The 133,802-nt window shown below is 44.4% G+C and overlaps 1 protein-coding gene and 2 long non-coding RNA genes across 14 annotated transcripts; 1 reads left to right on the top strand and 2 right to left on the bottom strand.

Annotated features, from left to right (window-relative positions):
- Window positions 1-20,512: 20,512 nt before the first annotated feature.
- Window positions 20,513-97,039, top strand: ZBTB38 (zinc finger and BTB domain containing 38). 12 transcript variants are annotated; one of them, XM_070576203.1, is made up of 6 exons: window positions 20,513-20,726; window positions 21,196-21,379; window positions 22,467-22,540; window positions 38,657-38,722; window positions 53,452-53,556; window positions 90,485-97,039. In XM_070576203.1, exon 6 carries the CDS (start codon window positions 90,485-90,487, stop codon window positions 94,073-94,075), a length of 3,591 nt encoding a protein of 1,196 aa, XP_070432304.1. In that variant the 5' UTR covers window positions 20,513-20,726; window positions 21,196-21,379; window positions 22,467-22,540; window positions 38,657-38,722; window positions 53,452-53,556; the 3' UTR covers window positions 94,076-97,039. The 12 variants fall into 12 exon arrangements, with proteins under 12 accessions (XP_070432304.1, XP_008527496.1, XP_070432310.1 ...); XM_008529274.2 differs by lacking the exon at window positions 20,513-20,726 and adding an exon at window positions 25,098-25,227 and having other exon boundaries at window positions 20,898-21,379; XM_070576209.1 differs by lacking the exons at window positions 20,513-20,726; window positions 38,657-38,722 and having other exon boundaries at window positions 20,911-21,379.
- Window positions 22,727-38,556, bottom strand: LOC139076013 (uncharacterized). Its single transcript, XR_011527193.1, has 2 exons — window positions 38,407-38,556; window positions 22,727-26,757 (listed from the first exon to the last, which is right to left on the bottom strand). It is a non-coding gene; the product is annotated as an uncharacterized lncRNA (long non-coding RNA).
- LOC139076014 (uncharacterized) lies at window positions 47,537-48,923 on the bottom strand. The gene is made up of 2 exons (XR_011527194.1): window positions 48,779-48,923; window positions 47,537-48,143 (listed from the first exon to the last, which is right to left on the bottom strand). It is a non-coding gene; the product is annotated as an uncharacterized lncRNA (long non-coding RNA).
- Window positions 97,040-133,802: the final 36,763 nt, after the last annotated feature.

The following is a 133,802-nucleotide window of genomic DNA, read 5'->3' on the forward strand; positions in this document are numbered from 1 at the left end:
GTTGTAGAGGTCGTGGGCCCATTGCTCTCAGATCCATTCCTCACCCTTCACCTGCTCTGCTCTGTGTCTCAAGGGGGCTGGCCACTGCAGACAGGTCACTTGGGTTCCACCTGAGCTCGGCCCGTGAGAAGCACCGGAGTGGGAGGAAGGGAAAGGCCAGGCTGTTCTCCCTTAGCCTCCTGCCCTTGGATGATACCTCCGATAGTAGCTGTAGCAAGGCTCCAGCCCCTCCAAAAAGGCCTGTTCTGGTTCCAGCTGCCATCATTGCCCCAGCCTCTGGGCTCTGGTAACACCATCTCCTCCGCTTGTCCCTCCTGCCCAGGATTGGGAGTGACTTCCCACTGTCACTGATCTAAACCTCTCAGATCATCCATCAGCTGTGTAACCAATTCCCTGCCTTAAATTCCTCCTGTTATAAATATGTCGTGATTTCTGTTGTTCTGGTTAGGCTCTGACTGGTAACGTACATCTCGGTTAAAACACATTTTCCTTTAACATGGATTAGCTATTAGCAAATTCCTTAACTAGGTTGTGGTTACCAATCTATTATTATCTGTAATTATTTGTTTGAAGGGTAGTTTGCACTCTATTGAAGTTATTTTTGCTTGCCAGTAAAATTTTAAAATGCTTAAATTTCATAAATGCTTGTGAGTTCCACCATCTTGAGCTTCAAAGCCGTGGCCTAGTTTGACTCGATGTGTTCATAAGATAAATGCAATGGAAAGAGTGAATCATCAGTTATTAGTATGTTATTCATAATAGAACTACTAGTGTATTTTGCAGAAATAGCCCAGTATGAACTAATGTACATACTGTACTGACTTCCAGCAATAGCGTCATGGAGGAACGATCTGGTAGTAGTTGCAGTAAAAGAAATGCTCATAATAACTTTGGAACGTGGAAGTAATTTACATCTCCCTCTTTAAGTGATTTATTTTTAGCGTTACTTGCAGTATCTTTGCTGAACCTTTGCCTAAAACCCCCTCTCCCGCTGCGTGCAAGTTCAGCTCAGCAGCAGCGTTCCAGAAGGGAAATGCTTAGGAGACCATCTTTTAAGAGCCCTCAGCTAAAGCAAGTCACTTTGGCTACCGTTTTCTTTCTTCCTTCCCTTCTTCATCTTGCCCAAGCTTAAAGGAACCTACAAGTGTAAGAAAAGCACATAAAAAAGCCAAGACTTCTGACCTAGAACCTTGCACTGTATCCATCAAGAAAGCATGTGAATGTTTGATTAGAGATGGCAAATCAGGCACGCTTGATTTTATCCTCGCCAAGACCCACTAAAATGATCATTTAAAAAGTGATAAATACCCAGTAATGGCAGAGGGACTCTCAGGAGGTAAGAGATTTCAAAGAATTTCTGGAGGGTAAGCAGTGGATGGAGGAGTGGTGGCAGAAGAAAAGAAGAGAGGAAGCTACACTTACTTTACATGAGTGGGAGGTTGGTGGAGGCTGGAACGGAGAAGGAAATCTTTTGCAAAGCAAAACTGGGGACACTGGGGATTCATAAACGTCAGCTGCGTGAGTGATGGGGCTGAAACTCTGGTGACTGATAAAAGGGCACCACGGAGCAGCTGGCCTCCCACCCACTTGGCAGGCATGGGTTCTCCCCGCTACATCTCCCACTCCCAATAAAACCCAACAACCCTGTTCTCCTCTCTACCAATGGAATGACCCCAACGACAAGACCCCTGTCATGCTGGCATTCAGGAGCTCCCTAGCTGAATAACTGGGCTTCTGCCAAGTAATCATAGTCAAAGTAATAGAAGCAGCAAATAGTTATATAGCACCGTAATGAATACATCATCTATAAATTCATTTAATGCTCACAACAACTGTAGGAAGAAACTGAAGCACAGAGTGGTAAGATATCTTGTCTAAGATCACACAGCAAGTAACTGGTGGAGCTGGGTCACTACAAGGTAAAGGCCCCCCATCCAGGTGCAAAAACCAAGAAGTACCAATAACATCTTATGGCCTCATTCTGAAGTAAAGAACGCTGAGGATGACCAGGTATTGGAAGGAAGACATAAAAATAAACAAAAGAATGACCTAGAGGAAAGAGGAAAGATAGCAAACAGAAGGCAAGAAAGAAATCTCCAATTAGTGTTCTCAGAGATATCTGAGAAAATACCTGCAGCGTGAGAACAGGATGCAATGAAAACAGAAGAGTCAGAGAAGTGTGAATAGCCTTGGGAACTTACATACACGTTCGTAAAAAAATAAAAAACTCAACAGAAGCATTGCAATATAAATTCAAAGAAATCTCCCAGAGAAATGACAAAGAGATAGAAATCATAACAAAAAGAAAGGCGTGTCGAGGGCTAATCCAGGATGTCCCACACCCGGCTAAGAGAAGTTACAGAAAGAAAAGATGGATAACGGGAATATGACTTTTCCCAGAAGGGAAGGACATGCGTCTCCTAAATACATAATCATTAAATTTATACATCGAGGACATAGAAAAGGTCCTCTATGACGTTTATAATCTGTTCTGTGACCAAAACTAAGTCTTTCGTGCTCTCTCTATAGGTTTAGTGTAAGAGTTGAAAATGAGTACCAGGGTTTACATTATTGTGACTGTGAAAATATTGTTTGCGGTAGGGCTAGTAATCACTCTGATTACATTTCTTTTCCTGTATAGCTTTTTGGTTTTTTCCCTGAAGTTTGTATTTGCCTTTCTGAGAATCTTTGCCTTTATTTTATCCTCGAGTCCATTTCATCTTCTCATCTAATCAGGCATTCTCTCAAATCCCCTCCTTTGCCCTGAGGCCTCCCTAGCTCCTGTCTGGACAGCTTTCTCTCTCGGCTCCTGCGCGGGAATCACCCAGTGTCTTCACTGGACTAGATTGCTTCCTGGATCCCACATGTTGTTCTTTAGGGTCTTACTCCCTTGGTTTCCTGAAACAGATCCTCAGGCAACTTCTTTAGAAAGGGTGTGTGGATGATAAATTTTCTTCAACTTTGTATGCAGCTGTCACATTTAATTGATATCTTGGCTAGGAGTAGATTTTTACATTGAAAATCACTTTTTCTTGGAATGTTGAAAAATTGCTCCAATGCCTTTTGGCATCCAGTGTTGCTAATGACAGGTCAGACACAATTCAAGCTTTTGTTCTGTTGGTAAGCTCGTTTCTCTCCTCTACTCCCACGCTCTTAAAATGGATACATCATGCAACGGCAATGTAGGCATATTGTTTAAAGGTATGGAGATAGCCACCAGCAGAAGTGTCTTGACAGGTGAGAAATGGTTGCCTCTCCAGAGTGGGACTGAGGAAGACAGGAAACCATTGCTTTCATTTTTTTCTTAACAATGTGTATGATTATTTTGACAAAGCTTTAAAAATTATAAAACATGGATTGCGAAACTGTAAAGCAAAGCAGATGAAAGATGATTACACAAGCCAGGGTTGTGCTACCTCTGGGTCGGGGAGGCGGCTGTGCTCAGGACTCAGGGAGGGGATGCTGGAGGCTCCTGGAGAGCTGGCCTCAGTGTGATGACTTGGGAGGCGATTAACCAGTTGCTTGCTTTGTCCTTACCCTTTATAAATATAAAATCTCTGTTTTTTGTTTCATGAACTTTTCAGATATGTGATTCAAAATTTTTTCTTTTCCTGAGGAAGAGTCACCCTGAGTTAAAATCTGTGCCAATCTTTCTCTATTTTGTATGTGGAATGGGCCATCGCATGGCTGACCAGCAGTGTAGGTCTGTGCCTGGGATCTGTACCCACAAACCCAGGCTGCCGAAGCGGAGCACGCTGAACTCAGCCAGCAAGCCTTGGGGCTGGCCCCTCACAATTTTTTTTAAAAGGCCTATGACACACATGCATTCCAAATGCCAGTTTAAATATGTAGTCCAAGTCCATCCGGTATAGCAAAACAAAAACTGTCTCACAAAGAAAAAATTATAAATACTTCTCATTAGGAAAAGAAAACTGTATATCATCAATTTTCCCTTTTTGCTTCTCTCAGATTCAATATTACAAATTAAAAATACTAAGTATTAAGTGTAATCTTCATCTAACAATTTATTATTTATATCTGAGTTAAGCTTATATTTTAGGTTTGTTTTCTTTAAATCCCAGTGGAAGAGAAAGAGAAGATACTATCTGAACCTCAGGGTGCTCAAGACTTCAGTACAAACAAAGTTAAAGCCTTGTTTTGTGAGGTTAAGTTTCTAGAAGTGCACTTCTGATTCTTTAACTCAGTTCCGCATTGACTGAGTACCTGACGTCTACCAGGAATCCGTTTACCCAGTATTTGTGCCAGGCACAGTTCTAGGCCTAAGGTATGGACAAGGTCCTTGTCCTCATAGAGCTTGCATTCTCGGGGAGCAGGGAGGACAGACATTCAGTAGTTTCATAACTATATGTAACGTATCAGGTGGTAAAGAAACATAAAGCAGGAGAAGGAACTAAGGCGGGAGGGTGGTTGCTATTCCATGCAAGAGCTGAGCGCAGTGTGGGCGGGACCCGTGTGGTTATCTCGGGCAGTGTAATCCCAGCGCCCTGCCTCCTCCTGGGGAGACAAACATATATGTCTCTGTCCTCAAGGAGCGTACAGACTATGAAAGAACCAGGTGATAATTTGAACTCTCAGAATCAACATTTTGTAGAATCCTAGGATTCAGAGTATGTTTACAGTGAAGATAAATAGATGAAGAGAAGGTCAATGGAAGAGCTTCAAGTTTAAAGGAAGATGTGGAAGAAGGCAAGAGTGAAAGAAGCATTCATCAAGGCGGGGGTGGTTGGACTGGGCGGAGAGAATGGCTAAGAAAATGGCGGAAGCAACAGTATCCATGGGGGAGGGGGACTGCGGAAGCACTCAAAGCCGCAATGAATTCCAGGCATGATACAAAGGAGATGGGGAAATGAAAAAATGGGGTAGATCAGAGGGTGGACAAGAGGGACAATCTTTACCCCTACCAGGTCTCTAAGCAGAGTAGAGGGTGTAGCCTTCTTGTAGAGATGGTCCCCACCTCACTTATTCAACTTATGATTTTTTGACTTTATGATGGGGCCAAAGTGATACACATTCAGTAGAAACCTTTAGTACTTTGAATTTTGATCTTTTCCGGGGTTAGTGATAGTCCGTATGACACTCTGTCGTGATGCTGGGCAGCAGAACCCCCGCAGCTCCCAGTCAGCCCGTGATCACGAGGGTAAACAACCAAGACACAGGCACCCCTTCTGTTTGTCTCTTCCAGTACAGTATTCAGTAAATTACATGAGATACTCAACACCGTATTATAAAACAAGCTTTGTGTGAGATGACTTTGCCCAACTGTGGGCTTATGTGAGTGTTCTGAGCACATGTAGGGTAGGCTGGGCCAAGCTATGGTGTTTGGTGGGTTAGGTGTATTGAACGCATTTTCAACTTATGATATTTTCAACTTATTATGGGTTTCTCAGGATGTAGCCCCAACATAAGCTGAGGAAGGTCTGTGCTTTCCCAGATGGCTACTCCATGTTGCAGCCATAAAAGTCGTATCTGTAATCATTACAGGCTCACAGGCCAGTGAGCTCAGATATCCAACATGCACAGACAGAGAAGTCGGAGGAAACTTGACTGCAAAATTGAAGGCACCATGAATACCTCCAAGACTAAGCTGCCTTCAGTCTTAGTACTGATTTTCACTCCAAAAAAATAAAAAATTCGATAACCCTCCCCACACTCCCACCCAAAGCTGTGAAAAGTAGCCTCATGCAGGCCATGGTGAGAGGTTCCCAGGGCAATGCACTGCAGAGCTTCCTCCAAACAGACAACGGCCCCTTTCCTGCAAATCCCTCTGAAACCAGGGCTGCTCAGACCACTCCTTCTTCCTCTCCCCTGATCTCTCTGTCTCCATCACCTTCACTCTTTCTCCTCCTCCCTCCTGTCTCCCCGTCCTTCATTATGTCCAAGCCAATCTCCACCCGCTAGCCCAACCCCAATCCTTTCTTCTTTCAGGGAGCTCTGACTCCTTTGCCCTAAGGGTGATCTTCCTTCTCCAGCCAGTTCCATTTTGCATCCTATACCCCAGTGCACACAAGCCAAAGAACCTTCCTCCAACCCACACCCCTTAGAAGGAAAGGAAAAGGAAGGACTTCTAGAAACTTATTGTTGAATGTCTTCACTCATGTTACTAAACAAAAGGCAACAGTTGACATTGGAACTCATGGATGAAAATCGAGAACTAATCACCTACCAAATATAACAGATATTTCCGTTTTCCAGAGGGTGAGGGTGGTGAGGAGGGAAGTGGTGGGGGAGAAGGAAAGAAACAACAAGAGCTCTGAACTGCCGTCATGCATGTGCATGTCTGTCTCTCCCACTGGATTATAGAGACCTTGTCACTCAGTGTTGAAGTCTGTGCCTTCCATAGCGCCTTAGCAGATATAAGTACTTAAATGAATGAATGAATTTGAGTGAATGAACAAGTTAACATGACAAAATCAGATATTGAGTGCAGTGAAGTTTCTCCCAGGTGTCACATTGTCTGGGATGGTTTCTCGGAAGCTGTCCTGGACTCCAGCACTTGTCTCCAGGGACACCCCGGTTGTTCCTCTCGCAGGTGAGGTCTTACAGAACCACATGGCCGTCAGCCAACTCCTGCAGTTTCTCATAACCACCTTATGAAGTCAACACTTGGGCATCTGGTCTTATGCTAGCTCCCAAATGTCTTCAACCCTCCTGATTGGACTTGTTGATTTCATAAGTCACTAATCCCTTCACTGTCTTTTACTAATAGTGCAGATTAAGTTGTATCAAGGCATAAACCTCTTTAGAAGTTCTATGCACAAGACACACAATGCTTGCATCTCAAGCATGGTATTTTTTTAATACCATAAGTATTATTACAAAGAAATCATTACCGACTCAGAGAACCTGTAACACTTGGCAGCTCCCATGGGAGCTGCCTGCTAATTCTCCTTAAACCCTGCTCTCATCATGTAATTCTCATGCTGGAAACTCATCTGCCTCGTGTCTGAACTCCTCTGCCCAGCATCGAAAGCCATCCACAAGCAAGGTCCCTCCCTCCAAATCAAACTCCATGTTTCCCCATTATTCCCAACATATATCATTTACCTCACAACCAGGTGGTGAGCATTCTCACCCCTGTCCCTTTCCCAGGTCCCTGGAACCTTCTTCTCCTTCCCTTCCATCTCTCTCTGCCAGCTGACTGAAAACAGAAAATTGGATGGGGCAAGGGTTTCCTTCCAGAACCCCTCCTCCCGGGAGACTTCCCTGACTTGTCCAGTTTTTGTGGCCCTCTGGGCTCCCCGGATCCTACCATCAGCCCCATTGTGTACTTCATGGCCCATAGACTTCATCTGCAGTGAGCTGGTGCCTTCCTTTCCCTTCTCTGTGTCTCCAGAGTGCCTGACACCTTGCCTTTTTGCACAGTGGGTGTTACTTTAAAGCTCTGAGTCAGGGGAACTAAATCCATTTGTCCAGGGACTTGCAGTTCACTGGTTGTTCCCCAGGTTCTGACTGGGCCTGGGAGAATTACTGCTGTCATTTGGGTCTAGGTCTAGGCCGGTGGTCCCTAACTCCAGGCTTCTTTTCACGATTCTTCTTGAAGATCCTGTTTCTGTCTTTTTTTAAAAGGGAGGAGAGCACTTGCGAATCTCCTAAGACTCGGGCTTCCGCTAAATTAATATACGCATATTATATACTAAAGTATACATGCTATTTAGATGAGAGAGAATTTCTAAGAGGGGAAGATTAGGAAGAGAAGGAGTTAAGGAAGCTCTGCTCAAAACGTCCCTCTCGTTCCAAGGGGCAGTTCTGTAGGTCACATTATAGAGAGAAATGTGGCTAGCAGGTAAATGTTGTTCCACAACACCCAGGTGCAAAGAATGCCACCTTTCTAGATTTCTCTGAAATCAAACTAAACTTGGCTTCAAATTCCTCCCTCTCCAAGGTTGGTGAAGAGTCCAATACCGTGATTCCTGGGTCTCCCTGTCGCTGTCCCCTAGGCTTTCTAGGCCCAGGAAAGCGGGGGTGTCTTGATTCGTTCCTACTGCTCCTTCTGCACCGCATGTGCTAGCTTTTTCTACCAGTCAGGGAGGACCTGGGAGGCCCATGGAGAGGCTCTGCTCCTCCCTCCACTGCCCAGAGGTCATCCACAGAGACCCCCACACAGGCCCTTAGAGCAGGAGTGTGTAGTGTCCAGCCTCCATAGGCCTTCAAGCAGCTGCCACCTGAGTCCCTGCAGGGGTGGTGGGACGCAGACCCCTGCCACACTACGCGTCCCTCCTTTGAGCCCAGCCCCTGTCTCTGCCATCCTGAATAATTCTTCTCAATAAGTCTGGCTTCCAAACAAAGATCTGAGTGGAGGGACTTTATCCTGGGGCCTAGAAACGTCTCTGTTTAAGACTCTGAAGTACACAAGGCTATTTCTTTTCCCCTGAGGAAGGGAAGCCCAGAGCTCAAAACTCAAGGCCAAGGAGAAAATTAGCTTATCATTCTTTATTTGCTGATAAGGCCACAGTGGTAAAAAGGAGAGGACACCAATCACCTTCTCTGTCATCCTCCATTCACGGGTGAACACTGAGCCTGTGGGGTGTCTGTGCATGTGTGGTGGAGGTGGGGGTGGGGTGGCTAAAAGCATTAACAAAGGAGATTTGGACGCCTGATGAAATCTCAAAGGGCAGCTGAGAAGGAGAAGCCATGGAGAGAAACCTGAGCCGTGTGTCTGCAGCATTACCTGTGGCAGGTGCCACTGTGTCCTGTGAGCATTTGAAATGAGGAAATGGCAGTTTGCGAAGATTTCCTGGGCAGGAGTTGGCCTAGGGCTGGTGGGAGGAGCAGGATTGCTAGCGTCATGGCCCGGGGGGCATGAGGGCCTCAAGACCGCCTGCGTCCGTTCCCAGAGCCAGGCAGCCTGGCTGTGCCCGAGGGGACACCTCTTTCTAACTGATACACAGGTGTTATAGGACTGATATGGCCCTGTTTAGGAAGGACAGTAGGATACGGGAATATGGCAGGCTCAGGAAAAGTCTGGGTATTTAGTTGACTGTAAAGATTGATACAACTCTCTATCAAGACCCAAGGTTTTATATTAAAGCTCAACCGAACAGCAGGGAAATGAAAAGCATTTGTACAACTGAACGTTCATCAAGAGAAGCCAGGGAGGGGGGAATCAGGACACAGTAGCTTCCCCCATCCTTCCCTCCCCACTCCTCACTCTCAAACCCCACCATCTCCTCTCCCCTGAGAGTCAGTCAGTCGGTCACATACCGTGTTAGGAAATAGCAGAGTGACATGGCTAATATCTGTCCAGGCAAATATGGAGAATTTTTAAAATAAATTCTCACTTAAAGAGAGGGGGTAGGGCTCGTAAAGATGGTTATCACTGCCAGGCTTCCTTATGCAGTATTTTAAGCAACCCAAAAATTATCTTTCAAAGTGCATTCTATATAAGCCTCTTAGAAGGAGGAGACGGGAAAGAAAGGATTTGAGATTTCCTTCATTAATCATCGAGAATGGCTTTTTGAAAGTTCACTTGGGGATTATGCATGTAATACGTGTTCATTGCAGAAAATAATTAGGTCCTACCTAATTGCTCTTTTAAAAATTACACGTATTATAATATATATGCGACACTCCTAGTTATCTCTGGTCTCTTCTCCATACACTTGACAATCACACGGACAGTCTCAGTCTTTTCCGTTTGCCCAGCGGATACGCAAAGACCTTCTCTGTGTTGTTCCTCATTTCCCTGGTGCTGAGGGTGCTGAACATCTTCACGTGCTGTTTGTCACGTCTACTTTTTTCTATGAATTACTTGTTTATCTTCTTTGCCCTTTTTTTAATGTGTTATTTGTTCCGTTAGTATTGATATTCATCTTTTAGCTGTTATATCTCTTGAAAATATCTTCTCAAGGTCTGGCATTTGTCCTTCAACTTTATTTCTGGTGTCTTTTGCTGTACAGAGGCTTGGGTTTTTGTAGAGAGAAATCCATCCTTGACTTTCTTCATCGCATCTGAGATTTTGTGATTTATTTAGGAAGGTGTCCTCCATCATAAGATTATAAAAATACTCTCTTTTATTTTTCCTGGTACTTTATCTTCTTTAAAAATGTTTGTATCATCAATCCAGCTTTTATTTATTTAGCATATAATATAGGGCTAAGACCATTTGTTAAAACCACCCAACCACATTTTCCATGCGTCCTGGAGAAAAAGGACAGCTAAGTTCTTTCATCCATCTGAGAGGCAGTGGTGAGGGCTCTATGAGGGATTAAAGGATGGTGACGCCAGCCTGTGTCCAACAGAGATCATCCGCTCTAGTGGCAAGACTATAACGGCAACCACATAATACAAACTTTCTAAAAATCGGCCTGCTTTGCAATGTCCTTTCTTACACGTACTTACCACCAACTTTTGAAGTGGAAACTGTGGAGCTAATGCAGTCAATGAGGTTGTGTGCACATAAGCCTGTAAAAGGGAAGGGTAAACACCACAGGAAGAACCTTGCATTCTATGAATTCAGAGGAGCAAGGGGCATTTCGGCCTGGGAAGATTAGGGAGAAAATTTGAACAGGACCTTGAAGGCAAGTTAAATTTTGAGACCAAGATGGTGGGAGAAGTCATTCCAGCCCAAGGGAACACAAGAACAAAGGCAGAGAAACAAATTGTGTTTCTGGAACCACTCATGAGCTGTCCAGTTGTCTGCCATGTGGGGAAGTAGTGAGGAAGTAAGGTAGATGGTACTTTGAGGCTGGAGGGTAGAAAGCCTTGAATGCCAAGATAATGAATTTGTGCTTTATTTTCTGGGTAGTGGCTTTATTTTTTTAATAGCTTTATTGAGATATAATTCATATACCATACAATTTGCCCATTTAAAGTATCCAACTCAATGGTATATTCACCGATATGTGCAGCCATCACCACAGTCAATTTTAGAACATTTTTATCACCTCAAAAAGAAATCTTATACCCTTTATCTGTCACCCCCTAACCTTCCATCCTCATCCCAGGCCTAAGAAACCACTAATCTATTTTCTGTCCCTATATATTTCCCTGTTCTAGACATTTCATATGAATGGAATCATATAATATGTGGTTTTTTGTGACTAGCTTCTTGCGTTTGGCATAATGTTACCACTAATGGCTTGAGCAACAAGATTCTCTAATCAAAGAGGCTGTTTAGAAAGAATGTTCTGGAAGCAGGATGGTGGGAGGGGGCTGGGAGGCCAAGGAGAGCCATTAGGAGGCCATAACAGTAAGTTGCTATTATTGGGTCATATGAGTGCTCAGTAAGGAAGCTTGTGGCTGCAAGGAAGAAAACAATGAACTATAAATGGCTTAAATAACAGGAACACATTATCTTACAGGAAATCTGGAGATAGGTGGTTCTAGAGTTGGTTCACAGCTTACCAATGTTGCCAAAGACCATGCTCCTCCATCTTTCTCTCCACCCTCTTAGTGTAGTGGCTTTTATGCTTTGACTTTTCTTCTCATTGTTGCAAGATGCTGCTGCTCTTCAAAGTATCACCTGTTCATAGAATTGCTCATAGTAACATTTATCTTTGTTTTTTAAGAGAGCAAAATTTTGCCAGTAGCCCACCCAACTTCCCCTCATGGGCTGTTGGTCAGGACCTCAGCATGTATGCATGCCTTAGCTGCAAGATGGGCTGAGAATGTGCATGTCTGCCATTTTCAGCCTCTGTGATGGGTGGTGGGCTCTGCCAGCAAGAAGGAAGGGAGAGGGAGGTGCTCTTGGGTTGGCAAACAACAGTGTTTGCCACAAGGGCCAAAGAAGAGTCAGGATAGAACAGCATCCTTAGTCTAACAAAGGACAGTCTTTCCTGAAGATGGGAGTGGCCAGTAGGGTGAGACGGCACAGCGAGCACAAGAAGGATGAAGGCCAAGAAAAAGGTGATGGAATTGATTCTTAGCTGGTTACTGGTATGGTTACTGGTAATCTTCAATTGCTCCCTTCCAGTACCAGGGAAGAAGATAGCAGATTACAGAGCTTTGAGAAGAGAAGAAATGGTTGGCAGAAAAGTACAGGACCTTTTAAAACAGAAAGCAGGAGAGAAATTGGGCAACAGGGCCAAATGAAAGGTGTTTTTCAAAATGGGAGGACTCTTGTGGTAACAAGATAGCTTACTAAGACAATAATTTGTGGGTTTTGTTCTACCACTATAGGTCATAATCATGGAGATTTAAATAGCAGAGTAAAATAATAAAAATATATTTCAAAATTAGGGAGTGCATTTGTTTAACATTAAAAGCAAAAGAGATCTTAAGCAAGACAGGAAACCCGGAAGCCATAAAGAAAAGTGGATACATACAAATTTAAATGTTTGGAAATTTAGATATACACTGTACATAAAGTCAAAAGACCAATGACAAAGTAGAGAAAAGTGTCTGTTTGCAACGTGTATATCATATCTGCCTAAACATACCTGATATACAAAGAACACCTACAAATTGATAAGAAAAAGACAAACTAGTCAAGAGAAAAATAGGCCAAGGATTCACAAGAGAGACATGCAAATGGTTGATAAACTTACTAAAAGTTATTCCAACCCACCCATAATACTAACACCTACATAGTGCTCACTATAATCCAGGCACTTTTCATTGCGCTTTATGTATATAAACTCATTTAATCCTCACAGCAACCCTGTGAGGGGGTACTTTGATTATCTCCATTTTACAGACAGGAAAAGTATCCTAAGAATCCTGACCAAGGAAATACAGCCATTAAGTGGCAGCCTCAGATTCAAATCCAAGCATTTTGACTTTAGCCTCCAGGCTCTCAATCACTATACTTAAGAGTCAGGGAAATGCAAATTAAAGCAAAAGTGAGATATCAATTTTTACCCATCAGGCTGGTAAAACTTAAAAACGGTGATAATATCCATCGATGGCAAAGGTGTGGGAGAATGTTCAGTCCATATATCGCTGGTTGGAGTATGACTTGCTTCAGCTTTTTAAAAAAATGATCTGGAAATATCTATTAAAATTAAAAATACACCAAAAATTTTGAGTCAACAATCTCACTTTGGACAATCTATCCCATAGAAATAAAAGTATGAAAGGATAGGAATAAGGATATTTATTGCAGCTTTTCTCTAATGGCAAAACAACAAACAAAAAATGCCTGGGAAAAAACTCTTTGTCCATCAGAAGGGAATGACTGAACAACATATGATGGGCCATACCAAGAATGAGTTAGGTCATTCCTACCCAAACTTAAATCAATCTTATACCATTAAAATATTTTATTTGCGTTAGCTCCAAGGTTCCCAGGAGAAACAGAACTAATAGAATACAGATACAGAGAGAGAGAGGGAGAGAATTTATTATGAGGAATTGGCTCACACCAATTCCCATGTCCTACCACCTGCAAGCTGTAGACCCAGGAGAGCCAGTGGTGTAGTCCTGGGAGCCAGGAGAGCCACTGGTGTCTCAGTCCGAGGGCAGGAGAACACAGACGACCCAGCTCAGCAGTCAGGCAGAGAGAGGCCACATTCTCCCTGCCTCCACCGTTTTGTTCTCTTCAGGCCCTCAACAGACTGTCTGCTGCTCACCCGCACCGGGAGGCCCATCTGCCTTCCCCAGTCTACCAGTTCAGTGCGAATCTCATCCAGAAACACTCTCACAGACACACCCAGAAATAATGGTTAGCCAAATATTTGGGCACCCTGCGATCCAGTCAAGTTGACACATAAAATTAACCAGTCCATGTAAATTTGTTATAAAACGAAGGGTTAGAGCACCACGGTCAATAGAAAACTAATATTTCTTGCTACAACTAGAAGGTATCTGTAATAATAAATACAAAGACAACAAAAGGGTGTTCTTCATTTCTAGTTAGATAGCATGGCCTACAGAATATTCTAATTCTGAACCAAGCTTTCTACAAAAGAGTGAAATCTCAAGTGTCAGAGAGGGATTAAAGGCACACACCACAGGATTCAGGGTCATTTAGTGCCCTGTCATTGGCCAACTTAGCTCCTTGGAGCCCATAGTACAGAGCATCCTAAACTTCTGGAAACATGCAGGAGAGCCTTATCTTGGATCTGAAGAGATATTCATAATTGATTCAATAAAAAAGCAAGTTGTAAAGTAATGTGTGTTATTAATCCAAAAAGCAACAAGCAAAGTCAAAAGAATCTTTTGTATGTGGACTGATGCTTGTCTCGGTGTGCTCACGGAGAAGTGGGTGAACATCTTAAGTATAACCATGAGAAATTGTCATTTTTGTAAGTCAAAAATATAGTTCCACCTAAGAAGCCCTGAAGGATGTTAACAGTGATCATGGGAAGGAGTGAGGGAAGGGCTTTTAAGTCTTTTATTATATTGCTTTTAATTCTAAGCATGTATTACCTTTCAATTTTTCCAAATTCTAATAAAAACATTTTAAAAGAAATAAAAAGAAAGGGAGCACTTAGCCTGAGCTGTCAAAAGCTGTGAATAAGCTGCAAGTCTTTGGTTATATGTCAATTATATTTCAATAAACTGGAAAAAAAAAAAAAAAAAGCTGCCAGTCCATGGGTAGATCACACTGTTTCTCTAATTAATTTCAGCACGATTGACATTTTGGGGCCTGATAATTCTTTGTTGTGGGGGCATGCCCTGTGTATTGTAGGATCTTTAGCAGCATCCCTGGCTTCTACCTACTGATGATAGTGGCATCCCCCACCCCTGGACAAATGACAGCCAAAAATGTCTACAGACGTTGCCAAATGTCTGCTGGGGGCAGGACTACCCCCCACCCTCCAGTTGAGACCCGCAGCTCTTGTCCTCAATTCCCCATCAAGACGGGAGACCTTGAACCAAGTGTTCTTTCTGCTCCCTGGAAGCACCAACCTTCTCTGATCGCATCAGTACTGAATCTGTGTGTTTTCCAGAAGCTATTTCCCTCCAGAGCCACTAGAGGGGACACTCTGCAACACAAGGGACAGAACAGAGCTTGGGGAACTTTGTTTTCCTCTCCTCGTAGACTTTGTTGTCTCTGCTTCTGACGCCCCAGCCTTTAATAAATGGCCTTTGATGTTAAGGGTAATAACCCTTAACCACGAGGCAGGAAGAGCCATTTGTCTTGTGCTTTGTGCCATAAAAGTCAGTGTTTTTAGATACACTGGAAGAGAGCAAAATGTTCTTTGCTTTTTAAACATTCTTCATAAGGCAGTCAGATGAATTATATCACTAAGAAGTTATGCGTCTCCATGAGGAGAGCTCCTGAAGTGACCAGGCTGGGAGGTGCAAGATTTAGTTCTCGTCCCTGTCCTGCCACTTCCAGGCTGTGCGATGTTGGCCAAGTCTCTTAACCTTTCTGGTTATATATAATAGAGCTGAGGAGACAGGCTGAGAAGTTAGGTCACTTGCTTAAGTTAAATGGTCAAGCAAGGATCTGGATCTGACCCGTGGACGTCATGGGATAGTTGTGAGAATCAAATGATATGGAGTATGCAAAAGAGTTTTGATAAATAGAAAACCCCACACGAGTTCAGGGTGTGGATCTGCAGATATTGTGGCAGGGAGAGGAGGAGATGGCTGAGCGGTAGCATGGCGGGGGGCGGGGGGAACAGGGCAGGGGTAGGGCCACACAGGTGACAGAAGATATGCCTCCACCAGACGTTATAAATTAAGGAAAAGGCCTCAATGCCCAAATCCTTTACTTCTGATGGAGCTTCATCCCAAGGACTGACTTTGGTTTCCATCCCCATCCACATGGACAGACCAGTCGGAGGGGTGTTACTTTACGCTCCTATGAGTGGTTTAAACACCCTAATGAAAGTGAAAGATGAACTCCAACACTGTTTCCTGAACTTTTTTTAAACCCTGAACCACAATAAGAAATATGTTTCACAGAGAGACCCAGCTCACACACATATTATAAAACTGAAACAGAGTCTCACTTGTAAGGCACTTTGATATTTTCTGTTCTGTTTCCTTTTATTCTGTCGCTTGAAACCAGTGCTAGTTCGGACCCAATAAACAGTGGGTCCTGACCTGCAGTCTTAAAAGCGCTGTTTCAGAAGCTTTGTGGGAGGAGAGAACACAGGGTCCTGGTGCTGGGTGGGGAGACGTATGGCCCCAAACAGCACTCAGGGAGCCCCAAGATGAACTTTTAATAAATTTCTAGGGGCTCATTCTTTGAGAAATGATTCAGGAGGAAGAAAGGCAAGGAACAACTCCAAATCGCGCTGAATAAGTGAGGATGGGCCCCTGAGCAGAAGCCCCCAAGCTGGATTCTCAGAGTCATGATCTAAACCCCACACCGTTAACATCAAGTACAGCCGGGCACGCTCTGAGCACCACCACAGCAAAAGAGAAACCCAGTGTTTACGGAGCCCTTGTCATCCGTCAGGCATGTCACTAAGCACCTTCTCTGAGGGATGGGACATAAATTAGGTGTGCGTGCTCCCTGACCTTCTTGTCTTCCTGCCCACTGAAGAGAGTTCTGGCTTTCCCGTCCAGTTTCTTCCCCTGCCCCATCAGAAGGAGAACTGGACAGAAGCAGAAGGACTAGAAAAACATTGGTTAGGGCTGGGGAAAAAGCCTTGTAGGCAGCTTGGGAGAAAGAAGGGGAGGCCAGAGCTGTGGGGCAAAAGGGGGTTGGATAGGAGGGAAGAAAGGATGTTTAGAAGGATCGCAGGGGCTCTATATGGTGTTTGAGAAATGCAAGTATTGAATATGCATTAACTTGAAACTACTTTTTGGTGACTGGACTGGGTTTCTTAGACGACAACGCCACCCCGTGACTGGCCCATGTGGGTCATTGTCTCAGTAAGGTTACATAAGCATGATCTTATTTAATCTGCGCAACAGACCCACGGGATGGTATCATTAGTTCCTCTTTTCAGATTAAAAAAAGGTGGTGGATACACAATAAGTAACCTTAAAGTCACACGGCTAATAAATGGTGGCGCCAGAGCTGAAACTTAGGTCTTTCAACCTCCAAAGTCAGGCTCTTCACAAGTCCATGAGCAAAGATTGTTCCCAATATAAGTAATATCAATTAAGAATAGGATGAGATTTAACAAAAGGCGTGGAAGACTTGTACACTGAAAATAACACAGCATTGTTGAGAGAAATTAAAGATCTAAATAAATGGAAAGGCTCCCCGGGTTCACGGATCAGGAGACTTAACATTGGTAAGATAGACTACTCCACAAACACATCTACAGGTAGAATACAACCTCTATCAAAATCCCAGCTCGATTGTTTTTTTTCAGAAATTGAGATGATAATCCTAAAAATCATATGGAAATGCAAGGGATCCAGAATAGCCAAGACAATTGTGAAAGAGAACAAAGTTGGTGGACTCATACTTCCCAATTTCCAAACTTATTCTGAAGCTACAATAATCAAAATGGTGTGGTGCTCACATAAGGACAGACATCTAGATCAAGAGAATTAAGAGTCCAGAAATAAACTAATATTTATGGCCAGTTGATGTTTGACAAAGGGGCCAAGACAATTCAATACGGGAAAGAATAGACTATTTTTTAAATAAACTTTTCATTTTAGAACAGTTTTAGATGTACAGAATTCTTGTGAGAACAGCCTTTTCAACAAATTGTTCTGGGACAACTGGATATCCACATGAAAAGAATGAATATGTTTTGTAAAACATATATCTGATAAGGAATTTGTATCCAGAATAAAGAACCTCTACAACTCAAAAATAAAAAGACAAATAATCCAATTTAAAAATGGACAAAGCATTTGAATAGACAATTCTCCAAAGAAGATATAAAAATGGGCAATAAGTTCATGAAAAGATGCTCAACATCATTAGTCATTAGAGAAATGAAAATCAAAATGTGATACCACGGCACACCCTCAGGGATGGCTAGAATCAAAAAGACAGACAATAGGAGTGTTGGTGAGGATGGGGAGAAATCCGAACTCTCACACATTATCACTGGGAATGTAAAATGGTACAGCATTTTGGAAAACAACTTGGCAGCTCCTCAAAATGTTAAACATAGAGTTACCTCATGACCCAGCAATGCCACTCCTTGGTATATACCCAAGAGACATGAAAACATATGTCTACACAAAAACTTGTACTCGATTGTTCGTGGCAACATTATTTATAACAGCCAAAAATGAAAACAACTCAAATGTTCATCAGCTGACATATGGATAAACATAATGTGGTATGTCCACACTATGAAATATTATTTGGGCACAAAAAGGAATGAAGTACTGTTATATTCTATATCATCTGTGAACCTTGAAAATATTATGCTGAGTGAAAGAAGCCAGACACAAAAGACCACACGTTGTATGATTCCATTTATATGAAATCTCCAGAAGAAGGAAATTCATAGAAACAGAAAGATTAGTATTTGCCTAGGGCCGGGCGGGGGGGGGGAGGAGGAGTGACTGCCAATGGGTACAACCTTTCTTTTTGGGGTGATTAAATATTCTAAAATTAGATTACAGGTCACACAATTCTGTGAATACACTAAAATCCATTGAATTTTATTCTTTCAGTGGCTTAATTTTACGGTATGTAAAGTGTATCTTAAATTGTTTTTTTCTAAAGTGAATGAGATGCCATTGGAGGCAGCAAGTGTACACAAGTGTTCCAGTGAATTCCTTGAACCCATAAAGGTTTTATTTTTTTTAATTACCAGTATACAACTGCATTTGTTGTAACAAAGGAGGTGGGTTCTCCAGATGGTGTAGGGGTTGGGGGGGTGGGGGGTGTCACTGTAGTTACTTCTCTGTGTCCCCACATAGACGTTCTGCCCAGTTCTCTGATTTTGTCCTGTTGGAGTCAACCCCAGAGCATACACTGGAGGATGTGCGTCTCACTCAAGCTCACTCATCATTTCTCCTTCTTTCCTTTCTTTTTCTCTTCTCCTCTACCTGATCCCACAAGGTAGATTGAAAAAAATAATCAGCCTCTGTTCATCTTATTAGAGAAATAAATACCTGTGTATGTGAAGCAAGCAAGGCCACTGAGCCACTGGGGAAACGGAGTGGGGAGGTGCCCAGAGGCATTTTCTGCAGGGAGAGAAGAAAAAAATAAACAAGGCTTCTGCCAAAAATGCCTGGAACTTAAGGCGCTTTCCTCAGCCCAAGGTCAGGCTCTGTGTGGACATTGACAGTGACCCTGATCACTTGTTGCTGCTCCCTTGATTAAAAGCCTCTGGCTTCTCTCTTCTGAAATTCACCTCTGCTAATTCCACCTACCTGGGGAGTCAGACCCCACAGCAAAAGTGTAATTCCTCAGAGTGGCAACTGGCAGAGCTCCCAGAACAGGTAAATTCACAAAGTCCCCAGCTATCAGAGGCATCGATGTCCCGAGCCAAGGAGAGGGGTCCCATGACAAGACACCCTGCCCCACAGTGGGAAGGAAAGCTGTGGAGTGGCATTATTGAGGAGGCCACCAACACCTCCCTTCCCTCTTCCGCAAGGGGCTGGAAATTCCTGGCTTTTGTCTTCCTCTTGGAATGAGATATTTGCCCTAGGGGAATCATGGAAAAGTACAAACCACAGAATCATAAACCACAGAGGGAGGAGTTGCCTCCGAGGTCATCCTTATCCTGGGCCCGGGCACCCCCATAAGCAGATGGTCTCCTCCTCGCCTTGGCTTGAACACAGCCACTGACAGGACTCTCGCTCAGTCCCGGAAAGGCAGCTGACTCCTGGTCGGGCAGTGACTACCGTTGTCAGGTCCAGCGCTGTTCCGTGTCTCTTCCAGCCCCTCCTCGTACTTTGAAACCACACTGTGGTTCCAGCTCCTTCTCTAGGTCTTGGCGTCTTCGAGAGGCTGAGACGCCTTTCTTTCCTGGGGCCTTCTTGCCTGCCCCAGACTTGTGTCTTTTGCTGCACTGACCCTCCCACCTATGCCTGTGAGGCCAGGGGGCAATAAAGACAAGTCTGGGCCTCAGCTCCTCTGGGACGCCGTCCACTGAGCTCTCGGACCCTGAATCCACCCCACGCCACCAGACCTCCCGGGCTTTGTCTTCCGGTTCTAGCTTCTCATCCTGATTTAGACCTGACAACAGACGCCCTTCTAGCTACTCTGCGTATCCCACCAAACCTCAGATCTGGTGTCGACCCATCAAGAGGACATGAGGCCTACTACCCTAGACAGAGCGTCCCTCATTGTCCCACTACTTCCTGGGAGGATTCGGTTTCAAGCCCCATCATTACCCTTATCTCCCTTCACCTCAGCAGGCTGCCTTCAATGTTCATTCATCGCTCCAGCCACTCAGATTTGAGATTGATGATCCAGGCTCTGCCGCTAACTAGTTGTGAGACTTTAGAGAAGTGTCTTGGTCTCTCTGAGCATCCATGTCCTCACCTATAGAACTGGGAATAATAACAGTGCCTGCCTCATAGTTTTGTCATGCTAATAACAATAAATGAAATAATCTTGGTAAAGCACTTAGCACAGAGGCTCAGACATGCTCTATAAGTATTCAAGATGTGTTCTCTAGTATTTTATTTTAAAATTGCTGTTTATTCATTCATCGTATTTACTGAGCCTGCTGCCAGGCACTGGGATATAAATACCCCTCTTAAAGATTGGTGCCCTCTTAAATCCAGGAGGCGCGAGCTCACACTGGCACTGAGAGCAGGGAGCTGAGGCCCAGGGCCATCGCACAAAGGCAGAGGAGAACAGACGCTGACCAGTGGTTTGCCCAAGGAGCGTGACAAGAGTGTCTTCCACCTTTCCACATCTCTCTGGAGACCACTGTGACTCCCTGGGTGAAGCGGCGCCACAAGGCAGAAGGGAGAGGCCAGAGGGGGAGGTGAGAAATCCCCAGAGAAAACCCCTCCCCTGCCTCTTTCTCTCTTTGACAGAGAGCGGCCATGCCTCTGCCATGCAGGAGGGTGATGTCCCTTGGGGAGGCCTTGCTGAATGTGCCTGGGACTGTTCCGGAAGGAGGAAGGGCGGCCGGGGGTGGGGAGGAGGCTGGAATGTTCTCCTGGCCTGCTGCTCAGTACAGGCGAGTGTGCAGAGAGGAGGGCCTCTGGACATCAAAGGTTCCTTTTGTCCCCTTCCGAGTGGCAGGGCAGCCCGGCCGCTGGCGATGACTCAGGCCTGGCCCTGACGTCACCCACGCCTGGCCACTGGCCTCCCTCTGCAGCCAGGAAACTGGCTGGGGAGGAGCACTCGCAGCTGCAGCAAATCTCAAAATAAGGAGGCAACTGCCTCTCTCCTCCTCTCCATCTCCCACAGCACACCTTTCTTCTCTGCTGCTTTTTTTTTTTTTAAAGCCTCATGGAAGGTTTTACTCTTAGATCAACTTTCAAAATGTAGGAAGTCAGAATGGGTGACATCATCAGAAAAATATGTGGAGCTGCTCTCAACAAGTGAAGAACTCAGAGCGAGAAAGCGGTTATAACTCCTGAACCCAGGGAGCTGGCAGCATCTGGGTTTCAGAGGAGCCGGCGCCTCCGAGTAAGTCACGGCCCACCTGGCCCCCTCGCTCAGTGCCCTTCACTGTGGGGCGCCATCTTGCTCCCTGACACCTGCGGCTGGGCAGGCCCCAGCCAGAGGGAGGGAGTGGGGACTGCGCTGGGGAGACCCTCCAAAAACACTACCAAAGGGATCTGTCTCTTCGCCACAGGAGCAGACAAGAAGGCATTTCCTCTCCAAAAAAAAAAAAAGAAAGAAAGAAAGAAAGAAAGAAAATGGCCCAAGCTGTGCCTTCCCCCATCAACCCTCTTGTTTTGTCTCCTCTTCCTCCTCCTTCCGCCCTCGTGCTCTGTTTTGGACTGCCAGAATGTTTGTTCAGAGTTACGAACTGTTTGCTTCCTGAATCGTATACCGGGTAATCAGACACAAAAATAAACCCTATTCTAGGCAAATATGTGCCCTTTACCGTCAAACGGTGTGTTCGCGCTTACCCTAGTGAAAGATGGCAGCTCTGGGAAGAGGACACGCATGCCTGCCGCTTTTGTGGAGCGCTTCTCTGGGTGTCTCTGGTTGTTCTGTGCGCGCACCCCTGTTGTCTCCTCGCCCTGTTTGCAGACAGTTTATTTTCATTCCTATTTGCGCCGTCGCATCTGGGATGATATTAAGCACAAAGACAGATTATAACGTATCTCTCGTGTCTGTTTTAACTTCACCTAAAAAATCTTAAGTCTTTGCATAGCCTATAATTTTACAAGCTCTGAAACTTCCTCCTCAAGAAAGTTAAGTCCCGGAGAGAAAAGTGTGACCCTGCACATGAGAACTGCAGAGCACGTAGATGCAGAAATCATACCTTTTTCCCGGCTTCCGGTCATCCCAAGTCAGCTCCTCATCTTTGTACAGCCTACTTAGAGCAGAACTGTTCTTTATAAATTCTGTTTTTTGATGGGGAGGGGCACATTTTAAAAAATGAATCTTATTTTAAAGGCAATGGGGAGGCCTGACATTTACCGGGTAACAGTGGCAAATTCCTTCGTAACTGACAGCACCCTTTGGAAATTAACCATTACACTCTCAAATATCTGTTTGGCAGGTCTTACATTTCACTTTTTGTTTTATTTTTATATATCAGGTTGTCTTGAAGTGAGGCTCTGCTGAACTGCTGTCCTTCTGGCTGCGAGATCTAAATGCTGTCCCCGTAATTTGGTGAGTGTCACCCGTCCCTAATGGCTGCTTAAATTTAAGTTTACCATTTTGTTCTTTTGGTTTGTAGTAAGATTTAAGGAAAGGGGAGAAGGCACACGGACCTCTGCACGCAATGATAACTGCTGTATCAAAGAGGATAAATAATAGTTAGGACAGGCGAATTGCTATAGCAGACGGAAAAATGTATCATGACTCAAACACAATAGTTTATTTCTTGCTCACGTAACAGTACAGGTTAGTGGGCAACCCTCTTTCACACGTTCATGCAGAGACACAGACTCAGAGATGCTCCACCTTCTGCAGTGTGTGGTTTTCATGGTCACCTGGGATTGCCTCCACTCGCCGGGAGAAGAGGAAAAGAGCACGGACAAGTGCACATGGAAAGTTTTCATTGGCCGTGCCTAGAAATGGTGCACAACACTTCTGCTCGTATTTGGTTGACTAAAACTCAATCACATGACCACATCTAACTGCAAAGCTATCTGGGAAAGGCAGTCTGGGGCGGGGAGGAAGGCAGCGACTTCCCAGTGACAGCTCTGGAGAGTTTCTGGAGAAGACGTAGTCCTCTCTGGTATAGCATATTAAGTAACTTAGAGATGCTCAAGGAAAAGGTAGCAGAATGAAGCAGTGGGAGAAGTAAAAAATTATCATCTATTTAGGGTTCCCTAACTGACATTTTTAGGTACTGTCTGGCCATGTGAGCAAGGAACACACATGTTAAGATTTTTTTGAGATGCCTCTGTCCAGTCCAACACAGAGCCTTTCCATGAGCACCACCATGCCGCCAGTGGCTGGTGGACCAGGAAGGATGTTCTTCACCTCATTTTTCCCTCTGGCATCCTCTTGGTCTGGGACCATGCTGGCTTTGTCTCCTGGTCCTTGGTCTAGTCATGTAGTTGGAATTGTCCAACAGATTCTGTTCCCCCAACTTTGAGCCCCAGTGATGTATGGGAAGGCTCATGGTTTCTTCAGCTCATGGTCCTGTCTGTTCCTGGGGGCTTTGGGAAACTCCCCTGTCTGATCTGCTCCAGATCTTAGCACATTTTTTAATCCTGGGAGGAGGGGGAGAGAGTCCCTGACTAAGATAGGATCTTCAAACCAAGTTATGAGAGAAACATTTTAAAGTAGACTAAAGGGGCTGGCCTTGTGACCTAGTGATTAAGTTCGGCACACTCTGCTTTCACGGCCCAGGTGCACGGGTTTGCATACCATGCATGGACCTACCCCACTCATCGGCCATGCTGTGGCAGCGACCCACATATAAAGTGGAGAAAGATTGGAACAGAGGTTAGCTTACTGGGAATCTTCCTCAAGAAAAAGGAGGAAGATTGGCAACAGATGTTAGCTCAGGGCCCATCTTCCTCAGCAAAAATTAGTGAAAAAACAAAAGTAGACTAAAAGGCTCAGGCTGAGGAGATTAGTGGTACCCTAAGGATTGATATATAATTCTATCTTTTCCTTTTCAGGAAAAGTTTCAAAACATTTCCTGAAATAATGAGTGGTAAGGTTATAAGCCCTGTTTGGAGAACTCTGAACTAATTTTATATTTTATGTAGCCTTTTCACCATTGTTGTTCTTAGTGCAGTATTCTCCTCGCTGGGAAATATCAGAAACCATGTGGTGGGTGCCTTGTGATGCCCCCAAGGCATCATAAAGACCTCTAATAAAAATGGACTACATGTGCTGGCTTCAGCAGCACATGTACTAAAAATGGGCTATAGTCTTTGCCTGAGCTGCCTGGTGTCTAGTTCTCTGGTTTTGTTGTCAATATCTGGCTAGACACTCTGGTTTCTGATTAAATTTTGCCCCTGGACTTGACATTTCTGGCACCCACACCCACGCCCTGAAGAATACACATTGTCCATTGTGTGGCAAGGCCAGCTACTGGCCAATCTGACACAGCCTCTCGGGCTCTCACACACGGAGCCTGATACCTGGACTGGTCTCCTATGACTGCTGCCTTGCCTCTGCCCAGTCCCCTCGTGTCAGGCGTGGGCTAAAGAGGAGTGGAATAGAATAACGAGTTGATTTGTTGCAAAAATGCTTCAACCTTCGAAAGTTCGTTTTCTTGGGTTAGTGCATCCTGAAAGTGTCTGCTGAGCCGAGAGCTGGCTGGGGTGGTGGAGTAAGCTAAAGATAAGACCAGGTTGAACAGGGTATGCAGTGCCTGCTAGAAGAGTGCAGCCAAAGGAGTAAATTGAGGGCAAGTACCAGGTTTCAAAAGCTGGAGCCGAGTGAGGCTGATCTCTTGCTGCAAGTCCCAGGCTAACAGAGTCCACCAGGAAGGGCAGGGCCAAAGGCCACAGTTGAGGAGGAAAAGTGTGGAGGTCCTTTCGCTTGGGAGACTCGGTCGTCACAGCTTGTTAGTCTCAACTGTCATGTGATGACGGCTCCTCAAAGCGCTGGGTGTGCAGGAGTTGACGTCTGAGTATGTATGTGGAGGGGCTGGGGTGGGGTCAGACTCCTGTCTTCTAATGTCTAGCTGCGCAGCATGGCAGGGCGAGGTGTGGGAGCGCCAAGTCAGAATTTCACTGCTGTCAACACCCCACCTCCACAGTGTTGATACAGCGTGCTCAGTGACCTCACAGCCACGCCAACAAGGCAGGGGGAACGAATATACAGCTTGCGACTATTTTGATCTTCGACATTTTCAAAAAACGATCAAAATGTAGTCATCACGGGAAAAGGTGAGCTGCCTTAACTTCAATTTTATATTTTGTTATTTTTTAAATTTTTAATTCCGCATGAGGGGTACAATTCAAATTTGGGGCACCACGGTCTTTTCAGAGCTTAGGCCAGCTAAACAGCTTAGCCTGGACCTGTTGATCCGTGATGAGCAGACACGAGCTGCACACAGCAGGCTGACAGAGGCAGCGCCTGCACCAGCTGGTTATTTTTAACCCCAGAGGTTTTCTAGTTTTCATAGCACAGAAGTCCAAGCCCTCTTCTTGCCCTGGGTCAGCGTTGCAAATGTTCTATCACTCCCTTCAGAACATTTTGCAATAAGGACACGTCATTTTCACCAAAGCTAAGAATTCATGGTAATGGGGCTTTGTAATTTCTCATGCTGAAATCCCCTGACTTCTTGTCAAGAACGAAGTTGGAAAACACCACGCTGAAGACTTCAGGGTTTTGTTTTTAACTCAAGAAGCCTCTGGTTTTCATCAGAACTTTAAAGCTTCCTCCCGCCTCCGAAATGGTATTTTTAAAAAACGTAAAACTGAAATTCTGTCAGAATCGGTCTAAGGTAATACACGTGAAATGGTTTGGGCAACTTAGAAAAATGCAGGGCAAGTCAAGGTGTTGATGGAAACAATTACCATAATTATGGTCAGCATTGGTGTTTTGGCTTTTTTGATATTGCTATTAACGTTATAATTATCATTATTTTCAGTTTTCTTTTGCCTCTCTAAATTGACTTTCATCTGAGATCCTTAGTACTATGCCCCAACTAGCCAAAGCATGTGGTGTAAAAATTTCAAGGACATTTGGAAAGATTTGATTCTAGGCCAGAGGCCTAACTGTGAGGCTTCTGATCTTATTCAGAGAGAGGTTTGATCCAGGATTCACTGAAACCTGTGAGGGAGGATGGATTTGAGCCACCTTTCTGCCAAAAAAGAGGCTTCCTGGTTTTCTACGGGGCTTCCAGTGTATCGGCCAAAGGAGGTTTTAAAACTACTTAACGGAAGCCTTGACCTAAGGTGCTGTCCCCTAAAGCCAGAATGGAGCCCATCGTCTGTCCAAAGCCCCTATGCAGGAGGACAACATGTCTGCTTGGTGCGATGGGGGCGGGGAAGAGGGATCATACACAGAGGCGGCAAGCAAGAGTTCAACCCTAGAGCCGTAAAGACGCTATCGTTTAACTGTGAACTCCCCCTCAGTCCCGGATCCTGTAGCCACTCATCTTTGAATGTAGCAGGAAAATAGAATCTAGTGAAAAGGACCTTCTTATTGACCCAAATTCCTTGGCATTGAATATATTAAGGTCCTTCACAGAAGAGAATGTAGCTTGAGATTCACCCCAGGCACCGGATGCAGTCTGTCTGTCTGTTGTCTGAGGCCTCCTGCAGCAGCCTGGCCGGGGCTGGGCTGGACTCCTAAGAGCCTCTCTTACTTCCGTGTTCACTCTATGTGAGGCGAATTCCTCTTCTTTTCTTTTAAAATATTTATCACTGTTTTTCAAATAACAAGAGCCATAACTAGTCACTATACGAAATCTGGAAAATACGGAAAAATATCAAGAATCAAACAACAGTTGCCAGTAATCCAACAACCAAGCAACAATTAAATATTAACATTTTGGTGTATTTATTTCCAATTTTTCATATATATATGTTCTTTTAAAAATTATTGAAATGGTATTTTATATGCTTTTTCTTACCCCACTTAATATTATGTTGTAAACATTTTTCCAAGTCACTAAATAGTCTTTGAAAATTTGATTTTTAATGGCTGTGCTTCCATTGCAATGATATGTCTTAATTTATCCATTCTATTTTTCTGGACATTTTGATTGCCTTTAGTGTTCTGCTATGATAAATATGTAAACATTCTTGTAGATAAATCCTTGGTGACATCTTAGAGAAAATTCCTAGAATTGAATCAGGAGGTCAAATGACCTATTTTTAAAGTTCCTAATGCATATCGTAAGTTAGCCTCCACAAAGTTACAGTGTCTATTTCACTCCCTAGGTCCCCTTCAGTTTCTCAGGTTAAATTGCACGCTCCTGGCCCCCAGTGGCCTCAGAAGGTCTGAGGCAGGGGCCTAGGGGGCTGCATGTTAATATACCCTTCCAATCGGATGCACATTAGAGCCTAAGAACTATTGAAATGCTGCATTCAGTTCAACAAACACTCATTTCAACAAACACTTATTACACAGAAAAAAGTTAGGGAAGCCTGAGCTAGTATATCGAAACCTGAATTTAACTTAAAGGCTCTTTCTTGGCTTCTGAATTTTAGATTTTCCCTTAATCGTGGTACCGTGTAGTTGAAAGACGATCAGCTAGGGAGTCAGGAAACCTCACTGTAAACATGAGCTAACTGAGACCCAGAATGCCTCCTTTACTCTTTGTGAGATTTCGTGGCAGACATAGCACTCGAACTTGAGTAGACAAAGGACCCGGATCCACCCACCCTCTGGGTAGCAGAGACAAGGCACCAGCGAGAAGTCTGACTCCTGAAGTGAGCCCCTGCCTCAGCCAGGGAACTTTTGTCTGCCTTCTGATAGGACACGTGTGGGCAGCCCAGGCCTTGCAAGTGGCCCAGGTGCCCACCTTGGTCACCTAATGAGCCCCAAGCCCTGACGTAGTAACAATGGAAGCTAGACCGAGGAGGACATAGGACAGCCATGCAGATCCATGCCAGGAGAGCAGAGTAGGAGGTGGGGTCCAGAGTCAGAAGCCCAGAGAGCAGAGCAGAGGCAGGGCAAGCACAAGAGTCACACTGTGGGCAGGCACGAGTTGCAAAGAAGAGAAAGCCAGGGCTGGAGGGGAGCTGCGGTGGATTCAGCCTCAAGGATGGAGTCCCATGACAGAACTTCACGGTCAGGGTGAGTGCCTGCCTCTTTAAATCTGAAAGGTTGCTCTGTGCTGGGCTGCCTTCTGACAGCAGGGAAGTAGGAGCACCGGCTGGAGGAGGGGCAATGGGTCAGAGAAGAGGCACCTGAAAATGGAAATTTGGAACATTCTCTGTTACAGCAGAGAACATAGCGAGCAAACAACCACCAAATTTAAAAATTCTCACCACCTTCTGAGAGGAAGTGTGACTCTCCATCCTGTCTGCGAAACTCTGCTCAGACCCATCGGACCACACCCCCTGGTCACCTGATAGCATCTGGCTGCCCTTCCTCTCTTCCTACCACCTCACCTTCTGCAGAGCCACCATCCTATCTTTGACTTTCAAGTCAGCCTCGCAGAGTTCTCAGCTCTCCAGCCCCCGGTTCACGTTGAGGTTCTGTAAGTCATCGTCTAGTTTCCTCCACGCCCAAGTCCACATCCATCTCCTGGGTCTGCACCAAGTGAGGCTCAAGAGCCAGGATCCAAAGGAACACCTCTGCGGCACCCATCCTACACGCTTAGGCTCCGGGAACTTGCCTGTGATCGCCAAGCTTCACTGTTCCTGTGCACGGCCTCCCTTATCTCTTGGCTGTCCTTGTGCAGGAGCACTGCTCTCCTGATTCTTGGCCTCCTGGTCCAAAGTTGTGGAACCAGGGTCGTGATGAGTATAGATTCTGGGAAGATTTACAACCTCCCTTGAATCAATCAGGGGTCCAGCAGATGGAGGATGACTTTCCAGATGTGGCTGGGGCAGTTCAAGTCATCACTATGATGTTGGCCCTGTGCAAAGTCTGTGTCCCGGCATCCTGAACTACTTCCTTGGCTGAGGCACCTTCTGATACCTACGTAGAATTCTAATTGCTGACAGGACCTGGATCCCTAGGCCAGGAAGGTCCCTGTGGTGGTGACAGGTGCCTCCAGATCTAACCCCCGGGAAGTAGAAATTGGAGTGCTGTAACGTCCAGACAAGGTGTCCACATGCTGCTGGAGAGTGTTGGGTGGCCAACAGGGTAGGAAGTCCAAGGGCAAAAAGTGTTCACCAGGGCCTGTGATCTGACCAGAGCCACTGGTGGTCCCATCCTTACCTGTCTGTGCTCACTCCATGTCCCACAGCCCCTCACACCCTGCTAATAGGTAATAACTTTAGGAACAAGAAGCATTCACACAGTCTCTGGCCAAAGCTGCAAGAGGGCCCTGGCCCAGGCAAAGTCTGCCCCTGCCCGTGGCTGTCATAGCATGGCTTGCATGTCACCCCCTGGAGCAGGTGTTATTGGCATCAGGTCAGCCGGCTTGGCCAAGAGCACCTGCCTCAAAGAAGCCCAGCAGCCCCGGATGGCGAGGTCTCACTGCTGCTGTCAGGAGCAGCCAGACAGGCTGAAGGCTCACCCCGTGTCAAGAGCCTCATTTTCCATCATTGACATGCCAGACAGCCCAAACTGCTGTGTAGACAAGTATTAGGAAGGCTGGAACAGGAGAGATACCTGAAGCCACTCCAGCCAAGCTCTGCCACGCTTTACTGCCATCCTGGGACCATCAAAAGGAGCCCCTACACACCTATCAGAATGGTTACAATAAAAAACACTGATGTCACCAAATGCTACAAGGATGTGGAGAAACTGGATTGCTCATACCCTGCTGGTGGGGTATAAATGGTGCAGCCACTCTGGAAAACAGTTTGACGGTTTCTTATAAAGTTAAACATACACTTAGCATACAATCCCACTCCTGGGTATTTACACAAGAGGAAGGAAAACTTATGTTCATCAAAAAACCTGTACCGGAATACATATTCACAGCAGTTTTATTTGTAATAGCTTAAAACTGGAAACCAGCCAAACATCCTTCAGTGGGAGAATGGACAACAAACTGTGGCACATCCATGCCGGGAACACTCTTCTGCAGTAAAAGGCACACAGCCTTTACATACAACTTGCATGGATCGTAAGGGCATTATGCTGGCTGAAAGAAAGCCAGTCTCAAAGGGCCACATACTGTGTGATTCTGTTTGTATAATGTTCTCAAAGTGGCAGAATTACGGGGACAGAGAACAGATCAGTGCCAGAGGGAAGGGTTGGGGGAAGGTGTGACTATAGAGGGGCGGCCCAGGGAGTTTCTTTGTGGTGATGGACTAGTTCTGTGTCTGGATTTGGATGATGGCTACTCCAGTCTACACATGTGATAAAATTTCATAGAACTCTAGATGCACACATACACACACAGTGCATGTAAAAACTGGTGAAAAACGAATAAGGTCTGTACCTGAGTTCACGGTAGTGTGCAATGTCAGTTTCTTGCTTTAGACAGTGTTCTGCGGTGGTAGAGGAGATTATCATCACGGGAAGCTGGATGAAGCTATACAATTACTGTTCTATTTTTGCAACTCCTTGTGAATCTTAAACTATTTCCAAAAGAGCTATTAAAAGCAACTTTTAAGAAGTTTTTTTTTTTTAAAAAAAAGGGTGTTCCCCGCCCCAGGAGAGGGGGATTCAGCCGCTGGCTTCTCTTTTATGAGCAACTCTTATTGTTGATTTGGCTGCTTTCTAATTTATGGTTAGGCTTACCGGTGGCTTTGGCCTCACCCTCTGCTTCTCAGAGACAGCCCACCTCAGACGGAAGCAAAGCTCAAGTGTTCCAGCGCTGAGCGTGAATGGGCCCCCTTTCTCCTCCCTGAGACTGTAACTTCAAAGCCAGGTAAAGACCCAGAGATCTAAGAAATGGTCTCACGGTGAAAATCTAGGATGAATCATCCTTTCGCCCCCGCCCAGTAATTTCTTTTCTGGAATGGCTCTTTGTCTTCTCAGCTCTTCATACAGATTATTCTCTTCACCTTCCCCAAACGGCCCCTCTTCTAATGGAGGGAGATTAACCCTTCTCTGCCCCCTCTCAGTCTCGCTCAGTGGAGGGCTTTCTTCAACCACACCGCTCTCTCCGGGCCCCGTGCCACCGCCGGATGCTACAGCGTGAGATGGCTGTCTTCCTTTTGAAGCACTGACATCTCTGTCAAACACCTTTTTGCCAGACTTGGCCCTGGAAAGACGGTTTTGAAATAAAACTGATCATGGGCCACCTGGGTTTGCAGTCTGGAATTTCACAAGGCCATGAGCATCTAGGTCAAGGGGTATTTACCGTGCCTGCTACCTTCAGGGCCTCGCCTTCATGAACTTCTAGCATTCTTTACTCCCTAGCTTTGCGGAGGGGTCCCCAGCATCAGCTAAGATTGAGGCTGCGCATATGGGGCTGATGTCTGTGTGGCATCCTGTCCGGATATGACAAAACACACGCAAGCCGCTGTCCCCCAGGACTGGCCGCAGCCCCTAGTTTCCTGCCATGCCTTATTTATTAGGAGGACTCATCTCAAGGGACCGTGGTGAGAGGGACATAGGTGTACATTTCTTAGGCCTGGCTGTGAGTTGTCGATCAGGACAGAGTGCTAGAAAGGTGACAATGTGAACTGTCGGTCTTCAGTAGGCGTTGATGAATCTCCCAGTTTTGCACCTTTTGGTTTCAAAACCATACTGAACAATGGAAAATGAAACCTGCATCTTATTTTTAGCTGCTCATGCTAACTCATGAGATTTTTTCTTTGCAAACTAAATAGGAGAAAGGCTACTTCAACTGGCTGAACTTGATCTGATTGACTTAATATAACAATTAAGCCTACTTCTCAAGTGACGCTTGGTCCCAGGTGATATTTTGGCCAGTATTTACTATTTTGCTTAAAATTATCTTTAGTTGAGCTTTTAAACAAAGTAAACAAGTGTACTATAACATTTTCTTCCGTGAGGAATTGGGGAACAAATTATAAACCCTCTATACTGGAATCTATTCATTAACTCACTTATTATATAACCATTTATTAAGTACCTCTTTAAGTGAAAGCTTAAATTAAAAAAAAAAAAAAATTGAGCCAGTGTGTTGAATTACAAAGAGCAGAATACTAGAAATTAAGGACTATGGCTTTTATCCTGGCTGCTGAGGTCTTCAGACATAACACGCTCTTTGGGCCTGATTTTCTTCTCCCTCAAAGAACGGGTTTAGATGACATCCTCTAAAGTGACTTGCCTATTCTGTAATTCTGTGAAACCCATTCTGCCACTGAGGGCCCGAGGAAATGTCGAGGCCCTTTTTGGAAGCAGTGGTGGTGTTGTCGGGCCACTCTGATTTCTGTCTCGCCTTTCCCCATTCTAGGAGGGGCAGATTTGAACAAAGCCAGTGGTCTGCTTGCCAGACAACTTGTGGCTCCCCTTGGTAAACAAATGATTAAGTACTTGAAAGACTTGCATAGGTATTTTCAGTCCCCAGGCCCTTCCTTAACTCATGGAGCAAGTTCTCCAATTTTAGAAAGTGGCTTCATGAGACAAAGCTACTGGTAGTGGTGGAAGTAGAGAAAGGACCCCCAATGTGGTGTTGGTCAGTCAAGAGCACACCCATATGAGCCCCTCCATTGCACCAGGCAATGTTCTAGGAGCCGTGGGAGATAAACAGATCTTGTAGGAGGCAAGCCAGAGATATGAGTAAAGGTAGATAGTTCAATACAACAACCAAAACTTATTGTGCTTTTATCTTCAGTCCAAAGGAAGTGAAGAGTCACTGAGGTTAGCCAATCTGCTCTGGTGAGAAGTGCATGGTTGTGGCCCTTCCGAGCTACAAAGTCATTTATCTGAGAGAAGAGAAAGCAAATGAGTTTGTTCCCAGGTTGAGTCTTGGAATATTTGCTGCCCAGGATGAAGAAAAATCTGAGGAGAGGATTATGCTCTCTCATGGGGTACATTTTACCAATGTGTAAGAATTCTTCCTTCTCTACCTTCAGTTACATCCCCATCCTTCCTCTTCAACCTAGTTGCCAATCTTTCTAGAAAGAAGAAACTCAGCCTACTTGCTGAATATGTGTTTTGTCAGTCCAGGATCTAGAAGACCCTGTTGTTCTACTTGCCCTACATTTGGGGGGTGGCAAGCAGTCATGGTCACAAATGAACGTGTGATTAAGGATTCACGGATGCTCTTGATCTCCACTTGGACACAGGTCTTTATTAATGCCATGTTTCAAATGCACTGAGACGTGAAAGCAGGGACTATTCTGCTGCTGAAGCTGAGATAGTGATATTGGAAACCATGGTGAGACGTGTTGAGGATATGCTCACAGGAGAGTCTGAGTTAGATTAGAGTGGCGTGGAACGTTGTCCACCACAGTCTCCCTTGCAGCCCTAAGTCACTTACTACCTTTTCTCTGTTGAAAACCATGTGGTTCACATTTCCCTTCTCCCTCCAGCTCTTTCCTGGAGGGTAACCTCAATTTGGTCCCCAGGGCTTGCTTCCCAGTCCTTGCCATCAAGTGTGTCCCCTTTCCCACATCTCACACAGATGCAAATGGATGGCAGTGAGAATGCATATGTCTAAGAATTGGAGGAGGCTTCCTGGAGTTCAGACTCCTCAGGCATGTGCATTCACCCAACCCTTTGTCCTACCACCTCCTAAGCACTGAGCAAGATAATCCTCCACCTGGGGCGGGCTGATAGAGCTGATCAGAAAGCCCCCTTTGAGAGCCATCTGGTTGGCATATAAAATTACTGCCAGTGAGCGAGATAGTCGGCTGGCCACATAACCGGTGGCAGGAGTCTTGGAGTCCAGCTCTTGGGCTAACCAACCTCGAAAGCAAGCTGGGCTGGGTTTTTTAGAATCATGAACTTTCAGAGCTGGAAGGGATCTTAGAGGGGACCACGTTGTACCAATGTTAACATGGGGGGTCAATCATTAAAATGATGCATTTGAAGCACTAAACTTGGTTGAGAAAAATCTCTTACTCAAAAGTTAGGCTTTTTAAAAGTCCTTTTGTAAAATATATTGGGAAGCAACTCATAATACCAATTTAGGTTATCTGTTCAGGACGAAAACACTGTTTGTGTGTAGCAGCCAGGTCGGTCTTGATTGTTAGACTGATTTTTCTTTAATTGATAATTTAGAGTGGAACAGTCTAACAGCCTGATGACAAATTTCCTCACCAATGCCGACTATATTAGGTATAAAAGGAAACAAAGTGTGCTTTTAAATACTGCAGCGAATGGGTGAGCTCGCTTATTCAGTGTGTGATCTTGGGCGAATGACCAGATCTCTCTCAGCCTCAGTTTCCTCATCTGTAACATGGTAAGACTGGACGTCACCAGGTGAAGTAGTTTGTTCAGATGGAAATGTAAGCTTTTCCACTTATTTTGCCTCATAAAACATTTCCAAATTAGGACAAATCTCTGATGAAAATTGTTATGCTGCTTTCTACCCTTAACTTTCCAACGTGGTCTAGTGGATTCCTCCTTTTTCATTTAGTCTTTTCTACCTTGCTGGCCCAGCCTGTCTCCAGTTGGTGGCATCCTAGGTACCCATAACTCCCAGGGCCTGGGGGTTGAGGCTGGTTCATATAAACAGGAGTGGTCCTGGCCCCAGGGAGCAGGAGTCCCCTCCTGCCAGGAGTCTGCACAATAAGAAGATTCCTCCATCAGGGCGGAATGTGGATGGAGGAGGCTTTATCCTCTTAGGACTGGTGGAAAGACCCAGACTTTGGAATTGGTTGGACTTGGGTTTGAATCCTAACTCTGCTGTTTACTGGGTGACTACTAATTTCAATTAGTTCCTCACCTAAGGTTGATGATAACCAATACCCACCTTGCGGGATTATTGGGCTAGAATCAAATGATATAACTAAAATATTGAGTATGTAGTAGGTTCTCCATAAATGGTAGCTGTGATAGACTTAGCTCTGATCAAGATAGAAAGCAGAAGTTCCTGCCTAGATCTCTAGGTGAGATGTAGATGTTCAGAGTAGCATTGGACTTTCCCAAAAGTTTAGGCTAAAATATCATCCAAAGGCATTTTAGTCATTGATAAATTAGGTCACCACATTGTTTCCAGGGCTGAATACACTATAGACAGATGTAATAACCAACCTCATAAAAATTTTTAAATTTTTTAAGTTATAAGAATTTAAACAAAAATGTTATCTTTGTTGAACATTTCATTTTTAAAAATTTAGATTAGAATAGCCTAACCTGATAGCAAATTTACCCACAAGTGTTGAATGTCTATATTAGGTGTAAATGGAAACCAGCTGTAATTTTTAATGCCGTGGATGGAGTAGAGAAATGTGCAAACCGGTACAAATGTTTATAAACCAAGGATTCCTCTGGGACTCAGTGCCCTGACTTTACATTTTTTTAAACATAGAGAGTCAAGCTTTGTTCATGCTTGAATTACGAACTTTGCATAAGCCATGCAATTTAACTTTAACCCGCAGGACTGAAAATAAAGTGAGCTCAGACTGCAGAACGAGGCTGTGAGCAGTGAGAGCGCTAATCAGAGTGAAAGACGACCCTCACTGCCAGCTCTGTCCTTCTCCAGCCCGCTTCCGCCAGATTGTTTGGGTTCCTCATGCTTGACTCGTCAAAGTGGCAAAAACAGGTTAAATTTTTCATTGTGGCCAAGAGATGTATCTTTTAAATTAATGTTTGTGCATATGCCCTGAGAAGGTTGATGAGGATCACACGATTTTTAAAAATCATAAGTGAATGCATGCCCTAGCCACTTGTAATCATGACAAAGCTTAAGCAATTCAGACATGAGCGTAGTTTTTTAAGAGTGCAAAACAGGATTTACTAGTCGAGAATGTCTGCCTAAACAAGCTCATCCTCTGAATGCTTTCAACTACAGTTCAAATTTGTTTAACGCAAGCCAGTTTGGTAAATGGGCCATGTTTGCTCATTGAGTGTTTTGGAACATCACAAAATAAACCAGTATGTGGCTTTTAGGCTCGTTTTGACAGAGGGTGGACAGAGAACCCCACAGGGAGGTTTGGAAACGGCTTGCCCTGGCATCCGGTTTACGAGTACCAGTAGGGGACCTGACCACATTCACCACCCTGCCCCTGCAAAGAGGACGTAACACCATTCACTCATCTCGTGGGAGCCTGATATGGATGACTGTCATTGTCACTGCCATTTATTATCCCAGGCAGGGGAGGCAGCGCCTTAGTTCTATGTGGTTAGGGTTGATTCCATATGGTGTTTATTTAGCCAACATGCTAATAACTTGTGAGTATTTTAACATGAATGTCTAGCTTTCAGATGTTTTTGATGAGAAGTATCTGCACAGACACTAATAGCATCAAATCGCTAGGTGTTCGCTTCAACTTCCTCTGACCTCGCTCTGAGGACCCTGCTTTATAGGCGACCGTGTATTAAATTGGTGCCTTGTAACTCAGCCTGGTAGTCTCTCTAATTCTCAACCCCCAAGGTAAAGGAGGAATTGGCCTAAGGACACTCCATTCTAATTTTCTGTCACTGTCAATGCTAACCAGAGCTCATAGAGCAATGACGTGGGGGTGGGGAAGATGGTTCCACCATTGGTGTTAAACTAGGAGCTAGTGTTTCCGTTAGAGCCGTGTTTATTTCTGGAGTAGTTGTAGGGGAGAGCTGTGCTCCAAAGAGAAGAGGACTCAGTGTTGTTCAGGTATGACTGACCATCTGGACGACCCAACGCAGAGACTTGACAGTGTATGGGATAGAGGTGGGCTGGGTACTTCCCTCACATTGAGCTAAAAATCACTTGGGTTCTGGGGAAGGAGATAGGATTAGAGCTAGAAACAAAAGATCCAGTTGTGAAACCTAGTACCTAAGTTAAGATGTTCGAATACATTTTCTCCTTTAAAAAAATTCTGGGGAACTTGAACGTTTTGCTAACCTGGTTATTTTTAGGCATTTTTAGCCTCTATTTTAACCTTTTCTTATAGAAGATAGTGGTGCTGGAAAACCAGCAACCCAAGAAAATATTGATTGACTTTTTCACGTGTTAAAATTAATTAACATTAGCATATTCGGTGATGTAATAGGCAATGAAAGACTTTTGGAGTGATAAAAAGAAGAAAAAGGTAAATATTACATACTCAAAATCAGTCTCATAGCATTTTATAAAAATGTTGGCTTCTGTCCAGAATCCAAGGGTGGGGGTGGGTATGGTTTCTTTGTAGCTGAAGAAAGAGTGGAAAAGAATCTGTTCTATTTCCTTAAAAATAAAAGACTTCTAGTTTTATACAGCGTGCTAAATGAAATGCTTTTCTGTTTTTTACCTGCCGGCAGAATCTGGAAGACATTTTTCTAGTAGGCTATGCTGTTTTCCTCTCTTTGGGGACATGGTGACGCTGGTTTTGTAGCAAAACAGTATTTGCTTATTAGGCATTTCTTCAAAATCCTGAATAAGCAGCTCTTTCCACATTTTTTGTTCCACATGTTAAACATTTCATTGCAATTTGAGCTTCAATTGTGTGTGTGTGTGTGTGTGTGTGTGTGTGTGTCTTGATAGGGAAGATTGAAAGGGGATGCGTAAGAATCCTTGAAGGTTTTTTGTTTAAAAAAAATTAATTCCTACAATTATGTATTGGAGTCTGTACAGAAGGTGATTCCAATTTATTACATACAGCCAAACTAGACCCCATCAATCTTGAGCAGTGGGGGTAGGGAGGTGGTGTTGAAGAAGACATGAAATTTGGTGTTTGAGTAGATGAGATTTAATTTTCAGAAAACATTTCACTCATAAAACGGATAGCACCCCAGTGTCAGCGCTGACCTCCATGAAGTCAATGTCATCGTGCAAGCGTAGCTCAGATTAGCCTCAAAGTAAAAACAAAGAAACACTGCATCTCAGCACAGCGCCATCGCTTCGCCTACAGTATGTACCATGTGTGTATATATAGCCTTTCCGTATTCCTGCTCATGGCTTCTTATTTTACAGTGTAGCTTCAGGAGGGGGAGGGAGGAGAAAAATCATGTTGCATTTCCTACGTTCTGAGCAAGTACGGTGCTGCTGCAAGTCAACAGTATTTAGGTCAGTATCCTGAGGATACTTTTATCCTTTTTAAACAAATAGCCTTTGTCGTTCATGATGGTCAGCTATACATCCAAAGGAACTCAGTAGCAATTTATTTTCTGTGCTGATTTTATTCTGCTTCTAAGTTTAAGCAAATTCATCCACATTTTACTGCAATTCCGACTGAGGAGGTGTCTGCCGCTCTGTACTGCAGATACACTTAGCAGGATACATTTACACGGCTTGTGGTTAGAGGTTATAGCACGGATACAGACAGCTGAGCATGCATTCTTCCACAAGCCTGCCGGCACCATTTAGGATTCTGAAAAATAATCTAGAAATGCTACACCCTTTATAATATTATCCTTTACTTTGCAAGAGCTTAGCAGTTATGTTTTTTATTGTTGTTAGCAATTCTATGAAATTAACAGTCTCTAAAATGCATCCCCAACCAGATACATACTGTATTGAAAGCTTTCTTCAAGAAGAAGATATGACAGTGTTCATTCCAGCTTATTTTCTTCCTTTGCAAAAGGACTGTGTGATTCTCAGAAGCAGAAGGACACTTTCATTGTGCAGCAGCTCTGCTTAAGTGTATGAAATGCCTTCTACTGTCTGGTTGCAGAATTTGGAGTTTGCTAAACAGTGTTTAGTGATTGGGCTCATCTTGCATCACCAGTTGATGACATTTTTCTTTGTTCCCTCCTACCCAGTTGAACCAAGACTCTGAGGCTGATATGCAATGTCACTTACAACATTAATCAGATACTGCATTTAAGGTGAGCTGTCCCTTGCCTCCTCCTTCCCCAGTGCTCGTGTGCTGCATGCAGTGCGTATCTTGCTTCTGCGAGCCTAAGATGGCAGGCAGGATTAGCCGTGCTTGTGCTGTGTGTGCATGCTGTGTATAGAATTCATTACACGTTGCCTAGTATTTCAGATGTGAGTATGTAAATGCTCGGTATGCCATATCATCTGGTAGCGAAGACTTGTTTTTGCCTCATTACAGCCTTAGATATTTCAACATCACCTTTCAGTTCTGATTCATTTGCTTCTGGGTGTTTGCTTTTCATCACATTCAAAATAGGATTTTTTTTTTTTTAACAAAGCCAAAAAAAAAAACCCCTAAAAACAAAAACAACAACAACAAAACTCTGCTACCAGATGGTGTCTCCCCTTTCTTCTTGCTTTTGCTGTCTTTTAAATAATGTATGTTGTATTGTTAATTAATGTGAATATCAAATTAAACACTTGAAACTTACATATTTATTATGCAGGTAGGAGACAAGGTGGAATCTATTTTTAACTCTTATGCACTCCATGGTGCGCAAACAACTTGGTTCTCAAATTGGTATTTTCAGTGCTGGTATCAGTGGTTTGATTTTCAGCAAATGTGACAGTGGCCTTTGCAGTGGTCAGCTCCGGGCTTTGAACTCTCAGAGGAGGAAGGGAAAAAAATTCAACACACCACCTCCTTGGTTGCAGCCTCAGAGAAACCTTGGATGAGAAACTTCTTTTTTCAGTCCTGTTTTCCTGTTGATAAATTCAGTTCTCGTGATCACAGTACATTGAAGCTGTTCTGCGTAAGATTTTGTGTGTGTGTGACAATTGCATCTAAAACTTGTGAGCAAGAAGACGGAGAAATCAGTTGGTCTCCATCGCTTTACATAAAAATGGCTGAGTGTCTTGTCATGCTAGCACTGCATTAAGTGACACACACAGGTAGGTTGAAATTTGCATGTTTTATAGATTTTTTTTGGAACCATGCAGCAAGAAGATTAGATGAATTAAAATATGACTTTTCTTAAAAAAAACAAAAATTAAATAAGACAGTTGTATTGGGGGGAGAGGTATTAAATTGGATAGCCTTTCCTATTCAGATACTATATAAATATATAGCTTTTATAAACTTATAAAATGATTCTGCTATAAAAATGAGATGATTTATTTTTTAAAAAATCATATATATGATAGGTGTGGCGCCATTAGACAACAAAAGAATTTTTTGAAAAGTCTGTTGATTCAGCTCCACTTTAGCTTGAAACTAAAAATAAATGGGTTTCTGGAGATAATTTCAAAGAGCGCAAACAAGCTTAATAAGAAGCATTTAAAATATTTAAATTTTAAGAAGCGGTCTTTAAACGTGTTATATGAAAGATGAAAATAAAAATTTATATGCTTTCAAAATCAATTTTAGATAATGTATAAGAATAAATACATTATTTGTATATCTATTATTTGGGGAGATGAGGAGTTACAGTTTTTAAAGGGAGAAATATTAAATATAGATGGCCCTGTTAGGAAAAAAAAGAGCTTTACTGAATGAAAGAGAGCCCCTAGGATGGTTCATTGCAGACCATACAGCTGTGGTTCTGTAAGCACCAAATTCCGGCACTTTTCAAAATAATTTCATGGGCTCTTTCCTTTGAGTTTAACTTCTCAAATATATTTTAGTTTCAGATTAACACTGGGCCAGAACCTGTTTCCTTGGTAACCAAATCTTATTTAAAAATGCAATAACAGATATGCAAAAGATTGTCTTAAAAAAAAAGAAGCAAATGTTTAATGAAAATTTTACAGCTCTTTTTCCTCTCATATGGAGCCTAAACTGGTTTTAGACGTTTTTAAATGCGGTCTTCAAGCCTTAAAATTAAGCCATATTTCTACACATCCAGAGAGAGCTTGCACAGGGAGAGCTTTTTCTTCCTCCTTTGTGCTCAGTACTTTCAAAATTAAGGTTTTCTTTGTACTGTGCTCCAGAATGCTGGTCAAGGTTTGTGTACAAAGGTGTAGTTTCACTATCACGAGTTCACTGGCGCCACTGAAACAAAAGGTATCTCAGAAATTCTAAGAACCAGAAAATGATGATGTTCTTGTTTTCCCTGAGCCCTCCGTTGGTAACCTCAGACCTCTGGGTAGAGCAGGACCCAACCCAGGCGCACCCCCCAATGAGCCTTTGTGGGCACGGCTTCGTAGGTGTGTTAGGAGGAAGATGCTGCCAAAACCAAACATCCCTGAGGTTTGCCCCGATGTGAAGAACGTGGAGATTCAGAACCGTCTGTGTAAATAGTTGCTGTATTCTAGCAGTTTGTCTACTTTTCCAAATCACTGTCTATAAAATCAAACCTCTTATGGGCTAAAGATTTGTTGTTATTGTTGTGTTGCTTTGAGGCCAACTTAAATATTTTGCTTGCAGTCTTTCTCTAGCTCAATTATATTAGAACATGATTCATCTCATAGTGATTTCGTTCTTCGGGCTTGCCGTGAAATATCCTTTCTGCAACACTCTTTTTTTTTTTTTTTCTTGACTGTTCGGGAGCCATTTTCCTTCTTGCCTGTGACTTAAAATGACTAAGTACGTTTTGAATATGGCATCAGCCAGAAGATCGTAAACTGAAGGGAAATGTCAGAAACCTGATTCAGTACTGCCTATTTCTTTTAGGACCAGTAGCATGAACAGTTGCAGTAGGATCATGCTAATTGTCATTCGCTCTTGAGCAAATAATGAGCCAGGCATTTGTAATTAAAACACCATTGCTATTCAGAAAGATTACAACTGCAATGTCTTCTATTTTGATAGGCTGATACAAATTAATCATTTTGAACCCATTTGAATCGTAATCACAAGATTAGATGGATGCAATGGAATTGTTTTACCATAAAAATGAGTGCCTGATAGATTCAGCAGTGTATTTTTTCTTTAAAAATGTCGATCCTTTTGTTTTTAACTCAAGCACGATTGCATCATCTTGTAGATTTTCATACCTAATGATTTTTTGGGGCATTGTTCATTTATGGTGCCCTTGGTCTCGCCTAAAAGAATTTTAAACACAATTCAAGGGGCTTGAAAACCAAATAAGACTGTTGGGAAGTATATTGTACCATTGTCATTCTAATAAATAGACCAGTGAATGGAAGAATAATTATTATTTATTACTTTGTTGTGTTTCGCCTTAATGCTTTGCCTTCATATTTCACAGAAATGTTTACAAGGCACAAAGCTTTTCTAAACTTACCCATTTACAATTATTATTGGATTTCCTAGATTAGCCAAAAACACTTCCTGCCTATTGTAGAGGATGGCACTCACCCCTTCTCATTGCTTAAAAGGCTATTGTTAAAAAACAAAATTTAACTGAGTAAATTTTAAAGATCTTAGTGGCTTTATTCAATGCTTCATGAATTTGGCAGCATCTCATCCAGCAGACAGAAAGGAGCTCCAAGGAGCTGTACAAAATGGAAGACTTCTCTAGGCAGCAGGGAGCGGGACGAGGAAGTTACACGAGCAGACAGCAGATTGGCTGTGGCAAGGTCACTTTCCTTCAGGGGACAGCCAGGCTCTGTCAGGCAGATGACTTCGCCAGTGCTGACCAGGTGATTCCAGACTGACGGGTCTAAGAGTCTATCCCTGGGAGAAGCTGGAACCGTAATTAAGTTAGGTATAAAGTCTCAGTTTGGTGAGACGAGGTTTAACATAAGTGACTCCATTTGGGGCCTGTTGTCTCTTTTTAACACTCTGCTTACCGCATTTGTGCTTTTTGGCTAAGGTGTTTATACTGGGCAGGCCAGAGCAGGTGCGACAGGAAGAACGTGCAAACAACCGCTTTGTTCTCACCAAAACGAAATGGGCAAATCTGTGGTTTTCTGCCTGAATAATTTATAGTATAAAATTCTCAACTCTTTTTTCCTTTGGAAAATAGGAAATATTTTTCCAAGCCTTAATTCAGGCTTTTCTTTTTCTTTTTCCTTTTTTTAACTTATCCACAATAGCGATCTGTTTAGTTGGGAAAATGGGAAGCATTACATTCACTCACCTAGAACGTCTTCACGCAAGTTGCTGTCTGTTGCGTCACTATCTTCTAATTAAAAGAGGTTACATCTCTTGCTACTACAGTGGTGTTGATGTACCTCAAACATTTCCATGGATTCCCTCATAGATGGATTGGTAGCCAGACCATGTCTTAGAGCTGGTCCATACGGGGAGAAGAACCTAGAAAAAGGTCTAGTACCTTTCTCTTTAGTACTAGATGATGCTATACCTTTGAGTTCCTGGAACCATACGGTTCATGCTAACAGCTCCCTCCCAAGGGAAATGCTGTTCTTGACAGCTTTCTTGGTAATTAACCATTTGACACACTTAGTGACCACCTACTGTATGTCAGGCATACTTCAGAGGCTGGAAATATAGTAATGAACAAGCGAGACCAGGGCCTGCTTCTCACGGACCTGCGTCTAGTATGGGGCGGGGGGAGTGTGGGGTGGGAAGGGGAAATAAATATGTAAACAACTAATTAAAGAAGACAAGTGCAAAGATGAAAAAGAAAATTAAATTTAAAAAAGCAAAGGGGACACGTTGGGAGGAAGAGAGTCACTTTAGAATGCTTGGCAGAGAAGGTCTTTCTGAGGAGGTGGCATTTAAGTGGAGACCTACATGGTAAGAAAGATCCAGCCAGATGGAGATCTGAGGGAGAGCATGACCAGGCAGAGGTGTGCTCGTGCTCACACTGCAGACTTTCCTTTCTCAGTGTAACTGCCGCTACATTAGAGCCAGGTCCGATGACTTTGTGGCTCGAGCCTTAGTTAGGTAATTTTCCCGCAGAGTGAGAAGGTGGGCCAGGCCCCCATGGCTGGTTTTAGTTAAATTCCCAGGACTCGGAGCCAGTGAAGTCACTGCCTTTGACCCAGTTACCCCAAAGCTGCCTAAGAAGGTGCGTTGAAGCTCTGGATATTGCAATCCCAGGTGGTGGTTAAATTCTGGCACAGATTTGGTGCTAACCCACGAAATCCACAGAAGAAAGACCTCTCAGAGCAAGGAAATTTCTGGGTAGCCTCTTGCCTTATTTTTCATAAGAACTCCGGTATTTAAACTCATGGCAAAACATTGAGATAGCCATTTCCTTTCATTTTTTTTGAAGGCAAATAGTGGAAGGATCTGTCCCATCTTGCCAATAAATTGTCATCGTCCTCTAATGCCTAAAACTCTTCAGTTCTGTAGATATTTTTGACTTTTGGTGGCTTTCAAAAGACCTTACTACTTGGGCTGATATTTCTCTATCTGAACAAATAACACTAAGAAAATCCTTCTTAAGAACCAGAACTATTTTATGCCTCTTAGGTTAGTCTGCTGATGAAAGTCGGAGAACAAAGGGATAGGTTTATTATATATACAAGTTAGAAACTATAAGGCCCTTTGAATGTTTCAGAAGCATCTTCTAAAATTGATTCATAATTTAGTGGAGTTTGCTTATCACAAATTAGAGGAGGCCTTAGTGACTCCTCACGCTTCGTTTGGTTTTCACTAGCCATGAAACATTCCACTGCATGAAGAATGTTCTAGTCCTTTGTAGTATAGTGTCACCCATTAGTGGGGTAGGGAGCTTCAAAAATTCAGTTCTCGTCTTTGAGCATTTATTGAGCATCTACTGTGTGACAGACACACTACAACCCAGGCAGAATGGAATATGATGTGGAACTCCAGTCCGGGTTCCTATACAAGGCTAGAATGTTGTATGGACAGGGGCAGTTGTGTGTCTTCTCTGTTCCTGAAAGAAATAAACGGTGTGCTGGTCTCGTAATGGCCTTTTATACTGTTCCCTGAAGGCTAGCCTTCAGTTTCAGGGCATCTCAGCCAATGGCAAGGATGGTTCTTCCCTGAGATGCTATCTTGTCCTCATCACCTTCCCAAGATGTGTTGGCTCCTAATAGGCCACCATATGTCTGGCTGCCCTGCTCCAAGCTGGTCTGCCTGCATTGCCAGATGACCTCAATAACGGCTGCCACTCTTCCGCATTCATGAGCACATGTTAAGTTGAGAAGCCCTTGAATGCAAAAATTTGAATTCGTGACGCAGGCGAGATGCTTCTGCTTTTTCACCTTTCCTGGCTGATAAAGGGGGTCTCCCTGCTGGCTGTTCTGTAGAAGGCTTTGTGTGCAGCAGGTAAATCGAAGACCAGTTGCCAAAACACTTGTCTTTGTCGGGTGATCCCAGCATGGCTCTGCTGTGGCCTAAACGTCTCACAGACCAGAAAATTCCTCTTTTGATCTTGTAACTCATTTTGCATGTTTTCCCTTCATGGCTTTCTTGCTTCTGCAGCTATTCCCGCTTAGGGTTCGAGACTAGCACTTGCTTTCTACACTCGCTATATTTGGCCTGCTGAGGGGGTTTATTTCCTAGTTCTGTTTTGTTTTGGAAATGCCAGTGTAAATATTCTTTTTGTGTTTGTGAAAAGCAGCTTTCATGATTTTCTTTATATAATAAAATAAACCTTTCCCTCACCCTGTGGTCATTGCTGCCAAATGGATATTTTGAAATTCCTTTTCCTTTTGCCTGCTGAAATCTTCTCCCCTGTCTGAGGCCTTGCTCTAATTAAGGCCTCACATTCCTGCCCATCTTCCCCAGTGCCGAGCCAGACGTGGAGTCCCTGCCCCGAGGGCCTTACAAGCCAGTGAGTCGAGAAAACAAAAGCCACCAGCTGAGAATGTGGTTAAATCCCAGAAGGGCAGTGCCCTTGTAATGTTTTTGCCTTTTCTCTTGTTTCTTGAGTTGTGGAAGAGGGGAACCTTTAGTAGGTAACGAGAGGGACTACGTCATTGAAAAATTCTCTAGAAAATGCAGCTATTGGGGAAACAATGTGGAAGAGAATGAGATGGTCAGCTGGGAGGCAGAATGGGGAGATGGAAACAACTGCAGGTTGAGAGGACAGCAGGGGGGGGGGTGCAGAAAAAAGAGGGAACAAAGGGGGCAGTCAGGAGGCAGGGAGGTGAACAAAAGGAGATGCTGCGGCTGCACCCTGAGGCTGAGGGTTCAGCGTACAAGGGAGAAAGTGTGGGGAGGGGCTGCAACTAGAAAAAGAAGTCTTGGGAGAGCCCCTAAAATGCAGGCTGCAGGCCTGCTGCGTAGGGACTGGTGCTGTGATGTTCTGTCGGCTTCAGTCCTAATGTTGGCCTGGCTGCTTCATTGTCCCACATTGGCTATTATGAACAACCTACAGATTGACGTCCTTTAAAATGATTTATCCCAGAGTCTTATGAACTCTCCATCCTCAGGCTCCTCTTCTACCTGCTGAGGATGCCGGAGAGCCCCCCATCCTGCCATCGTTCTACTAGATCTGGATTAAACTTTAATGAGCAGACTTTTTACACATGCTGTGACTGAGTCCTCTGGGTCTTCTGCAGATCTCAGACTGAAGATGGACCCAAAATACCTGTATTAAGCTGCAGATTCTGGAAACTCTTTTTCCCAGAGTTGCAGCCCTCAAAGCCTGTCCTTCCGTGCTCTTCACCAGCATCTCCAGCCCCTGGTCTGAGTGCCTGTTAAGTCATCCCCAGCAGATGTTCTGATGGTTTGAATTCCTAGGTCTCCATGAGAACCACTTTATTCTATCATGGAGGGAAGCGTGGTCGAGAGAGGTTGTGACTTCTCCGGGCCACTCGGAGAGTTAAGTGGCCGTGCTTGACTCCTAGTCCAGTGCTCTTTCTACTGAAACAAGCTGCTTTTAGCTCACAAGAGAAGTCCAGTTCTAAACCAGGAGTTTACAAATTTTTTCTGTAAAGGGTCTGATAGTAAATATCTTAGGCTTTGTGGATCGAGGCAAAATTGAGGATTTCATGTAGATATTTTTATAACAATGGAGAAAACAACTTTCCACAAACTTCTTATTGACGAAACTCAAAATATAATAATGTATAATATTAAGTATAACAATAATAATATATATACAACCATAGATACAGAAATGAGTGACTGAGGCTGTGTCCCGATCAAACTTCACTTATGGACACTGAAACTTGAATCTCATGTAATTTTCACATCATGTATTATTCTCCGTTAGATTTTTTTTCAATCATTTAAAATTGTAAGAACCATTCGCAGCTAGCAGGCTTTACAAAAACAGCTGGCAGGTGGAATTTGGCCCATAGGCCAGAGTCTGCGAACCCATTTTCTAAGTCAAAATCTGCAAACTGGGGCCCATTGGCCAGTCCAGGCCACGTATGTGTTTTGTTTGATTTTTAACAACTGTTTTACTTGAATCAGTGGCCCAATGCTTTTGTTTTCTAATTTTTTAATTGCATTACCTTTTTTTCTAATTACAAAAGTAATATATACCTACTGTGAAATAATTTGGAATGTTAACGTCTCCACATGTATTCTTTCAGCCTGTGTCTATGCATGGTGACTTTTTTAATAGTTGAGATAACACTTTGTAGACATTTTGTATCTTCTTCAGTTAATATATCCTTTTAAAGCCTTCAGTAACATAATCTTTTAAAATTTTACTGTGAAACTCTTAGACACATGTAGAATACGGAGAGACTGGTTGAATGAACGAACCCCCATGTAGCCATGGCCCAGCTTCAACAGTTCTCAGCGGCTTGTCAGTCTTGTTTCATGGACGTCACTCCTGTATTATTTTGAAGCAAATCCCAGACATCATATCATTTTATCTCTAAATATTTTACTATGATTCTCTAAAAGATAAAGATATTAAGAGAAAGCCCTTTTTCTAAGTAAATAAATGCTGAAGTATTTAGGGGTCAAAGAGAATGATGTCTGCAACTTACAATTGGTTCAGGAAAAAAATAATAGATAGGTATGGGTAGAATGTATACAGGAGTTTTTCTTGGTACTATTCTGTAACTCTTTCATAAATTTAAAATATTTCTAAATAAGAAGTTTTAAAACTGTGAATTACTAAAAAAATACATTTTAAAAATGTGGATTACTAAGGAACATAACCACAGTATCATTATTATATCAAAAGATAACAATAATTCTTTAATAGCATCAAATATCATAGCATTTGTCTTAATTTGACCTAATTTGTCCAATTAAGTCACTCTTTTTGTTTTAAAGATTGGCACCTGAGCTAACTGTTGCCAATCTTTTTTTTTTCTGCTTTTTCTCCCCAAATCCCCCCAGTACATAGTTGTATATTTTAGTGGTGGGTAAATTAAGTCATTCTTAAAAAAACTAGTTGTTCAAAGCACAATTCCAAATAAGGTCCTTACAGTGCAACTAATATTCCCTTAAATTTCCTTTAATCTATAGGTTTCCCCTCCTGTCTCTTTCTTTTGTCTCTCCTATTGCTATAAAAATTTTGTTGAAGAAACAGTTTGTTTGACCCGCGGAGTTTCCCACAATCTGAAATTTGATGCTTGCATTCCTTGGTGCTGTGTTACGTGTTCTTCTGTCTCAAAGATTTCCTGTAAAATGGTAGTTACAGCTAGAGACTTGATCAGTTTCAGACTCTTTTTAGTAGTCAACAGTTCATAGATTTTATATAAAAATCCTGATTTTGGCTTCATTGGAAAATTCTGCCCACCTGGAATTCCCACCTGGCAAGAAGTGGCGTGGGGCTGGCACTGCCACTCTCCATTTACGTGGGACGTGAATTATCGCTGAGGCCCCAGTTCACACTCCTTCCTGCCTGGCTCCCAGGGCATGGGGCGGCAACACCCCTGTTCTAAACACTGCCTTTTCTGGGGCTTTGGCAGACTTCTCAACACAACACCATCTAAGCCCTTTCAGGAATGTGGTAGAGATTAGAGAAAATGATTTGGACAATGACTTTCTTAAAATGCTTGAAAGGAAAGAGACAAGCAGCCATTTGAGGGGAGGCCAAGTTATAGAATTTGGAGAGTGCCCAGGATGAGGGAAAGAGAGAAGAAAAGTCAAACAATAAATTAAATTAAGAGAGCGCTGCAAATATGGGAGGCAGGGTGAGTTCTAGATTCCTAACCCCTGGTGGGAAACAAAGGAAGCCGGTGGGTTGAAAAGAGACAACACTTTAGTCTCTTTATCTACACATGGTCCCCGACTTAACAGTGGTTCAACTTACCATGTTTCGACTTTACGATGGTGTGAAAGCAATATCCATTCACTAGCAACCGAACTTCGAATTCTGAATTTTGATCTTTTCCTGGGCTAGTGATATTCCGTACGACACTCTGTCGAGATGCTGGGCAGCGGCAGCGCCCCACGATCTGAAGGGTGAACAACAGAGACACGTCCACCCCTGCTGTTTGTCACTTTCAGTACAGTGTTCAGTAAATTACATGAGATACTCAACACTGTATGATAAAACAGGCTCTGTGTGGGATGACTTTGCCCAACTGTGGGCTCCTGTGAGTGTTCTGAGCACGTTTAGGGTAGGCTGGGCAGAGCTATGGTGTTCAGTAGGTTCGGTGTATGGAATGCATTTTCAGTTTACAATATTTTCAACTTACGATGGGCTTATCAGGATGTAACCCCATCATAAGTCAAAGAAGATAATATTGAAACTTTATGATAATACTGAAACCTTTAAAAAGAAAGAGAAGGGGGGCAGTAAACGTTAACTTGCCGGTAGTCCTAAATCAGAAAGCAAAAGCAGGCTGTTGGAGCATAGCAGAAATCATGTGGGGACTGAATGAAATGAGGTAGAAAACGAGGAAAGGCTCCTAGAAAAGGCCACTGAAAAAGGCTCAGGGCCGTGCTGCAGAGATGTTGAAGGAACGGTAGAAATTTAAGAGAGGAGAGAATCTTGAAAGTCTTAGGCTGTTTTTTCTTATTTGTAAACGTATTGAAGTGAAAAGTATTACAAAGATATAAAAAATATATAACAGTTAGTTGTTTTGAAAAGAGTAAACCTTTATAGAAAAGAATAAAATTATGACAAGTTGGGATGTTCCTGGAAATTTCCAGATAGTTCCCCATACTCAGAAAAATGATTAAGAGAGAGAATCTGCCACTGGTTATGAGGAAGGGTGGAAAATTTTGAAGGACAGGCTGATTATGTAAGTTTTAGGCTGTGGAGTTTAAAACTGTTGCCATGATATTTTAGTTATTAATAACAATTTGGGGAAATCTACTCGCTTCTGGAGAAACATTTGGCTCTAATGAGAAAGAAATGCCACTGTTTGTGAATTCCCAAGTGGATGTAAGGAGCCATTCACTTGCTAAGCCTCTTAGGAACGCCAGAGCCGATTTCACCCTTAACAAGCTGTTGACAGCGTCTGATCAAGGTACCACCTGGAACACGTTAGCAGCACAGAAAGTGGACTGTGGAGTCAGACCTGTGTTTAAATCCCTTTATGTCACTCACCATGAGACCCTGGCAGCTTACCCATGGAAAATTTCTAGGGTGTAAACGTTGCTTCTACACACCGATTCTCACCACTTGGATGGTAGGAACCCAGAGCTCTGCATACTTGACTTCCGGCACTAACAGCCACAAAAGCTCACACTTACAGAGTGCTTACTGTGTATGTGCCAGGCAGTACTGTAGATGCTTCACGTGTATTATTCCATTTAATTATCAAAAAGTCCTATGAGGTAAGCATAATATTAAAATTAGCCCCATTTTACAGGGGAGGAAGATGAGGCTCAGGGAGCTTAAGGAGCTTGCCTAAAGTTACACAGTGAGTGGCCTTGCAAGGGACAAAGCTAGGCTTCCAACCCAGGCAGGCAGAATCCAAAGGGCAAATTGCCTTGCTCTCTCCCTTCTCACCTTCTAGTCCTGGGGAAACACAGAGAGCAGTGCCTCACAAGGGCACTTCCCAGCCTGGGGTTCCTAATTCGTGTGCCTCGGGTTTCTTGGAGGTCCCCAAATGATTTTCACAGTTTCCAAAAGCCTCAGTGGAAACCCACAAGGTTGCAATCAGACCACAGGTTTCTTTAGGTTGGAATCCGTGATTAACAGCGGGTTAGCTCAGGCTTTTTAGGCGCTCTGGCTGGTGGTTACATATACAAAAACACTGCAGGCTGGGTGTTTTTTTAAGTGGGAAGATGAATTGTTAGTTAATAAATGCAGTTTTGTGGAATAGATCTTTCTAAACATGTGGCCCATGGAGAGAGAAGAAAGGGTGCTTGGCCTTCAGGTCGGGGGAGCTGCTAGTTGTGTGCACGTGTGTTTGCACGTTGCCCAACCTGCCAGCCTTCAGAACACTGCCTTTATTTTTAAATTACAGGAGTCTTTAACTGGACTTTGAGTCTATATCGTTTTCCTTGATTATTTAAAATGTTTTACTGGCTTTGTATTTAATATCGGAATCTACTTTACTCATCAAAACGACCACATTCTTAAAACATGGTCAGGCACTGGGGTGCAGAATTGCAAACAGCGTATTCCAAGCTAAAAACAGGATGTAAGTCTAGCAAAGAACAGATTTTTTTTTTTGTCCTTTTAAGCTCTAACCTAGGAGTGAATCTTTCCTAAAGAAAATTTAAAGTAAGACTCAGACTACCAAAACACAGGAAACGTGGATATTTTTTTAAGAAACGAGCAAACAAAACCTGTGCGTCAGTGCGCTAGGCTGTGAGCTCCACAAGGCGAGTCTGTGGCAGGCCTCAGCGAATACTTTCTCAATGAGCAGTAGTGAATCTTGGAAAAAGCTTTAGCAAGCAGGCAGTGCCCTTTGTTTAAGGAAGAGGACTGGGTCTTTGGCGGGAACTAGCTTTTGTAACACTTTGGGAAAATCAGCCTAGGCTTCTCCTGACAGCCATGGGAAGGCGCAGGTGACGCCCTATTCCTGAGAATTTGATTGCATTAAAACTGCACTTGACTTTCTCCAAATCCTGCCTCCCAAACGTGCAGGGTTTGGATGCTGTCAGGGACCTGGATCCGGAACCCAGGGCCCGGTGCGCGGAGCCAGGCCTTGTTCTGATGGTGACGAGCCTCTGTGGCCGTAGACCCTCAGTGGGTTGTCCTCCCTCGGGTTCTGAATCGTGTTCTCCCCCAAGGAGGAGGCGGCGGAGGCCGCTGCCCTTTGAGGGCGCCTGGGGCCTGGCGGGCCGTCGTGGGTGCCCGGCGCGCCCAGGACCGGCCTGGGGCCCGGAGGCCGTCGTGGGTCCCGGGCGCACCGAGGTCGGGCGCGGGCCGGGAGGCCGTCGTGGGTCCCCCGCCCGGGCCGCCGCTGCGCTCCCGCGGCCCGGTCCCGCGGCTGAGGGTCGGGCCGACCTCTTCCCGGGCGGGCCGCGGCCTCTCCCCGCGCCGGGGGCGGGCCGGCAGAGCCGAGCCGCCGGCGTCCATTTTCTGGGCGGTGCTGTGCGGCGCGGCGGCCGGACTCGCGGGTCCGGAAGCGCCATGGACCCCCGGGGAGGCGCGCCGGCGGCGGAGGAGCCGAGCCTGTAAGTGCCCTTCGCGGGGCTGCGCGCGGGCCGGGGGCGAGGCGCGGCCGCCTGACCCCCTGCCCGGGAGGGGCCCCGCAGCCCGGCCGCGACACCCTGGCGCAGGCTGTCGGCTCGCAGACGCCGGGCGCCGCGGCGACCCCGCGCCCGCAGGTGCCCGGCCCGGCCCGCGGGGACGGCGGCGCTGCGGCGCGGCTGGTGGCCCCGCGTCCGGTGGCCCCGCGGCGCGGCTGTGCCGGAGGGCGGGGGCCGCGGAGAAATGCGCAGCCGAGGGCCGGGGACGCGGTGGCTCCGGTCCAACGGGCTCCGGAACTGCGCTGACAGTCGTTCCTCCCCTCCCCGACTGCGACTCGGACCCCAGTCCTGAGCCCAGGGGACCCGGAGGATTTCCCTGGTTCCGCACGAAGCCCCTGGACTTGAATGGGACACGCAAAGGCAGAGCCCTGCCCCCAGGGGCTTGCAATCTCAGCCTCCTACTTGTGCAGTAGTTAGGTCTGCTCTGTTGTCCAACACACCGCCCGCTGGTAGCCGCTGCTTTGCGGGGTGTCTAGTAAATCACCTGAGATTGTAGGCTGTCCGCCGTTCCACTTTATAGCTCCTGTTCTGCTGTAGGTAAGTGACTAATTCCAGTCTGGACTTTGGCCCTAATTGAATATCCCGTCCAAGGATCCATTATAGATGATCTGTGTTATGGTGCCTTATACATATTTTAAAAGTTAAAAACTTTTCTCCTAATTATGAAGCTCAACTACTTGGTCAGTTCTTACGGTTAAAAAACATAAGGGGATTTAGTCCGTGGTTTCAGAGAAACTTCTAATGAGGTACTGTATCTAAGTGTAGTGTTTTTCTAACAAGAGTAGGGACCCATTAGAAGATCGTACAATCAGTTTAGAGGGTCACTCCTGGAAGTTTTTAAACAGATATAGTCTATATGATGCAATTTAGAAAAGAATAGAATAGAAAATATCATAGTGCGTTGCATGTAGTAAGAGTAAGCATTGTTTTGAGACTTTGGGGTTTCAGTTTATATAATGTAATTTTTGAGAATGGTGGGTCACTGTCAAGAAGTTTTTAAAACCCTGACTTACAGGTTAATAACCCAGGCTTTGCAATCAGTTGAACCTGGGTTTAAGTCACAGATCTGACATGAACCAGCTGTGTGACCTTGAACAAATTCCATGACCTCTCAGAGCCTCTTTTTGTGTAGCTGTAAAATGGGGGAATGTCTCCTGCATCCGAGGAGGTGTTCTTGTGTGAGCTCACGTGCGTCGATCTCCTTGCTCAGTGCTTGACTGGTAGTAGGTGTTCAATGCACACGCTAATTGCGCTTGCTATTGTTGCTGAAACGGCAAATCCTGGCAGCTCGTCATGGGACACTGTGCTTTTTCTTTTTCCTTTTTTTAGATCTCGATGTGGAGGAGATGGAGGACTCAGAACCAAGGATTTCCAAGTGATTTCTTCCAAAGCACGAGAAACTAACTCTGTTAAGGCTGGTCTGTTCTAACTGAGGTAATGGGATTTGCGTCTCTCTTTAGTCTACTTGAAATAGGAAATGGTTTTCCTGAGGGGCTGAAAGGGTCATATGATTTGTGCCAGCGATCTACCAGGTTTGGGGATTACAAAGTGACGATGACATTTAAGGGAGCTGCTATTAAGGAGACATGATGTGTCAGCGCCTGTGATGAAGGGGGAGCTAAGTGAACGGGCTTCAGGACAACTGGCTTCTCATTGCAGTTCTGCCGGTGGCTGTCATGGAAGCTTCTCTAAGTCCCCTCTAGATCTCTAGCTTCTCCAGGCCCAAAGGACCCACAGACACCACGGAGGCCCGGAGAGGTTCAACGGCTCTTCCGGGTGACCAGTGGGCTGGGGTGGAGGCAGGCCTGGAACCTGGATCTCGGGTGCTCAGTCATGCAGCCAGCTTCAGGGCCTGCTCAGGGTGAGCACCGACCGTGCTGGGCGCTGGGAATGCAGGCGTGAAGAGCCGCCCCAGGTCACTTGCAGTTTGTGCAGACATACTGACAGCCTAGCACACCCAACTCGACCTTTGAGGCATATACAAAGCCCCAGATGGTGAGAGTAACAGCTGCCACTTAGCGAGCACTTGTGTGTGTGTGTGTGTGTGCGTGTGTGTGTGTGCAAGGCAATACGTTAAGGGCTCTGAGTGCTGTGTTGTTATTTACTCCTCACAGTACTTTTATGAGGTAAGGAAGAATAGATGTGAAGGATTGAAATGTGAAAACGCAGGCAGGTTGTGGAGGGCTTTGCATCTCGGACAACGTTTATAGTGCACACTCTGTATGCCAAGTACAATGCCAGGACTGCGAAGTTCAAGGAGCTTACAGCCTAAACTCCAAAGAGGCATAGTCAGATGGCTGAGGCCTGCCGTTCCCCCACCCTTCACCTGCTTCTCCAGCGGTCAGACTGGGAGCCGTCACAGCAAGAGACCCGAGTGGCTGACATCTCACATTTCTGGCCCCTCAATGCAATTTTCCACTTTTTTCAAATTTAATATATGCTTGCATCCATCCATTAAAAGTTATACTTTCACTTTATAAACAATAGTAAGGCCTTCTCTGAGTTTGTTCATTTATTTGTTCATTCAGTAGATGGTGATTGAGCTCCTTTGGGCACTTGGGTATTCAAGACCAAACAGATTCCTATGTTTTCACAATCGTAGTAGTCATGCCCAGTCTCTTAGCAAGAAATTATTGTTCAACTGTTAGAGATTTCTGTTGTTAACATGCTAGAATATCAACTCCAGGGATGTTGGAGATTGACCCATAAATAAGATTCCAATTGGAGATATAGGAAAATCTTTTTTGACATCTTCAGAAACGAATTTCTTACTTCTTTGTTAAATTTTGATTTTGCCATTCCTGTTACTTGCTCACAGAGGCCTTTTATGTGTACACTCCACCTCTAGGCAGAGAAAAAAGCAGTTCGGCAAGGGGCCTTCTTTGACTCAAAATGCTCTTCTCTTTTAGCTTTGTAGGCCCCACAGGACTCTGAGTGTACAAAAATAAAGCAATTGAAAAGATGCTTTAATTTACTTGGGGCAAAGTTAGAGACAGCTCCAATAATTGTGTTAAATAACAGAAATCAGATTGTAAGTCTTGAAGGCTACTTGTAGTAAACTTAAGCTCCAAATAGAACAAATGAGCTGGTGAATGTGAATGTGCTTTGCAAACTTGTAGTTGCTCTGTACACCAAATGTTGTGTACCTCCTCTGAGTATGACACTGTGCTGGGGACAGTGAAGGGCCCTGCAGCGAAAAGATCTGCTCCTTTCCCTCTCAGACCCTGTTTTGTAGGTGAGGAAATAAAATATGCAGAAATAACTGTGTGGTAAACATCAGAAAAAGATATTTTGGTAATTTGAGAAGGAAGAAGTCCCTTTTACCTTTAGGAGTCAAGGGGCTCTTGAGAAAAAGCATTTAAGCAAGTCCTTGAAGGATGTGGAGTTTCCATCAAAGAGATGGGGAGAAGGCATTTGAGAAAGGAGGAATAGCAGGAGAACAAGGCGGCATGGACCATATTCAGGGAAAGACGCTGAGTCCAGTTGAGTTAGAACTGGTCTCTGTAGGCTTCGAGTGGGAAATGAAGCTGGAGAACATTCAGTGCCGAATGATAATGGTGTGGAATGTCAAGCTGGGAAATTTGAATGTATTAGCCAGTAGGAGTCACTGAGGATATTTGAACAGGGGAGTGTCATGGCTGTGCGTTAGGAGCATGCTCTTGTGGGTAGCTCAAGGGGAGATGGAGAGGAAAGGCAGGGCAGACACCAGAGCCAGCGAGACTGTTAGAAGGCTACCACGGTCCACCAAGGAGAAGTGGGGCGGGAAGGCGTGAGGTGGTAGCAGTGAAATGGGAAAGGAGCAGATGCAAAGGAAAGAATTGACACAATCTGACATCGCAGTAGAGAAGGAGCAGCTAAAGCTGACGCTGACATTTCCAAAGCAGTGGTACCCATGAAGGAAACTTGGAAAACGGTATGAGAGGCTGCATTTTAGAGGTGCTGAGTTTGAGGTGTTAAAGTGTGACGTCCCCCAGACAGACTGGGGCTTTGCACTCCAGAGGAAGGCCAAGGCTGGCTTGGGAGTCATTGGGATATAAGAAAAAATCAAGAGGTAGGGGAAGAGATTTTCCAGAGAGAAAATATAGAGAGGCAAAGGTTGAAGATGGAGCCTTAGGAGAAAAGAAAGAAGGACCTAGAGAGAAGTCTGGCAATAAAGCAAGGAAGAACCACAAGAGAACATGACTCCAGAAGCCAGGAGAAGGAGGTTTCCCAGTGGAAAGAGCCTAGGGTCTGAGACGCTGGAGGGGGAGGGGTGAGGCCCAGGAAGACCATTGGATTGACAAGGGCTAGATCACATGTTTGTTGGCGTTTTCCTTTCTAAGGTACTGTGACTTACAGGATGAATATTAAGCGGTTTTATTTGCAAAAATTTGTATCTTGCACAAATCAAGAGTCACTGTTAAGTTTGACCCTAGCAAGCCCCAAAATACACTTCTCATTACTAAAGTTCAGACTATTAAATGTGGTTTCGATAGTCACACACCTTATTCTCCTGTCAGCAGACTGACCAAAGTATATCTGTTGATAGGAAGCTCTTTAAAAACTACATTTCTGTTGATGCAAAGTTTTCTAAAAGTAATTTAATTTTACTTTGTCTTTTACCATATGGCTGTTGTATGATGTGAGAGGGAGAGAGAGAGAGAGAAAGAGAGAGTGTGTATGTGTGTGTGTGTGTGTTTTCATGGGCATATGAGCTTAGTACAATGGAATGAGAAGAGTGGGGTCAGATAAATCTGGTTTCACAACCTAGCTGGGCCATTTTCCAGGCTTGTGACTTCAGAAAAGTTACTCTCTCCCTCAGCCTAACTTTTTCCATCCATAACTCAAATAGGATTATTTTGAAGATTGAGTAATATGTAATTTGGTCAGGATCTATACCATAGTAGGCAATTAATAAATGTTGATTCTCTTCAACTGACTACCTTCTATAGAAATGTAAATTTCTACATAAGGTGCATCTGTACACAAAGCCTTATCTTTATGACTCATTCTAATATGTTAATTTTATCACGGAAAGAGCATACCTCCCACTATTGCTAATCTATGTGACAGTTCAAGTGACCTGCAATTTAGTATACATAAGAATCCATCTGGGAAATTTATTAAATTGTAGGTTGCCAGGCCCCTGGCACAGAGATTTTCATTCAGTAAATTTGGGGTAGGGCCCCTGAGAATCTTCGTTTTAAACAAGCAATGACTACTGCGATGAAGATTGACAAATGCCAATTTCTAGGAAGCAGAGGAAGGGGTAAACCTGGAACTCGATATGCTGAATTCAAATCCAGTTTCTATTAGAGACATGTCTGTGCTCAAAAGTTTTATATCTGTTTCGTTAACAATGTTTATAGATTATATTTGTAATAAGATAAAAACAAATGGATCCCAGATAGTCAAGGAATGGTGCTGTTGTCACACCCCACCATTGCCGTGTGCGGTATATCCACAGCAGTATGGGGCAACACGCAGCCCCCAGATCAGCTTCTTTTCCTGTGGAGTAAGTGGTGACACCCTGTCCCTATGCCCAGAATTTGCAAAACCAATGTAACTTTAATTGTTGTTACCAATAATATATTTAATGGCAGCAACGTTGCAGTCATGCCGTTAAAATATTTTGATGCATTTATCTATCTGACTCTATGTCTTCTGGTTGATAAACATCTGTGTCATTATTTCTTTCCCTCTTTCTCTGCATGTTGGAATCATATAATTTTTAGGCTAATTCACATTGTTCATCTATCCTAACCTCATTTTATAGATGAGAAAATACTTTATCCTTTTTTTCTTCCTAGTCCTAGCTTCTTTCCTTATTCACAAGAAAGAATTGAGACATTTATATGTGTTTGGTGTAAGCAATGTCTGGAGAATATAAAACATATTTGACTTGTGTAGCTTGAATTGCGCTCTACGTTCCTTGTACATAATTTAAAAATCAGATGACTTAACGGGAATATATTTATTAAAACTATACTGAGTCATTTTATAATGTTGTTGGCATTCCGTGGATGGTTTGCTTCTTTTGGAGGAGGATGCCAAAGGCCTGGAGTCTTGCCTAAAAACAGGGTTTCCTGTCTATACCCATAGCCCTCAGGGGAGAAGACAGAGCTGACTTTCATGGAGTCCATTCTATACCTTATGTGCATTGTCTTAGCCATCTTATCAGAACCTCAAAATAACCTGATATGGTAGAAATTGAGGCAAAGAGGCTCAGTAATGTGGCCCATGAGATGAGATTTTCATACCCTGGGTCTTACCTGACTCCAAAGTCAGTTGTTTCCCCAGCCACATAGTGAGAGTAGGAAATAGATCGTTGTTCCTGATTTTAGCTTAGAGACTTAGAGATCTTCGTCCCTAATATTACTGTAACCTCAGAATTTCTGACGAGAAGCAAATGGAGCAGAGGTAATGTGCAAACTTGAATTTGTTCAACGAATACCAGCTTTGTGCCAGGTATCAGATCAGGACCCCACCCTCGTGGGGCCTCCCTCTCTTCCTCACCTGCCCTTATCTACCAGCCATGTGCTGCTGCAGGCTTTGCTTTCAGAGTGAAAACACTGATGGATTTCTGCTCTGATAAGATCAATCGTTCTGTGTTTTGCTGTAGCTGTCACTGTCCCTGTGCCAGGCTAAATGTTCACAGGGTTGCTATGCCAGTTTGAAAGGTTAAAACAGTTCCTTGGGGGGTTGTCCAGAGGTGCTCTGTAAGTGTGTGGAGCCCGGAGGAAGTCTACAGGGGGTGAGGGAAAGAGCCCAGAGCCCTGCAGAGGGGGCTGAGGGGAGGTAAAAGATCACGGCGTGTGAGGCCAGGCGGGAGGCCTGCGACTTGTTCCCCGTGACCCACTGTGCAACCTTGGGAAAGCAACTTGGGTAGCTTTGCTGGCTTGGTTTCTTCACCTGTGACCAGAGAAGGTTTGGCTCAGTGATGGCTAAGGTTCCTTCCAGCTCTAATGTATGGTCATGCCACCTCCTCTCCAGCAGAAAAGCAGAGGTGCTGAGATAAGCAGATGGTAAACTCCATGTCTGGGATCTTCCAGGGGTCCCTCCGACTGTCCTCATAGAGACCCTGGTACTAGCCAGACTTGGGGTCCTGCCATTACCCCACAATGCTTTTGAGGAAAGTGCATGAATTTAAGGGTAGGAGAGGGCCAGCCCAGTGGCGCAGCAGTTAAGTGCGCACGTTCCGCTTCGGTGGCCTGGGGTTCACCAGTTCAGATCCCGGGTGTGGACATGGCACCATGTGGCAAGCCGTTGCTGTGGTAGGCGTCCCACATATAAAAAGTAGAGGAAGATGGGCACGGATGTTTGCTCAGGGCCAGTCTTCCTCAGCAAAAAGAGGAGGATTGGCAGATGTTAGCTCAGGGCTAATCTTCCTCGAAAAAAAAAAAAAGGTAGGAGAGAGTGTCTGCTTTGGAGGAAGTGAGGATTCTTGCTGACTGGGAATCAATCAAAATGGAAGGTAGAGAATTACGTTTTTCAAATTCTATGGCTGGAAAGAACCTTAGAAATAAAGTAGCCCAACCTCTTCACATTCCAGATAAGGAAACAGGAGTCGAGGGAAATCCTGGGACTTGCTCAAGGTCACCCAGCTAGTGGCAAGCTGGGAACAGAACCCAGTGTGCTAGGCCCCATCTAGTACACTCTCTGCAGAAACAGGTGGTCTTGTCCTAAGGAGGGTTTTCAGGAGAGCAGGAGATGGCAGTCAGCAAGCAGAACCTGAGGAGGGGCTGGAACTCCTCTTGGGGAGAGGACCATGGTGCCTGCCGGGCTTCTAGCAGGCCCACCGCATGCTGCAGACTTCCGGGCCCTGCTGATGCACTTGGATTCTTGTCAATTAAGGTAGTCAAGAAAATTTCTTTTTAAACTGGGAGATGCAGAGGCCTGTTTCCTATTTTTTAAGGTATTTTTTCTCTCTTTTTAAAATAAAAATTACTGAGCTATATGTACAACAATTTAATTTTGAGGGGAATTAAACATTTTCTCAGGGAGTACCAAGAACAGCACCCAGCTCGCACAGCGCATTTTGCTGGCCACTGCCACGCGTGTGTTCAGCCCAGGGTGCATTTCCACGGGCGATCCGGTGGCTGTTGACGTGCTAGAGGGGCATCCTGGGGTTAGCTCAGCGCCCGTGAAGGCCGACTTTGTGCCAGGTGAAGGAGACGGCAGCTTTTGCTTCCTGCTTTGTGAGTTGGATGTTGTTTCTAGGCCCCATTTTGTTTGTATTATTTTTCCTGTTCATTTGTTAGAACAACTTTTGATTATTTTTAGATTATAATTAGATAATACGACAACCGATGCAGTAAAAACAAAACCGAATTTATGATCTTGCCAGGCAAGAGAGACCTGCGTTCAGAATCGCGCTCTCCCCATTCTGTGCATTTTCTTTGCATTTTCATGTGAGAATGGAGATTTTTGATGAGCCTTAATAGAATGTTGATTCGATTGTAGACGAAAGTGAGGATTTCCTTTTTTAAAAACCCACTCAGCATTCTGGTCTGCCCCTGCTTAAACCGATTTATTCTCCGTCCCTGACATGGACTCAAAGGGCAAGATTTCCCAAGGTCGCGGTGCTGCCTTTGAGGCTCCTGGGGGAAGCAGTTTACTGTCTTACAGCAGCCAGGGTGGCGCCTGCTTCCTGGTGCCTCCTGCGGAACCGTGCCTTCTGCTGCGTGTCTGCCCTTCCCTTGGGCTAATGCGGGTTCCACCTTCGCTCTACAACGGGAGGGGGTGGGAGGACCACTTTGAGGAAGCAGAAGGCACTAGGATAGACGGAAAAAGCGATGACGTGGCAGTGAAATGAAGCCCCGAGTGGGGTTTTACTCAGATGTTAGAGAACGGGCCTACCCCGAGTGCTGTGCTAAATAGGGTGAAAAAAAAAAACTTGACCTTTAAAATTTTTCCTGTCAAGGTCTAGCAATTCTGGAGTTTCTTTAGCCACTGTGCGCTGTAAGTTGAGTTTTCGCACAGCAGAACCATAAATTACCTGGGAGAACATTCTTTCCTAAATGAATATACGTTGCAAAGTGAGTTTCTTACCCTGTTCTGTTCTATATTTAATATTCTTAGTTTTTATTTTTTGACATTTTAGGAAATCACTCAAGAGCTTTTTGCCACGTCTGAAGGATCTATTTTAAGACTTTCTTTTCTATTTAATGATAGGAGTTTCTGATAAGACGATTTGCACTTCTCTCTCTTTTAGCAAATACTTTTTGAGGTCTTTTGTTTTTTTCTTTATGAAGTTTAAATGGGAGTCTTACCTCTAAGCCTAGCAGCTTCCTTCCATTAAAAATGACCCATTTTTCCCCCCATGAGGTCCCCTTGCTCAGGGAGGATAGTAAACGTTGGGTGATTAGTCACTGTGAAGTTCAGCAAACGAGTGCTTTGGAGGCCATGATTTATGTTACTGATCGGAAAAAAAGGTTCTGTCTGTCTCCAGACAATTCCTCTTGTGAAAGGTAGGCCCCCGTCTTCCCAGCAGGCCCCTGAGGGTCCTGTTTGTTGTGTTGAGGTTTCCAAGCCCGTGGCCATTTTCTGCGAGCTTGCATCCCTGTGTGAAACCCCTCCCACTGTGGAGTCTCTGAGCATTTGTTTTCTAAAATGAAAGCACAAGCAGAAACTCGAGCTGTGCTTCAGAACAGCCTGTTCTTTAGATTTTTTTTAGATCAGTATATTTAAAGCCTAATTTTTCTAAACAGCCTATTGTGGGTTTTTATTTGCAGTGGGTTTGGGTTTGTTTTGGGAATTTTACTTTTTTTAATGTAGACAACTTATTTATTAATGTAATTGCTCCCTGTTTGCCGTGTCCCCAGATAATTTCACTCGAAAACAGGTGAGCAGGGGAACTATTTGGATACCTGACTCCTGCCAGAAACCTTCATTCAGTTTTCATTAAATTTTTGAGGGGGGAGGGGGGGTGAAACTGGCAAAAGCTAACGGGAACTTAGTTCCCTTAACATTCTTCCTTCCTCCCGCCCAACAATTTTCCCCAGTTGATTTCTTTTGTCTAAACCATTGTGCATTCACTTGTGTGACCAGCCAGAGTTTTTGTGGCATTTTCACAGTGGACGAGCTCTTGTGCCTCTAATTGTGGGTCAGACCTACCGACGGGCTTGCCTGATAGCTCTGCCGGTCACTGGCATCTCCTGAACCTGGGAAGAGGTGACTGTTTCACGGTCCCGTGCTGCCGCCGAGGTCCGTGCTGCCATGCCTGGCCTCCATCCAGAGATTGCAGTATTGCCAGCAGTGGCTTCAAACTGGAAAAATGGGAGGTGGAAGAGAAATGATGGAAAACACGGGGGGAGGAATTATGGAAAACAGGGGAGAAGGAAAGACATAAGGAAAGCATGTACGTGGACTCACATAAATCTCTGAGAGCCCCGGTCCGTAAAAGTGATCTCTGTACATGGGCGTTTTGTATCTGAAACCAGGTGGGAAACCCCTGGGAATGTGGGGCTGTCTGCTGACGGTGGGGAGGAGGCATGGCCGAACAAGGCAAGAGCACCAGCAGCGTTCCTCCAGGAGGTCCCCACCAGCACCAGAGACATCTAGACTGCTCTCCAGACCAAAGGGATCAGCTCTGCACCCCCCACCCCTCCCCACCCCATGTCTCTAGAGCAGAATTTTCTCTAGAGTATAGTCTTGGGTTGACCGCCATTGTTCCATTGAGTAGTTCTCGAAGTTTCCCAGAGGACACTTGTGATCTCAGTGGATATGCTTTATTGTGTTGACCCCGTTGTTTGAAGCCCTGACTGCCAGGTAGTCCAGGCTCCATTTCTGCCATCTGATTTTTGGAATTATTTGTGTGACACGTTGATGGAGCATGATATCGATTCAGAATGCTCTGACCCAGTCAGGAGCTACCATTAAAGGCCTGTGCGTTCTCAGCAGTTACTGCTTCCCTCAGTACGTCACCTGCTAATGGTGAATATGGAACCCTCTTCTAAAAGGGCGAGCTGGCTGCCTCTGAGAGTGTGAGTCTGGTTTTGTGGAGTGCTGACTAGGAGTTGATTATCACCTCCTTCTCGAAACTTGAACAGACCCTATGATTAAAGTGATTTTTGAGGTAAAGTGAAGAATTTGCTATCTGCCCCCCAGGATTTATATATTTAGAAATTTTCCATGTGGGAATGAACAAACTGGAAGGATCCTGAAGAAATATTATGTGACCCAAATATATTCCGTGTTAAGGCTTCTCAGCACCTGTCCTTCATTGAGATAGACTACTTCAGTAGTTTTGAAAGCCTGAATAGTGATAGCTCACCATTTAAATTTTAGGAGGACAGTGAACCACTGTACAGAGATGGAAATGTTGCAGGCAGAATAAAACTTTTAAGTGATTATACTTATGTTATTATAGATTAGAGTCTAAAATTCAGACACAGAGGCAGGAAGGTCATGTGAGTGTTCACTGTGGGCTGGGTACAAGAAGGTAGAGTCAGGGCCAGCCCCATGGCATAGTGGTTAAGTCTGGCAACTCTGCTTCAGTGGCCCAGGTTCGTGGGTTCAGATCTCAGACACAGACCTACTCATCAGCCATGCTCTTGCAGCAACCCGCATACAAAATAGAGGAAGACTGGCACAGATGTTAGCTCAGGGCGAATCTTCCTCAGGAAAAAAAAAGAAGAAGATAGAGTGGTTAGATTGTTGCACACTGGAGAGCATTAAAATTTTTTTAAATACTGTGAGGCCAAATGAAACAGCTCTGCAGGTCAGCCTCTGGACTGCTACTTTGCATGCCAGTTATAGGGCTACAACATCTGACTCAATCCCCCAATCTAGATTTCCTCAGTGGCAGCCTGCCCAGTCTTTTCCTGCAGAACGTTGGGCCTGAAGCTCGTTGAGACCCAGCCCAAGGAAAAGTCATGGCTGTTGAACCTTCTCCATGTCACAGCAAATAAAAGAGCCACTTGGGATATAAACTGTGTCCATCTCATATAGGCAAAGTGACTTGTCAGGTTAGCCCCAGCATACAGCATGTATATCTGAGGACAGCTGGAAAGGCACCAGATATGGCAGCCTTGATTAAGCTGCCCAGTGCTCAGTGTGCCCATCTCAGGACGGAATAGGAAGAACCCAGCAAAGGAAGCCTCTCCTTATCCAGGCATGTCACTCCCAAGGCAGCCAAATGGAGCCAGCCTTCCTTGGCTAATCTGGATGGCATCAGGCCATGGACGACAGCAAAGGACAGCAGGCATATCTTGATATACCTGGTCTGTGTTATTGACCTGCATGGCCCAAGGATGCTTTCTGAAATATCAAGCAGTTACTAACTTCCTAACTAGTCCTAGACTGGGACAATGTGAAAACTGTCTTCTCTCTCTGTTGACGCTTGATTGACCTTCTGCATATCCTGGAATTTATAATACCTTCCCTGTTTTCTAAACATCTTTTAGCCACTCCCGTTTTCCGCAGCTCTCTTCGTGCTAAGTGAGTCATACTGTCTGTAAAGCACTTAGCACAGGGCCTGGCACGTAGAAAGTGCTCAGTAAATCTTAGCTTTTGTTCTCATTGGCTTCTTAGCTTTTGTTCTTATTGGCAACCTCACCATCACCATTATAACTGTTATCATTTCTCCAGCAGGTAAGGAAGCTTTGTTTGTTTAAACCTTAAAGCTGGTTGTGTACCCCAGCCATCTCCACCCTGACATAAATGAAGATGGACCACACATACATGACCCACTGTGTCAGAAAATGCGCTGATCAAGCCCCCCAGCTGACTCGTGCAGGTTAATGTTTGGGGAGCATTGTTCCAGAAGCTGAGGCAAAGCACAGAGATAGATTTGCATAGAGACTAGTCCTTGTGAACTTGCTAGCTGGGAGGTGCTTTGGGACAGTCTTAGGGGGTGGGTCTGGAGGGTGTGCCTTCTATATTATACCGTGGGCATGTGCAGTGAGGTAGTTTTGACCACACTAAGAATCAGATTCTGAAGACTGTTGTTCCCTGGCTGCAACTTGAACCTCAAAGCAGCACCTGGTTCCTTTCCACCCTCCCCACCCACCACTGACCTTCTGGCCTTGCAAACTCTGTTGCCAAGAACAGAAATTCCTATGTTAGAGGACAGAAAACTGGGTGTCAGGGAACTGACACAATTATAATGTAGGACTTTAATGGTGGAACGTGTATCAATGTAAAAATGAGGGGCAATCCACTCTCAGTGAAGATTTTGGGACCCTGGTTGGCGATGAGAAGGGAGGTATAGCTGAACCTACTTTAGGGTTGGCGACTGAGAGTATGGTCTGCTCCTAAGGAAACATTTCAAAAGACAGAAATAACCAGTCCCATGCCACCTTCATGACCTGTTGTCTGAACTGGAAGCTACTAGGCTGGTGAGGAGGAAAAGGCCACAGTATCTTAGAGCTGAAATCCTAGCTTCATATTAAATTAATTTAGTGTAGAGAGTGAATTAACTGGAAGTCTTTTCAGCCCTTCAAAGCTCTTGCCTATATTTTGAGGGTAACACGGCCTAGCATTTTGTTAATTTATGATTGTGGTGATTTCTTCCATTCTGTGTAGTACTTTCAGATGGCCTTGTTGCCTGGAGACGTAGTGGCCTGCGTCCCTTGGGCAGCGCAAGACTGGGAAGTGTAGCTGTAGATCTTAGTCGTCCCTGAAACCATTCTCTCTCTCTCCCTCTTTTCTTTGTCTTCTTCCTGCCTCTGTTGGGGAACTTAGCCTGGTGTTCTGGAACCACAGTCCCTTCTCCCATTCATCCAGGTGACTTATTGCCATAGGGTATGTAGTGGGTTGAGCGGTGGCTCCCCAAAAGCTCTGTCCACATCCCTGAAGCTGCGAGTGTGACCTTATTTGGAAAAAGGGTCTTTGCGGATGTAAGTTTTTTAAGGATCTTGCATTGAGTTCATCCTGGATTATCAGGTGGCCCCTAAATCCAATGACGTGTCCTTTTAAGAGACACACAGAGGACAGACATATAAAGAGGGGAAGGCCATGTGAAAATTAAGGCAGAGATTGGGGTTACGCAGCCACAAGCCAAGGAATGCCTGGAACCCCCAGAAGCTGGAAGAGGCAAGGAAGGATTCTCCCCCTGGAGCCTTCAGAGGGAGCACGGCCCTGCTGACGCCTTGATTTTGGACTTCTGGCCTCCAGAACTGTGACAGAATACATTTCTGTTGATTTAAACCACCAAGTTTGTCGTACAGATTCCCCCTGCTATCCGAAAGTAGAGTGTTCCTATGAAACCTTTCATAAGCTGAAATGGCATAAAACAAAGAAATAATTACCGTTAATTTATGTGGGAAAAATTTTTGAGCATTCCCAGACCCAAAAAATAACCTACCAAATTATACCAAATAACACGTAAAACCTAAAATAACCCTAACGTACAGCAAAAGCAGGAATGATATGCTAAATACACAGCCTACATCACGTAGAAATAACGTGTGTACAGTGTGGTTTCACTTTCCTGAGTCGGGAAGACAGCGAGCACCGCGGAAGGCGGGGTGATGTGGTGTGTTAGGCTGAGTTGTGCGATTTTGGGGTGGGGGGAGGTACAGGAGAGAGAGGAAGAGGACCGACTATTAACCTCTCCTCCTCCTCTGAATCCACCAGGGCAGGCAGGTCACTAATGTCGAACCCTCTTCTCTGTCTACCTGCCTCGATGGTGAAGGTCGAGGTTCATCATCTGCTGTGGCTGACGTGGAAAACTTGAAATACAGGGACGTGTCTGGCTGCTTAGCCTCTGAAATGGCTCGCTGCAACCCAAATGCTGCACGCTACTGTCACTTTTCCCCCTTTTTTGTAAAAGCGAAAATCCTCTTCACACTTCACTCGGTTAGTAAAAACCGATGCTAATGTAGGCCTTTCATAAAAGCAAACTTTCAGATAGTGGGGAAAACCTGTAAAATGTTCCAGCAGCGTTAGGAAACCGACATTGTCAAACCTAGCCTTTATTGAGAAACACCTGGAACTCGTTAAAAATCCATTGCTGCGACCTTAACCCTAGCTATTCTGATTCAGTCAGTCTAGGGTAGGACCAAGAAAGTAAAATGTTTTGTTTCTTTTTTTTTTTTTTTGTAAAGAAGATTGGCCCCGAGCTAACGTCTGTGCCAGTCTGCCTCTATTTTATGTGAGTTGCCGCCACAATGTGGCTGGGCGAGCAGTGCAAGATCCGCGCCCAGGATCTGAACCTGTGAGCTCAGGATGCTGAAGTGAGGTGCACAAACTTAACCAATTGGCCCTGGTGCTGCCCTGAAACTAAATTTTTAAGAGGGGCCTCCAGGTGATTCTGACACATCCCATTACCCCCTCACTATTGGTTTTCCTCCAACTCCTTCCCCCTCAATATTGGTTTTCCTCAGGCTCCTTCCCCCTCAGTACTGGTTTTCCTCAGGTTCCTTCCCCCCTCACTATTGGTTTTCCTCAGGCTCTTCCCCCCTCAGTATTGGTTTTCCTCAGGTTCCTTCCCCCTCAGTATTGGTTTTCCTCAGACTCCTTCCCCCTCAGTATAGGTTTTCCTCAGGCTCCTTCCCCCTCAGTATTGGTTTTCCTCAGACTCCTTCCCCCTCAGTATTGGTTTTCCTCAGACTCCTTCCCCCTCAGTATAGGTTTTCCTCAGGTTCCTTCCCCCTCAGTACTGGTTTTCCTCAGGTTCCTTCCCCCCTCACTATTGGTTTTCCTCAGGCTCTTCCCCCCTCAGTATTGGTTTTCCTCAGGTTCCTTCCCCCTCAGTATTGGTTTTCCTCAGGCTCCTTCCCCCTTCATTATTTCCTCAAGCTCCTTCTTTGGCTTTATTTTGCCTTCATCCAGTTTGCTTTCCTCAGGCAATATCCGTGCTCATGTTTGCAGTCACCTCCTGTGTGTCAGCCCACTGCACATCTGAACCGTCAGCCCAGCTCCCTTTCAGCGGCAAAGTCCATTTTGGATGCCTGTTGACTCAGAGTGCCACCTGCATTTTCCACAGGCTCCTCAGAGGGAGCACAGACTTCATTATCCTCCTCCCAAACCAGCTCTTTGATCTGGCTCCCTACCTGTTAATGGCACATCTAGGCAATGGAACTGGTGTGTCAACCTTCTTTCTTCCCTCTCTCCTCTAATTTCCTATTAGTTGATTCTTCCATCCAAATAGCTTTCGAATCTTTCTCCCCCTTTCATCCCCACCTGTCTCCTTGGTTTCTTTCCAGACCCCTTCCAGACATCCTCCTCACCAAACTTCCCAGAATGACCTATCTGCAAATTGTTGAATGATTCCTACTTAAACTGCACCCAGAGTGATCTGTCGGGAAATTTGTCAAATGGTTTGTGCTTAAAATATTTTAAGTGACTCACCATTGTCCAGGCTGCCCATTAGAATCACCTGGAGAGCTTTAAAAATCCCCATACCCAGTGTCCATCCAAGACCAAATAAATCAGAATCTGGAGTTGGAGCCTGAGTGGAGGTGTTTTTCAATTCCCACCGATGATTCCAATATGCAGTTAAGGGTTGAGAATTACTGGACTAAAGGATAAAGTTCAAACTCATTGTGACATTTGAAACTATTCACACCTGGGTCCCTGCCAGTCTCTCCCTCTCCCAGCAAGCCCTGCCCACGCCGTGTGCAGCACCGTCCTCACCTCTTTGCCTGTCCTCAAATGTGTCATTCTAGTTCATGCCTCCTTGCCTTTGCTGAGACCCCTGCCTAGAATAGAATGCCTTTTTCCCCTCTTAGATTCCGAAGAAATGCTCCCCAGTTTCGGCTCCACCTCTCTTCCCCTGACCCTCCTTCCCCAGACTCAATTTGAGGCTGCCTCCCAAGAGCCCTGGGCACATTCCTTGGCCCTTTGGTCATCGTGGAGGAGCTGTTGGTCTGCATGTCTGTCTCCTCCATTGGACGGTGGGCTCCAGGAGGTTGCTGAACGAGGGAAAGGCCAAGGGGATGAAATAGGCCTTCTGCTTCTCTGAATTATTAGACCCGTTCTGCCTTACATCTCATTAGACACTTGTTAAGAAAACAAAACTCAACTTGGTTTTAATGAATGTAATGAGATTTTAGTAGGAATGCTATGTAATCCCTTAACTGAACACTCGCCAGCTAACGTCTCTCTGGTCCTTGCCTCATTGAACTGTCGCAGTCATTGTCTCAGGTGTTGTTCCCATTTTACAGAATGAATTGAACAGAAAGCTGTGCGATCAGGTAATGCAAGATGGCAGAGAATACTGAGTAAAATGCCTCGATGGTCACCTGCTCTGCAGTGTGCTAATGGTGTATAGGCTGACCAAGAAAAATTAGTTTTATTGGTAAAAATGGCTAATGATATGTAGTTTTTTGAATGGCATATACACATTTGACACTGAATTTGGCATAAAACAAACACAACCATAAAATACATCAATCAAAAGATGAGATGGTGATTTATATTTACTAACACTGGGAATCATGTACACATAGTCTCCCTTTTAAGTATGGTAGAAGGAGTTTTAAACCCAAAGTCGCAAGATCAGGGTTAAAAACCCAACCTTGCCAATTGCAAGCTATGTGGTATTGGGAGTTTGGCTTAATTATTCTGGGCCTCAGTGTTTTAATCTTTGAAATGGAAATATTATTTCTCAGCCCACAGGGGTGTTGGGAGAAAGAAAATAGATGGCGTGTATGAAAGAGATTTGTAAATGGTACAGGGCAAAATAGCAATAGGCTGGATGTTCTTGTCTTTGTTGTGTGTTTGGGTCCAGAAAGTTGGCCTTTGGGAAGAGTCCGGATGGGGAAGGTGGTGCTGCTGGGTAAGTGGATATGGGCGCTGAACCAGTTGCAGGCTGTCTGAATTCCCTGGCGGGGCAGGGCACGAGGATGCTGGGATCTGAGCGTCAGAAAAGCAAATGGCATGAGCTAGTTAGGGAGGAGGAGGGAGTAAGAAGAATGGGTAGAAAATTAGAGTCTTGCTGTGCTTATTGAAACGATGAGCTGAGAGAATGTAACTGGTCAGGGTTTTGCACTGCGTCACTTGTAACCGAGGACCAGCCCTGGGACCACAGAGCAGCTCCAGGGAGCTTGACATCTTGTTCTGTTACTCTTAGGCTATTTCATTCCCAGCAGCCCTGGAGTTTTCTCGATCTCAGTGCAAGGGCTTGTTGACCCTCAGGTTTCAGTGCCCTGATTTCCAACACGTTAATGTCTTACCAAGCCAGAGCTGCTCCCCACAGGGCCGCCTGCTGCTAGTGTGGGTTCAGCTTCCTTCCTCTGCAAAGAGGAGACAAGGCTTTATCTTTTTTATTCTAATAGATTGAAAAATATTTTCCAAGTCTTCGTCAGTATAACAGTCCTGACCTCAAAATATGATCTGAGTGGGTAAGAAGAATGGTCCCACTCTGCCGTCTCTGGAGGTGAGCGTGGAAAACAGTCACGCCCTTTTGTCACAGACATCACCGTCCTAAACTTGGCTGAAAGTTTCTGGAGCAGGAATCAGTGTAACATGTTTAAAGAATCAGTAGATATATTTTGAGATAGAATTGACGGTCTAAAATATTCCAACAGACTGGAGGTCACAGACCAAATGAACACAATCAAATTTAACCAGAATAAATAAGTGAAAGTTTGAGTTTCAGTTAAAAAATTCAGCCCTGGAAGTTTGGAAGCCAAGGAGGAAGAAGAAAACAAGGGAAGAAAGGAGAACTCCATTTCCAAAAAAGTCTGTGTATTATAAATAAAGTCAGTTCTCGAGCACGTACTGTTTGCTGTGTGCTTGCTAAGTGCTCATATCCTCATTTAGTCCTAGCGTGTCCTGGGCTGGGTATTATTTGCTTCATTTTGCAGATGAGAAGACTGAGGCTCAGGGAGGTAAGTACCCTCTAAGGTCATGCTGTTAGTAAGTGGGTCCCAGCATCTGCCTTTTGAAGAGAATGGTGTATTGTAAGGCGTGTGGAACCAGAGGTCCAGACACCAATTTAGATCACATCACGAGATCTTAGGCAAGTCATTTGACTTCTCTGAGCCTCAATTTCCTCATATCTAAACACAACTTTTTTTGTTTTTTAAAGATTTTATTTTTCCTTTCTCTCCCCAAAGCCCCCCGGTACATAGATGTGTATTTTAGTTGTGGGTCCTTCTAGTTGTGGCATGTGGGATGCCGCCTCAGCATGGCTTGACAAGCAGTGCCACGTCCGTTCCCAGGATCTGAACCGGTGAAACCCTGGGCCGCCAAAGCGGAGCGTGCGAACTTAACCACTCGGCCACGGGGCTGGCCCCTCAATTTTCCCATATCTAAAATGAGAGAGTCAGAGTAAATAAAGTTCCCTTTGTCTATAAAACTCTCTTTGCAGGGGAATAGCTGGCGGAGCTGGAGAGGTTTAGCCCAGGACAGGATTTGCAGAGTAAACCTGCAGAGGACCGTTGTGAGGTGGGCTTGCAACCCAGGCCCTCCATGGCTCCGCTAAGGAGGAAATTCCCTGCGCCGGCGAGGCGTGAGCAGTCCCCACCCGATCTGGAGAAGCTCTAGAATCCATTTGTGGCACGTTAACAATGAGTCAGAGTGCATGCTCTCTTTGCTTTTTGTTATCCAAAACGCCCAGTGTCTGTTTATTCTGAAGTGACACTTCCTCATCTGCCCATTTTGAGAAAGGTTTGGGAGACTGGATTCCCGGCTGCTCCAGAGGGCTTGTGTGTGTGGACTCAGCACCATCTTGTGGACAGGTCACCGTGGACTGGGAGTGGGCTGTGGTCACCAAACGTAAAATGAAAACACACCCCTGCAAAAGCTGCTGCAGACAAAGGCTCTACCTGCAGGCTCACGTTTTTAAGAGGGGCTGCCTGCTGCCAGAGCTAGGAATTGCCTTGGGGAATTCACCTTTAGGACTCCGACCCTCTTGTTAAGCCTGTGACACCTGGAAGAGCAGAGTGGGCAGGCTCAGTGACACAGTAAGAGGGAGCCCTTCCCAGGAGTCACAGTAAAGCACCCTGGGTTCTGTTTTCTAGGGAGGGAGCCCCAATCCCTTCCCCGCTGGCTGCCCTCCCCCTGTATCCTGCCTCCGGCCCCACCTCTCCTGGTCCAGGACACTCCCCTGCCCTGCCTCCCCTCCTTCTTGCTGCTATTGATTGCCTCTCAGAGCATAACTCGCCTTATTGTGCTTAAAGGCCCCCTTCCCAGCGAGGTGAGGATGGAACAGAATGAAGGTGTGAAGGGAATAGAGCACACAAGTTGTAAATGCTCTGCCTTCCCCTACCCTGTCTCCTAACACTGGGGAGGCTGGCCGCCCAGTGTTTTGGCTGTTTCTGTGTGGGAAGAAACTGGGTAATAATCTCATCGGGGGCGCAGGTGATGGTCAGAGGGCAGTCTTGCTCAGTGCTCAGTTTACCCAGGTGGGAAAGAGCAACCTGTGGACCTAGAGAAGCCACTCAATGCTTCGACGCTCTCTCCGGTTGCTCAGAGCCGCATTCTTTTCTCTGCTTACTCTTCACAGTAGGGCTCCGGGGGGGACCATATCTGTAATGGGCATGCAGGGCTCCCCAAAACGAGAGAGTTGTTAATTTTGTGTGCGTTAATACACAGTTATTGGCTTTATTTATCAGAATATTACATCGTGATGCATGTACCTGTTTTTTAAAAGTAAATGTTCTTTCAATCACATTACCCTACCTATATTACTATATATTACTATATATATATATATATATATTACTGTATTAGCATATTCTCCCAAGACCCTGCTATAGGAACTCTTACTGTATTACCACAGTTGCTGATTTTGCTATTTGATTTTGCACTTACCTTCCATGACTGTTTTTTAGCTTCCTTTCCTTCTTGTGGGTCCAGCCTGGCTGCTGACCGTCCAGCTGTCAGAGCTAACCTTGCCCGGGCTCCCTGGAAACCCTCGAAGCAGAGACTCTCTAGGCCGCTCATCTCCCCACGTCAGCGTCGGGGGAGTCCCTGCTTACACCGTGACCCCTGCTTCCAACGCCCCTTCAACCAGTGAGCATTAAATTGGTTGCTATTATCATAATGAGATGGGCTAAAGAAAAGAGTTGTAGGTACTGTTTTGTTTTCTGGAATTTTCATGGAAAATTAGGATGAAAAAGAGCAATAGAATGAGACACTGCATTTTATCTGTATCGTCTCATCTAATCCTATTAAGAACTAAGTTGCACTATTGTATCCATTTTATAGATTAAAAAAGAAAGATCTAGAGATGTTAATTAACTTGTCCATGTTCATATGGCTAGGAAGTAACAGAAGTGGCCTGCCCTCCCCTCCGAGGATAAAGGTGACTGTGCAGGAGGAGAAGGGATGGACAAGGAAAGCTGGCAACTACTGACCACCTCTGACAGCTGTCAAAGTGTTAATCAAAGACTTCAATGGAAGCTTGAGCCAAAATCCAAAATCAGCACATAAATGTGCTAAACCCCAAACTGAACCCCAATTTTTTTTTTTTTGAGGAAGATTAGCCCTGAGCTAACATCTGCTGCCAATCCTCCTCTTTTTGCTGAGGAAAACTGGCCCTGAGCTAACATGGGTGCCTGTCTTCCTCTACTTTATATGTGGGACGCCTGCCACAGCATGGCTTGCCAAACGGTGCCATGTCTGCACCTGGGATCCCAACTGGCGAACCCCGGGCCACCGAAGCAGAATGTGTGAACCTAACCGCTGTGCCACCGGGCCGCCCCTAAACCCAAATTTTTAATATGTTTTTTTTTTTACTGAACAAAGCACAACCTAATGAATTCGTTAAACTGAGACATAAACTAAAAAAAGTTCTAAAATAAAAAAACCAAAACGTGAAAGTATTCTCTAAAATAAATTATAACCAGACTGACTGTTATTAGGTTCCTGGCTTAAAGTAAGAGAGAGGAGGTCCAAACTTCTCCTCCGTGTGAGAAAAAGGAGCACATGTGGTCGGCCAGGAGCTGTAACGGACAGGAGAGGTGACGAAACAGGACATGGGGAGGCTTCTTTATGAAGGTCAAAGAATGTCACGATCAAAAACGGGCACATCACCCAATAAACGGACAATACCCTTGCTCTGTTTTATATAGCCAAATTGGAGTGCCCTTCTGACTTAAGAGGACAAGTACGCATGATGGAAACGTATAAATGATTTAAGTATTTGTCTTAAACAGCTTACTTTGGTCTCCTTCCTGTCAAGCTTTTTACCAGAATTGCTAACAAAGAGCCAACTTGAATGATTTTTATTTAAATTCTTAATGCCTTTTTCTGCTTGCTTAGAAGAAATTCTAACAAAAGAAAGTGCAACTAAAGAAAGAAAAGAAAATCATTTAGATGATACTTGTAACTAAATGCCCACATGTGAGCGAAGGCTCAGAAGTAGCTGCCCTCTGCCATGGGGAAGAAAGGTTAGTTTGGGAGCCCTGCAGGCTGTGAGCACTGTGAGCTCCCGTGGGGAGCCCTGGGCACACAGTGAAACATTGAAACCTGTCTCTGCCGTTGACGAATCCACATTCCCTAGATTTGGGGCCTGGAGTCAAGGCTTGACAAGACTTGCTCCTACTGACATTTGCGACTAATAATAGTTAATCGATAATAATAATACTGATAATAGCTCATGTCTATTAAGCTTGATTTTGTGCCAGACAACTACACCAAGCACTTTATAGGTGTTATCATTTAATCCTCATGTTAACCCTGGTCGATTCTAGTATTAGCTCCATTTTGCAGATGAAGAAGCTGAGGTGCAAAGAGTTTAAGAAATTTGCCCAAGGTCACAGCCAGAATGTGACAGAGCCAGGTCCACCTCACACCAAAGTTTGGGCTCTTAGCTACTGTACCAGCCCGGACGTGGTCTGCTTATCCTAAGAGCCCTGTTTCAGGAATGGACTAATATAGTGCTCAGTAGCTTTAATCTCCCCATTATGCCCCCTTTTTGTGGTAGCCCCTGTTTTACACTCAATAACTGGTGGATGGTAGGCATTTGATAAATATTACCTTCAAATGGAAGTGGATCAAAATCAAAATGATAACGTTTATGAGGGCCATATATTACTTTGAAGTTTACATTTTTTTTTAAAGAAAATACTTAAGGGGCCAGCCCAGTGACGCAGCTGTTAAGTTCGCACGTTCTGCTTCTCAGTGGCCTGGGGTTTGCCGGTTCGGATCCCAGGTGTGGACATGGCACCGCTTGGCACGCCATGCTGTGGCAGGCGTCCCACATATAAAGTAGAGGAAGATGGGCACGATGTTAGCTCAGGGCCAGTCTTCCTCAGCAAAAAAGAGGAGGACTGGCAGTAGTTAGCTCAGGGCTAATCTTCCTCAAAAAAAAAAAAGAAAGAAAATACTTAAAAGTACAATGTTATGGAAAATTTTGAATTTCCCTTTAATGTTCACCCCAGGGCTGCCTGGTGGTCCATATGGCGGCTGTGCATATCAGAGAAATGGCCCCCTTCTGGCAGGGGGATGCAGCCCTCACTAGGTATGTACCTGGCCAAGTGGAGCATGGGCTGGCTGTCAGCCTCCCTGTACCCCCACAGCATCCCACAGGGCAATGACCTGTCCCCCACACATGGCAGCCATGATTACGTCTGGGCTACTGTTTGCCAAGCACCCACAGACACTGGGGAGTAAGCTAGAGTCATGAGCATATGATCCTTTGATACCAAGAAAGATGTGGAAAAGCTAAGTTCTTTATTTCTTGGTGCGCCTGACCCTAAAATGGAGAGTGTGGTTTTTGAGTCGTACTCCCTGAGTTTGAATCCCAGCTCTGCCGCTCACTGGCTAAATGACCTTGGTCAAGTTAGCCAGGCTCAGCGAGCCTCTCTGAGTCTCCGTTTTGTCATTTGCAAAATAAGGTTGCTGTGAGGCTTAATCAGGATGCTGTCTATGGAGTGTGTGGAATGGTCCTTGGCACATGGATGGGCTTGTTAGGTGTTAGGGACACAGCACGTGCCTGGCATATTTAGGTGAACTTCCTGCTGCCAAATGGATAAGTCACGTTGGGGACATTGACTCGTTTGTGATGAGATGTCAGTGTCACTCTAAGGCAACCTCAGGAAGACTGCCCACGGGGGCTCCGACACAAGCAGCAGACACAGTGATCTGTTCATGGTGTGACGAGAAGTCCTGGGCAGCTCACGTGCACAACAGAACTCAGTGATGCTCAGCAGGGTGCAAAAAGCATGCCTGCTCAGACTCTGTTCCCAAAGCCGAGTCGGCATCCCTGGTGTCGCGCTGTTCATAGTCTTTTTGGCTCTGCAGGTGAGTCTGACGTGCAGCTCTGCTGAGGGCCACCATTGTGAGCAGGCCCTGCGGTGCCTTTTTCTTCCTTTTGGTTGACTCATGGGGGAGAAGGGCTGTGTATGCCTTTGCCGTGGGTCACTTGTCGGAGCACCGGGAAGCACAAGCTGCCACTGTTCTGTGACACAGAAGCAGGCCACGGCCCAGCCATGCTTCTCAGCCCAGAACCTTCTCCAGATTGGCTTCTCCTGAGAGGAGGCTGAGCGGAGGAGAAGACATCAGGAGGAAGTGAAAAGTGATTACGGAGAGTGGAGCCCCTGGGAGTGGGGAAGGGAGACTGCGTGCCGAGGCGAAGCCCTTCGCCAGCACCAGCACCAGCACCGAGGCCTGTGCTGCACCCACATGGCCACAACTTAAATTTTTGGTATTTAAAAAGAAAGTTAAGTTTTAAAAGTTTGTTGCAGTTTAGTCCAAGCACTGGGAGACAAAGGCCGGATCCCTGGGGTTTAAACTGCTAAAGGAGATTCAACTGGGTCAATGTAAAGATCTGATCAGCTTTGTTCAGCGATCCAAATCGGGCAACATCCCATTTAGGACGGAAAGGAGCCCCAAAGAGCTATAGGAGCCAGGAGATTTGAGAGGCAGGGGGAGCAGAAGGAGGAAGTTATATGGGGCAGAAAGGCAGGTTGGTTATTGCAAGGTGACTTTCCTCACAGGGGACAGCAGGGGTCTGTCAGGCAGACTTCCTGCCGGATGCTGATCAGTTGCTTCCTGGATGAGTGTGACTGGTTTAAGATTCCATTTCTGGGAGACCCAAAGCTGTCAGTAAGTTAAGTTTCGGTTTTGTGACGTGGGGCTTAGCATAAGCAGCTCCATTCTGGGCCTGTTGTGTTTAACAGAAGTAAGCAAGTCAGTGGAGCTTGAAATATTGTTCTTTTCCTTCCTTAGAGCCAGAGCAGTAGTAGTAAGCGATTTTTCGGTGTTTCGAAGCTGTGTTTCTGTGTTTTAACTTGTCGGAGCGGTATCAACTTTGTGGGCAGGGCACGGCCCTGGCTTGTCCTCCCAGCTCCGCTTTAGGCCAGTGTTGATTTGCTTTTTGTGTGCTTTTTTTTTCCTTTTACCATGTCAGAAAACTTTCTTGGCTTTTTTGTGTTCAACAAATGTATTTCCCTCTTTTAGCATGGATGACAACTAGCAGGGCAGTGTGCGTCGACGTAACACCAGATGCAGAAAGCTTGGTAACAGTGCCAGTATGGTGGGCTCTAGAAACTTGGTGTTTGGGTGCTTTAGTGTTTGCATTTATTTAATAAAGGTTTTTTTTAGCACCTGTTATGTTGTGCCAAATGCAGTGCTGGGAGCTAGGGAGACTATGGTAAACAGGCTCGGCCCTCACAGAATTTATACTCTGTGGTAAAGGCACACATTTGTCAGATAATACTTAATTACAATCATAATAAGCACTATGAAAGAAAGTATGCTGAGAGTACATGACAGATGAACCTGGTTGAGGGGGAGGATTGTTGGATGGAGACCAGGGTAGGTTGCTGCCTGGGCTAGAAGGGCACTTTAGGCTGCAGAAGCAGCATGTGCAAAGGCCCTGAGGTGAGAAGATCCTAGGCCTAGTCAAGAAACAGAAAGAAGGCTGGTGTGGGTTAGAGTGGCAGGAAGTGAGGGCGAATCACAGAGGACTTTATAAGCCTTGGTAAAGATACTGGAATTTGGACTTGGGGTTTGGATGAGCCTCACTGGCCCCGTCTCAGCTCAGTGTTGGCAGGAGACCCTTCCCTCTGTCATGGAGAGGCTCATACCCAGAGTTGGCCCCACCCTGGAGATTCTGTTCCCCTGCTGCTCCCTTGAGGCTTCATACCCACTGTCGCAGCATGAGCCTCATGGTCCCTGAGACTGCATCATCCCGCGCTGTAGTGAGAGGGTAAATCTCAGTGCTCGGAGCGGGGGGACAAATGAAAACTCCCTTCCTCAAGCATTCACTTCAAGTTAGCACATCCTGGCTGTGCAAATAGATCCTTGGCTTTATCTCCTGAGTGTTTGGACTGAATTGGCAGCAACCTTTTACAAATCAATTTTTTTAGTACTAAAAATTCTAAGTTTGGGACATGTGGGTGTGTGTAAAGGCTCTGGTGTCGGGCATTTAGCAAGTTCTGGGCTGTGGGGCGGACACTGTGACTGACTGGGTCCAGTGGCACCTTGAAAATGCCTACTGTACCATGCTGCTGTACAGCACGGGAAGGGCCCAGGCCCAAGGCCCATCGTCTGACGATGCTTGGGTTGCCCTGGTAACTGCTGCCCCTGGTCAGGGATCTGCTTGCCTTTGCTCCCATCCCCTGCTCCCCTTCTTGGGGAGCTTTCTGGTGCACTCTGCTTCGTGACAGGCAGTGTTTCTTGGGGACTTCTTGGCATGTGACCCAGGCCGGCTGCCCCTGACGGCCATGGCTCTTGAGTCTCGGCCTGGATCTGTTCCTGCTGCAGGCTTCTGCAGTGGTGATCCTGTACAACATGCCTGCAGTGCGGACTCGGTGCGGGGCCATTTTGTGCTGGATGGGGCAGGTCAGCTGCTCTGCCTCCCCTCGCGCTGTGTGCGCACAGGGAGGGAGGTGGCTGAGCACGGTGCCCTGTCAGACATCACAGCTCTGCCGTGAGCAGCCCCGTTCTCCAGGCTCGGTTTCCACAGCTCTCCGGTGGGATGGTAATGTCAGCTTCCAAACCCTGAGCACTGACTCTGTTAATTCGTTTAACCCTGTGAGTACGTAGTGGTATCACCAATCTACCTGCCCGCCTCGCAGGATTGGGAAGGAGGTGAAATAAATTAGTAAGTGAAGTGCTCCACAACCTGAAATGGATCAGATAAAAGCAATTTGATTCAAAATTGAGGAAGTTCAAACAGATGAAAATTGTAATTGGCAACATTTATGGTGCCTGTCCGTATATAATGGTGATTTATGAACATGTATCTATTTACGGATTGTTCGCTTCATAAATGAATGTTTACTGAGGGCCTGCTACGTGTCAGGCACTGTTCTAGGTGTTTAAGATGCATCTGTGAAGAATTCAAAGATTGCTGCCCTTGCAGTGCTGAACTTCCAGCAGGCAGATGGACAGTGAGGATTAAGGAGTAAATTGTGGGGCGTAGTGGAACTTTCTGAGTGCTGTGGAAAAGGAAAAGCAGAGCAGGGCACAGGGGATCGGGGTGCAGGGCCGTGGGGCCAGGAGCTTTTTAATCAGGGTGAGCCTCGTTCGTGTATTATGTGCCTAGTCACTTCACTTAGTCACTCAACAAACAGTTCCTGAGTGCCCACTGCATGCTGGGGCCTGGAGCTGTCACAGTGAACAGGACGCGTAAGGTCCTGTCCTCTGGAGCTTACTTTCTGGTGGGCAGAGTGGATAGTGAACAAGCAGGCAAACACGGTGGTGGGGGGGAGTTGCATGTTGAGAGAAGGAGTGGGAAGGAAATGAACCAGGTTACATGAGGGCAAGCAGAGGCAGGAGCAAATAGAGAGATCGGTGGTCCCTCTGAGTGATGTTGACTGGGCCCGAAGCATGAAAGTCAGCCCTGGGCGGTGTCAGGACCAGTGAGTTTAAAGGCTCTTCCAAGGCTGGAAGAGGCTTGGCAGGCAGAGTAAGCCAAAGGAGGCCCATGTGGTGAGCACAGAGGGCTGGGCAGAAGGGAGCCGTGAGTCTGGGGAGAGTGGACAGGACTCGTGGACAGTGCAGGGTCTGGCAGGTCACAAGGAAGGCTCTGGATTTTATCCTAACACCAGGAGGAAGACACTGAAGGGTTTTAAGGAGGCCTTGACTTGATCTCATTTGTGCCTTTTAAAAGGTCGTCCTGTGGGCTGCGTGAAGAGTGGATTGCATAAGCAGGTCCCTCCGTAGCCGCGAGGGGGGCAGGACACACTTCTCAAGCTGACTCCAGCCCACAGTCATTGAACCCCTACTGTGTGCTAGGCACTGTGCTTGGTGGTTTTCGTGTGAGTTAGCTCGTCCACTCCTCTCTGCACAGTTTCTGGTCCATCCAGAAAGAACCCATGTAAACTGTGATTCATTGTCTTGCAGTTGTCCCCAGAAAGCCAGGGTGCAGAGGGAGCTGAGGTTGGAGAGCGAGGGTGCAATGGGGAGGTGGATTTAGACAGTTTAACACCAAAGCAGCAGTTGGTGCTCTGTCCATTGCAGGATAGCCCAGCCTTGCCACTAGCTAGCTGCATTCTTGTTCCAAAGTCAGGATGTACAACGGTTCTACCCTCTGCCTTCCCCGAGAGGTAGCAGTCAGAGGAGAGGAACAGGGCCATGAAATCAGCTGGCCCTTTAGGTTCACAAGAAAATGGTAGTTGGCTTTTGAAATCAGCTCATCCCTCAAATGAGAAGTTCCAGGGGACAGGAATCCTGTCCTGGTCATTTTGGTCACTTGCATTTTGGTCCCCATAGCATTCAAGTTAAAAATGCCTTCCAATTTAAAAATGATGCTCAGTAGAGGCTCTGAGTGTCAGTGGAATTTGGTTGAGACAGAAATGGACACAGCACTCCAGGGCTTCAGAGAGAAATTCTCTAAGCCTGTTTGCCAGGTTTCTTGAGCAAGCAGGTGTCTGGGCAAGCTTGATCTTGAGATGAACCCAAGAGGCCTGGGCTACCCTGAAATACTATTGTGTTTCAAAAAGAAAAAAAAAAAAACACCACGGACCTTTTCCTCCTTTCATCTTTCCAAACAAGCAGCCTGAAGTCTTTAACTGGGCACATTGCTTCACCCGTGAATCTGATAATACTCATTCTCACGATCTGTGTGCACGCAGCTACAAATCCAGAGACCCAGTGTTTACCTTTGCAAAATAATGCATTCAGGTAAGGTTGTTGAAGCCACCCTCTGTGTATTGAGGGCACTGGCAGCGTCCTGATGTTAGCCTTGCAAACGGCCCAAATTTCCGTTGAAAAAGCAAACTTCCCTCGCCACGCTACGCCTTCTTGAATCTGATCGTTTAAATGCATTAAAGTCTGATAAAGGCAGCTCCTCTCTCCCCTTTCGGGCTGCATTTAGAAGGCAAATCAAGAGGGTTTGCCTTTTCCTAGACACAGCTGAACTCTATAAAGGGCTTCTGTTTTGTAATCTGTTTTCGAGATCTGATGCGTCTGTTTCTAACACCCCGTCACGTGAGGCGGTCTGACGTAGTCACCCAACACGACTATGAGAAAACGTACTGCAGAGGTGTGTGTGGGATGGGGGAGCCGAGTCCCTGAAGCAGTTCCTTTGTCGGAACACTTTCCACAGCGAAGAGCGGACCCGTGCAGTAAATTCCACATCGATATGGGCCCCCCACTGGCCCGAAATGGACTGTGAGTTTGACTTTTGCAGGATTCCAGGTCAGTCTCCTAATACAGTGCGTTCTTTTTTTAGTTGGGTTCTAAGTTTCTTTTTATAGAAGAAGACTTGTGGTGGAGGGAGGAGAAAGTTGCTCTGTCGGCTCAGTTTTGTCACTATGTATGCTAGGAATTGAGTGGCCCAGGTGCTGTAGAGGGCTCGGGGCCTTTTCTCTGGGCAGAAGCTTTAGACAGTGGGGTTCATTCTGGCCCTGGAGCGTGGTCTTGAGTAAGTGACTTCTAGTTCGCAGTAAGAGTGTAGACTGGGCAGGGTTGCTTCACTCTCTGTCATGTCTTAAAGATTTACTAATAAAAGTACGTCAAATTTTATTAACAAGCCCTATAAAGTTCTACGTAATAGGTGTGTTGGTTAACAACTTTAAGAGATTTTTCAAGAGTATTTTTTTGCATTGTGAGAGTTAAAAGTTTATATGGCAGCTATCATTTTAAATTTTTGGACTGCTGTGTATTCCGGTAAAGTTGCCTTGACTAATCAGAGGAGGGGAGATTTAAATAAGCTGGAAATACTGGGAATTAGTTGGTCAGATCATTGCCAAGAATCGTTTCCCTTTTTTCAAGTTCCATCCCAGAATGAGTGAACCAGTGCCTAAAAGCAGATTCCAGGATATGATGGGGAGGGGGCTAATTTAGTAGATGAATGGAGAGAATTATCTGGGCAAAGAGAATACCGTGACCAAGCTAACCTTTGAGATGAGGAAGGCAAGGATGCAAGCAGTGATAGACATACAACAGGATGTGGACGGCAGCCCTGCGAATCAAGGAACAAATTTCACCTGAGTCAAACGTGGAGGGTCTGTGGGCCCACCTGGTTTTTCAGCCATGCTCAAACATGAGACAGCAATCACTTCCAGCTTGGAAAATTAAAGACGGCTGTAGAGTACAGGTCTCTAACTGGGTGTGTCTCTGTATTTCCCTCTCTCCTGCGCTCCTAATGTCTCCTGGGGATTTCTGCTTTGCGTTTTACCACGCTTTCATTCACTCTGACTTCAGTTCTTTTAGGCCTATATATGACTTATTTTATTGAGTGGAATAATTTTAAAATAATTTCTTTAAAAATAATTTTGAATATTTTCTTATAGGTTAGAGCAGCAGTTCTCAAACTTCTTGGTCCAAAGACCACCCCCTTAATCTCTTGTCAATCATTTTGGACCCAAAGAGCTTTTGTTTATCTGAGTTATGTCTGTCGATATTTACCATATTCAAAATTAAAAATGAGAATTTAAAAAACTGTTAACTCATGAAAAATGACTGATAAACCCAGTTGTATAATAAAATAACATTTTATTTAAAAATTATGTTCTAAAGTAGAAAATATAGTGAGAAGAGTGGTATTGTTTTACGTTTTTGCAAATATCTTTAATATCTGGCTTAACAGCTGGATTTTCATATCTCCTTCTGCATTCAATTGCAATATGTTGTTTTAACTGAAGTGTATAAAGAAAATCCAGCCTCACACAAATAGGCAGTTGGAAAAGGGAGACATATTTTTAATAGCTTTTTCAATTAATTGTCAATATTCTTTGATACTACACCAAAACTTGACAAGTGGTTATTTCTTAAAGATTAGTTGCAACATGAAATCTAAAACTGTATCAATGAACTTTCCATACTCTGTTACATTCATTTTGTATATATATTACTGGAAGAGCTTTCCTTATTATTTATTTATTTATCTGAGGAAGATTAGCCCTGAGCTAACATCTGCCACTAATCCTCTTTTTTGCTGAGGAACGTTAGCCCTGAGCTTACTCTGTGCCCCTCTTCCTCTACTTTATATGTGAGATGCCTGCCACAGCATGCCTTGATAAGCAGTGCTAGGTCCGTGCCTGGGATCCGAACTGGCGAACTCTGGGCCACCAAAGTGAAGCACACAAACTTAACTGCTACTCCACCGGGCCGGCCCCTGTATTCTGTTAGATTTAAATCCATTAGTCTCTCTTACACCTTTTAGCCCATGCATGATTTTTTTATAATATGCATTGGTCGTTGGGAAAATATTGGTTCACTGAGCTTTGTATATCTTTCAGATTTGTTACACAGTATCCAAAAATCACACTCCTTAGTATCACCACCAACCTCATTAGAAAAATCATTATGTACATATTGAGAAGTGTTGAGCTTATGGTGGTGGATACAAATTTTCCAAAATTCTAATTTTCCCTTGAAAATTGAATATTATTACTGGCAACAAAAAGGCTACTTTCTTGAAATGACAAACTCACTTAGTTCATTTGTAAGAAAGCATTCACCCAAATACCCACACCTGAATAACCATAGTTTGTCTATCAGTCATTCTTTCAAGTAAAAATGGTGTTCCATGAACAATTTGGTGAGTTCAGCTCATGACTCAAAGAACCACCCAAGTGCTCTTCCTCAAGGCAGCCAGTCGTGGTTTTCAGTAGGTGCTGGAATCGTTCTATGTTTACCTCCCATTTTATCACACAGAAGAATAGAAAGATAGAGATTCAAGAGTCAAGATTTAAGAAAATTAAACATTTTTACTCCTTGATCTGAGTGTTACTGGCTTGATGCCCGCTAAGGTGCCAGCCGTTTCACCCGTCATTGCTTTTTGCACCGTTAATACATGTCAGCATAGTAAAAAAAAACAAAAACAAAAACAAAAAGGCAAATGACATCTTAGCATTATTTTGAAAAAAGTTTTGACCCCACAAACCTGCTGAAAGGGTCTTGGGAGACCCGGAGTTCCATGAAACACTTTGAGAACTGCCATATTGGAAGGAAACTAGGAAAAAACTAGACAGGAATCAATTTTTTTTTTTAAAGATTGGCACCTGAGCCTATGTTGCCAATCTTTTTTTTCTTTTCCTCTTCTTCTTCTTCCCAAAGCCCCCCAGTACATAGCTGTATATTCTAGTTGCAGGTCCTTCTAGTTCTGCCATGTGGGATGCCACCTCAGCATGGCCTGATGAGTGGTACCATGTCCATGCCCAGGATCAGAACCAGCGAAACCCTGGGCTGCCAAAGTGGAGCATGCAAACTTAACCACTTGGCCACAGGGCCGGCCCCAGGAATCAATTTTATTTAGTAATTTCGCTCTCCGTAGAGTAGAATTTGGGTTCATCTAGGTCTAATTTTTAAAGCTTTAAATCAGGAACCTCTCTAAGCACAATATATAATTTAAGCCATTTGCCATTCGGGGTGCAAGGAGCCAGTTCCTCTCTGCTCCCTGTCAGGATCATCAGCAAGACATTGTACCTGCAGGAGCAGAGGGCACAAAGAATAGACTGTCCTGCACTCGAGAAGCAAATGAGGCAAGGCAGATGTGAACAAATGCATGACACGACACGTCATGATAAAGGCAGGAGCCCCAACCTCAAAATTCCGGAGGAGGAAGGCTGCCCGCATAGGGTGTCACCTGAGATGAGGAAGTGTAAGGAACTGCCAGGCAGGGGGGCTGGGGCCGGGACAGAAGAACTTCAAGAAGGAAAATACAGTCTTTCTCCTACAGCTTTATACAGATAGAATGTAGAAATCTTCCGAATTATGAGAAAAGGCACCCCTGGGTAGGAAGTGTGTGTGTGCTGGGTGTGTTGATGGTGGGGTTGAGGAGGCTAAGATGGAAAAGGGGCCTTCTCCTTTGTACCTTAATGCCCTTCTGTACTGTTTGAATATTTTACCAGGAGCATAGATTTATTTTATTTTTTTTAAAGCTAGTTAATCCTAAAAGCAAGTGAAGTTGGGGCCAGCCTGGTGGCATAGTGGTTAAGTTTGCACATTGTGCTTTGGCAGCCTGGGGTTCACAGGTTCGGATCCCAGGTGCGGACCTAGTACCACTGGTCAAGCCACACTGTGGCGGCATCCCACATAAAATAGAGGAAGATTGGCACAGATGTTAGCTCAGTGACAATCTTCCTCAAGCAAAAAGAAGATTGACAATAGATGTTAGCTCAGCGCCAATCTTCCTCACACACAAAAAATAATAATAAAAAAATAAAAACAAGTGAAGAAAAGTCATTTTAATCACCAAAAGTATCTTATTTACATGCCCATCTTTGCATTATATGTATGTGTATGTATTATATAAGGTTGGAGTATGGCAGGAGACAAAAGCAGTGGAAGATTCTAAATATGCTAATTAACTAGAATTTTCCAATGACATTTATATAAAGTATAAATATAAAGTGTGTTTATCATATATTTATAAAATTCTTAAAAGCATTTTACATGCTTATAAAGTATACTTTATTAAATATACACGTATGTCCTTGTAACTATAATACAGAATTTTATATTTAATTTACATAGAGGCTTATATTTTGTTTACATATTTATGTATATAAATACAGGATGACCATCCATCCTCATTTCCCAGGGTGCAGCCCCAATGTATACCTGTCTCCCTAGCACGGTTATTAGTTGCACCCCCTTTCTCAAGGGTCCTGTTTTGAATGCTGCATTGTATGTTTACCCTATTTTTATGTGCTTATAAAAAATATTTACATATAGCATATGTTCACATATTTATATAGTCATGCATTTATTTGTATATACATGTAGATATATACATATATGTATTTATGTATTTAGAAGGTATTTGTTAAAAACTATTACAGCTACAAACAAACTCAGGAAAATGGTAACATAAATCGGATGATCACAGTTATCTAATTAGAAATTATAAAAAATATTGGCTCACCAAAATTTTTGCCTCTATCACATTTCTGTTAGCCTTTTCCATGCTTATCTGTTCCATCTTAGTAATACTTTTGAGAGTAGCGAATTTATTTCATGAAACATGCTTTTTAGAAAACATTTTAGAAAGTTACTTGTAAATTAAATCTCATCTTCCTTCCAACTTATATTTCTTTTTCTGAAGTCTCCTGTGGGCTCTCCGTCGGCAGGAGCTCCGAAGGCTTCTGTTTCAAGTTACTCTCTATGAAGAAAAATAGCGAGGAGGTCACTTTAACTTTTTTAAGTCAAAAAATGCTATTTTTGGTGACAGTGACTGGCCCCACACATGAGCTCGTTTATGTCTTAATTTTAGTTGGGGGATACCCCTAAAGTGTGTCTGATAAGATCTGTGGATCCAACGTTGTTTTACTTAGTGTTCATATCAGTCACACGGATAAAACTGGTTAAAGGAGCCAGGCTGGTCACGCTACTGAGAGAAGCCACTTGGTGGTAAGTGCTAGGACAGGCAGTGTGTGTGTGAGTGATTGTGATGAGGGGACACAGCTACTAGGCGCCAGTCCTTCTTGCCAGGCAGGCAACAAGGTGGGAAGGAGACTTTTCAATATTTACTTGTTACATCTTTTGAATTTGGTATCGTATGAATGTATTCTTTATTCACTAAATAAATAGAAGTGTAGAATATATATGGATTCCAGGATCTCGCCCTAGCTGTTCTGAACTGCACTCTCTGCAGGACAGGGGGAGGGAGGATCTCGAAACTGTTTCCCCAGTGACTTCGATGAAGAGCCAGGTTTGGGAGCTACTGTCCCAAAGCATATAGCAGGCGTGCGGTGAGCACTGTGCAGAGGGGGAGTGGACTCTTGTCTTCCTATAACGTTTAGCCTGATGCCTCGTCCTTAGCAGTTGTTCAGTTCATATTGGTCGAGGGAATTAAAATAAATTTTGAGTTCACATACCATCCCGCCCTCCCACTTTCTTAACTGGGGGTAGGGCCATCTGCCCCCTCCAGGCTCTCACTCTGTCTGGGTGGGTAGGCTACTTCCCACCCGGACCGCAGGGATGGCCTAACCAGCTGCTCTCCTACAGCCCGCAGCCCGCAGCCCTCCTCTGATCCTCTCAGCGCACTGCAGCATGAGCGATTTTTCTTTCAACTCAAATCAGATCATGCCTTTCAGTGGTTCCCTCGTACCTGCAGAAAAATGTACTGTGGAGAGTCCTTTAGAACCTTTACCTTTTGGTCTGGCCCTTCCTTTCCTAGCCCATGTCATTCAATGGTTAGGTGCTGAGGCCTGCTGTATGCCACACTGCGGAGGACACTGGGGACAGGGCAGGGCACGCCCTCTCCTACCGTCACACAGACCCGCTTGTTGGTCCCTGAGTACACGAGACCCTCTGACCGTTTTTTGTTTTGCCTATGGTGTTCCTTCTGCTTAGAATGCCCTTCCTACACCGCTGTTCCATTTATTCATTGATGCCGAGCTTTGCAGGGCGCCTGTAAACAAGCAGTTTTCGCACCATCTTCTACCTCTTTGTGCCTACCTTTATATCAGGCCTACCGTCATGGATTCCAGTTACTAGTTGGCTGTTCTCTCTGTTCGCCTAGACTTGGAGCTCCTTGAGGGCAGAGATGCCTTAGTCTCCTCACTATCTCCAGCTCCGAGCACTGTCTCTGACCCTGGGAGGCATTAACATATTTGCTGGATAAAATTGATACAAGAATGAAGTTTCTTTGTGTGTGCCAAAAAGGCAAGTCAAGGTGCTGGTTAGTAACTATCATTTTAAAAGGATTTCTGCCGCACAATTGTAGCTATTCCCCTGAAAGATATCATACTTGGATTTTCCACAGTTATGAGGATGTTTTAATGACATATAATGATAGTTCCTATTATATATGTTATTCTAACTGTAAGTATGGCTAAGATATTATTAAATGTTAACAGTCGGCCTTTTACTCACTGTCCTGACTGAATAATCTAAGAGAAGATTCAGAGAATCCCGCAGAAGAGAGTGGGGCTCATAACCTGAGACCCTAGAGTACTTGTTAGCTTGATGTGAGGTACTGTATTCCCCAAACGCAAGCAGAGCCTGTGGGAGGTTCAGTGAGCCATGAACTGAGTGTTTTGGAAGAAGCAGTGGTTTTGAGGTGGAAGGACAACATAGATGATGTCAGCATAGAATTAAACCAAGATGGAAGCCGTTGTTTTAATCATACAGCATGTATTTTGCCAAATCTGAGACTATCCAGTCAGGCCAGATAAAGAATTGAAATAATGTATGGGCTTCAGCAAAGCCAAACGAGAGAATCATATATGAGTCAGGGGAGAAAGGAGATTCTACAGGGGCCCAGACCAGAGAGACCTCAAGGAAGGCAAAGGGGACATCAGCAAAGTCTGTCATTGATCTATAACCAGTGAGGGACAGACTGCTGTGATGTGTTCAGGGGTGACCCTTTCTCCCTTCGGGGACACACAGAAGCCGTAAAGATCCCATTTCATTTAATTCCATTTTTATTTATAGATTTAACCCCCCACACTTCCAGAAAAGATTCATGGAAGATTGTAATTAAAGGCAGGGTAAACAAGAGTAGAAGAACTAATGTCAAATAAAGAAAGTGAGACAATAGTCACCCCAGAAACCCAGGCTGACAATGGCTACGACAGGTGATGGTAAAAGTGAGTTCTAAGCTTCCTTATCTCAAGAACTAAAAGAGAAACAGGGTGAGCGTATTGTTCTCATTATCTGAAGAATTTGTCAGTGGAAATGCACTTTTTCCAATGGCTGAATGAAATAAAAGAATTTAGCAAATGGATCCTTGTGTGAACACTAAATAAAATAGTGGATACAGCTTATGAAAGCTTTATGAAAAGGTACAAAGATATTCTTTCTGTGGCCGTCTGGTCTTTCCAAATGAGTAAATGTGCTAGGAAGGCATTGCCTCCGGGAGTTAAAGAGTGAGCATCCAGCTATATGGCTTTCTGGATGTCACCTGATAAGGATAGAGCCTGGATGAATAGCTGGTTAGTAGGTCCTTCTGCAGAGGGTTGTTTTATTTTAACTGCAGGAGTGATCTATTAGTGTGTAGTGAAATTAGTTTAGTAAGTTGCTGTTAACATTTTTTTAAATGAAAGATAATGGAACAGAACAGAATGCATTGCACACACATCGTGAGGTTAAGTTTTACTTCACTGCTGTCTTAGGTCAATGTGTACCGTGTGTTTCTTACTCTGGGTAAGTATGGAAGCTTCTGCTCTTGACCGTCACTCACTAGAATGTTGGTTGGTAGGCTCTGGCCATCCCAGGCTCGTGGTATAGAACATAGATAGAGAATAACAAGAACGAGGCTCCAGGAAGAACAGAGATAAGATCCTCAGACCAGAATAAGGACCACTGTGCCTTTAAATTGTGATAATTTAGGAACCTGTGGCTAGACTCAGTATTGTAAACTCAGAAACATACTTTCCTGGTGTCGTGTTTTGTTTCCTTTTGGTTTGCCTTCAGTACCTCACAGGGTTCTTTTGAAAACCCTAGTCTGCTTTGGCTGTAGTGGAAGAGAAATCAGAAAAGGAATGGGATGGGTCCCCCCAAGGGCTGGTAGCACAAAGGCAGGGTGCCCCTGGTGGTCAGACTCGGTCATGCAGGCTGAGACTTTCCACAGAGAGACGCCTCTGAGCCACGAAAGAGGAATGGCTCCTCCAGTTCTTGCTTCTTCTCTGAGCGGGCAGGACCTTTACACACAAGTATTGCTTCCTTAAGGAAAAACTTTTTTTAAAATCACTTTCGTGCTTCATGAATTATGTTTGGGTCAGGTCATTAGGGCTTTCTTTGAAAATGGATCGGAGGTTTGTGGCAGGACCGTGGCTCTGCCCAACTCGGGGGGTTCAGTGCGGTGGCCTTGAGTCATGATGAGACCCTTAACATTGGGGGGGACCTCCTCCGCCCAAATTCGGACATGTATATATAGCTACAACTTTGAAGGAAGAAGGAGAAAGAGTTCTGGGAGGATTTCCAACTATAACAACTGTTGGCAATGGTATGAGAAACAGGCTGGGGCGAGATAAAGATTTAGCTTCTAATGTTGACTCCAAGTCTTGGAAGCAAAATAGAATGAAATAAAAACCTGCATTTTCATACAAAACAAAAGTTTTTCAAAGATGTTGAAAATAGTCTAGAAATATAGAAGCTACTTGTGGAAGAGTCTCTGACCATTTCTCTCCTCTTGTTTCAGATGACAGTCATGTCCCTTTCTAGGGACCTCAAGGATGACTTTCACAGTGACACAGTGCTCTCCATCTTAAATGAGCAGCGCATTCGGGGCATTTTATGTGATGTCACTATCATTGTGGAAGACACCAAATTTAAAGCCCACAGCAATGTCCTGGCTGCTTCCAGCCTTTATTTCAAAAATATCTTTTGGAGCCACACAATCTGTATTTCCAGCCACGTCCTGGAGCTGGATGATCTCAAAGCTGAAGTGTTTACAGAAATCCTTAATTATATCTACAGCTCCACAGTCGTCGTCAAGAGACAGGAAACAGTCACTGACCTTGCAGCTGCAGGGAAAAAGCTGGGAATATCCTTCTTGGAAGATCTTACCGATCGCAACTTCTCAAATTCCCCAGGTCCCTACGTCTTCTGCATTACTGAGAAGGGAGTGGTTAAAGAGGAAAAAAATGAAAAAAGGCATGAAGAACCAGCCATCACTAATGGGCCGAGGATCACAAATGCATTTTCCATCATTGAAACGGAAAATAGTAATAACATGTTTTCTCCACTGGACTTGAGGGCAAGTTTCAAAAAGGTCTCTGACTCCATGAGGACCTCTAGCCTTTGCCTGGAGAGGACTGATGTCTGCCACGAGGCGGAGCCCGTCCGGACCCTGGCCGAGCACTCATATGCTGTTTCTTCCGTGGCCGAGGCTTACAGAAGTCAGCCTGTACGTGAACGTGATAGCAACTCACCTGGCAAAACAGGTAAAGAAAATTGTGAAGCTCTGACAGCAAAGCCGAAAACATGCCGCAAGCCAAAGACGCTCTCCCTGCCCCAGGATTCTGATCCAGCTGCAGAAAATGTACCGCCTCCTCCAGTAGTAACCAACTCGGAGGTTAACCAGGAAAGAAGTCCACAGCCAGCTGCAGTTCTTTCTCATTCAAAATCTCCCCACAACGAAGGCGATGTCCGTCCTTCCAGGGAAGATGAAAATAAATCCTCGGACGTCCCCGGGCCGCTGACAGCGGAGGTTCCACCCCTCGTTTACAATTGTAGCTGTTGTTCCAAATCCTTTGACAGCAGCACTCTGCTCAGTGCCCACATGCAGCTGCACAAGCCAACGCAGGAGCCGTTAGTGTGCAAGCACTGCAACAAGCAGTTCAGCACCCTGAACAGGTTGGACCGGCACGAGCAGATCTGCATGAGGGCAAGCCACATGCCCGTCCCGGGAGGAAATCAACGCTTTTTAGAAAACTATCCTACCATTGGACAAAACGGAGGTTCGTTCACAAGTCCAGAACCTTTATTATCTGAAAATAGGATTGGTGAATTTTCCAGTTCCGGAAGTACCTTGCCGGAAACGGACCACATGGTTAAATTTGTTAACGGGCAGATGCTCTACAGTTGTGTTGTATGCAAACGTAGTTACGTGACTTTATCCAGCCTCCGGAGACATGCAAATGTTCACTCATGGAGAAGAACATATCCTTGCCATTACTGCAACAAAGTGTTTGCGTTGGCTGAGTACAGGACAAGACATGAAATTTGGCACACGGGAGAAAGGCGCTATCAGTGTATTTTCTGCCTTGAAACCTTCATGACCTACTATATACTCAAAAACCATCAGAAGTCTTTCCATGCCATAGATCATAGACTGTCCATTAGTAAAAAAACAGCCAATGGGGGCCTGAAGCCTAGTGTCTATCCATATAAACTTTATAGACTCCTGCCTATGAAATGCAAGAGGGCTCCTTATAAGAGCTACCGAAACTCTTCCTATGAAAATCCTCGAGAGAACAGTCAGATCAGTGAGTCTGCACCTGGTCCCTATGTCATTCAGAATCCACACAGCTCTGAATTACCTTCGCTGAATTTCCAAGACAGTGTAAACACCTTGACCAAGAGTCCACCCATCCCATTGGAAACACCTGCATGTCAGAACATACCCACTTCTGCCAGTGTGCAAAATGCAGAGGGTACCAAATGGGGACAGGAGCCACTGAAAGTTGATGTTGACAATAACTTTTATTCAACTGAGGTGTCAGTTTCTTCCACCGAAAATGCTGTCAGTTCTGCCGTCCCTGCCGGAGAATCTCCCGTGTTGTCTGTGAGTAATGGCAGTGAGAACTCCGCCTCTGTGATTAGCTACAGTGGCTCAGCACCGTCGGTCATTGTGCACAGTAGCCAGTTTTCCTCGGTGATAATGCACAGCAACACTGTTGCTGCCATGACCAGCAGCAACCACAGAGCCCCTTCAGACCCGGCTGTCAGCCAGTCCCTGAGAGATGATGGCAAACCTGAGCCAGACAAAGGGAGTAGAGTCGCCAGCAGACCCAAAAGCATTAAGGAGAAAAAGAAAACTATACCATGTATCAGGGGAGAACTACCAGAGGAGTCAAAATACACTGCTGACCCTGGAGGGTCGTTGAGCAAAACCACAAACATCGTTAAAGAAACCAGTAAAATTGAAACCTACATTGCGAAGCCTGCTCTACCTGGAACCTCCACAAATAGCAACGTCGCGCCCCTCTGCCAAATAACAGTGAAAATTGGGAATGAAGCCATCGTGAAAAGGCATATCCTAGGATCGAAACTGTTCTATAAGAGAGGGAGAAGACCCAAGTATCAAATGCAGGAGGAGACTCTGCCACGAGAGAGCGACCCGGAGACCAACAGAGACAGCCCGCTGGGGCTTTGCCAATCCGAGTGCGTGGAGATGAGCGAAATGTTCGATGACGCAAGTGACCAGGATTCCACTGACAAACCGTGGCGCCCGTACTACAACTACAAACCCAAAAAGAAATCCAGACAGTTGAGAAAAATGAGGAAAGTCAACTGGAGGAAGGAGCATGGAAACAGGAGCCCAAGCAATAAGTGTAAATACCCAGCAGAACTGGACTGCGTGGTGGGGAAGTCTCCTCAGGAGAAGGCCTTTGAGGAAGAAGAAAATAAAGAGATGCCTAAGTTGCAGTGTGAACTCTGTGATGGAGACAAGGCCTCAGGGGCTGGAAACCAAGGAAGGCCCCACCGGCACCTCACTGCCAGGCCTTATGCGTGCGAGCTCTGCGCCAAGCAGTTCCAGAGCCCTTCCACGCTCAAGATGCACATGCGGTGTCACACGGGAGAGAAGCCGTACCAGTGCAAGACCTGCGGGCGGCGCTTTTCCATGCAAGGAAACTTACAGAAACACGAACGCATCCACCTGGGCGTGAAGGAGTTCATCTGTCAGTACTGCAACAAGGCGTTCACGTTGAACGAGACCCTCAAAATCCACGAAAGAATCCACACTGGTGAAAAGCGTTACCACTGTCAGTTCTGCTTCCAGAGTTTTTTGTATCTGTCCACGAAAAGGAATCATGAGCAGAGGCATATTCGGGAGCATGACGGGAAGGGCTACGCCTGCTTCCAGTGCCCCAAAATTTGCAAAACAGCTGCTGCCCTTGGGATGCACCAGAAGAAACACTTATTCAAAAGCCCAAGTCAGCGGGAGAAAATAGAAGGAGACGTGTGCCTCGAAAACTCAGATCCCCTGGAAAATCCACATTTCGTTGATTCAGAAGACAATGACCAAAAGGATAACGTACAGACCATTGTTGAAAATGTCCTTTGAATGGCAATACTTGGAAAAATCTTCAAAAACCTAAGTTGGTGGCTTTATGTTTTTTGGGGTTTTTTTTAGTTAGCCGTTTCCTTTTTTGTTTTCGTTTTTCAGTTTAGTTTTGTTCACATAACAGTCATAAAGGAGTGAAGTGTAAAAAAAGAAAATCTCATTTGTGAAAATTCCAGAAAAAGGATCCTAATATCTACTTTGGGTTTTAGCATTAACTTCATGCAAAGTGCACAAAAACGAAATAGCCGGTCCTCCAGTACACCGAGTGTCTTGTGAGAGCTGACGAAGTTCTTAGCTGTGGTATTCCTGCCAGTGAAAACAAAGAGTTTAACTTTAGCCTAACTTAAAACTTTCTAGTAAGTGCTAATAGGAACCGGCTGCTGAACTGTCTTTAGTCACTGGAGAAAATAAGGGTCGGATATCATGAAAATGTCATCTTCATAAATATGTTAAAAGGTGAACAAGCTACAACAGTCATTATTCCCATCCAGCTTCTGCACTATTAAAACTTGTTTAAATTAATGGATACATATGAAGTAATAATATAGCTGAAAATACGTGTGAAATGAGTAACTTAAGTAGGACGTTCATACATCACCTAGAACTACTTTTCTGCACACAAACCTTGTAAAATACATATATAAATCACTCTAACTTTTAACTGTCCATGTCCCCTGTAGAGAATTATAATGATGAGCAATAGATCTGCAAATAATGAGGACTGATGTAAAAATCAGTAGAAAGCATTTTGAATAGGACTTAAGAGCATGTGTGTGCTTTTAGATGGAATGCTGTTCTCTTGCAGTTATGGCTGAGCTGTGTTAGAATTGGTCTACTCGAGTCACAGAAAACATAGGTCATGCCTTATCTATGGGGGAGAGCCTTCCCAGAACTTACCTGTGATTACCTGTGCTGTGTATTACTTTGCAGTGGCCTCACTTCAGAAAATGAAGAAGGGTCAAATTCTTCTGAAACGCCCTACAGTCTTCCATCTATCACAAGGCCATGGCTGTGGAGGTCTAGTCCAGATAGACGTACCCAGTCCCAGGGGTCAAGTAAAACCTGACACCTCCCGTTCCACAGAAGGAGTGTCCAGGAAGTTTAGCGCAAGGCACACATACAGTGATGAATTCCCAGGCACTTGAAAGTGACAGAAAGCCTAGTCCCTACAATTATTAGCCCTCTTGGAGATTATGCAGCCTACAAGTGTATACTAGTATAAAACAAAAGGACAACAGAACCCCCCCACCAACCCATTAATGATTTGATTGGGCAAGAGGAATTGATGATCTTCCTTGCCTCAAACAGTGGCTTTGTTTTGGGGAGGATGGGGAGATAGAATGTGGAATGACAAGGTTCCATCACTTACTTACATGACTTAGAAATATATCCACAAAGCCAAATGCCTTGTCTTCGTGTTTGCAGATATCCAGCCCCCTTACCTAAAAATCCGCTCAAGTTTTTTAATGTTCTTTTATGCTGGCCCACACCATCGGCATTGCCCTCAAAGTCTAATTACCCTCTAGGATACTCCATCACGTGGACTAGGTTCCTGGGAAGCTGGAACTCGTGATTCTTACTTTTTAAACTGCCAGAATAGGAGGGAGAGAGAAGACATTCCTACGCTTTGATCACCAGTGTGGGCAGAATGCAGAGCCTGGTTTCAGGGTGACTTGCAGCCATTCATGTTCACGGGATTTGGGAGACGGAAACCCAAGTTTACCCAAGGTTCCCATGACGAAGAAGTAGCTCAAAGGACTCCAGTTTCTCTCTCCAAGTGTTGTGATGTCTCCATGAAGAAGACTTAATATGGATTTGGGTGGGCAAGAAAGCATTTCACACCCGGAAAAGGACGTGATCAGAGCTGACCTTTTTATACTGTAGTACTTTGCTGTTAAGTAAGCCCAATATTGTACCTGCATTTATCTTTGTTCTACTTTCACTCACATACAGTATTATGTAACAGAGGCAAATGGGAAAATGCAAACGGACTCAACTTTATTTTATACATTGTATATATGTACACCTGCACTATTCATTTGGGTTTCGTTAAAGAGATGGTCACAAAGGGCTTATGAAAATCTTTTTCAAATTGATAATTAGAATATTGAATAAGCAATCCTGTGATCTATTAATTTGTTTATCTCGATTAGGATTATGAATCAAGGAGAATTACTGTGCATTTTAGTCATTTTGATTTGAGGTAACTCCAAATATAAAATTATTACATGTAGTGATGTCTCCCAGCCCTTACATGTGGATATTTTTTAAGTGGACTTGTATGCTGATAATTCTAGACCAAAGTAAATATGGCAGAATATTTATACATGAAAAAATAATTTTGCAAATATTTTCTATAATTGTATTATTCGTTTAAAATGTTGATAGCTTGTGTTAGTTTCAGGGAGGGGTGTATATTTTGATAAAAAATACTTGACTTTGTAATTCTGTATATTCTATACAATTTATAGCAGAGCCGTTTTAAGACTAAGCCTTGTCACATTTTTTGTTAATTGTGAAAACTTTATTATGAGTGATGTTTAAGTATGCATTGACCACATACTGACCAACTAGAATTAAAGTAAGTGTATAAACAGTGAGCATACTGTATGCTGTACAAGATATACTGTAATTTGCTGTTTTAGCATCTGTATTTTGGTTAGAAGATATTATTAAATGCAGATGTCAAGGGTTGGAGAAGTCTAATTTTATTTTTAGAAATAATGAATATAAATTTGTCTTTGCTTGATTAAAATAGCTTATTCCTATGTTAAGTCTCTTTTTAAATGTTTTAATGTTAATTCTTCTGTGCAGCCAAGCAGCTGTTTCATCTCTGTGAGTCAGAGCATTGTTTCACGTATTATTCATTCAATATATTTCTGTTTCCTTGTTTACATTCCATAGTACCTACTTCCATGCTTGGGACTCAAATGGAATATGACATTAAAAAAAAGTAGAATAAGAGAGATTGAAGTCTTCTGGTAATTTAGTGCTTTGGATAGGCCTGATCTTAGCATGAAAATCGCAGAGTATGGGAAGCATTCTGCTCTGTTCACCCACAGGAAGCAAATTACACTTATCAAGAACCAGGCATTTGGCAATACTCTTTACGTCGCCCGTTTCATTCTGTCCTTCCCTGATGACCCTGGGGAGGAGACCTCGTTATCCACATTTTATAGTGACTTTGAGAAGATCCCACGGCCAGACAGAGCCAGGATTTCCATCCAGGGCTGCCTGACCCCGAAGCCCGTGTTTTTGTTCCTTCTCAATACCTTACAGAAAAATGCTTGATGTAAACTGAACAGAGAGTGAGGAAAGGAGACCAACACAGTCATACAGCTTCAGGATGGTAGTTGTTAGGATGACAGCTTCTGGGAGGCCGTGTGAGGCTCAGCTTCCCTGGACTCGCTGCTAATCTACTGACTGAGGCTTCAGTACTGCAGCCTTTGGCTTCTCATATCTTCAGATATTGCCCTATAAAAATCAGGTTTTAAGAGTTTGTACACTTTTTTTTTGGAATATGGAGTGAAATTATAATTTAATGCTATTATAAGCTAGTAATTTTTAACATTTAAAAAAAAATCTGTTCCAGGGGCCAGTCCCAGGACCCAGTGGATAAGTTCTGTGTGCTCCACTTCGGCAACCTGGCTTCAGTTCCCGGGCATAGACCTACTACACCACTTGTCAGCAGCCATGCTGTGGCAGTGACCCACATACAAAACAGAGGAAGATTAGCACAGATGTTAGCTCATGGCAAATCTTTCTCAGCAAAAAAAAAAAAAAAAACTATCACAGACTGTACTCCTAACCTTAGCTAATTATCTTCAGATGCATGCAATTAGTCCCAATGGCTAATGGGAAAGGGAGTGCCAGGGACTCGGGCAGCACAATCCATCACCAACACAGGGGAAAAACTCAGATTTCCATCCAAATGACTGGCCAGTAGTAGTAATTTTTTATCTGAAGGACAATCCAAACCAAATTCTCCCAAAAACTTGGTAACTGCTCTCCGCTAAAACTAACTTTATTGTCTAGCAAAACAACAGATTTAATATTGAAAGAATTTGCAACAATTGAGAAAGTAGCTGGATTAAAAGCATGAAAACAAACTATGCAAAGCAATCCTGTCTGCAGAGCAATATTCTTTTCATTACTTCGGGTCCTTTCGTTCCTGTTGCTCACCTTCTGCTCTTCTCGTCACCTGTTGATCGATTAGGTTCTGCTCCCTTTCTCTCCATCAGCTCCTCTTGGCAGAGGCAATAGGTCTTCCACTTCAGTTTCCTCCATATCTGAGGACTCTTCCCCTTTCCCCTCCCTAAATCCTGGCATCTATTAGTCCCCTTTCTGGAGAGAACAGCTCCCTTTGGCCCCTCCCTCCATCCCTCCCCAGTGTGCACCCCTGACCCTGATTCTTCAAAGAAAACGGTCAGTGAGTGGGCCAGTTGGCTTAGTGTGCAATTTTTAAAACGTAACACTCCAAATTTAGACAACTAAGGGAAGAACTGGTTACAACAGAAATGTGACTACATTTTTATTACCTCCTTCTTGACATCTGAGACATCAGGTAATTCTACTTATTTAGAAGGCCTGGCTGAGAAGTGACCACTTTTCTCAATAACTTTAACAGTTATGACTTATATGTAATTCTAGGGGGATTTTATTGCTGTTATAAGAAACTTTGGTACACAGAGATTTAAAAGATGTAACAATGCTAACTTATGTAGGAATTTAGTTCATTTATTCAAAATATGCTTAACTTTGAGTGTTGGGCATTATGTCAAGGCCAGGGCTACAGAGATGTAAGCAGTAGTCTATGCCTTCAAGGAACTTCACTCCGGGGAAGGAGACTGACAAGGCAATAGGTGATTAAGAAACAAAGCGCTGCGCTCCTAGGGGCTCAGAACCAACACAGAGAACACTGAGCTGGAGCTGATGGGGCCTGGGCTTCCCAGTGGGGTCAGGTGCAGATAGGAGTCATTAAAACAAAGGAGCCCGGGTGAGTGTAGATTATTCCCCAAGCCTGGGGTTTGGCGTGGTGAGCCAGAGGGGCATGCCAAGGACACATCACCAGGGTCTCGTGGGCCTTGCCAGAGGGTTTGAATTTCTATCCTGGCAGCAGAAGGGCATTAGGGGAGCAGGTGAGGGGCTGAGTGCTAGGAGATGAGGTCAGAGACGGGTACCGCAAGGTCCAAGCAAGATGAGAAGCCATTGCAGGGCTTCAGCAGAGAGGACCCGACCTGACGTGTTAACGACCACTCTCACTGCAGTGTGGGGAATAGGTGGCAGGATGGGGCAAGAGTGGGGGTGGGGAGATAGATAGGAGGCTGTGGCAGCCTAGGTGACAGATGACAGTGGCTAGGACAAGGGTGGGAGTAGTAAAAATACGAAGACTAGATCACGTTCTGGATAGATTTCGTTTTTTCTTTTTAAAGATTGGCACCTCGGCTAACAACTGTTGCCAATCTTCCTTTTTTTTTTTTTCTGCTTTATCTCCCCAAACTCCCCCGTACATAGTTGTATATCTTAGTCGCAGCTCCTTCTAGTTGTGGGATGTGGGATGCCACCTGAACGTGGCCTGACAAGCGGTGCCATGTCCGCGCCCAGGATCCGAACTCTGGGCCGCCGCAGCAGAGGTTGCGAACTTAACCACTCGGCCACGGAGCTGGCCCCTGGATAGATATTTTTAATAGGAAAAATTTCAAACACATGAAAAGGCAGAATAGTATGGTGAACCCCAGTGTGCCTATCATCCAACTTCAACAGTCAACAATTCATCACCAATTTTATCTATACCCTCACTACTTCCCTTCTCTACTGTACTATTTTGAAGTAGATCTCGGACATCATACCATTCCATCTGTAAGTATTTCAGAACGTGTCTCTAAAAAAATAAGCATTTTTAATATAACCATATCATTATCACACCTGAAAAATTAATAGTTCTTTAGGGCCAGCCCATTGGCATAGTGGTTAAGTTTGTTTGCTCCACTTCAGCAGTCCAGGGTTCCTGGGTTTGGATCCCAGGCGTGGACCTACACACCACTCATCAAGCCATGCTGTGGCAGCATCCCACATACAAAAATAGAAGAATGTTGGCACAGATGTTAGCTCAGCAACAATCTTCCTCAAGCAAAAAGAGGAAGATAGGCAACATATGTTAGCTCAGGGCCAATCTTCCTCACTAAAAAAAAAAAAAAAAAAGTTCCTTAAATCCATCAGTTAAAATTTGATTATCTTACAATTGTCATAATTTTGTTTACAATTTGAATCTGAACCCACATAAGGTCCCACACTACAATTGGTTGATGTAGCTGGGTGTCTTTTAATCTATAGGTTCCCCCCTCTATCTCTTTTTACCCCCCTTTGCAATTTATTTGTGAAGAAATGAGGTGGTGTGTCCTGAAGAGTTTCTCACCATGTGGGAAGCAGCAGGACAGCTTCCTAGGCTGGGTTATGTTCTTTTGTCAGGAGGCACATCCTTTTGGGCTGAGATACTGGATGCCCTTTGAAGATCGGTCTGATAGGATTTGCGGGTGGTTTAGGTCCCATGGGGGAGGGAAAACAGAGGAGTCAAGGATGACTCTGAGGTTTGGGTCTGAGCAATTGGAAGGATGGAGTCGCCAGCAGACAACTAGATATGTTGAGCAGAAGTTCAGAAGAGGCACTGACTCCAGCCGCAGATCTGAAAGTCATGTCTCGTTCATTCAAAACCTGTTTGAGCTAGGCACTGGGAATCCAAGGGCAGGCGAAACAAATAGTCCCTGGAGCTCAGCGGGGATCTAGTGGGGAAGGCAAAAAGCTGAATAATCACAGCTGCGATGAGTGCCGTGAGGAAGAGCTACGAGGTGCTGCAAGGACATCTAAGGGGGGGTCTAACCTAGTCTGGAAATTCAAGGGAAGTCACCCTTGAGGAAGGAACTTTTGAGGTGAGATCTGAAAGATGAACAGGAGTCCAAGGGGAGAGCGTTTCCAGGTAGAGGGAATGGCAGGTACAGAAGGCTGCTTCTGGAGGGAACACAGTGCTCTGGAAGCAAATGGTGGCCAGAGCGCAAGAGAGATGGATCTGCGGTGAGGTGGAGGGCAGGAGCCAAGCTGAGCAGGGCCTCCCAGGTCGCGCTAAGGATTCGGATCTTATGCTGAGAGCAACAGAAAGCCCTTGAATTGTTTACAGCAGGTTGGGACAAGGAGAGGTGATTTAATCAATTTTGTGAAAAAGTCACCGTGGCAGAAATGTAGAAAATGGTTTGGAGGACAGTAGCAGCCCTGAGTAGAGCACTTAGGAAACTATTGCAGTGGTCCAGGCTGGAGATGATAGTGGCTTGGATTACATGGAGGCGGTGAAGATGGAGAGAAGAGAGAAGGTTTGGGAGCAGGACTTGATATGGAATTAACACGGCAAGTGAGGGCTAGGGAGGGGTCAAACATAAACTTTTGGTTTCAGAATTGTTAAAACTATGGGAATTCAAGATGTCCCCTATGAAGCTTGGCTAGAGAAAGACAGAATCCCAGAAAACATCAGTATTTGAAAGAGGAGTTAAATAAAAGCCTATATAAGAGGCTGAGACAGAGAGGGGGCCAGAGAAGCAAGCAGGAGGAAAGTTGGAGAAGTGGCAACTAGGAAGTCAGAGATGGAGAATATCTCAGAAAGGAGAGACTGGTCAATACTGTCAAGCGAAGATAAAGCCAAGTAAGGAAAGTCTGGAAAGTGCCCTTTTGCTCTCAGTAACTAGAAGGTCACTGCCAGTGGTGTGCTGGGAAAGGCTAACAACCAGCCTGATTTATAGTGTTTGCTGATTTCTGTGGTGCATATACTCCCCCCATGGATGATTTTAAGCTACCAACATGATGTCACTGGATGTGGAGTTTGGAAGAGAGGCACCCAGTCGACTCAAGAGAGCTGGTACCAGCCTGCTCTAGTGATCCAGCTGGTGAGCTTCGCAGAGTGGTTTTAGGTGGCGGTGCAGGTAGAAGCTGAGGGGCGGATGCAAGAGTAGAGGTGGAGACAGTGAGTGAAGACTCTTGTTTCAAGAAGCTGAGTACAAAGGGGAGAAGAAAGATGGAGAAAGGTAGCAACAAGTGTAACCTAAATTTTGGAGACCAGCATTCCACCATGCAGAGTGGAACAAAGGATGAGGAGGCAAGGGAGCTGGGGGTATTGGCGAGAGACTGGTTGTAGCCAAGAAGTATGGAGCCTGGGTTTAATTTAAGGAAGTCCAGACCTCAGTGTCTGATAGACTGACACACGTGGAGGGGTCGGAAATGAAGTGTCTCAGCAAAGGCTAAAGAATCTGTTCTTCAAAGCTCTTTCCCAGCTGTTTTCATATTTGTCCCTCACAACACTTCTGTTGTGGTGGCAGTGATTATCGTCTTCATTTGAAAGCTGTGCACACGGAGGCGTGGAGAAGTCAGGAGGCTTGCCCAGGCTCAGAGAGATGGGACCAACACCTTTTTGTTTGCAGGACACTGTTTTCACCATCACCAACTGACTCCACATTGACTGAGTTATTTTTTGGAGGACTGGGCCCTGGACAGTGACAACTACTGTGCTCTCCCCAACATGAGTGTTTATTAGCTTGAGACTCTAATACTCTCAGAGTCCTAGGTCACTCAATTTTTTTGTTCAACATGTTCTTATATGGCAGTTAATATTCCAAGGCACTGCTCTGAGCATCTAATGAATACTAACTCATTTAATCCTCGTATCAATTCTGTGAGGGAGACATGATTATTGTCTTCTCCATCAAAGTTTAATGTGGTTACTTTTGCCGCACAGGGCCACAGAAGTTAGTGGCTTAAAACAACCATTTATTATTATTTCGCACGGGTCTGTGGTTTGACTAGGATCAGCCGAGCAGGCCTCTCATGCATTTGCAGTCAGACAGCACTGGGGCCAGAGTTGTCGAAAGGCCTGACCACTCTGGGCATCAAAGCAGGCACAACCCAGCCCAGATTCAAGAGGTGGAGGGATGGGCCCTACATCTCAGTCGGGGTGTGGCAGGCACATACAGGGAGGGGAGGAGTTGACGGCAGGCATCTTTAGAGACAAGCTGGAACAAGGGATAATTCCCAGTGAGAAAACCAAGGAACAGAGAAGCTAAAAAACTTACCCAAGGTCATACAGCTGTATGCGGAGAAATGGTTAATCCCAAACAGCTGAGTTCCAGAGCTTGCTGGGAAAGGCAAAGGGACGGGAGCCCAGCTCCTCACAGCAAAGCCGTGGTGGTGAAAACCACAGCATTATTCACAGTGGAACCAGAGAGCTCCTGGAGCTATCTATCAGAGATTTGGGAGAGAGGAAGAAATCCTAAAAATGCTATGAATGGAAAGAAAGGAGGGTACAAATTGGGTGAAATTTCAAAGACTATCTAAACAAGGGTCCTTTTATGTTGGGGTGAAAATATGGTCTTGTGTGGCCCACGACAAATGGAAGACTTCATACTTTTGCTTGTCTCTATCTAATCAGGAAAGAATGGAAATGTGTGTATGCGTGTGTGTGTGTGTGTGTTGTTTTTCCTTATAAGTAATTGAAATCTGAACTTTTAGTCAGTTACTCAAAAGGGTCAGATATGGGGGACCTGTGGCTGGGACTAGGAATTTAGAATGTGAGGTGTAGACCAGCCTCAGAAGGGATCTTCAAGCTCCTTCAGTGCCCCCTGCTGTATAATGTCATAGCCCGGAAAGTCTGGGTCATCGCCTGCTTTATATGCATCCGGCCCACTAAATGGAAGGGCTAGGAAATGACATCTCTACTTCAGAAAGGTTAATTCACTTCACGTGAGCAATGTGATACTGCCAGAGAAAAGCTGACTCACTTCCAAGTGGCCGGTTTCTCTCCTGAACTCTGACAACCTGAGATAGTGTGTAGCTTAGGTTCTGTTCATGTCCAGCTTCTCAGTTTTACTGGACCAAAAGGCCAGGTGCCACATGTGGACTTGGACAACTTCTGTGTAAATGTGGTGCGTGGGAGGAGTGGCAGGCCATTCCCCAGGTCTTTCCAAGTCAGACCCCATAATTTCTGAGGTTTCTCATCCTAAGGACGAAAGGCAAGAACTCTAGGCCACTATTCTTGTCATGTCTCATCTTGATGAGAACCAGCCTCCTCTGCTATTGCTTATACTGAATATGACGATGGCCACTAGGAACTCCTCCCCACTCAGTATCATTCTCAGACCCAGGCAAGAAGGCCCCGCACTGCCCTCGTCCAGGGATCCCCCACTCCATTGGGCAAAGAGTCTGCAGGGCCAACAGGGATGTACCAACCCAGAGTCTCTGCCATCCCCTAGGCCACACTCTGAGTAACCAGGACCTGAGAATTCCCTGCCCACTTCTAGGGTCTGCGTAGGCCTCTTCTCTGCCAGTATCCCTTCCCTTGGTCCCAGGGACAGGTAAGGGGCATCTGTTTGCATGTGATGCAGTTTCAGGGGCCCCATGGGTGTGCACAAGGTCCCCAGCAGTGTGAGAAGGAGCGGGGTAGGAAGGGATGGGAGGAAGACCTGGGCCCGGCACTTCTCATGCTTTCTCACTCCAGCCCGGAAAACCAAAGAAACTGGGAATTCCTAATTCTAGTGCACTGTATTTCTACATCTCAACACAAGAGCAAAGACTGAGTCAGCATCTTCTCAATGGCCATGGACAGAATAGTTGGCTCTAAGCAAAGCTGGATCCAAGGACTCTAGCAAAATTATATTCTCTCTCTCTCTCCCCTCTTCTATCCCTCCCTTTTCTCTCTGCTCTGTTTCCTCTATGTTGGCTTCCCTCTCAGGCTGGTTCTCTCCCTGATGGCAAAGATGGCCATGATGAATGGAATAAAGTTTCCATCCCTCAAAAAACGTCTTCCAAGAGAGCAGAGAAACTTCTAGTAATAACTTATTCTAAACATCAGAGTCTGAATTCAAACCCAAAAATCATTGTCAACACAGAATAATTCTCTGCTAATATAGGTTATGTACCTCCTTCTAGGACATGTTGAGGGAGTCAGTCAGAATGACCACAAACACACAGCATTCAGCTAAAACTTACTGAGCGAGGCACTGTGCCAGATGCCTTAATATTTATTCCTCAGAAGAACCTGGAAAGAAGGTATTGTTTTCACCGATGAATGGATGCAGAAAGGCCCAAGTCCAAGGACTTCTCCATTCTGAGTGGTGAGAATCCGCACAGGAAACGAGAACCCAGTGTGCTGGTAGTTCTTCCACCCAGGATACGGATCGCAGGTGCTCAGCCCACACCCCTTCCTGCTTCCCTTCTCCTCGCACTTGGGCTGTTCAAGCAACGCGCAGCCTGCGCTTCTCACCGCCTTTATCTGACGATTCAACAACTTCTATAGACCAAAGCAAAGACATGAGAGTAGGTGACCCCAGCAATGTGGACATTTCTGAAGATCTTTCTGCTCCAATTTCCAGGAACTCTCATGGTTAAGGGAGATGAATGCTCTGTACTCAATAAAAGTGGAATGCAGGCTAATGCATTTGAATGTGCTAATATATTATGTATGTAAAGAACTAATACATGTACATGGTAATTAAAAAAAAGTTTTTTCCAATAGTACAAAAGGGTACACAGAGAAAAATAAGTTTCCATCTCGTTCTGCCCCCAGGCTTCTCCTTAGTGGCATGCACCGTTGCAGATCTTGGGTAACCCCACAGATATCCTATGCATATCCAAGCACATATGCATGTGTATCTATGAACTTTTATATTTTTATTTCCTTCTTAATTTTTTTTACACAAATGAGAGCACACTACACATAGCATTCAATACTTTAGTTTATTTTAAAATACGTCATGGAGAACCTTCTATGGTGGGGCATATGGCTCTGTCTTATTGTTTTAATGCCTGCATAGTACTCCATTGTATGAATCTCTAACCAGTGTCCTATGGTAGACATTTAAGTTGTTCCAATTTTTTCTTTATTCATGCATTTTAGACAGATTTCTATAACAAAGGTGGTAACAAACAGAAAAACAGTTTTCTGCTTAACTCTCATTTCTCCAGAAAATCCAGTTAACAGACATCTCACTCCATCCTGAAGATTCCTGACAGTTTGGATAAATATAATTCAAATTCTGAGTTCTCAAGCAAAAGTGTTTGGAATTATTTTGCTCTGTATTAAATGCAAACTAGGCAGAAGGGCATCTGTCTTCCAGGTCTTTTTTGTTGAAACAAAATGGGACGTGGGAAGGAAATAGGAGCGTAAGAGAGAACGTAGGGGAGGATGGATGGAAACTGGAACCAGGGAGCAGAGACCTTCTCTCTCTCCACATCACCTCATCGTCTCTGCGTCCCCCTCCTGTCACCTTTGCTCACTTCTCTCTGTGCTGACCGGCCTTCTCTGCCTCTCTCTGTCTGCAGTGGAAGATGCAGGCCAGCCCGATAGGACCTCACAGGCTAAGTGTCCACCAGAGCCTGACTGTCGCCCCTGTGTCCTGACTGCCAGTTTCTGGAAAAGGATATCTGGTTCCCACCCTCCCTCAAGCCCATTGAAGGGATTGGTTCCCCTTGGTCTGTTAGCTCTGGTTAAAGGGACCGAGTCCTGTGAGAATATGGCTGCAGAGGCCCCTCCCTGAAGGCAAACGCAATAATCAGAGAAGGCAGGCAGGCTGGGCGAGGCCCTCAAGTGCCCACCACATGGTCCCACGGGGACAAGAGCTGCTAAGTCAGTAACTCTGCATCAGCATGACTCTCAAGACCTGCCATGATGGCTTCGACTTTGCTGTCCAGAGTCTCCCATTATAGACGTACCCGGCCGGTTACAAAAGGTCTGCCTGGCTTAGAGGTGCGCTCAGGGCTTGTCCTGCAACAGCATTTCCCATGTGTCTGTGGGTGAGAGGACGTGCCAACGTGGAGCGTGTGATTTGGGTAGGTATCTGTAAAGGATGCCTCATCCCCTGACACACACATAAAAAAGTGAACTCATTTTGACAGAGTGTTTTCACCTCATTTCCTCAACTTGCAAACATGTTATTCTTAAGAAATCTCATAAATTTGTTTATGTGAAACTTGTTTTTGCATATGTTCTTCTTGAGAAAAGTATTTTAAAAAAGAAAGAAAACACGTTTATATGTGGAGAGTGAGTAATGTCCGCATTTGAGAAACAGCTGATGAAGGCAGGGATGCGATCAATGCTTAAACTCCTGCCTGCTGTGACCTCTAACCCCTGTAAATGTTTTAGCATAAAATCTCAGTCTTCCCTACCTTCGCTGGGCGTCAGTCTTGCGGCTTCTCTCTGAAGAACGCTGTACCGGACACACAGACCTGGAGGAGATGCCAACTGTTGTGCAGACCAGAGAGAAAAATCTCGCCAGCAGAGGTCACTGATGCTCCAGCTGGGACTTAGTGGCAGCCGGCCAGACAGCCCATCCCAAGAAGGTTGTGCCAGCCCCTTTCCATTAACCTGCTCCCAGCGTAGCTTATCGAAGGAAATGCATGTCAATGTTGCACTAACCAAGTGTATGCATGCAATCAGCAATTTTTATCAGTAGTACCGACCCTTTGAGATCCCAAACCTAAGGTTTTTAGTTTCACGTTAACACTCAGAATAAGACAGGCAATAATTTGAGACATGGAACGTCAGGTTTTGCTTCAGCCTTGGATTGTACCTGACCAGGTATATTCCATCCCATAAACTAGTTACACTTGCTTCTTGCCTGGATTATTGGGAGGTGACCCTGCTGTGCGTGGGTGCGTGCACACACACACACACACAGGCCTGAGGTAACACGCATAGACCTCTACAGAGTAAGCATGGCTGCTATGGTCAGGCCTGGAGTGGTACAACTCAGTGAGGGGGTGAAAAGAGAAGGTGCCTGTTGACTGTCTGCAACCTGTGACAGGTTGTGAGCCACCTGTGGTCCAGTGGACCCATGGACAAGAGCTAGCCATGGAGAAAAGCTGCATACAATGGACCAACTTGCCAGCATTCTCAAGTGGCCACCAACACAGCAAAGAGATGTGACCAGGGGTCCTCTATCCATCAAGGGTGGAGGGGAAGAAAGTGCGTTTGTAGGATGGGGGAGGGAGTGGTAGGGCACCTGAAAACCATTGGATTGCCTCATGACGGCACCCATCTCATATACTGGCCAGGGCTGAGGTGCTGCCAACCCCAGAGGCAGGTGAGAATACTAACTTCACAAGCCATTAGGATGTGTGGCCTGTTCTCCACCCAGGTAGCCAGGTAATTGCACCTCACAGCCACTGGGCAACAGATGTGTGATGGTCCTATGAAACCAGAAGAAGGCAGAGAGGCAGTGGCAGGAGGAAACCTCATGAGAAGGGACAGAAGCTGTCCAGTTATCTGGGAAGAGCTCTGAGGAAGAAGCATGTGACCTAGGCCTAAGCCAATCAATACATTGCATTTCCACAGTCACAGTGATTGGCTCAGCACAGCACATGTGACCCACTCAGAGCCAATGAGACCTAATGACTCCTGAGAATGCTGTAAGAGGGAAAGTGTGTTTCTCTCCCAACTGGACTTAGAGCTGAGGAGATCCAGAGGTTGAAGACACTGCCTCCTTCTTGTCAGCATGAGGGAACACCCGGAGCTGAGCGGAGCAACATTGGAGCTCCGGAGATTGTGACTAACACGGTGGAAGAACCTCAAGGTAGAGGGAAATTGAATCCTGATGACATTGTTTGAGCCCTGAACCCAGACATACTGGAAGTTCATTCCACCCCAGGCCTTCAGTGAGCCTACAAACTCCCCTTGTGCAGATTAGAATGCACTCCTGTCCCTCCGGGGGTGGGAGAGATGAGGTAGGCGTTCGTTCTCTGAGCAAGTGCTGACATCTGATACCCTCAGGGTTCCTTATATCGAGGTTGATCTGAGATAAACCTAACTGGCCAAGGCAAACTGCTGAGGCTCAAAAGGTCACCGAGAGCTTGTCATCTTACAAACATCTAGACTCTTCAGAATCTTTGTGACCACTCCTGACCCCAGAGTGGGAACCAACAACTTCAGGACATGACTCTGAACTCTAAGATCAACACGAAGATCCCGGCACCCCTATTACACATCATCACAAGTTTAGAAGCATCTCATTGAAACCGAAGTTGAAACTTCAACGTAAGATTTAGAAGAGCTTCTAGCAGGAGAGGGATGATAAATTAATTAGACCATTCTCATAATGACTAATTTAAAACATGTAAAGTATCATTGATTTTCTCTTTATTCAAAGTTCTGCCTTTATTCCTTTTTCTCAGTGATGGCAAAAAATATCAAGGGTCATTTTTTCTTTTGTTCCTGTTTGCTTTTTTTAACTGAAATAAAACATACCCAAGAGTAAAGTGTGTAAGTCTTAAGTGTACAGCTTGATGGGTTAACACATGTAAGATGAGCGACTTGTCCTCTCTGGGTCTGTGTCCTCATCTGTCAAGTGACTGTTGGTGAGGCTGCATTTCTTAAGTCTCTGCTCAGAGACTTTCTTCCATGCCGTGACACCCATTCTGCACGTTTCAGTGCGATAGCACCCATAGTACGCTGGCAGCATGTCTTTTCACACCCGACGCAGTGGCTCTGCTTGGTTGTCACTGGATAACTCTTTGCTAGGCTGAGTTCCTCAAGGGCTCTCTCTGACACCATCTTTAGAAGGGCCCAGCTTTGGGAGCAGGAGGCTGTTGACAAAAGAGCCCACAGCCCACAGCCCACAGCACTGCCACAGTTGTTACAGTGCACACAGCACCCGGTTGAGGGGAACCCAGGGTCCCCATTACCGCCACATAGGTAAATGCTCACATACAGGGGGTGTGATAGATATTTGCTGGATGGATGGATGGATCTCAGTTCCAAATCCTTCAGGAAGAGAAAAAGAACTAAACAAAGAAGCAGCTGATTCTGAGGTAAGCAGCTTGTTGTCTTGACAGAAAAGGAGATTCCTTGGCCGTCCAGCCTGCTACCTTTTGTTCAAGTTAGTTTCCAGTTCCTCTGTCATGTGACTGCACAGTCAAACTCCTCAGAAATCCTCCGGGGTCCAGAATCTCGCTTTAAGCCATAACAAAACCAGAGTGTTTATCAATTCTTTGCTGAAGGGTTTGCTTTGTGCCTGCTCATGTTAGATGAGTTAGGGAAAAAGTATGTCTATCAGTTAGATTCTTTGGACTTCAATCCGCAGAAAAGCCAACCTACCAAGATGTCCCAAATAGGCGATTCTGAAACTCAGTTGCATCGACAAGGACTCAAGCCTTTATTTACATATGTCAACTCTCTCTATAATATCCACCTTCACAGTCAGAAGACAGCCAAAACCGGTCCAAGCAGCAGGTCTCCACAAAAGCCCAAAACCAAGGAGAAAGTGCAGCACAGCAGGACTTTCTCCCTGCCTCAAAGGCCCTCAGCAGTCCACAGTTTAGACCAATCCCTGCAAAGAGGAAAGAGATGGCCACCGTAAGGGTTATCCCTGGGACTGGGCTGATGGTCACCAAATAACTATACAAAATCAGGGGTCTTTGAGCACGAATGGAGAAGACATGAATTGGGTGAGCCACCAACATGTTTGCCATAGCATGGCCACATTGGTAGTCAATGGTGATCATCCAGGCCAATCCCAATTCAACTAAATAAATTATTTTTTAACTTTAAATAATCCATTTCTACAGTAAAATTGGATGACAGACAGTGACGAGGCAACCAAAGGCTCTGTGTGAAAAGCTCTGGCAGCTTCTGGAGGCCCTTGGTGACAATGAGCGCCTTCTTGCTCTGTTTACCACAGATTCTCTCCAGCAAATGCAGAGACTTGATAAGTGTGCTCGGCCTCTTCCTGGGTAGAGGTCACGGCTCAGGGAGAAAGCAGCTCATTGTGTGGCCTCGCAGAACAGTCATTATTTGTTCCTTCTCAGTGAAACTCAGCAGGCTGGGAACAGAGCTGAGCACCCTTCAACTTCCCTTGCTAGCGCCACCTCCAGAGCACACCCACATGAGCCTGGATAAATGGCCCTGTGAGGAAGGCGCGTGGGGGTGACCAGTGACCCTGGGAGGGCCAGAGGTTGAGGGCATGGGGTGACTTCCCAGGAAGTACCAAAAATGTCACCTAAGAGGCTCATGTACTAACAATTGGCCTTTTATTTCCACCCTTTCTCCACAGTTGTGGAGGCAGGACCAAGTCTACCCTGGATGCAGGGAGTGTGTGTGTGTGTGTATTAGAGAGAGATGAGGATCTGTGTATGTGTATCAGTGGGAAGGAAGTGGGCAGGGCCAGAGGAGCAGAGAGTGAGTTGTACTTGTTGTAAGTAACCCACCCCCGGGATCACTCTAGTTCCACAGGGTGCCACTCTTTTCCCTCTCTCCCAGGGTGGGACTAGGAGTGCATGGGACCAACAGGGTGAAAGAGCAGATGTGTGCTGGGTCGTTGTCACTGTCATGTGCTCTGTTGGCCTCTTTTCTCCCCTCGTCCATGTTCTGCTTCCACTCTCGCCCTTTCTCCTTGTCTCTGCATATGGCTCAGTAGTCAGAGGCCCACGCCCCCCAAGAACAGAGTATGTACACACCAGAGGCCCCCACGATAATTTCAGGGGCACACAAACAAACATCTTATAGTTTAATAGATATGCATTTATTTTCCTTTTCATTACCAAGAAGAAAAAAATTGTAATGAGAATTATCCTTTGTATGGTGGCTGTGAGAATTCCACTGGTTCTTGAGCTCTTCCTCCAAGAGAAGAATGTTGAACTCCGCCTAGAGGCTGGAGGAAAACAAGACCCAGATGGAGGGAGTTTGAAGGGCATCTGGGAGCATAAAAGCAGTGGTTTCAGTATTAAAAAAATCATGCCTTTGGGCTCCTAATCCAATGCCTCTCTCTGCACACCATACTTCCGTTAAATAGATCTGTCTCATCTGGAGCACTTTCTATTTTTAGATTAACAAAAATCTTGTAAATCACTCAGTGGGAATACTTGCTTTCTAGAAAACAATATAGGGAGCTGATAATTTCTGAATTCTAGCCTGATTTCTAATTCCAGTTTCATCTAAGTCATTTAACAAATCTCCAAATATCTTTCTTTTTATTTCTTCATCCAGGAAGTTAAGAACATTGCTGATACTTCACTGAGTTTTTACTTAAGAATTTTAAAGATAATAGCTATCTATAGCCTGGTTTCAAAGAAAGTTTAATTGAGATTAAATTAGAATACCCGAATTAAAAAGCTACATCATATACAAGATCACATAGCTCACATTTTTGTGCCAATCTTTTCTATAAATTCCCCTTTTCTTATTGCACATTCAATGTAACTGAGACATCTAGTGTCCAGTCCTAAGAAAAACAAATTTCCACTCATTTTGGGTTTAAAGTACTCAGCAAATCTGCTGTACAGAACTTGTGAGTAAAACTATGAATTTTCTCCCCAATCTTGGAAAACATTTTCATGGCTCTTCCTGGGCTTAACTCTTTCCCAGGTGAAAAATATTTTCATATCACAAAAGTTCACAAAATATTTCCCACATTTAATGTTCTTGTTGTAACAGTGCTGTCATTCAAGTAGATAAAATTCCTCCCCCCCCAGTCCCACCCCATCCTCCTCCAACTTTCTTAAGCAATTGTCTTAATGAAATGCCCCTCTTCTTTAATGGCATTTCAGTCTAGGGTCACATTTTGTTTTCTGGATTTCCAGTCACTAAGAATGTACATATAAACTCAAAGTATTTATAATTATTTTGTGTAATATATAAAATATATATATTATACAATATATGAAGTATTTTTATAAACTATAAATTATAAAATATTTTTATAATATAAAGTATATTATATAAAAGTATATACACAAATAACATGTATTCATTTCTATCACATAATGAATAATGTTTTCATATCAAGATAACTCTTAATAACAAGTGTTAGGAAGGATGTAGAGAAATTGGACCCCTGTGCACCACTGATGGCAATTTAAAATGGGGCGACCTCTTTGGAAACAGTCTGGCAGTTCCTCAAAAGATTAAACATAGAGTTACCATATGACCCAGCAATTCCACTTCTAGCCATATAACCAAGAGAAATGAAAGTATATACCTACACACGGACTTGTACTTGAGTGTTCATAACAGCATTCTTCATAATAGCCAAAAAGTATAAACAATCCAAAAGCTCATCGACTGATGAAAGGATAAATAAAATGTGATATATCCACACGGTGGAACATTATTTGACCATAAGAAGGAATGAAGTACTGATACACATCATAACATGGCTAAACCTTAAAAACATTACGCTGAGTGAAAGAAGCTGGACACGGCAGATCATATGTTGCATGGTTCCGTTTGTATAAAATGTCCAGAGGAGGTAAATCTATAAAGATAGAAAGCAGATTCAAGATGCCTGGGGCTGGGTGGAGGGAAATGGAGAGTGACTCTGAATGGGTATGGAGTTTCTTTTTGGGGTGAGGAAAATATTATAAAATTGACTGCAGTGACAGTTGTAGACCTCTGTGAATATACTAAAAATCATTGAATTATATACTTTAACTGAGTGAATTGATGGTATATGAATTATATCTCAATAAAGCTGTTATTAAAAAGGGAATTCTAAGTAGTAACGTATTTTAAATAATTAGCAAAATGATAAAAATGCACTGTAATCCATGCCCCAAACATCTTCATAACTTCCATTTCTCCCTGTCTTGCAAAGGCTAAGGCAACCCCCCAGGAAGTCTCTGCGAAGGAATCTGAAGAGATCACTGCTGAGGTTAATCCTCGGCCAAGGCCCTTCCTGGTGAAAACAGATTTCATTCATTCTCAAAGGAAGAAACTAAGTTCTCTATGGGGGAATTAGGGGGGTGAAGACCCCAGAAATAAATCAGCCAATCAAATTAAGTGGAAAAAGGGTGTGAGGAAGAAAGATAAATATAATCCAATCCATGGACTTGGCCAAGCCACGTTAACTTCTCTGAGCCCAGTTGCTGCCTCAGTTGATGAGAATATTAACCCTGCACGCAGACTTCACACCCTGTTGCCACAAGGCTGTTGCGAAGGTCAGAGGATCGTCTGCCAATAGCGGTGACCCACAGTCCCAATTTACCAAGTTTCTTGGGATGTGGGACTTTCAGTTTTGAAACTGAAATAGCCCGGAGAAAACCAGAATGAGTTGGTTATCTTACTACCAACTGACTTTTAATGTCCAAGATAGACTTTGGAGCATGGAAAGATGCACAGACATTGACATGTGTCCGAATCAGTATTCATTTAAATTTAAATTTTAAAAATGTAAGCTTGAAATCAATCTATAAATAAGGTTATTTTATTCATAAGTATATATGTTCAAAAGTATATGTAAAAGCATATTATATATAAAAATAAGAATAATCATCTTCTTTCATACTTGAACTAATGTTGCATTAATTTGTAAATTTAAAGGATTATGTTCCCTTAAACAAATAACTCTTTATATAATTTGACTTAACTAAATTTCCTTAAACATTAAACAACAACTTCCAAATTTAATGTTGGATCCTCTCAGGCATTTCAGTTGCCTCACAGAATAGAGTTATAAATTTAACAAACAAAATCTTACTAAATTCATCAAAAAGTAATAAATATATTAAATCAAATACTATAGATGTAGTAAGTCAAATTCACTTAAACATTCAAACTCTGTTTACAAACTTAATTATATTATCTTAATAGTTTCTAATGAAAATCTCTTAATTTTCCCAGTAGCATAAGGAAACACAGAAATTTATATTTAACTCCATTTTTAAATAGTATGGGTTGATTTACTTTATTGTGCCCAAATGTTCTTATCTTCCCACAGCTGCAGAAGGCAGTTTTCCAACGCACGTGCAGAGCTGCAATCTTGGATCCTTGCAACATGAACCCAGGACCCGGGATGCACTTCACTGAGCTGCCACTTGATGCCTGTTTATATGCTGAGCCTCATTTTAGAATGTGAGACTCTCTAGCCCATATATCCCCTTTCCAAATTTCTGTCTTAACCTCTTCTATAACTTCTAATTTTCTGATTTAAATTAAAGAGATTCTGAATCCTATTTGTACTCAACCAGCCTCTTCTCCTGATTTACACTGAAGAGATTTTTCCCTTCTTTACACCTGCCTTAATTGTCTTGTGTTCAAGCATTCTGAAACTCCTTCATGGACAATATGAAAGGAGATACCCTTTTAAACATTTAAAGCACTTGCAAATATAAGGAAATATACAGTTACAAATGTTGCTGCCATTGTTATTTGGTCAACATTTATTAGCTCCTTCATATCAATTCTCAATTAACATCTGTCATCAGGGTGTAAGGGGGTGAATCAAAATTCTAATAGTTGTGTCTTGGGAAATGACAAGATGATTCTAATAGCTCATCTGGAAGAAAAAGTAAACGGGGATAGGTAAGAAAAATTCCAAAGGAAATAGTGATGAGGAAGACTTAGATGTTGAAAGTTCTAAGATAATTATTGTGGTTAAAAATGCATGGTAGTGGCACAATAATTGACAGGCTGCTTAAGGGAACAAATGAAAGTCGTAAAATTAATATTCATGTATAAGATTACAGCATTTATAATAAAGGAAGGAATGCAAACTAATGAAAGAACAAATGTTCTGTTAAACAAATGGTGTTGAGATTATTGCCTATTTGGGGGAAATAGGTGAAGCTTAGTTCAAACAATACACTAAAATAAATTTCAAATGAATTAGAGTGCAATGGAAAAAATAAAATCAGAAATACAAAATAAAAACTAAGTCCACATATATCTGACCTCTGGAAAGAAAAGATATTCTGAGCACAAAAGTGATGGTAGAAATTATCACAAAGAAAAAGATTGAGTATGGATCCATAAAAATGGATAATTTCTACATGATGAAAATATCACAAACAAGGCAACACGCACACAGACTAGGAGGAAATATCAGGACATCACATATACATATGAATGGTTCATGTCTGTTGTAGGTAAATATTTCCTGGAAATCAATACGAAAACATCCCCTCCCCCCGCCAAACTCCCCAAATAAAAAGATCTTAAGAAGGTTCCACTGCTGATACAGAACCAGGAACCAGGAAAGGGAAGAAAAGATAAAATATCAAATGCCAAATACAAGACTTTAAAAAAAGAGTTTGGAAATCTGTCCAGAAGTGGAGACAAGCAAGCCAATAACTCCACTTTAACATTAACATGATAAAATCACTGACAAGAGACAGTGGGAACTCAACATCGTTTGAGTCACCAAGCATTTCTCCTAAAATGCATAAATAGACTAAGGTGTGCACACGTGTTTGACATACATATATATGTATATATATGACATATATAGTATTTAAAAAAATATATATCCCTATAAAGCATAATTAGTAACATCTTGGGCTAGGATTCTATTAAACATTACTTTCACGCTTTTCTGGCATAATAACAGATGTTTACAATAATGACTAAGGAACTGCACATTTTTGAAATTTCTTTCAATAATCTTTTCATTAGTGAAAGTGTTGCCACACTCTCACTAGAGAATGTATTTCTATCATAAATATCTGTGTCTTCAAGTGACTCCTGTATGGAATGTAAGGTAATTCAATTAATTGTTCCATTCCCTGACTACTTTTGTGTAACAGAAATGTTACTACAATTTAATGTGGAAGATTCCTTTATCTGAGATGTAGAGAATGGGATTAAACAAAGCTACTATTTAATAGAGAAAGAGTAAGAAAACAATAAGTTTAGCCAAGAGAACGAAGCTAAATTTTTTTTGAAAAGTGAAAATTTAAAAATACCAGAGAAGGTCCTTCATCAACAAAAGTCACGTGGGACTACAACGTGTTTATTTGTAAAAAGATATGTGATTGCATAAAAAGGGGGATTTCCTGTTTTATCCGACCGACAGGTGGCACTGCACCAGCACCCTGCCTCAGGGACACTAGCTGGGGAAAGAAGGCGCCAGGAACCGCCAAGACCACTTCCTGTAGCAGTGATCATGGGATCCACTATTTGGCAGTGTTTGATTGTGGCCTTCAAGAACCTCACTCTGTCATAAAACACAACATAACACAGGACCTCACACAGAAAGGCACTTAGTAAAGTGGACTTGATGAGGATGATTGCAATCACTCTTCCTAGAGGTAAATTTATTTATTCATTCACTCAATACTTAGTCAATTAATATTCATTGAGTATCTATGATATGTCAGCCCCATGCTTGGTGCTAGAGATGTAACAGTGAAGGAAATACATGGGCCCTGTTCTTATGGACCTTATGGTCTAGTGGAGGAAACAGATATTACTGAAATGTTCACATTAAATGAAATAATCACAAACTGGAGTAAGTGATCCAAATGAAAAGTATAAGCCATATAACACTGCAGACATCAGGAGAAGGTGAATCAAGGCAGAAAGCCTGCATATATGGAATAGGTTCTGTATGGAATGAGACAGGAATTGTCTAAGGTTAAAATCTATGCTGTGCATATTTATTAAATTATTGGGAGTATCTGTAGTACTCTTTAAAATCACCCTCCACTCCTACGGTGGTAACCAATAGACACAATAACCCACAGACACAGAAAAAGCGCCCATTCATCTCCCACCAGACATTACACTTCAGCCAAAGTCTAGGATGGATTCCACACTTTCTCTCCTTAATGGCTTTCCTTCCTCTAGCCTCTCTCCCTCAAAATGCAGTGATTCCCTCAGAGACTGCACAATTAAAATTTCCCAAACATGGTTTTCTTCATGTCAATTCCCTTCTCAAGAAAGAGTTAGAAACTCTGACTCTCTCAAAGCTGACATTCTAGTTTCCCACCCTATTCCTCAAGGATCTCCACAACACGCTCTGACTTCCTTTCAGTTCTGCCTCCCATCCAATCCTGTACAAATCCTATAGGCAAAGAAGTATACCCCACTACCACTGGAACGGACATTGCCTATCTCCCTTCCCTGCCTCTTTTGCTCCACGCCATTCCAGGTATCTGAAGTGGCTTTCTCTCTTATCAATAAATGATGCTTTCCTTAAAACAAAATCTGGGGCCAGCCCCGTGGCCGAGTGGTTAAGTTTGCACACTCTGCTTTGGCAGCCTAGGGTTTCACCGGTTCCGATCCTGGGTGTGGACATGGCACTACTCATCAGGCCATGCTGAGGTGGCGTCCCACATAGCACAACCAGAGGCACTCACAACTGGGATATACAACTATGTACTGGGGGGGTTTGGGAAAAAAAAAAATCACCAACTTTTTGGGTGTTAAAAGTCCTTTTTTTTTCCTAAATAAACATTGATGATATAGTGGTTTATTTTAAACATACTTGCTTGGCAAAATGAAAAGTTGCTAACTCTATCTTAGTCCTCCCATTAAAAACATTTTATTATACTGATCTTTTGAATTGTAGAGTCAGGGAAGCACAGCCCTAGAAAGAAATCTCCCTTTGCAGGCTCTGGCCTGACTCCATTTGGGAGAGAAAATTGTCCACACTTGGATGACCGTCCTGGTCCTGAGGCCCCTGTGAGTCCAGCCCAAGAGACCTCGAGGACGGTAGAGAGTCCTTTCTCCTGTCTGTTAAGATTTGCCCTCAGAGTTCTGGTTTCCTGTCTGAGAACCTGCATCTTCTTCTGGCCATTCACTGGACAGACGTGGTCTACCCACAGGCTGCGGTCTCGGCCATGCAGGCCTCTATGGAACAACCACATTAGAACATGACATGTGGTAGGAAAAATGATCAATGTATACAACGGTGATAATATAGTTTTGAAACACCCATATACACTGCTTTCTTTTATATATACTTATACTGACCTTCCCTCCCTACTTCCAGAGGTTTCCATTTGCCTCAGGGAGGTTTAGGATTATTACAGAAGGAGTAGAAAGAAAAAGAGAAAGAGAAAGAAAAAGTTAAGTATCAGTTTCCAAATAGGATTCCAGGATTTTTCAGCCAGATGATCTTAAAAGCTAGGCTTTGTAAGAGAGAGAAAAGATGTTCTAGATTCCTTTATTTCTCTTATTTGTATATCAAAAGCCAACTTGATCACAGAGTTTTGCACAGGGAAGTCCTGGAGTCGACAGGAAGAGAAAGAGGAACGCCCACCCTAGCAGTGGCAGTGGACTGTCTAGGAAAAAAGGAGAGAGAGGCCGGGGAGGCTGGCAGAGGTGACTCTAACCTCCCTTCTCCCGATCCACCCAAAGTGGGAGGTTTGTTAAGTAGCTGGGGAAAAGGTTGAGGGCTTCTGAAGACTTCATCTTTGCGTCTTTGGGGCTCACCTTGCAGATTGGCTGGCACCACCCTAGGTGTTGTTTTACCAAGGTTTAACTCAACAGGATCAATCACAGCAAAATTCTGCAGGGAGAGAGGTGGAATATAATTTTCTGGGCTGCCCCCAGGACCAGTATGGAATAAATTGGACCAAGGAGTTCCCACCTGCTCCAGAGAAGAGGCCTGGAAAGTAGCTGAGTGGAGAGCCAACAGGCTTCCACACCTCAGCCATGCGAGAAAGGTGAGTCATCAGCAAGACTGGGGGTAGACATCCTAGGCAAGAGGCAGATGGAGGATACAGGGTGTGCAGCATCAGCCAAGCAGTGGCTGAGTCATCGGGGAGAACTAGCAGGCCCTTCCAAGCCAGGAGGGACCAAACCACAGGTACTGTAGACACAGCCTCAATGGCAAGTGCTCATAGAACTTCCAGGGACGGGTTGGATACAACCCAGGAGTATCCAGACCATCTACTCAGAGCAGAAATCAGCAAGGATGCAGAAGATGCTGCATGGACCTGAGTGAGGATCCCATCTTTTCTCTGTTCCTATAGGATTGGTTAGCCACAATTCCACCAAAAACCCAGATACTCTCTCAAAAAGATATAAAAGGTGGATGCAGATACCTGAGACAGCACTTTTTACCTAAAAAGATGATCTATTTACCTAAAATATCTATTTAAATTGTGCCAGAATATTTTTTCCCTCCATTCAGTGGTTGCAGACGCATGAGGAAGACAAGAACAATTTTAGAGAAATGAAATGCTGTGTCTTTTTTGCACATTTGTGAGTAGGGTGAAAAAATCTGCAACCCTTCACACATATGAGTGTTGCCAGCTTCTCCCGTCCTCCTCCCCACTGCTAAATTTGGTGCTGCTTGGGCTGCTCAGTTCCTCCCATCCACCCACACCCAACTGTGGAGAAGAGCTTGGAAGGTCCAAACCAGAGCTTTGGGGCTTTTGATGCAGAATCAGGGGAATGGGAGAGAGATAGAAGTGGTATAAGCCACATGGGTAGATTCTAAGGAAAAAAAAATAAAAGACAAGCTCCTTTTGCAAGAGGCCATGGAGAGCAGAGGACATGAATGTGTTCAGAGGCATCAAGTGGGCGTGGGAGAGGGACAGAGAGATGGAGGGAGAGAACGGGTGGATGAGAGAGCAGGCTGCTCTGGGGAAAGAGAGTGAGGAGTGGAACGGCTGGATGTGAAAGAGGAAAGGTATTTTGATAAGGGCTGCTCTAGGTTACATACTTGGGTCTCATTTATAGTCCTTGAGCTTAAGAGCAGAATTCCTATCAGGACTTTGCTTCTTTGAACCCAGCCACGCAAGGACTAAGCCACGTGGATCTGAGCTTTGACAGGTCTTGGTTTACAAACACAATCGCCCTGCTATTATACAAGAGATGCGTTATTATGGAGCAGAGGTTCTCAGCTGGGGGTGATTCTGCCTGCCAGAGGACATTTGACAATGCCTGGAGACATTTTTGGTTGTCACAAGTGGGAGAGGCTAATGGTATCTAGCAGGTGGAGGCCACACATGCTGCTGAACATCCTACAATGCACAGGACAGCCCCCAACAGCAAGAACTATTCCAGCCAACGTGCCACAGTGCCACAGTGCCACAGTAGAGAAACCCTGATAGAGAAAGTGGAGGAAGGGGCAGCTGTTTCCTTACATCATCTCTTCCCAAAGACTAGGTAAAAGGCAATGTTTTTCATTTTAAACATTCTTACAAGTTTGTGATATTAATTCTTAAACAGCACTACATACATACAGTAATATCAGCCAAATCATAGAATTTGGGATCCTAAAAACCTTTAAAGTGGGAGAATTCCTGTTGAAGAATTCTAGACCCTGTGGCAACATAGAGATGAATATGGAAGTTGCTAGAAAATTCATGAAAAGCCCTTATAAATATTTTTATTCTCAATATAAAAATACTAAACTAGCACACCAATCAAAAAAGCTATCCTATTTAAGACATGATCAATATGAGCAATCCTGGTTACTCTCCATCTTTTGCTCATTACTTAGAGAATCCTCAGAATCTGGATCTCCTCCCATCCCACCCCTCAGGACACTCTCACTGAGATACTAACACATTTGTTTTGTGGGGCTGCAGGTAAGACATCTCACAGGAAGGATTATCTGGAGAAGGGTAGTGAGGGATAGTGGTAGATTTGACCCACTGTCCAAACGCTCTATTAAAGGTCTTTAGGATTTTGATTCCTATCTCCCTGGCTCTCTCTCCATCAGCCCTTCCTCTTCAGGTCACAGCTCCATCTCTCGCCACCGACAGCCCCAGAGTTCACTCCTGAGGACCACCTTGGTGTGGCTTAGAACAATAACACAACAAACTGGTGGCCATTTTGATACAATTATTTCATTTTTTTTTTTTTGAGGAAGATTAGCCCTGAGCTAACATCTACTGCCAATCCTCCTCTTTTTGCTGAAGAAGACTGGCCCTGAGCTAACATCCGTGCCCATCTTCCTCTACTTTATATGTGGGATGCCTACCACAGCATGGCTTGCCAAGCGGTGCCATGTCACACCCGGATCCGAACCAGCAAACCCCGGGCCGCCAAAGCGGAACATGTGCACTTAACTGCTGTGCCACTGGGCCGGCCCCAGATACAATTATTTCAAATGGGCCACCAGATTATCAAAATATCCTCTTTCTTTTGTGGTTGTGTATCTATACCTTTTCTCTGGAATTCAGTCCTACAGAAGAAACAGTTTTATGAAATAAATGCCAAAGTCTTCAGAACTAGATTAATTACAATTTACAACAACAATACAAATACTATCCAGAAATGAATTATAAGGGGTGAGGGTTTCCTGCTCTCATTACAGTCCTGATCTCACCCTCTTTCAGACTGAAGGCAGGAGGCAGCTGCCTAGGGGGAGACTACCAACAGCCCTGACCTGAGGAGGTCAGTTCAGGCATCTCCCCTTCCCTTGGGCCCACACTGTGAGGGCCAGGATACATGACCAGGTTGTCCCAAACCTCTACTTTCCTCTGTAGGGACAAACTAAGAACTCAGAGTCAGGACACAATGCCAGAAGGACTTTGCCACCAGGCCTGGTCTTAGCACCAATGCCACCAAAAGTAACTGCCTTCAGATGCCTCCATCACTTAGTGGAGACCCGCCTCCTTCTCCCAGTAACAATAAATGGCAGGCAGGGTCCCAAGTGATGAATCAAGAGCATCCTCCGTCAGGTGATTTATGAATTAACAACTTGGACTATAAGAGATAGTTTCATAGTATCAGCACATAATGTGCAAAAGTCAAACTTGTAACAGCTAGGAACATGATTTTGGCTTCAATAACTGACAAACAGGGACCAGCCCCGTGGCCGAGTGGTTAAGTTCACACTCCGTTTCAGTGGCCCAGGGTTTTGCCAGTTTGAATCCTGGGTGCGGACGTGGCACTGCTCATTAGGCCATGCTAAGGCGGCATCCCACATGCCACAACTAGAAGGACCCACAACTAAAATATGCAGCTGTGTACTGGGGGGATTTGGGGAGAAGAAGCAGGAAAAAAATAAAGAAGATTGGCAACAGTTGTTAGCTCAGGTGGCAATCTTTAAAGAAAAAATAATCATAATAACTGACAAACAGTGGCTTAAACAGATAGGTATCCATTGTTTTCTCTCATAACAAGAAGCCTGGAGGAAGGCAGTCCAAAGCCGGCTTGAAGATTTCAGGGACAGGGATTCTCTTGGCCTTTTTTGTCACGGTCACAGACGGCTGTCGCATTTCCAGGCAGGGGGCCACAGGGAGAAGGGGTGGTGGCAGCCTCGTCTGTCCCTTCTACCAGGAAAAGCAGAAGCCTTCTAGAAGCCCAAAGAGGACTCCTCCTCTTATCTCACTGGGTCATATAACCCACTCTAGCGGCCAGGGAGGCTGGAAAAGCTTTACTGACCTCTATGGTGGCAGCAGCAAAGGAGGAAGAGGTGGGAAGTATCTGTTGAGTTAACCATACTGTAAGTCTGCTGTTTTCAGCCTGGCATCTCAGACTAGTTGGAGGCCAGATGGGGAAAGGATGAGAACCAGAGCTAAGAGCTGACTTTATGAGAGAATCAGAGCCCAAGCAGGGCTGTTTTGGGGCCTGGAATTGGGAAGATGGCCATCTTTGTCAACACCTGGAAGCTCTGGGCTCTGAAGGACAATGTTCTGGGCTTGGGCCTTGGCACTGTCACAGCAGGCACCTAAAGTGGTGAGAGTCCCTCAAGCTACTTCCTGAGTTGACACAGTGGCAAAGGGAAGCCAGAGCTAGAAAGGAAGAACACAGCAAGCCCAGTAACCCCCACGCTGCCAATGGTGAGTCTGACGGACCCCTTGGGCACTCCTGGAAATAAATAACTGGGGAGAGGTTGAATTATTCAGGCAAGTGGAGGGTGGAGGCAAGATCAAGAACTTTGGGTTAATGACGTTAATAGGACTTCATGTGTAGTCACAGGCTGATAGGGCTGCTTGGAGATTTGATCATAGTAACAAGTATGAAAACAACTTGTAACTTTGAAATCAGTTTTTCCAGCCTCTACAACAACCCACAAGAAATGGAAGATGTTTAGAGCCAGCACACTACTGTACTAGGCAACAGTTTATGACGCATGAGCTTCTCCTCTCCTTGGCTATCTCTGCCCAAAATGAGCTGCTTGTGACATATACAGCCCTAGCCCAGGGGGAGGATTGCAAACCCCAGACCCTGCCTCCTTCCCTTTCTTCTTCCTCATCTGAGCTCTGAGACATTGCCTTTTCTCTGCACCTAAGCTTTCTGCAAAGCCCAAGCTCAGCCCGGCATGGTTATGTGGTCTGCTCTGGTTTCCCTTGTGGGTTTCAAATTCAGAATTCTGAGCTCGTTTATTAACAGCTTCTCTGAACAGGCCATCTCATTCATTCATTTATTCATTCATCATTCATCAAACATTTTGTAAGTGTCTTCTGCGTTTATCTATGTTTCCTGTGCACATGAGAGGCAAAGACAAATAAAACATTGTCTGGTCTTTGAGAATCTTACATACAGGTGAACAGATAGGAATGGTAAAAGTGTCATAAGTATTGCAGTGAATGTACACACACACAGGGTACTATAGTGCCCCAATTCTATGGGGCAAACCAGGAGGTGAATCTCAGGTATTACATGTATTGACATATTTTCAGTTGAACTTATTGTTGAAAGATAAGTAGGAACATTGGTATGGTGCACAGAATTGGCTGCCCACTCTATGGCTATTGCTCCCCTTTCCTTCTCACAAGAGAACATTGGTTTGGTTCAGGTCTCAGGTCTGATCTCTGTACCCATCAAACAACAGCTCTCCATTCCTCTCCCCTCAGCCCCTGGCATCCACCATTCTACTTTTTGTCTCTAGGATTTTGACAACTCTAGATATCACATAAAAGTGGAATCATACAGGGGCCAGCCCGGTGGCGCAGTGGTTAAGTTCACATGTTCCACTTCTCGGTGGCCCGGGATTCGCTGGTTCGCATCCAGGTGCGGACATGGCACCGTTTGGCAAGCCATGCTGTGGTAGGCATCCCACATGTAAAGTGGAGGAAGATGGCACAGATGTTAGCTCAGGGCCAGGCTTCCTCAGCAAAAAGAGGAGGACTGGCAGTAGTTAGCTCAGGGCTAATCTTCCTCAAAAAAAAAAAAAAGTGGAATCATACAATATTTGTCTTTTTGTGACCGGCCTATCTTACTTAGCATAATGTCCTCAAGGTTCAGCCATGTTGTATCATGTGTCAGAATTGCTTTCATTTTTAAGGCTAAATAATATTCCAATGTATGTATATACCACATTTTGCTTATTCATCCATCTGTCGATCCAATGGACACTGGAGTTGCTTCTACTTTTTGACTATTGTGAATAATGCTGCTATGAACGTAAGTGTACAACTCTCCTTAACACTCTGCTTTCAATTATTTTGGGTACATACCCAGAGTGGAATAGCAGGATCATATAGTACTTCTGTTTTTAATTTTTTGAGGGCTCATAAGGACTTCTTTTTTGTGGATAAAATAAACTGTAATTGTTTAAGCCATTTTTTAACAGTTTATCTGTTACTTGCAGCCAAAACCTTCCTAACTGGTATGATGGGGGACTGGTGGGGAGAGGGTATTGGACAAAGGGAGCAGTTGGAGTGCAGCAGATCCACCTGGCACACTTAGAGAACTGCAAAGAGCCTGGCCTATCAGCACATCAAGTGCAGGAATGTATTGGTTACATCTGTTTTTGAAACAACAGAACACACTTTAGCTAATTTAAGCAGGGAACAAACACATTAAGGGTACTGCGCAACAAAGAATCTCTTGGAGGTTCAAAGAGTCAAGTTGGAAAGCTTTTCATTCAGAAACACCACCTCAATCACACATCTGGTCCATAGACACAGGCGCTGTGCTTTGTAGAGGATACAGTGGCCAGGGCCTCTACTTTGACTGTCTGAGGTCCTTCTGCTATGCCTTGCCACCTTCCCAGCAATGTCTTCTTCTTCCTCCTATTTTTCTCCTCTGAATTAAAGTCTCTCATGGCTGTATCTCCCTGGGGGACACCGAGTCACGCATATGCATCCTAGCTTCCAGGGAGCTTTGACCTTGAGAAGGCAGACAAGATGTTCTGAGGCTTATTCAAATTCAGTAGGAAGCAGGGCTGTGATGGATTGCAGTGTGTGCCGTGGGTATGAGAAAGAGAGATGTGGGCACTTGTTATGGACAGAATGTCTATGTCCCCCCAAATTCATATGTTGAGGCCCTAACCCCCAGTGTGGCTATATTTAGAGGTGGAGTCGTTAAGGAACTGATTAAGGTTAAATGAGGTCATAAGAGAGGGGCCCTGATCCATCGGATTAGTGTCCTTATCAGAAGAGACAGGAGAGAGCTCATCCTCCCTCCATGTGCACACAGAAGAGAAAGGCCAGGTGAGGACAGAGCAAGGAGACGCCATCTGAAAGCCAGGAAGAAAGCTCTCACCAGACATAGAGTCAGCCACAACATTGATCTTGGACTTCTAGCCTCCAGAACTGTGAGAAAATAAAGTGTTGTTTAAGCCACCCAGTCTGCAGTATTTTGTTATGGCAGCTCAAGCTGGCCATGGATTGTAGCTCATGTGTCATGTGGTTCCCATCAATGCCTGAAAACCTCTAGTTCACAACTTCTTCATTAAAGGTTTTTTGACAGGAAAATGCAGATTTGCATTTTCTTTTTCTTTCTCTCTCTCTCTCTTTTTTTTTTTTTTTTTTTTTGCTTGAGGAAGATTGTCCCTGAGCTAACATCTCTGCCAGTCTTCCTCTATTTTTTGTATGTGGGATGCCTCCACAGTATGGCTTGATGCGCAGTGTGCAGGTCCATGCCCAGGGTCCCAACCCGTGAACCCCAGGCCACCGAAGCAGAACGTGGGAACTCAACCACTACACCACCAAGGTCAGCCCCAGATTTACATTTTTGAAAGGCAACTCTGGTGGCAAAGTGGGTAGGGTTGGGGAGAGGAATGGACAGGAAGCAGAGAGCCTACTTAGGTGGTGTCTCAGTAACTCAAAGGAAAGAAGATGAGAAGCTGAGCTAAGTAGTGGCAGTGGGAAAGGGGGGGGGGGAGATCAATTTGAAAGACATGAAAGGGGCAGAATCCACAAGATTTGGTTATGGAACACAAAAGACAAGGAAGAGGAGAGAGTGACGACTCCCCAGTTTCCGGCTTGGGCAGTTGGATAGGTGAAGAAGCAATTCATCCCAGTGAAATACAGAAGGAGGAACATGTTTGGGAAGAAAAACAAATTACTTTTACAAAATCTCAAGTATCACCCCACAAGGTACTTATTAATTATATGGGAACACAGTGACTTTACAGAGGACAAACCTGGCAGATACCGCTTTAACCAAGGGATCGAAGTTAACACACCAGTAATGGGAAAGATGTTCACCATGAGCTTCCTGATGGGATGTACTGAGAAGAACTCAGCATTGCTTATGCAGTATTTCTGTCAAAAATGCATAATACAAATTGAGGGACATTCTGCAAAATAACTGGCCTGCACTAACCAAAAATATCAAGCTTATGAAAAACAAGGAAAAACTGAAGAACTGTACCAGATTAAAGGAAGGTAAAGGGGCCAGCCCCGTGGCCCAGTGGTTAAGTTCGCATGTTCCACTTCAGCAGCCTGGGGTGCGCTGGTTTGATCCCAGGTGGGGACATGGCACAGCTTGGCATGCCATGCTGTGGCAGCCATCCCACATATAAAGTAGAGGAAGATGGGCACGGATGTTAGCTCAGGGCCAGTCTTCCTCAAGAAAAAAAGAAAAAAAAGAAAGGAAAGACTCATAACAACTGAATGCAACTCATGCTCCAGGATTTTCTTTTTCTATAAAGATCATTACTGGGACAATTGGTAAACTTTGAATAAAGCTTATAGGTTAGCTAACATGTTGTATCAATGTTAATTTCCTGACTTTAATAATTGCACTAGGTCATGTAAGAGAACTCTTGCTTTTAGGAAATATATGCTCAAATATTTAGGGGCAGAGGGACCACATACTCAAATGATTTCAGGAGAGAGAGGTGTGGTGGGGTGGAGAGAGAGAGAGGACAGCAAAGCAAAAGAGCAAATATTTTTAAACATTAACATTTGGAGAATTGGGTAAAGGATGTATACAAGCCCAAAATTATATCTGAAGAAAAAGTGTTTTAAAGGAATACATTTTTGGACTTGACTAGTTAGATGTAGGTGCTTGTGGTTATCAGAGTTCAGTGAAATATTTGTCCTTTTATTTTAGGGGTGAAGAAAATTCACCAATCTTTTTCTTTTTCTTTTTCTTTTTTTTTTGCTTGAGGAAGATTAGCCCTGAGCTAACATCTGTGCCAATCTTCCTCTATTTTTTGTATGTGCGCCATTGCCACAACATGGCTTGACAAGTGGTGTAGGTCTGCACCCAGGACCCAAACCCACAAACCCAGGTTGCTGAAGCAAAGTGCGCTGGACTTAACCACCAGGCCACAGGCCAGCCCTCTTTTTTTCCTAATTGGTGTATAATTGACATACAATATCATATTAGTTTCAGGTATATTCCGTAGTGATTCAATATCTATATATATTACAAAATGATCACCATGATAAATTTAGTTACCATCTGTCACCAAAGTTATTACAATATTATTGACCAAGTGAATTTTTTACTGAATAAAGGTTATCGTTCCTCCTCCCTTCCTGAAGAGTGAGCCCTTGGCAACTTTACCTACCAGGTTCAGGTCATCTAAACTTCACTCTCCCTCCATGTACCTTTGTAGTTCTCACCAGTTCCCCTGGAAGAAGTACACAAGGCTAGGGCATCACTCTGCTTTCCTGAGGAATAGCCAGTTATTCAGATTCCGAGGCTCCATGAACCTTGGGGATGAGAGTCCTCTGGACCTAAGAGGCTCCTGGAGGAAGCATCCTGCTCTGCTCTCTGCAGGTATACAGGAGCAGCCTTGGGGTTGATGCCCTCCTGGCTCAGACTCAGTGTTCCAGCCTCATCAGCCTCTCATCCCTTGTGCCTCAGTCTCTTGGACTATCCTCCTTTCAGGGAGCCAGAGAGGGTCTCTGGACCACTCCATCCCAAGATCAGGGAGGCCTTCCCTGGCCAGTCTCTTTTAAGGCCCATTACCTTCCTCTGCTGTCTGGGGGTGATGAGTGGCCCTCCCTTCTCCCTTCTCACTTCTCTAATGTGACAGGGCAGTACTATGGGTGCCTCCTTACATCCTAATAAGAGAGGCCAGACCCCCGCTGCTGAATCTGCAAGAGTCTGGGAGACCCATTGTGGGCCAGCTTTAGCTGTCCATCTACTCAGGCCTATAACAGGAAGAGGATGGGAAAGTCTTCTGGGAGGAATTGTTACTGTACCAAGGCATTTCTCCACGCCCCTCTTGTGGGCAAAGGCAAGAAAGATTTCTTGTCAAGACAAGCGAAAGTGACCCCTCAGAGCACATGGGGGGTGTCCCTGGGGTGTGACAAACCTGAGAAATCTAAAGGCAAGAGGCTGAGGCTACTGCCTTAAGGTGGCAGAAAGGGAGAGCAAGAGTGAGAAAGAGGGAGAAGGAGTGGATGCATTACTCCCTCCCGCTGAGAGCGCACTCCATTCCCAGGAGGGACTGACTTAGAAACATAATTTAAAGGGCTTCATCCTAAGTGGCAGGTGCCAGATGAATTGACTCAGCAGGTGGGTGGGCTGGGGAAGCCTAGGGACTGAATGTTCGGAGTTGTCAGCTGATGCTTGGAGGAGACACCACCAGAGTTGAGGCTCAGAACAGAGAATCTCTGAGTAGCCCACATAAGTGGCCCATGAAAGAAAGAAGCTTCTCTGAGCATCAGAAGGTCAGAGAGCAGCAATGCTGGCTCATGCCAGGACAGGTCATCTACGACTGTGTCATTCCCCTGCACCCTGCTTACCCCAAAGGTCAGCAACCTCGGCGAGTGCAGACGGAGCCCAGGAAAAAGGCGAGAAGTCAATCTCATCCTCCCTCCCGCTGTAAACCTCCCAGCCTGGGCAGGTCTGAGTCAGGGCAGAGGAGAAGCTTTAACTTCGAAATGAGAAGTTTTGATTATTATTCTGAACTGGACTCTTAGATTACTGACACGAGACCTTTTTTTGTAACTAAAAGTAGCTGAACAAGCAGTGGAATCTGTACGAGACTTTTCCCAGGGCTGGGAAAGAAGTCGTCCCAGAGCAGGGAGAAAAGGACATGGATGGGGAAATAAAACTGTTTTGTACCCAAAGAATTCTGCTTATGCAATAAAATACCTGATGCAAGGATTGCCGGCTCCTCCTCCTCCAACCTGCCCTGCTCCTCCAGTCAGGTCCCCTTCTTCCGGAGTCCTTTTTGTCTCCAGGAGCAACCCATGCTTACTCTGCTCCACTAAGAGTCTCCTATGGTTCTCCCTGGGAGCCAGCTGGTGGCTTTGGGGCTAAACACCCAACCAGCTTTTTCACCTCCAAGATACCACGGAAGCTGCTCAGAAGTTGCTCTCACCATCAGGAGTGACTGCCTCTCAGAATTGGGCGATCCCAACCCCTCACCACTGGGAAAACTGCCCAGTGGGAAACAGATCTTCCCAGCATGGCACTCGAGTAGCATGATTGGGAATGTGTAGTACAGTCAGAATGCATCAGTTCAAACGCCAGATACCCTATTTACCAGCTGTCCAACCTGTGGAAGTCTTTTAACCTTTCTGTGCTCAGAGATATCATCTATAAAATGGGAATAACAACAATAAACCACCATAGCATCAACCTGATGGGTCCATGTGAAGAGTCTGGCACAGAGTCAGTGCCAATACATGGCACTGTGCGTTTCTGTGTTTTGCCAGAGGGGAGAGAGACTTTCCAGAGAAGTTCACCTTGGACTTGCATTGTTGAATCTCCCTCCTCACCGACGTTTTCCCCACCTGGAGCTTTGCTGCACGAGGGGCCTTTGGGCCAGCTCTGCAGCCAGCTTCTTTCTAGTTCCACCCGAGTCTTCTTTCTCCTTCCTCAGAGTTTGGAAGAACTCAAGGGCATCATCTACCCAACCACCACTCCATTTTCTCCCATGGCCCTGTGGAGGGGACTGGGAGGTGACACATCGATCTCTGACCTTTCATGAGTATAGCCAAGTGGGTCTCTAGCCCTAGCCTCCTTCGCTGACTGCTGGAGGTGCAAATTCAAATGTGTGCCAGCCAAGCAAATGACAGAGTTGTTGGCCTCAGGAGACCTTAGCCATGTCTTCAGAGCATGAAAATCAGCTGGGCCAGGGCCTGAAGTCCTCTGGCCTGGTTCTCGCCAACTGGATGAAGCAGGTCTCCAGGGTTCACGGTGAATGGACAAATCTGTCCAGACGAACACAGAAATTTCTTGAATACAGAGTAGTAGATGAAACAAGTACGAGTACGCAACTTTTCTAGTTTTCTTTTCAGATCTGTTGTTTTATAATTCTAAAATGATGAGAAAAGTGCAGTGGAGGTGGAGTGAATATGCCATCATAGTTCAAAAAGAGGAAGGCTGAGAAACAACTGAAGTCAGACTAGCCTGAGGGCATAGGATGTCCCACGCTCCAACATTCAGACGTTTCATGTCCTCCTCCAGGAGCTGAGCAAATTTGAAAATATTTTTAATGGAAGAGCTAGAAGTTTTAGAATAAAAAGTTGTCCATATGTTTAGACATACCCTTGTTATGGCTCTGTTTGATCTTGAGGTAAGATGTTAAAAATATATTTTGAATATTGCTCAAAATATTCTGAATATTTAAGGTCTTGCTTCACTTCCACCACTCCAATTTTATCAAAAAAGAAAATGCTGATTGGATTTAGAGACTGTTTGTACAATGTAACTGAAAATGATGGGGAAATCAAGTCATCAATCATCAAAAGAACTTGCCTTCCCACCCACTCACTGGAAATAGTTCTGCCTCATGAGTGTTTAGCCCTGTGATAATGATCTACGTCTAAATATTGAAAAGCAAGCACAATTCTCTTCACCTGGGTCACCAGAAAGAAGGTAATAAATAACTCAAGACTAGGAGATACCCTTACATTGCCGTGTTATAGGTTGGTGGGTGCTGATTCAAAACAATGCTGTATAACTAACAAGTTCTGGAATTAGTTTCTAGTTGCAGGACACATTCTTATTAAGAGGCAATGTAGTTTTCCTACCTCAGCCACCATGAAGCAAGCCAGTTTGTGGGTGAAAATGACTGAATGGGTTAAAAACTGGTGAAGAAACAGGAAAAGACATAGTAGTGAATGGTTGCTCATCAGAATGGAGCGGGTAGAGATAGGCGTGATGGCCTCTAAACACATTCATTAATAATTTGAGGAAGGAAGTGAAGTGCAAGTTTGTGTATGATGCAATATTGTTCCAGTTACTAAACATCATGAAGAAATGAGAGGAACTCTAGATGAATTTGAAACATAATGCCAGGCCAATAAAGCCAGGGAGATATAACAGCCTTCTTGTAATTGTACTTTGAGTAAATTTTACTAGTCTTCACAAAACTTTATTTCCCAACTATTTTACATTAAGGAAACAATGACTCTGCTAAAGATCTCTGTAAAGCAGGCTGGTATCAATAAAAAGATTGTTAATATTCTTAAATGTTTATTCAGAATTAGAGCAATTAGGAATGATTTCAGATGAAGAAAAAATGGAGTTTCTGGATTTTAGTGAAACAGTATAATAATTCTGAAATCTGCAACAGGAAGACTGCCTGGGAGAAAAAAAAAGTGGAGTATCATTTCATGTAAAATCATTTTCGTACCTTTAGTAACAATTTAGTAATAGAGTTATGGACTTGGGGTTAAGCTGGCGAAAAAGAAGGGATATCAGGAGAATCTGGTACAGATACTGATACTTTAAAGAAAGGAACAGACCTTTAAAAACTAGCTTTTAATTTAAAATTATAAGATGTTATTAAAGTTTCCCATTCCTACTTTAACCATATGGACAGGTATGATGACGAATAATAAATACAAATCAGAACTTTCCAAACAGGGAACCTTCAAGCCTACAAAGTGGAGGGAGTAAGTGAGCTAATATGATTCAATTCATTCATTCACCAGATATTTATTGAGGGAGTCGAAAAAATGAAAGTAGGAGAAGAGATAAACAAGGACACGGGTACATAATGCCGTGTGAAAAGTGATCAGTGTCACAATAGGTACAAACAAGAACTCTGTCCAAGAGAGAAAGAGCAAGATGGACGAGGCAGCATTGACCAGGCAGGAAGGTCACTCCTGACAGAGTCACACTTGCGGGAAAAGTGGCTCAGCGTGGCCAGAGATAAGAGGAGTGAGGTAGGCTGGGTTTAGTCCCAACCCTGAACACTTGCCCAAGGAATGTGAGCTTTAGTCATTTCTAGCACTCTTCATGGCCTGTAGTGTAGCTTGCTTGCTGGCTGAAGGGATGAATGAAGCCATTGATGTTTTTTTGAGCAGACAAGTGACAAACTCCAACTTTTGCTTTAGGAAGATTAATTTAAGTGGTATGTAGGAGGAAGGGGAGGGATGGGAGACCCATTATAAGAATTCCAGTCAAGAACATGAAGCAACATTTACTGAGCTAATCCTACTACGAGCCCAGCATTCCACTAGATACTTCACACACATACTCTCAATAATTATTTAATCCTGATAATAACCCTTTGAAGAAGGAAGAGTTAAGCATAGCATTCCCATTTTACTGTTAAAAAAACAGGTTCAGAAAGGTTGAGCAACTTGCCCAAATGTCCCACATGTTAAAGTGTAGAATTAGGCTCCAACCCAAGTCTGCCTGTCTCATAAGCTCGTATCTTTTTAAAGACAAAAACCAAAAAACCATAACATGTTGACACTACTCAAATGAAGATGATTTTAACAAGGACAATGACAGCAAACGGAAAGAAAGGAAGAGAGATTTCAGCAGAGTCAGAAAGATGTGGCACCTGAAAACAGTATGAGGGTGAGGGGTTAAAAAAAAGAGTCAAGCTTTCTAGCCCAGATAACAGAATACGGCTGTGAACTCAGATTTGGAATGGAAGATAGAGAATTAAGTTTTGGACTTGCTGTTTGAAACGACAGTAAAACATCC

This window comes from Equus przewalskii, chromosome 15 (genome assembly GCF_037783145.1).
Source record: "Equus przewalskii isolate Varuska chromosome 15, EquPr2, whole genome shotgun sequence".
NCBI lineage: Eukaryota > Metazoa > Chordata > Mammalia > Perissodactyla > Equidae > Equus > Equus przewalskii.

Bases quoted from the DNA above. Each gene is read 5' to 3' on its own strand.
- ZBTB38 (XM_070576203.1), top strand. From the start codon at position 90,485: ATGACAGTCATGTCCCTTTCTAGGGACCTCAAGGATGACTTTCACAGT.